General features: G+C 42.7%; 15 protein-coding genes and 2 long non-coding RNA genes across 23 annotated transcripts; 9 read left to right on the top strand and 8 right to left on the bottom strand.

Annotated features, from left to right (window-relative positions):
• Positions 1-6183: 6183 nt before the first annotated feature.
• Positions 6184-6805, top strand: LOC129594023 (kelch-like protein diablo; the record flags this gene model as incomplete). Its single annotated transcript, XM_055490567.1, has 3 exons — positions 6184-6461; positions 6583-6657; positions 6741-6805. Coding segments are annotated over exons 1-3 (318 nt in total), but the record flags the coding sequence as incomplete, so codon positions are not given.
• A 4324-nt stretch (positions 6806-11129) lies between these two features.
• LOC129593971 (uncharacterized) lies at positions 11130-18538 on the bottom strand. The gene is made up of 2 exons (XR_008691145.1): positions 17844-18538; positions 11130-13156 (listed from the first exon to the last, which is right to left on the bottom strand). It is a non-coding gene; the product is annotated as an uncharacterized LOC129593971 (long non-coding RNA).
• A 6483-nt stretch (positions 18539-25021) lies between these two features.
• LOC129593972 (uncharacterized) lies at positions 25022-25607 on the top strand. Its single transcript, XR_008691146.1, has 3 exons — positions 25022-25127; positions 25285-25368; positions 25476-25607. It is a non-coding gene; the product is annotated as an uncharacterized LOC129593972 (long non-coding RNA).
• Positions 25608-37291: 11684 nt separating this feature from the next.
• Positions 37292-39036, top strand: LOC129594022 (retinal guanylyl cyclase 1-like). Its single transcript, XM_055490566.1, has 7 exons — positions 37292-37614; positions 37736-37952; positions 38150-38300; positions 38398-38446; positions 38553-38602; positions 38791-38882; positions 38989-39036. Exons 1-7 carry the CDS (start codon positions 37292-37294, stop codon positions 39034-39036), a joined length of 930 nt encoding a protein of 309 aa, XP_055346541.1.
• Positions 39037-39975: 939 nt separating this feature from the next.
• LOC129593970 (uncharacterized) lies at positions 39976-42306 on the bottom strand. Its single transcript, XM_055490509.1, has 6 exons — positions 41755-42306; positions 41277-41453; positions 40970-41206; positions 40741-40888; positions 40544-40647; positions 39976-40480 (listed from the first exon to the last, which is right to left on the bottom strand). The coding sequence occupies exons 1-6, from the start codon at positions 42069-42071 to the stop codon at positions 40327-40329; spliced, it is 1137 nt and encodes a 378-aa protein (XP_055346484.1). The 5' UTR covers positions 42072-42306; the 3' UTR covers positions 39976-40326.
• Positions 42307-50750: 8444 nt separating this feature from the next.
• Positions 50751-74604, bottom strand: LOC129593969 (myosin-VIIa-like). 2 transcript variants are annotated; one of them, XM_055490508.1, is made up of 31 exons: positions 74188-74604; positions 69366-69599; positions 69148-69217; positions 68967-69046; positions 68548-68732; positions 67615-67993; positions 66976-67129; positions 66714-66911; positions 66324-66462; positions 66050-66260; positions 64928-65557; positions 63402-63581; positions 62352-62895; positions 61564-61742; positions 61296-61495; positions 60586-61006; positions 59875-60009; positions 59634-59681; positions 59396-59557; positions 58447-58644; positions 58273-58309; positions 57279-57523; positions 55799-56322; positions 54092-54389; positions 53865-54010; positions 53704-53797; positions 53297-53573; positions 52725-52894; positions 52558-52641; positions 52251-52370; positions 50751-51050 (listed from the first exon to the last, which is right to left on the bottom strand). In XM_055490508.1, exons 2-31 carry the CDS (start codon positions 69504-69506, stop codon positions 50946-50948), a joined length of 6354 nt encoding a protein of 2117 aa, XP_055346483.1. In that variant the 5' UTR covers positions 69507-69599; positions 74188-74604; the 3' UTR covers positions 50751-50945. The 2 variants fall into 2 exon arrangements, with proteins under 2 accessions (XP_055346483.1, XP_055346482.1); XM_055490507.1 differs by lacking the exon at positions 74188-74604 and adding an exon at positions 73311-73790.
• A 280-nt stretch (positions 74605-74884) lies between these two features.
• Positions 74885-76799, bottom strand: LOC129594037 (eukaryotic translation initiation factor 4E-like). Its single transcript, XM_055490583.1, has 3 exons — positions 75918-76799; positions 75262-75684; positions 74885-75201 (listed from the first exon to the last, which is right to left on the bottom strand). The coding sequence occupies exons 1-2, from the start codon at positions 76657-76659 to the stop codon at positions 75305-75307; spliced, it is 1122 nt and encodes a 373-aa protein (XP_055346558.1). The 5' UTR covers positions 76660-76799; the 3' UTR covers positions 74885-75201; positions 75262-75304.
• Positions 76800-77258: 459 nt separating this feature from the next.
• On the top strand, positions 77259-79798 carry LOC129594043 (uncharacterized). Its single transcript, XM_055490590.1, has 3 exons — positions 77259-78079; positions 78429-79271; positions 79368-79798. The coding sequence occupies exons 1-3, from the start codon at positions 77375-77377 to the stop codon at positions 79533-79535; spliced, it is 1716 nt and encodes a 571-aa protein (XP_055346565.1). The 5' UTR covers positions 77259-77374; the 3' UTR covers positions 79536-79798.
• Positions 79799-80650: 852 nt separating this feature from the next.
• LOC129594009 (uncharacterized) lies at positions 80651-88389 on the top strand. The gene is made up of 4 exons (XM_055490557.1): positions 80651-80741; positions 86135-86866; positions 86943-87848; positions 87911-88389. Exons 2-4 carry the CDS (start codon positions 86156-86158, stop codon positions 88070-88072), a joined length of 1779 nt encoding a protein of 592 aa, XP_055346532.1. The 5' UTR covers positions 80651-80741; positions 86135-86155; the 3' UTR covers positions 88073-88389.
• On the top strand, positions 80838-83224 carry LOC129594008 (uncharacterized). The gene is made up of 3 exons (XM_055490555.1): positions 80838-81758; positions 81828-82727; positions 82787-83224. The coding sequence occupies exons 1-3, from the start codon at positions 81033-81035 to the stop codon at positions 82946-82948; spliced, it is 1788 nt and encodes a 595-aa protein (XP_055346530.1). The 5' UTR covers positions 80838-81032; the 3' UTR covers positions 82949-83224.
• A 938-nt stretch (positions 88390-89327) lies between the features above and the next one.
• On the top strand, positions 89328-91839 carry LOC129594036 (uncharacterized). The gene is made up of 3 exons (XM_055490582.1): positions 89328-90257; positions 90331-91218; positions 91278-91839. Exons 2-3 carry the CDS (start codon positions 90379-90381, stop codon positions 91437-91439), a joined length of 1002 nt encoding a protein of 333 aa, XP_055346557.1. The 5' UTR covers positions 89328-90257; positions 90331-90378; the 3' UTR covers positions 91440-91839.
• Positions 91840-91998: 159 nt separating this feature from the next.
• On the bottom strand, positions 91999-94210 carry LOC129594049 (somatostatin receptor type 2-like). Of its 2 annotated transcripts, none has more exons than XM_055490596.1 (5): positions 94066-94210; positions 93479-93846; positions 93218-93349; positions 92883-93105; positions 91999-92804 (listed from the first exon to the last, which is right to left on the bottom strand). In XM_055490596.1, exons 2-5 carry the CDS (start codon positions 93667-93669, stop codon positions 92136-92138), a joined length of 1215 nt encoding a protein of 404 aa, XP_055346571.1. In that variant the 5' UTR covers positions 93670-93846; positions 94066-94210; the 3' UTR covers positions 91999-92135. The 2 variants fall into 2 exon arrangements, with proteins under 2 accessions (XP_055346571.1, XP_055346572.1); XM_055490597.1 differs by having other exon boundaries at positions 94077-94210.
• Positions 94211-94750: 540 nt separating this feature from the next.
• On the bottom strand, positions 94751-99012 carry LOC129594035 (uncharacterized). 3 transcript variants are annotated; one of them, XM_055490579.1, is made up of 6 exons: positions 98775-99012; positions 98149-98317; positions 97838-98086; positions 96675-96806; positions 95957-96178; positions 94751-95899 (listed from the first exon to the last, which is right to left on the bottom strand). In XM_055490579.1, exons 5-6 carry the CDS (start codon positions 96134-96136, stop codon positions 95360-95362), a joined length of 720 nt encoding a protein of 239 aa, XP_055346554.1. In that variant the 5' UTR covers positions 96137-96178; positions 96675-96806; positions 97838-98086; positions 98149-98317; positions 98775-99012; the 3' UTR covers positions 94751-95359. The 3 variants fall into 3 exon arrangements, with proteins under 3 accessions (XP_055346554.1, XP_055346553.1, XP_055346555.1); XM_055490578.1 differs by having other exon boundaries at positions 97838-98317; XM_055490580.1 differs by lacking the exons at positions 97838-98086; positions 98149-98317; positions 98775-99012 and adding an exon at positions 96873-96914.
• A 1726-nt stretch (positions 99013-100738) lies between these two features.
• On the bottom strand, positions 100739-103069 carry LOC129594048 (probable G-protein coupled receptor B0563.6). Of its 2 annotated transcripts, none has more exons than XM_055490595.1 (5): positions 102873-103069; positions 102144-102662; positions 101927-102058; positions 101609-101831; positions 100739-101542 (listed from the first exon to the last, which is right to left on the bottom strand). In XM_055490595.1, exons 2-5 carry the CDS (start codon positions 102431-102433, stop codon positions 100892-100894), a joined length of 1296 nt encoding a protein of 431 aa, XP_055346570.1. In that variant the 5' UTR covers positions 102434-102662; positions 102873-103069; the 3' UTR covers positions 100739-100891. The 2 variants fall into 2 exon arrangements, with proteins under 2 accessions (XP_055346570.1, XP_055346569.1); XM_055490594.1 differs by having other exon boundaries at positions 102144-102639.
• A 3384-nt stretch (positions 103070-106453) lies between these two features.
• LOC129593982 (dnaJ homolog subfamily C member 5-like) lies at positions 106454-110672 on the top strand. 2 transcript variants are annotated; one of them, XM_055490521.1, is made up of 8 exons: positions 106454-106895; positions 107212-107343; positions 107406-107462; positions 107595-107673; positions 108191-108264; positions 109108-109242; positions 109311-109497; positions 110215-110672. In XM_055490521.1, exons 2-8 carry the CDS (start codon positions 107230-107232, stop codon positions 110298-110300), a joined length of 732 nt encoding a protein of 243 aa, XP_055346496.1. In that variant the 5' UTR covers positions 106454-106895; positions 107212-107229; the 3' UTR covers positions 110301-110672. The 2 variants fall into 2 exon arrangements, with proteins under 2 accessions (XP_055346496.1, XP_055346497.1); XM_055490522.1 differs by having other exon boundaries at positions 109108-109222; positions 109294-109497; positions 110215-110671.
• On the bottom strand, positions 110530-119011 carry LOC129593985 (sodium-dependent serotonin transporter-like). Its single transcript, XM_055490525.1, has 19 exons — positions 118840-119011; positions 118253-118258; positions 118118-118141; positions 117854-117964; positions 116968-117005; positions 116813-116891; positions 115148-115241; positions 114320-114438; positions 113740-113850; positions 113521-113668; positions 112909-113033; positions 112819-112846; positions 112652-112736; positions 112466-112597; positions 112350-112377; positions 112197-112268; positions 112029-112129; positions 111767-111934; positions 110530-110815 (listed from the first exon to the last, which is right to left on the bottom strand). The coding sequence occupies exons 1-19, from the start codon at positions 119009-119011 to the stop codon at positions 110648-110650; spliced, it is 1809 nt and encodes a 602-aa protein (XP_055346500.1). The 3' UTR covers positions 110530-110647.
• A 10524-nt stretch (positions 119012-129535) lies between these two features.
• LOC129593980 (uncharacterized) lies at positions 129536-135226 on the top strand. The gene is made up of 5 exons (XM_055490519.1): positions 129536-129659; positions 129718-129880; positions 130097-130273; positions 132887-133059; positions 134076-135226. The coding sequence occupies exons 3-5, from the start codon at positions 130126-130128 to the stop codon at positions 134727-134729; spliced, it is 975 nt and encodes a 324-aa protein (XP_055346494.1). The 5' UTR covers positions 129536-129659; positions 129718-129880; positions 130097-130125; the 3' UTR covers positions 134730-135226.
• The last annotated feature ends 4262 nt before the right edge of the window (positions 135227-139488 follow it).

Below are 139488 nucleotides of genomic sequence, written 5' to 3'. Positions count from 1 at the left end.
ATAAACCCCTTCAACTAATGAATCCACTGTAGCACCACTGTGAACATCACAAGTTCAAGAAGTACCCGCTGACTGCTGACACACTGGCGTAGTGCAACGTACCTTATGCTCCCAGTAAGCTACTGAAACCGCTGTGGTACCACTGTAGAATAACAAGTGAAACAAGTACGCGCTGATTCCTGACACGCTGGTGTAATATAAAAGTTCCCTAAAAAACCCAGTTAGCTAATGAATCCACCGTGGAACCACCGTTGGATCACAAGTGAAACAAGTACGCGCTGATTGCTGACACACTGGCGTAGTGCAACGTACTTTATGCACCCAGTAAGATACTGGAACCGCTGTGGCACCACTGTAGGATCACAAGTGAAACAAGTACGCGCTGATTGCTGACACGCTAGCGTAATATATAAGTTCCCTATAAACCCAGTTAGCTAATGATTTCACCGTGGAACCACTGTGAAGATCACAAGTGCAACAAGTACGCGCTGATTGCTGACACACTGCAGTAGTGCAACGTTCCTTATGCACCCAGTAAGCTACTGGAACCGCTGTGGCACCACTGTAGGATCACAAATGAAACAAATACGCGCTGATTGCAGACACGCTAACGTGATACATAATTACCTTATAAGCCTCACGAACTAATGCATCCGCCGTGGTACCACTGTAGGATAACAAGTTGAACAAGTACGCGCTGATTGCTGACACGCTAGCGTAATATATAAGTTCCCTATAAACCCAGTTAGCTAATGAATTCACCGTGGAACCACTGTGAAGATCACAAGTGCAACACGTAAGCGATGATTGCTAACACGCTGGCGTGATACACAATTACCTCATATTCCTCATGAACTAATGGAACCGCTGTGGTACCACTGTAGGATCACAAGTGAAACAAATAGGCGCTGACTGCTGACACACTAGCTTAGTACGACGTACCCTATAAACCCGGTTATCTAATGAATCTACCGTAGAGCCACTGTGAAAAATACAAGTTAAACAAGTACCCGCTGATTGCTGACACACTGGCGTAGTGCAACGTACTTTATGCACCCAGTAAGCTACTGGAACCGCTGTGGTACTACTGTAGGATCACAAATGAAACAAATACGCGCTGATTGCAGACACGCTAACGTGATTCATAATTACCTTGTAAGCCTCACGAACTTATGAATCAGCCGTGGTACCACTGTAGGATAACAAGTTGAACAAGTACGCGCTGATTGCTGACACGCTAGCGTAATATATAAGTTCCCTATAAACCCAGTTAGCTAATGAATTCACCGTGGAACCACTGTGAAGATCACGAATGCAACAAGTACGCGCTGATTGCTGACACACTGGAGTAGTGCAACGTACCTTATGCACCCAGTAAGCTACTGGAACCGCTGTGGCGCCACTGTAGGATCACAAGTGAAACAAATACGCGCCAATTGCTGACACGCTAGCGTAATATATAAGTTCCCTTTAAACCCAGTTAGCTAATGATTTCACCGTGGAACCACTGTGAAGATCGCAAGTGCAACAAGTACGCGCTGATTGCTGACACACTGGAGTAGTGCAACGTACCTTATGCACCCAGTAAGCTACTGGAACCGCTGTGGCACCACTGTAGAATCACAAGTGAAACAAGTACGCGCTGATTGCTGACACGCTAGCGTAATATATGAGTTCCCCATTAACCCAGCTAGCTAATGAATTCACCGTGGAACCACTGTGAAGATCACAAGTGCTACACGTAAGCCCTGATTGCTAACACGCTGGCGTGATACACAATTACTTTATATTCCTCATGAACTAATGGAACCGCTGTGGTACCACTGTAGGATCACAAGTGAAACAAGTAGGCGCTGACTGCTGACACACTGGCTTAGTACGACGTACCTTATAAACCCGGTTATCTAACGAATCTACCGTGGAACCACTGTGAAGATCACAAGTTAAACAAGTACCCGCTGATTGCTGACACAATGGCGTAGTGCAACGTACTTTATGCACCCAGTAAGCTACTGGAATCGCTGTGGTACCACTGTAGGATCACAAATGAAACAAATACGCGCTGATTGCAGACACGCTAACGTGATACATAGTTACGTTATAAACCTCACGAACTAATGGATCCGCCGTGGTACCACTGTGGGATAACAAGTGGAACAAGTGCGCGCTGATTGCTGACACACTGGCTTATAGTATTACGACGTAACCTATAAGCCCAGTTAGCTAATGAATCCACCGTGGAACCACTGCGAAGATCACAAGTGCAACAAGGACGCGCCGATTGCTGACACACTGGAGTAGTGCAACGTACCTTATGCACCCTGTAAGCTACTGAAACCGCTGTGGCGCCACAGTAGGATCACAAGTGAAACAAGTACGCGCTGATTGCTGGCACGCTAGCGTAATATATAAGTTCCCTATAAACCCAGTTAGCTAATGATTTCACCGTGGAACCACTGTGAAGATCACAAGTGCAACATGTACGCGCTGATTGCTGACACACTGGAGTAGTGCAACGTACCTTATGCACCCAGTAAGCTACTGGAACCGCTGTGGCGCCACAGTAGGATCGCAAGTGAAACAAGTACGCGCTGACTGCTGACACGCTAGCGTAATATATAAGTTCCCTATAAACCCAGTTAGCTAATGATTTCACCGTGGAACCACTGTGAAGATCACAAGTGCAACAAGTACGCGCTGATTGCTGACACACTGGAGTAGGGCAACGTACCTTATGCACCCAGTAGGCTACTGGATCCGCTGTGGCACCACTGTAGAATCACAAGTGAAACAAGTACGCGCTGATTGCTGACACACTGGAGTATGCAACGTACCTTATGCACCCAGTAGGCTACTGGATCCGCTGTGGAACCACTGTGAAGATCACAAGTGCAACAAGTACGCGCTGATTGCTGACACAAGTTAAACAAGTACCTGCTGGATCCGCGGTGGTACCACTGTAGGATAACAAGTGGAACAAGTGCGCGCTGATTGCTGACACGGTGGCGTAATATGGCCGTACTCTACACACCCCGTTAACTAGTGAATCCACTGTGGAACCACTGTGAAAAACACAAGTTAAACAAGTACCCGCTGATTGCTGACACAAGTTAAACAAGTACCTGCTGGATCCGCGGTGGTACCACTGTAGGATAACAAGTGGAACAAGTGCGCGCTGATTGCTGACACGGTGGCGTAATATGGCCGTACTCTACACACCCCGTTAACTAGTGAATCCACTGTGGAACCACTGTGAAAAACACAAGTTAAACAAGTACCCGCTGATTGCTGACACACTGGCGTAGTGCAACGTACCTTATGCACCCAGTAAGCTACTGGAACCGCTGTGGTCCACTGTAGGATCACAAGTGAAACAATACGCGATGATTGCTGAGACACTTTCGTAGTACGACGTACCCTATAAACCCGGTTATCTAATGAATCTAACGTAGAGCCACCATGATTGCAGGCACACCGGCGTAGTGCGACGTACCCTGTACAGCTAGTGTACTAATGGAACCGCTGTGGTACCACTGTAGGATCACAAGTTAAACAAGTACCCGCTGATTGCAGACAAACCGGCGTAGTGCAACGTACTATGTACAGCCAGTGAACTAATGGAACCGCTGTGGTACCACTGTAGAATCACAAGTGAAATAAGTACGCGCTAATTGCTGACACTCTGGTGGCGTGATACACAATTACCTTATAAACCTCACGAACTAATGGATCCGCTGTGGTGCCACTGTAAGATGACAGGTGAGAAAAGTAAGCGCTGATTGCTGACACCCTGGCATCATACCTGCGTACCCTTTAAAAACGTTGAACTAATAGACCTCCGTGGAACCTCTGTAGGTAGAACCGCAATTCACAAGTGAAACAAATACGCTTTGAATGCTGAATCGCTCGCATAATACTAGCGTACCCTATGCACCAAGTGAACTAATGGAACCGCCGTCGGCCTTTGTAGCACCACAATCGAAAAAAGGTACGCTTTGCCTTGTTCAATCGCCGTCACGCTACCAATGTAACCCGTATACCACTGGAATCACATTGAGCGATCGTAGTACTTGTAATCTGAATAGCTTTTAAATGACAAGTCAGAGACTTCGAAGTTGGCTTTTTTTCCTTTCACACATCCTTGTGCACTCTTGAAGGCAGTTACGTGAGCTACAAGCAAATGGTCTCCTGACTGCTCAAACGTCGGGTGTTAATATTGAACATACTAATATTGTCGATCGCCGAAACTCCTGAAAAAAATCGTGTTTCACAAATTTAAAAACATTGTCTCCAAGTTTCCATGATTAGTTTTCATCTGTAAGTCGGATTTTTTTGTTCTGTCGTTACGTGCACGACCGCTCGTGGGCATTGCTGTAATTTTATTGGTCTATCTCCCTTACCACTTGTGTTTCTGCGATCTCTCTTTACCTGATCGCTGTTACCATGTCGCTAAACTGTTTGGATCTCCCTGAGGAGGCCAAGCTGTACGTTGATCGGATGCAGGAATTCTTTGCTCAGCTGCGCGATCTCAAGTTGGCAGGGAGTACCTGTGATGTGGAGCTCAAAGGCAGCGAGGATGCATCCCCTAGAATTTCCTGTCATCGTCTGGTTCTTGCAGCGTGCAGCAATTACTTTAGAACGTTCCTTTTTGCCCCGGGTTGGAAGGAGTCTTCCCAGAGAATTATCCAGCTGAATAACATTCGGTCCGAGACTCTGAATATGTAAGTGCAAGAGGCTGTCAAATTGAGTGGAGGCTTACTGTAAGCAAAAAGCTACTAAAGTCAGTGAAGTGATTGACTTCGTGCTGCCTAATTATCAGTCATGTGAAAGAAATGATCGAAGAGTCGTCAATTCCAGAGGTTTTTTGTTTTCAGTTCATTGCATATTCGTATCGGTGAATACTGCTTCTAACTGTTAAAAGAAATTGTACAAACATATTTAATATTGCTATTTGTTTTCGGTACCTACGGCAGTACTTCAGTCTTTGTATATAATCAGGTTGGTGGATTATGCATATACAATGGAAATTATCATCAACGAGGAGAATGTCAAGCCGGTCCTGTGCGCTGCTCACTTCTTGGACATCTCTTCAGTTGGGAAACAGTGCTGGAATTTCCTGGAAAACCACTTATCAGTACTAAATTGCTTGTTGGTTTATTTCCTGGCTGAGCTGTACGATAATCTGCATCTGCTTGGGAAAGCCAAGGCTCTGCTTCTCCTACATTTCATCTGCCCAAAACCGATGGCTTTCTGCAGCTGGAAGTGAAAGAAGTGTGTCTTCCATCAGCAGCGAAACGAGAAAAAGCAATTATATAAACGTTATTTTTTGTTTGGTTGATGTTTCAGTTACAAGAGTTATGCGCGCTCGATGGTCTACGCGTGGAGACGGAGGATCAGGTTTTTGAAGCGGTGATGGGCTGGTTTAATTACGACCAGGCGGGACGCAGCGCACACCTTTCGGATGCGTTAAAGTTTATTCGCGTTCCGTTTCTTGGACTGCAGAGCCTGGAGCATTATGTCATAGCCCTTATTAACGGTTTTAACGGAACAGCTTCCGCCAGCCTGCGACATTGCCAAGCCGGTATTATTAGCGAGGTATCAGGAAAAGGCGCGGATGCTGTTCTGTGTGATCAACCTCGCCAATCATATGGTAAAATGTGGGGCTAGTTTGTATTACTTTATGCCATAACATTATCGCCTACTCAGATGTTTCTTACTTTTTGACACTATATTATACCGGTTATATTGTACGTACAGCCGCATCGCAGCTTTATACCGGGTAGTTGCTTTCCTATGGGCAGATTATCTCACAAGTGTACAACGGAATAATGTTTCAGATTTGGTAGACATAATTGTCTTCGTTGGCGGATTTGATCGCGACCGGAAGATTCTGGACACTGCAGTTGTATTTATTCCATCACTGTCTGCATTCGGTTCTCTTCAGAAGATGACATCTCGTGTTTTCGACTGTGGTGTGGTGGCACTGAAAGATGGTTCGATTTTCGTATGCGGTGGAACGACAGCGTTTATTCCCATGCAGACTACTTCGCGAGTCATCTGTTATGATCCACTTCGTAGTGTGTGGGAGGACGCTGCGCATATGCAAGTTCCACGTACTAATTTTTGCTTGGCTGTGTTGGGTGATGACATCTACGTTGCTGGCGGTTATAATCACATAAACGGTGTTCATGCAGTGTTACGATCTCTAGAACGTTATGATTCCCAAACACAAGTGTGGAGCGGAGAAAGCGATATACCGGCCGCGTGTGGTTATGGATTTAGCATGTGTGCTGCTAAGGATCGCATTTACTTGTTTGGTGGATCTGTCAACGATAAAGCTACAAGTGTTGCTTTTTCCTATAATCCAGCAAGTCAGGCATGGGAAAAGTTGGCTGATATGCCCACTGCTCGAACCGCGAGTTTCGCATGCGTTAGTTCCGATGGACTGATTTATGTTATCGGTACGTTTGTTTAATAAGCATTTTGCTCGATTTTTTTACACTAATTTTGCATTAGCTTTGGTTGCTGTCTATGATGCGGTCATGTTTTTGAATCTGTTTACGGTGCTCTGCGATTATTTAGGTGGGATGGCCAATTCCATGCCCTTGAACTGCGTGGAAGTTTACGATGCTGATTCCGGCACCTGGATCAAGAAAAGTGGGTTGTTGATATTACAGTATCGGCGCGATTTGTTATTTCAATAGCGATATGTGAATGTGCGATTCATTTTTAAAATTCAGGTGGAATGATCGTTAAACGCTGGGATGCTGGATGTGGATATTCGGATGGGAAGATTTACGTCTTCGGTGGTTCCACTAACAGGGAATTTGAGGATTCTTTAGAATGGTATGACGCAGAAAAAAATAAATGGACCATGCACGAACGTCGCTTGCCAAAAGCCGTCCACGGATTCGGTTGCACGGTGGGGAGGATGAAAAAGGTGGCGCTGCCTGTGGCATTTTTATGCATAAATTTCTGTTTGCAGTTTTTCTGTTTTGTAGTGCATGCTTTGGCATTGCTGTCGAATTCCGTTGGATAGGACAAAAAGGTCAACCATCAAGTCGCTATGTATCCAGGAGCATCAATTATGTGTTGCTAACGTTTGTGTTAACTGTTACTTTCTGATAAAGCGAGATGATCAGTTTACTTAAGTCGTTGAGTGCGCGAACGCGAAGACTAGGGTAATTGGATTAGTTTTCGAACTCGGGCCAGCTGTTCTACAATAACAGTACATACTGTATATGTATGTTGTCCTATTACTTCAGCAGAATTTGATGCATGTACAGCTGGCACCGTGCTCGGCTTCCAGAATGCTTTGGCGCCGTAACATTTATTTTTTATTGAATATGCCCTTAAATAAACAGCGAAATTTCTACTGCCATCAGCAAATACAAGACTGAACCATGGCCGTGTGGGAACTTACTGGAAAGCATGACGTGGTCGTTTACTTGAGTTCCAAGTCAAAGTCTTACGTATCGAGGTAGCAGTGATCCCCAAAAAGTGCGATACTTAATTCAGAGCTGTTCGCAGAGGGTAGGCCTCGATGAATGGCATGCGATGGCTCGGTGATTCTATGAACTAGTGAAGAGATGCTAACATCAGGAAAATTCTTGTGTGCGATACAGTCATAAATATCGCTTTCTGGGCCTTAGGTGAATGTCCATACAAAAGCTTCCGCCGCCAATGGTCAGCCCTACATAGCGAGCGGCCAACTCCGCCCCTGCAATAAACAAATTCCAGTGCTTATAATCTTCCACATAATTTTACGTGACAATACGTATTACACCAATGGTTGGTTACAATTCTGTATTTTACTTTCACGAAATTTTTCAACGAAATGCAGCGTTTGCATTGTTACTTCCAACGGTAAAACTTCACCGTACGTATTACTAGTTTGGACTCGTGATGCCGTAGTAATAGTTTGCTAATGCGAAACGCTCGTACTATTACGATGTACATAACTTTCGAAATTGTATCCATATCACATAATTCAGTTACAAAATCTGTACTACGTGATATTTGATTAGAATACGCGCATAAAACATTTACATAATTATAGCTGCAATAGAAAATAACGGTTGGCGAATATTTGTGCACATATGTACTAACTACCAACTCATCGTCACTACCAAGTACTTACTATAATGGCTGAGATGACTAGAGTGGCCGAGCTAAAGTAAGTATGTGTTTGTACATACAACACATTTCGATGCTTGCATATTGCAAATCCGGCGCTGCGACAATATCGAGTGCGGTAATTTGTACGTAATCATGCTTGCATATTATAGTTATGCAAATCATCAGCCCAGCTACATAAAGACTGCTAACATTAAACATAGTTTAGAAGACAAATTGCTAAAACTCTATACGACATTGCTTACTGAGTTAAAACTTTATGGAGTCTGGCTATCCTTGTTAATTACAAATTTTATACACCAACTAAACAAAAACAGTTTTAACAGGCTATAACAAGAAAATTTCCTCTAATTTCTCATGATCCGGTATTGTGCCCATCACGCGCATTGCGTTTCCTCTTTGAATCTGTATGGAGATCCGCTGCCGGAAAAATTCCCTCGCCCGTGGTTGCCGGGTAGTGGCCGCGACGAGGTGTCCGATTTTATCCACTAGCTTCTTAGCTCCGCCGCCCAAAGGTCCGTATGTTTCGAAGGCAGCGGCGACAAAATTGTACCTTGGCTGAAGCCACGCATGTTTTGCGAGCTTTTTTGTTTCGGCTAGTCAAAACTTGAATAGGAGGGGCGAGGTAAAGGAAGAAACACTACCCGGGTAGTGTAGGAAAAACCACAATAGAACCGGGCCAGCGAGTCAGCGACCAACAGACAACATAATAACCCATTTAGTTTTCATCAACTTCAGAGCCTGGAGTGGCCGTGTTGTTTGTTCATTTGTTGCAACATTGATCCAATTTTAGTGGTCAGTACTGTAAATCATCGATTCTGTATTCCTGTTCGAGAGAAACCATCTGTAGCAATCAATTAAAACTTCGGTAAACTGGAAGCGAATAGCGCGAGGACGCTTAAACACCACCACTTCTTATAACCGTAGGTATGCTAAAAAGTCTTGACTAAACCATGACCTTTAGGCCACTTTTATATCTTACAGATACGTGTAACTAGCTAACCATGTTGCAATCATAAAAACACGATCCTAAACGGCTCATGTTCTTTAAAGTAATTCGGAAGACTATGTTGCAATATTCCTAGCGAAAGAAAAGACATATTCAACAATTTTACCTGTTTTATTAGAGAACGATTGACACCAATGAGCTGTTCGGCGATGAGCTCAACACTCTGGTGCCGTCGAATAAACATAAGATTCTCCATTTTGTCATCCACACTGTTATGGTATGCCAAGTTTTCCTCTCCTTTTCCGTGATGTTCTGAAGACCGGGTCGTGCACTGCATGCCACTGCCGAGAATGATAGGCACGTGGTTTTGTAACAACTGCAATAATTTTTCACTAATGCGGCTGAACAAAATGTCGGTCTGATTTTCCATGGTGCGCGAGATCCGTCCAATACTTGATTGTCACGATCTTAGTTTCTTTTAAAAGAGCAATGTTTCTAACATAGAAATTTTAAGTCAAACCAAGATTATCTTAAGAGTGAACTTTTTAGTAAATTATTTTGAAAAATTGGGTAGATTTCGAGAATGTCCTGGAAGCGGAAATTTGAATTTGCCCATTCCGAAATCGAAAATTACTGTTTTTCAGCTAAATAGGATAATTTATCTCAAGTTAGGGTTTCGGGAAGCGGGGTTGTTTCTTGTTTTTTGAATGTAAGGAACAGCAATATTCTATCACCCGTATTGGGCCAGTGAGCGGAATAACGAAAACTCCGCACGAGTATTTCTCGTGAAAACCGCATGTAGGGTTTTTGAAAGCAAATCTCTGACCAACGCTTTTAGAGGTGATCTGTTTCAATCTTTTTTCTGCAAGGGCGACATTAAAATGTTAAACTGACATTTTTTATTTCAACTTGTCATGCAGCCAAAAAAGTTTTGTAAATTTTTGGGAGCTAACAAAATTCTCTATCGAACGAGCCTAATTAGTTGACGGTGGGGCCACCGGCCCACGAGAAACAAACCAAAACGGTAGACCCACATTTTCTTCAGCCACCCGGGTAAAACCAACAGTTGCAACTGTTACATGTATTTTACTGTTTGCTATTGTCTCTCGTAATGTGAGCCGAAGTTCACCTTTAACTTAGGTGCAGGAATTAATAAACAGGTACCTGCTCTGAAGCTGCGTTACAGAAACCAAGATGACTGCGCAATAAAAGAGATAAACAGAAACCATACGATAAAGTAAAACCATGGGGCCGGCGACTTCTCGACGCAAACAAGGTATGGCCTTCTTGCGGCATCATTAATTTTTAAAATATCCAGATTTTCGTTTGACATTTTATTATTGCCACTGTTTCAACCCAGTATTTCCGGTTCACATAATCAGTTAAAAGTGATAATATTAACACAAGGACGCCTAGTGCAGTTGTCCAGAGTCGCCATTTTGGATCATCGAATTTAGCGAATCCGGCTTGTTGCATGTCAAAAAAGCTAAATTTTCTTGTGCCGTTTTTTACAGGTGAAGTAAAAGACAACTACGGTAAAAAACCAGCGCAGGGCGTTAGCACAGTTAGGAAAGTCAGGCAACCAGGAAGCCACGTCTACCTGGTTACTCCCACCCGGTGCAGTTCCAAAGGCCACCGTGTACCGAATAGCGGTCGACCGACAGAAATGTCACAAAGCCGGAAAGCAGAATACTATTGTTCAAAACCAAAGTGTACTGTACTAGCCACTTCGATAAAGAGATTCTGCGCTTCATGATGACGGGATTACGACAATTTGTAATCAAAAATTTTGAAAAGCGATTACGAATGAAAATATTTCGCGGTCGGTCGTATTATTCCTTGTGGATTTTTCTCTGCACTAAATAGGACGCCGAACGGTAAATTCGCGGTGGTATGGCTCTACTTACAATCTTACGTAGGGAAAATTAGAGAGTATACTGTTACATAATTTATGGCAAAGCAAAGTAATTAAAGGTCACGGCACGGCTAAACCGGCCGGTATGCTAACATATGATAATATGCATTAACGGTAACAGAAAGGCAATGCGAGGCAGGGAATTGTTATTAGGAAAGAAATCAGGTAGAAGTACGAAGTGTACTGTCGGAAGTGGTACTGAATGCATGCATCCGTGTATGAATGTCGTTAGAAGTAAAGAACATCAGTATATGTAGGTAAACAAGTAGAAAAGAATAATATCAGATAGCACGGGCGAGCATATCGCTCAAATGAATCAGTAAACAGAAGCAACATCATAAAAGTGAATCAGAGCTGTCGCTCAATTATCTGTATAAAAATCATTACGTGACACTTCTCTCCGTGTGAAAGGACTGTCCGCAGTCCATAATTACTATAAGAAAAGCAGAAAAGCGAGTCAACCAGCAATACGATTAAGCAGCTGTTTTTATGCTTTGAAATTTCCGAAACAAATTTATTGTACATCGAATTATAATATGGAAATAATAGTTATGCTCGATACAGTTGGAAGAAATACAGATACAACAGCGTAATAATTTGAATTTTATTTTTGGAAACCTTTTGAGGAAAACCGGTTCGAACCAAATTTTCATTTTATAAATGTTTTGGATTTTAAATTCCCTGACTCATTTTCATAACAAATGCGGTTCTGTCGATGATATCATTCGGTCGCACTTGAACTTGAACTTTGATCCGCGGTTAACCATACACCAAAACCACAACAGAACACCGTATTCAAGCAAATAAATAGACATCTCACTTTCTGAGGCAAAATTGATACCAAAAATCTAATTTATAGATATTAAGTCACTGGTTTTAAACATTGTTCGTTCGCTTTTCTAAACACACGCCTCTTTTCCCCTTTTTTAATGCAACTTCAGTGCATTCAGTCTACGATGCTAAACTCGTGTCTGACTGGTAATTTTGCGTCTTCTGCGATCGAGTCGCGCGTGTACGATCCTTTACGTAATTCTGTTCTGTTTTTTTTTTCACAGCAATTTTCAGTGCTGTTGCTGACAGGTTTTGGTCAGAGACATTACAGCCAAATTTATGCTGTTGCAGACAAGTTTTTTTTTGTTTTTTTTTCGCAGAGACTTCACAGCAGATGGTATTGCTGTTTCAGACAGGTTTTTGTACATCGATTCTAGACTGGAGTGGGTTAATCGTGAGGCCTGTGAGCAATTTTGATTCGCGTAGACACTGTGCAAACCAACTGCTGCACCAGAATATTCGTAAATTATTTGAATTTCAAAATTAAATTTTGCCTAAGAAAAGTTTGATTTCCATCTATATACAAAAATACTATGCTCTAACCATGGTTGTAATGCAGGGCAATCGATATGAGCACTCGGTCACCTCTTCAAGGCTGTAATAACTGATAAAATGCGGCGACCTAAAGCTTCAGTTAGCGAACCTGATGTAACTGGGTTCCCGGGGATAGAACCGAGTTTATCTGCAAGAACTTTTTTTAAATTTCGAATAAAATCTCACTATTGTCGAAAGAACTTTCCAAACCAGTATCTTTTGATAAATTTTCTCCTAGAAAAAAGCGATCTTTTATATTGGGAAAATTTAATACTATGATCCTGACGATTTTAAACCTGCCTATATATAATGCAAGAACCTGACAATTTAATTAAAAAGAACAAAATCGACAAAAAATTAATTACGCAAAGTAGACAAACAATCAAAATAAAATAGAATATTTTTGAAATTTTGGGATAATATTTTTTGAAATTTTAATTCATTTGCTGGCTGACTATACATGAGCGGCAAAACGAGCGACCATATTGAGCTGTTGGTTGACGGTCCTCCGTTATCAAAGGGCCCAGCGTCCATAGCAGTACGGAAACAACGTAAAGAGACGAAAAGGTCGGGGAACACGTGTGGAATCCAAACGGTATCCGTCCATCCACAGTCGTGCATAATTGGTCCAACGCGAGAAACGATTCGGTCAGATGTAGGGAGTTCACGGGTGTGTCCGCGCAGGAAATAGTGTGTTGATCCAAGCCTAATTGAGCCGGTCGGCTTACATCAGGCTTGTGGATTACAAGGTGGTGCAGGCCCAAAGGAGGCTGAACACAGAACGCATTTGCCTGGAATGACACTTACAAGCGCTAACTAAAAAAACGAATTCACGGCTCAACTCTGCTTCCGTAAATAGAATGCCGTTCTCATTTTTACGGCCTTTTGTATAATTTTCACAAACACAGATGGAGCGTTACACTTTCGGCAATTTTTGATAGCTGTTATGATTCGCAATAAAATTTTCCATGGCAATATCTATATATTCAGTCATAAATGAAAAGTTCGAAATAAAATTTTTTTTTGTTTGGAATCAATGTAAATCTCAGTCTGCGCAGTCCTAAAATTTACCAAGAGCCATTTTGAAAGGAAACGAAACTCAGTTCAGCAAGTTGCGAGAAAATAAATACATCTGGCACAATCCGCCGTTATGATCATGCAAATTTTTTTTAAATTCCCAACAAGGGTCATTTTTGAACAACTTCATTTGCTAACACTTTTGTCTCGAGCGTATAATTTTTATATCATCTTATAATAACGGGCCTATGAGGGTTCAGGTCTGCGGGCGGGCTGCAGTAATTTCGGAGGCTTTTCAAAAACATTGCGTTTCGCGGAACACCAATGCTGCAGAAAACATTTAACGAACATATACAAATACCATCCTGGAAAAGAAATAACCATTCGAAAGAGTACAAATAAAAGCAATAAAATATAGTTTTTCAAACACGCAATTATCAGGAATATCGGACAATCAAAAACGCATTACTCATTGAGTTCCGAGATTAGAATCCTTTTATTGGCTCTTTCAACCTTACATAAACCAATCTGAGTTTAAGAAAACTCTTCAGTTTCGGGCTGTCAAAATTCCAAATTAAACACATTATGCGTAGACGCTACTCGCACTTTATCACTACACAGGGGATTCACTAAGATTCTGCCAACTTTTACTGCGGTCCATGGTATAGCTTCGCCGGTCTGAGTATACTCTTTTCAACTAAACAAACATTAACTTGACTCCGAGGCTTTTGCCTTTGAATAAATGTAACAAATCATTATTTTACCGGCTGGGTCACTACGCTCTCCGGACGAGTCTATAGTTCTTCCCTAGGTGATACTAAAGTTTTAAAAAGAACGTGCACTTTCTTTTTAAACACTAAGTCAACATTTTTGTTAACCACGTATTCACCTGATGATTCGCTGCTATACGTCACCTACAGCGCAACGGTCTATAGCTTTTAATTAATGTTTATTTTAAATCAATGCAAATTCTAGTCTGCAGTTCTAGAGCTAACAATGATTTATTTTGTTGCATATCAGAAACGTTAATCCAGACTCGCACTCTGGTAGTTTTCAACTATGCGAATAAAGTATGTACATTGGGCACAACGTTCGTCCAATCTGTCACCTTGACCTACTAGTTGTGTCTATCCAGTGCCGTCGCTTTGCGGAGTCATTTATTCTCTGGCCAGTTCAACAATAAAAATTCCAAAAACACAAAAAGAAACACGTGCATTAAACCAAAATAAAATATCAAAAACATATTTCCTCAAAATAAATTTTCAAAAACATAAAAAGCACACGTGCATTGCTTCAGATAATTCATTCGCCGATGTGCTTCTTCCTGGATAGATAATTATTGCAGAATCTAGTACGTCGCTTTTATCCCTTCCCCTCTTTGACAAAAAACTTCATACAGTAAGTTTAAAAACCAGTTGTACGTTAGGTCGGATCCGTCAATGATTTGAGCCAAACATTTTAGGAAATCAAATGATAAGTGATTAAAAGTGGATAAAAGGTTACGAAGTTAAAGAGCTAAAACAAAACGGTTATTTTTTTACTACATTTTAGACGGTCATAACATTCCTACAAAACGATGCGCTAAACGCATATCCACATGCAGTATTAAGGCAGGACAGTAATATTTGGAAAACGGAAAAGTCTCATAAACATTTTTTTAGTGTTTCGTAAATAATCCAATAGAACTTGGCATATATACAAGCATATATACGAGGGTTGTTAGTTATGTTGTGTCATTCATATTTTATTTATTTCTGGATTCATACAATTATTATATTATTTTCTTATTACTATTAATAAACTCTTAAGGCATCGTTTTCATCTATTGCCAAATTTGCAAATATGCTACACAAAAGTTGTAAAATTTTTAAGCGATGGCGCCTTGGAAATTTCCTTTAATTTTGTTATTTTTTGTTATCTCATTTCTCTGCAACGAATCTTTCCGATTCGGAAAAATTTTGAATCTGTGCAGGATCAAGCTTATCGATTATTTAGGTTACAGGAATATCCGAACTAGGGATTAAGAGTAATAATTTTTTTAATATTTAAGAGACTTTTGGTTTGGGTCCGTCGTGGTGCCAATTCCACCAGTCGACCAACTCCCGCCTCCATTTTTTTGCGTTTTCTCAAAGAAAGTTGCCAAGGTATTTGCAGACGACTGTAAACGGTTGATAGTTATTTCCGACTGAAAAGGCTTCTGCGAATAATTTCATTGCTGCGAGGCGCATCAACATAAACGTTTCTTCGAATGATTTTTGGCTCTTGGTCTCCCGCTCCATTGACAAAACCCTGTTCTGTTCTGCTGCTTCCACCAAGTATGGCGCTAAGCAAATCAGGATCTGTCGTGAGTGTAGTCTTAGGTTTAATGGCTAAATGAAAGAAGTTTGGCTTTCCTAAGGAGCATTAAATGCAAAAGCACCAGTAACCACTAAGCAGCGTAAGTGGTGCCCCACGGTACTCCGCCTTGCCAAAAATCAGATCCACGCGCAATACAGAATCTGTTACTGGGGATCTGGTCTATGCTTCCCTGTCCATCCATCGGACAAATACATTTGGGGATCGGTGTCTGCCAAGCTCAACAGAATGGCATGCTGTTTTAGGTTCCTCAACAAACAGACTGTTCCGATCTCCTCTCGCCATCCCTTGTTAAAATTCCAGAATTCCAGAATTAATTGCGAATTAAATTTGGTGCGAGTGAGTCGTGCTCTGACTCACGCTGACTGCCACCGAGAGCGGCCATTGACTCGGCCATTAACCTACTATTACAGTTATGATATGCTCTACTTTTTAAAAATTATTTCATATTTTTAGTTTCATAACTAATATACGCACGACAGAACATAACTAACAACCCTCGTACAACAGCCTCATTAATATCAGGGTGGCTGTCCCGGTGCACTTGCCGAACGGGACGGTGATCTGGCTTGCGTGGCCGAATGCTCACCGCTTGCCGACTGTTGACGTGCACCACCAATGTTAGTAGTGTTACGTTTACCCTTTTCAACAGGCCTGTAATTACGGCTATTTAGGTTTAAGTAACACACGGAATAAAGGTGACCAACCTTGTGGCAGTAGTTACAAGCACGGCTTTCGCGTTTACGTTTGGGCTTGGACGGCGCATTAAGCTGATTTAAAAGAGAACTGCACTCATTCAAAAGTTTGTTAACTTTGGCAACCACTGATAACAAAGCCGGAGTTTTAATAACTGTTACAGGCCCTAGTACATCGACGACCGGGCTACATGGAACCAAGTCCTTGAGGAGTTCGTGCTTCATGACTGCAACTGAATGCCGACGTGTAAAAAGGTTTCCTGAAGATTTCATGGCCAACAAAAATGACTCAACCAAGCTTTGACCTGCTTCTCCTGACTGGACAGTGGGAGGGTGTTTGCCAGTTCTTTTGGGCTGATTCATTTCAGTAAAGCTGCAGATTTAACAACCAAGAAAAAAAACGTTGAGTAATAAGGTTCGGCAAGTCTGATTAATGAGATAGATTGGAGATTATTTTAGGAACGGCCAGGAACGTTGAACCAAGTTCGGTAAGGGATTGGTCACAAAAGGGTATTAGTCAAAAAAGAACACTATCATCAAATCAGTAATCAGTAAACAAGTCCGATAATCTCTGAAAATTTCCAACAATGAGAGAAAGTGCAATTGGGTTCGGCAGTTCCAAATTTTGGGTAGGGCATAGCCCCAGCATGCAAACGTTTACTGACTCAACGAGTCAAAATAAGATAAGATCAAGGCACAAATCGATAAACAACAAAAGTAAAGTATATTATTTTCCGAAAACAAAGGTCACCAAAAACATCAGAAACGAACTATTTATCTTGCTTACGAATTATCAAATTTCATAAGCAGAGAACTGGTAGTTCGATTGTCCAACAGAAATATCGTAACCGACACATGCTGTCAAGTATAGATTGTTGTAATATGGAGCTATCGCTTTTCCGAAGCACTGATGCGGCATCGATGTAAATTTAATCCATTCAGCGTTCATTAAAAAATTCGTAAGGTGAAATTGCTTTAAACAACAAAACAGCAGAGAAACAACGGAGAGTGGTTACGCAGAAATTTTTTTTTATTAAGAAGCAGGATCAGTAAACAGTATTCTTAGATTCGAAAACAGCTCGGTCGTGCGTATTCAGAAAATGTGCGTTAATCTGAAAGCATCATAAACATTTTTTAGTTCCACTTTTTTTGACAGCAAAGTGAGGCGGAAATTTTTCAGATCATAAAAGCGCGCAGTTTATCGAAAGCAATGCAGATTTTAAATGAAAGTAAATCTTTACGAACAGAACTAACAGTGGATGCACAAATATCATACATCGTATACGTACAGTCTTTTTCGAGAGACATTTTAATAAAACCCAAGCACTGACGTAACAATAAAGTAATGGAAATATTGCACTAAGATTTTTGTCATTAGATTTTTAAAATGGCAACTGTCAAGGATACTCACGACGTAACATGTTAAGCTGGTATTGCTAACGACAAAATCGGAAAGCGCGCGCGGAAAGCAGTTCCCGGTGCAATACGGCTTGCTGGCGCTAGGAAAATTACGCTGCTCGAATGCGGCACAGAAGTAACGGCAGTGGCAGCGGCAGCCGCTGTGAAGGGATGATGGTATCGTCGTATTAAAGCATCGTGCATCAAGAAAAGGAAACAATAATACAAATAATAACTGACAGCTGAAGTAACCGACAGGTACTTCTCAGTCGTCGGACCAGTTTGTTACATAATTTATGGCAGAGCAAAGTAATTAAAGGTCACGGCACGGCTAAACCGGCCGGTATGCTAACATATGATAATATGCATTAACGGTAACAGAAAGGCAATGCGAGGCAGGGAATTGTTATTAGGAAAGAAATCAGGTAGAAGTACGAAGTGTACTGTCGGAAGTGGTACTGAATGCATGCATCCGTGTATGAATGTCGTTAGAAGTAAAGAACAGCAGTATATGTAGGTAAACAAGTAGAAAAGAATAATATCAGATAGCACGGGCGAGCATATCGCTCAAATGAATCAGTAAACAGAAGCAACATCATAAAAGTGAATCAGAGCTGTCGCTCAATTATCTGTATAAAAATCATTACGTGACAATACTGCTCTTCTAAAGATATCCTTGCAAAACTGCATACCTATTATGATAATATATTAGAATCTCAGAGTTGTGTTTGCCTTGGTATGCTAAAATCCCTTGAGAATAACCATTCACTGATACACTGAAACTCACTCTCACTGGAGTAAAGTATAAATGCAGGACGTCCGCGCGGCCAAGATTACGTACAGTCGTACAGTACTTATAGTCACGTGAAAACCGGTGATGACTCTTGTGAGTATGAGTACAGAGTATGAGCGATCACATATTCTTGCCCTATCTAGCCAGTCTAGACTTTGGCAGGTACAAAGTAGCTTTTGGCGCCAGTGGGCAGTCAGGCCGCTCACGCTGGAGAGAGAAGATCCGGCTCGAGGAAACAATGCGGGTCATGATTGTAACAATATTCTTGTAATCGATATCATAATAATCGACTGACGTACAGAGAGACTGCAATTCGGACTTCGGAGTATTTCTGGCGCTTTAAATCATGCGACGAAGTTTTCCATCCAGGCAGCTGAATCACCGACCGCCTTCAAGATTTAAGGCTGCAAATTTTAATATTCAGTTTACGCGTTTAAGTTTATAAGCTTGAAGTGCGCAGTTAGTTTTGACTGCTGCCATTTTCCCTCCGTGCTGGGATTTGGAAAAAATTCTTATTAGATTTTGCGATTTGTTGCTTTGATACTGTCAGTGTACCGCACCTCGATTAATGCCAATAAATTACTTGTATTACCGTAGCACGCAATGCCGATCCGATCAGTTCAAGGGATCTACTGGTCTCGACCGAGATTTCGTCCTCTTGCACGCAAATCGCAGCACAGCAATCCGCATCGCAAGAATTCTTGTTTTATCTTGCGACGCGGTGGAAACAGCAATAGAGTAGTGGATACTCTGGCTGAAGATAAACTGTTGAGCGGAACAGTTTGCAACATCACCAGCGCTGAGCTGTTTATTGATTTTGGCGGAGCAACGTCGCGTGTGGATAAATGTAGCCGCCTGGTCCCGTTCAGAAGCATCTACCTCCGCCGGAATCAGAACTTATTATTCGATAAAGGTCAAGCTGACATGCTGTACGCGCGTTCAATAGGCACGTATTAATTTAGACATAGGAGTTGAGATCTGAAGTCGCTTTACTGAGTATACTGCACCATTACACTTTTGTTTACAAAATAAGAGCAAACCAATACGTAATTATAGCAAAATTAAGAGTTGAGATTGTACTTAGCTTTTCAGTACAAACATCAGCCATAAGAAAATGGTGAATGTGTTATTACCAAGTAATCACTAAACAAGGCTGTATTATTACTAAACAACCAACAAGACTGTTTTGTTTTCAGTAATAAGTAACTACTTAATTTATGTATTATAATTTATAATTAAACTTCATTGCAACTAACATATCGAAACCAACGCTAGCGCAGTCTACCGTTGAAAAATCAAAATACTGCCTAGAATACACTATTAATTTATTTCTGATACGTAGAGAAAGAAGAAGAGTTCACCGTAGAAGTGCAAATCAGTTGCGCTAGAGGTGAGCCATGGAAACGATATTCCGCTACTCTTTTGATGGGAGATTTTTCCTTGTACTCTTTCGGATTGGTCCGAATAGCACTTCCAGATGGGCCTATCACAACCGTTCTTCGGGGAAACCAGATTCTGATACCTTTCGATCGCAGCGTGGCCGCGCTTGCCAAAAATGGTGATTTCTGCAAAACAGAGGTAAGAATTGTTGCATTGTCAGAAAAATTTTAGGCATAATAAGTTTTGTAGACCATCTGTTTGAGCAAAGGTGTAACGTTACTGTACATACTTCTACAGTAAAAAGGTTCGAAATTTCATTTAAATTCAGTCGTTAACCTTTAATGATACCCGGAAACTCTACCGCCCAAAGCATTCAGTTGTCTGCAACGCAAGAACATCTCGAACAAACGTTCGGAACACAAAAACACATCAGCTTGTTATGAAAAAATAGTTTGGCAAAATTTCACACTCATTATGGTCAATAACTAATATGCTCAATGACTAATATGGTCAATAGTTTATTGACCATATTAGCTTAGCTGTTGCGCGGAGGATTATGTTTGAAAATTTACAGTATACTCATACCTCCACAGCGATATAGGTTTTACCATTTTTTAAGGAAAGTGTCGGCAAGATTATGCTGACTTTTCATAGATAACAGGCAAAAAGACCGGCGGCTCAAAACAATGCCGTAAATGGAAACAGAAGCAAAAATTTTGCCATGGCGGTTTCAAAGTAGTCAAATATAGCAGTGTTGACTATACCGAACCTTTGGAGAGCGGATTGAGCTTGTTGCCGGTTGAACTCTTGGCGAAGATCTTCGAATATTGCAATACTCCACAGCAGTGTCGACTACGAGGCGTATGCAGCGCTTGGAATGGTGTCCTGACATCGTCTCTTTTACCTAACCAACTAAGTCTAGAATATGGATATCTAAAAGACGAAGAAGTTGCCGAAGAGGAATACCTGAACGCCGCTAGCATCTGTCACCTATGGAGCAAACTGATCACCATTACGAGTTCTTCGCGATTGGCCCATTTCGGACACAAGCTGCCAACAACGAATGCTGTCATCTTCCAGCGCATCATGCAGGAAAAAGGCTACAAGAAAGCTAAAACGCTTGTTCTCCATAATCAACAATGGAATGTTCAAAGTAAAAATTTTAAAGAACGCTTAGTCTCTGAATTTATAGTCGATTTGCATGCGAAATTAACTGCATTTGCATCCGTGTGTGAAACCCTGGTGATTCGCAATCTAACGGTCAATTTGCAAAATGTGAACAAGAGTCGGCAATTGCAAGTGGTGATTGTCCGTGGGCACATCGGTGGCGATTGGTCTCTGGCACTGAACGATGTATGGGATCTAATCAATGATAGTTTTCCAATTCCGACGGACGATGATCTGAGAGCTGTTGCCGCCTGGATTCAGGCGACGTTTATTTATACAGATTACGCGGATTTCAGACGCATAAGGAAGGTCAGTTTTTTTTTAATTTTTTTCAAGAGAGTTCGAAAAATAACCAAATACTCGCTAAAATGTTGACCTACCTGCAATTTTCTTATGTCACTCAAGTGCAATACATACAGGAGTGTATTAGAAACACACACCAAAATCGCCGTTTAATAAGGTATTACGGTTTCAGGTTCTGATGAAAATACAGCCGCCGGATCTTCACACTAATCAATATAGCCATGATGTCTTCCCGGCAACGGCTTATTTCGACATCTTGATGCGACTACAGGACGTGCACAAATTGTCCAGGTTCGCCGTGCATGCCCTGTTGAACGAATTGAGATATCGCCGGTTTGTGCCAATCATTCAGCTGTCGTGGTAATGGCCTTCGCTCCGCTCGTGAAAAGACATGGATGCTGCCACGCATGTCAACCTTCGTTCGCTGGTTTTACGAATGTTTCCAGGTCTTCGCTTGTACTGTACTTCAGTTTTTAATGACTTGTAACAGCATTAGCTGCAGTGCAATGTGTTGAACTTATCTGTACTCTGAATTGAATGCAAATTCTTTTTTGGAAAAATTAGAAAAGTATGCGGAATGCTTTTTAAAGGTTATGTCTCCACGAGTTATGGTATCACTGATCGAAGAAAGATAAACGCATATGTTGATAGCCTGATACAGATTTTTGTGCCCTAATATGTACTGCTGAATTTATAACGTATAGTGTGGCGTTTATTCTTAATTGCTTCCTAAACTTCCTTAACAGTTTCACAAATAAGCACATGAAAAGAATAATTAGCGAGCTTTTACACTTTGCAGAGGTGTTCTGTGTGTTTCCATACGAGCAGCAACGGTGGCACACTCATTTCTTATTACCTACTACTTTGTCTTCGTTTCGATGGGAAGCTAGGGAAACCAAACAATGGTTGTAGGTTGGCGTTCTAAAAATTGGTATAAAATCCTCAGTATTATTGTCCTACTCACCAATAATGTAACTACTGTAGAAAAGGAAGATGTTTTATTGAATACTGACACACCCGCGCAGCGGGAAAAACCTCGAAAGATTATATAATTTAAATTCCACTTATCGCCGAACGCAGTGCCAAAGGTGAGTGCATACACTGCGAGCAGCTGCTTTATTAAGTATCAAGTACAAGAACTATACTACGCGCGGCGCCCCATATTTTCCCGATCTCAATAATCAAAACGATTTTTTTAAAAGCTGACAATGCCAGTAGATCGACCTCGGTCCAGAACTGGCTCACATGGTTTTCGTTTTAAATTCGTTCGACCAGAATTATGGCGGCACGACGCCGCAGACGATCCAACCCACTTTCAAGGTGACCTTGGGACTTCGAAAAAATTTGCCTGGATGCATTACAAAGCATAAACTGACATATTACACTAATTAAACCGAAAAATAAATAAAGTGTACTTATTTTCGTGCGGCACCAAGCACAAAATTAATAAAAATTTAGCCTCCCGGCTTTGGTTGTCGGCACTTTTGTACGCTATTTCAAGGTTCTAATTGTACTTACAAGTGCTGGAAGTTTATCGGGCAGTTTGATATTGCTAGCTTCAGACACTCACTAGAGCTGCATTTACTCATGTGTGACTATTCACTCACTCCTCATAATGTTTAACTATTCAGAACTAAATACGCAAAAAGAAAAAAAATTTCGTATTTCTTAAAAGCGTTCTAAACAAGCTGAACTCGAAATAAGTCTCGGTTATTCAACAGCCCAAATTTACACCAAACGCGTGAGTGACCGAATTGCTGCCCCTGCCCAGTAAGAAAAATCAGAGGCCAGGTTAGTGACCGAACTTGTGGATGAGTGAGTGGCCGAGTTACCACCACTGACCAGAAAGAAAACTCTCTAGTTGAGTGAGTGACCGAGCTACTACCATTGCGAGAAAAATCACTGGTCGAGTTAGTGACCGAACTACCCAGTGAGCAGAATCTCTAGATGAGTGAGTGTTGGAGTTACCACCACTGTCTAATGAGCAAAATCTCTAGAACAGTGTGTAACCAAGCTATTACCACTGTCCAGTAAGAAAAATCACTAGATCTGATTGAGTGCCCGAGCGATCACCGGTGTCCAATGAGCAGAATCTCTAGGTGAGCGAGTGACAGAGCTACCACCGCTGGCCAGTAAGAAAAATCAGTAGACGAGTGAGTTACCGAACTACCACCACTGTCCAGTGGGAAGAATCTTTAGGTGAAAGAGTGACCGAGCTTCTACCACAGTCCAGTCTATGCATGGTTCAACTTATAATTTTTGGGAAGAACACTTCAGCAATCCATCTAGATTCTAGAGTCTTTCCCCAAGACGCTGTACAATAACTGATAAGGCTGGTAATATGAGTACATTTACTAATGAACTAAACTAGTTCTGCATTCAAACGGACCGTGGATCACAAGAAACGCGGAGGCGAAGCCGAAACTGTTTCTTGTACATGTATAATGCATGCTGACCATTGATCATCAAGCTAGGAAACAGAACAGACCACTGCACCACGCCCACTATCCCCAGGTCCAATAATAATCAGATCACTGGCATAATCTTTTCCCTTTTAATCTGCGTTCAATATGGATATACTGAAGGGATTGACGAACAAGATATTGATATGCATCTAGTCCTCAAATATAACTGAGATGCATCTAGTCCTCAAACTTCCCCGCTCGATATATATCGTCCTTGCACCATGTTGTGACGTCGACGCGAAACTACGAGTACATACTGTCAGGCGATCGGTGCCACCGCCCAGGATAGCGGTTACGATTGGGGCGTTGGGGCATCACCGATTCTGCCGTGTTGATTTTCTGTTGTCGATTTAGTGTTCAGCTCCACGCGTTTTCTATTTCTGGATAAACCCAGAAATATCACAGTGTCGCTTTGTTTTTGGTCTTTGCCGCATTATTCCCTTTCGGGAGTGTGCAGATTTTGTCGGGCATTATGCCTTTATTGTCATCTTTCGATTTCCAATAAAAGATTGTTTGGTAGCAGTCGCTTTCTGTTCGCACTTCTGTGCAGCACCATCGACGTGCTTTCAATACTACACAGGTAGTTGTGATACAGCAAAACCGCCCTATAATCGAGGTTCGCTTTGCAAACCGCATCCGTGGGCATGACTACTGCACAACGCAACATCTTGCGCGGTTATCGAACCTAGCGTTGCATCAAATAGACGAGATACACCTTCAGCGAAGCTATCTGTTTTTTACCATTGCGTCGGAACTGCATATGCTATATCGATCGGGACGCGAAAGTGCAAAGTTTGCAGAAAAGCAGGGCAAGCGTAGAGCTTTCTGGTTGAATAAGTCTAGAGTTTTATTACAAGACTTCAATTTGACTAATAATAGCATACCCACTCAGGGACATTTCTATCGTCTGATGGTTTAACATACAAAATGCGTTCTACTAAGAGCTAAGCACCACAATATCAAAGGAATCTTTTTGCGTCCGGATGGAAAAACATCCCTCTGATCTCCTCTTAGTGGAACGCCTTCCGCTTATTGAACCATCAGGCATTAGAAAGTTCAAAGAGCTATTGCGTTTTTATTACAGGACTTAGGAATCTCCAAATAAGACTTTAGATTTACTGGGACAGAAAGTTCCATGTTACCTCTTAATGGAAGCCTTCTTCATGCTGAACCATTAGACATGACAAAGGTAACCGAGTGACTGCTTTTTGTGAATGGCAACACGGATGAAATGACATTCGTTTGATCGTGTGGTACCTGTCTCTTAGTACAGATAGAGCACCCTCTGTATTTTGAACCATCAGACATTATATTAAGAATGGATAAGAGTTGACTTTCGTATTCAGAAAATTCTGGATGTTCGTCCATTTACGAGGATTTTCGGCTGGAGCAACGGGAAGACATTCTTCCACATGGCCATTGGCAATTTGGTGCGTGGAATCGAACTACTACGCAAAACCGCATAGTGCTATAAAGTTCGAAGAGCTATTATTGCGGAGAACGGGAGAAGCAGTACTAAATTTTAGTATTCCCTTAGAACGGCAGCCGTGATCACCTCGGCTGCTCTGATGTTTATGGAATATTGCAAATCGATCCACAGCCCAGCAGCATTTGTCTTCCAGTGGAGATACCAGCATGCGCAAATACCAGCTGGGCAACGACTGAAGAGCGTAATATATTTAGCCATTCCATAATTTCAACTTACAGTACTCAGTAGTCAATGATGACGTATGCGGACTGTGCTAACACTCTGCGCGGGTTTCTCACCGTAGTGATCTTTTACTCCTCTTGCACAAAACTGCACAAGATGTTTCGATCGCTAGAAAATTTAATTCGTTTGGCGTACGATAAGCCGGAGCTGCTTACTTCGATGATCCGAAAATGGCGATTACGTGCAATTACATTAGGCGCGATAATATTAATTCTGTCCTTGCTAACCGAGTGTATTAACTGGAAATACCGGTTTGAAACGGTGAAAGTAACAATTGTTCAAACGAAAATCTGGATTTTTCAAAAATAATGATGCTGCAAGAAGGTCAGGCCGAGCTTTGGTGTCTCGGCACCGGCCCCGTTTTCGGCATTTCACAACAAATATTCGTTATTTGTATTGGCTGTGCGATTATTCAGAGGGACTGCTACAAAGTCCTGGCCGAACAGATTTGCGACGGGGGTGCAAGGGAAGTCAATGTGTCACGGTTATTCACCAGTGTACACCGCTTTCACGTGATTGTATACCGCGCCAGTGAAAAGTGTCAAGAGATCTTTGATTGGCCAATATTCGTAATCATTTGTTTGGATCAGCTAACTGCGTGCGGGTGTGTTGCCGGGATAGTGTCGCTCCTCAATTCCAGGGAGAACTCGCCGGGAGCTTGGCTGTATTTTATCGTATGGTTTTCTGTGTATCTCTCTTATTGCACAGTTTTCTTGGTTCCTGTTGTCGCAGCACCAGAGCACGCATATGCAACAGTCAGTTAATTTTACGTTAAGCTTAACCTTTTACGTTAAATTTTACGTTAAACTTCGGTTCACATCCTGCAAAATGGCAAACTGTAGAAACACATGTAGCGCGGCTATGTTGATTTTATATATTAGTACAAACTTGCTTGGTCTACTAGAAAAGCAAAGCCCATCAAGCTATCAAGCAGATTGGTCTATTAAGCAAAGTGTTTATCGTTCTCGACAGTGGCATAGCATCCACGACCTAATCTACAAAGTCCGTCAGAATATTACGGAAAAAGGAGTGGAAAACTCGACACAAGATGTCAGCGTGGAAGATAAAATGGAGAATCTTATGTTTATTCGACGGCATCAGAGTGCTGAGCTCGTCGCTGGAGATATTTTTGGGGTCAATCGATCTCTGCTAAAACAGGTGACATTTTTTGAATGCATGTCGCTTGTTCACAGAAAGTGCGCTGCAATATTCCGAGTTACTAACAAAAACATTGACCCCATGAAGGTCATATGTTTGTAGTTACGAACTTACAACCATGACTAGCAGATTATCTCTGGGGTCTCAAAGATGTTTAAAGGTCAAGGCTGCTAAGCGTGTCTGGTTATACAAAGCATAATACAAAGTACAAAGAGCAATTTCGAAGAATTACAGTAGTATTAGTGTAGTACTAATTTGAATGTTCCCGTAGACCGGAGCTGTGATCGTCTCGGCAGCTCTAGTGTTTTATGGAATATTGCAAATCGATCCACAGCCCAGCGCCAGTTTTTTTCTGGTGGATATTCCGACATGCGGGAATACGAGCTGGGCGACCATTAAAGATCCTAACGCGACGTTTTCGGTTACTCCATGAAATCTGATAACCGTAACCGAAGAAACTCTCTGCCGGAAGAAAAATTCGGACTAAACCTACGACGGCTCTTACTTCCAGGGATAAAAAAGCACTGATACTGCCTAATTTTGGCTGAATCGCTTTCGTAATCGCTCGACTTTTTGTAGCAATCAGGCTAATGGGTCTGCGTAATTTTATCTAACGCTGTTATTGAGGTAAATGTAATGGATGCAAACGCGTTACGCCGCACCGGAAGTCGTGAACGTCCTGTTAGTTATTTTTGCACACTTTCGAAGATATTTCTGGCCAGTGCCCTTTTTTATTTGTAAGCAAGTACATAAAAAAGCCTAGAAGAGTTTTTGGGGATAAAACATTAATTTATTTGGTATTGCTGCTTTAGTCGATTATTAGGAGAAAATGCCTGTCTGTTTTGATACCTTCAGGCTGGAATTCTGTTTCCGATCGTGAGAAAAGGTGTCTGAATTCGCTAATTATAAGCATCTGTTGATGTTACTAATCGAGTTACTCTAGCGACTGCCGAATGCTCATGATCTATCTCATATCTTGTAACAACATTTCACAGTAGTACGGTCATATATTGGAATAACTAAACTAAACCATCCAGGCGTCATACGAAGTATTAACCATCCTTTGTCCAGGAAAATTGTCGTTGATTCCATGATCGATTTGTAGCAGGCCGTAGCAGACTACTGATGTGGAGACTATTAACGTAACCGCCTACAATATTACGCATAGAGATAGTCGCATTATATTTCCCGAAGCATAGCTCTGTGTGGGTTGCTACAGTTTGACTCACCCGCGCCAGAAGGGAGCGTGTCACGAAAAAGAACTCTCCAGCGTGGATTGCCACGGTCTGGTTACGTCGAATAAAAAGCAGCGCCTCAGTGCGCTCTTGGATGTTGTCAACACTCGGTTCTTTAAATTTTCTTTAAATTCCGTGAAAAAGTTTCTTTAAATTCCGTGAAAGGTCCTTTAAATTCCGTGAAGAAGTTGCTGCTGCTTCTGATTCTGTTGCAGCTAGAACACGTCAAATGACTTCGCTGGATGATCATCCCTATGCAGTGGATCCCGTCGGAACCGTGTCTTCGGATGGACAAAAACTCCTAAGCGAACGAAGTTTTGCATTCCTTATGGCCAGTCTTTGGAACAAGATTATACTTCCGAAGGAAGCGTATATAAGCGTTAGCAGCTTCGATGCAGCCCTCGTTGCTGTTAAATGGACGGATTTAAAGTGGACTAAACGTTTTATTCATAAAGATCATTTCTGTTTACTGTGAACTATACTGTTTATTTTTGCGGTTTTTCTTTGCGTAAGACTTTCGCTACTGCGAAAGTCTTACGTCTTTCGCTACTGCGAAAGTCTTTTCTGTTATGACTAGTCTACGACCTCGTGCAGGTTATACCTGATCGTCGCAGACGTCGCAGACGTCGCAGCCCATTAAACAAACAAACAACAACAACTCGACGGTAGGTCATCACCAAGTGACACTGCACTGGCTGTTTGTAGGAATTTATAAAGCGCCGCTTGAATCTCATCCCACTGCAAACACAAAAATGAACAGGTGTAGTAAATAATTTAAACCACGTTGCTGCTACGGTGAGTGGTACTGTACTTGTTCGCCGGCTTTGAAATGGGGAATCAAGAACACCGTGCAGTACGACACGTGGAAGCAGAACCACATCCCAAAATTCAGCCAAGCACTGATACTGATCATATCGGCTGGAGAGCTCATTAACAGCGATATCACGCCCACTACGCATCCACACGCCGTCATAACATCTAGCCCATACATGGCCAGAATCCCCATCCGTAAACAATATTAACATGTTCGCTGACGGCACAGGACACCGTGTGGAGTCTGTTAATCTGTCGTAAAAAAGTGGTAAACTCATTCTTTTTAAATTTCATCGCTACATCTGCAGTTTGTTCGATGAGGTTTCTGTAAATGTCCTTCTGGATGATGAACACCATAATACACGTTATAAGAATCTGTTGGGAGACGATGAAGATGGGCGTTAAACCGAGTGAATAGAAGATAATCTGTCCCGCCACCGGCATTTCCACCGGTGTAAACATCCATGTACTTGTGTGCGCCGTCTGCATGTTCTCGCGCGTATTGTACCAAAACTGCCAGTTTATGTAAGTAGTCCGTGGTAACGGTCATTACGACCGACACCGAGCCCCAGATCACACCGCACCGCCGCCACTTGCGACACTTCTGCGCCAAGAGATTCCGGTCACAGTTGGATAGATGGATAAAGTAATTTAGCGCTTCCTGCAGACGGTTGAATGCCGGACTCTCGAACATACATATCACAAAAGGAATCAAGGCACGCAGGACGCTAGTCGAATCCGGTAAGCGGGCGACGATCTCCACGAGGGAAGTGTCACGGACGGGTACGATTCTGGCATCGAAACCCATGCGACAAATTCCGGCGAGATCGAGAATCAGGATGAACGTGGCGTATACCGCTACGGTTAAGCAAATCATCCAACGACGACAAGATCTGGGTTTTCCACTTAATGACGGCAAGCCGAAGAAATTTAACAAGAGGTTCTGAAAGATGCACACATACGACAGAACATCGATGGGACCATTGCCTTCCGGCGCTGGCTTGTCCATCTTTAATATAATTACACAAATTTCTATATACGTAGAGGTTACTACAGAATTCAGATAAGTTGTTTATATAAAATCGTCAGTATACGGTACATGAGAATTCGGAATCAGTTATCAACGAGTACGTCCATATTCACTTTACTGCAAGCGACCGTGCAGTAGACGCGCTTGTTGTGTATCGGTAAAAATTAGCTATTAGCGGCACAAAAGCGCCCGTGGGATCTCTGCGTCCTGCTGCTTCCGCAGTTCTGCAAGTTCTGCACATTGTACCATTGCTTGTGTTGTACTCGTACCAGCGCAGCTTTAGTGAGTTGTTTATAGAGCGATAAGCTACGATACCGCGATACGTACCTCATAGAATATGACTTCCAGTGCCCATTATCAATAAAAATTACGCTAACCCCTTCTGGCGCTTGTTGTATAGTATATCTTTCTAGTTATTTTCCCATGACGCATAAAAGTTCGTACTAGCCGATTTGCTTGACGTTCTTTTGAGATTTCTCATCTGCTTTTTTTGTTTCACCGGGTTAAGCCCCCCGGGACAAGTAGATAGAACCGCACAATTAAGGCTAGCGTTGACCGTTTTCATTTCTTCCGCATTCTGCCAAATCATCCGTCCTCTACAGGCTTTTCAGTACTAATTCCTGTGCTGCTACAATCTATAGGACTGCAATAGACTCTTTGAACACCCTTCATAGACACCTCCGCCTGGTTCGTTATCGTATTTTTAATGGTCCATTTTACCGTACATTAACACTAGCAGTATAAGAAGACCCAGGAGTCAAAACAATAGCGTACGAGTAGTGACGTAATTTCACCGGAACGGGATGTAGTAAAATAGCGCATCGTACCGACATACTCGGCAGCTTGCGAGGATATCGAGATCGTACATACGCTCAGCTCAGTCATGAAGTTTCCGTTGAACGCGTGATACTTCGAGTTCAACGGAAACTTCATGACATGAATACATGAACTAGGTGGCATTGTTCAACGGAAATGACATGAATACATGAACTAGGTGGCATTGTACTGTATTTAACTTGACCAAGATGAGAGCTGGTGTTTACAGTGCAGTAATACTGTTCTTCCGGGGAATATTGCCTGTACGTCAAGTGTAAATCAATAATTCTATAAGGTATACAAGCATGGAGAATGGAGAAATTCACAAAACCATGGACAGACAAAATCAGTCTTCTTTTACTCTTATTAGCGCAACTTAACAGGCAGGGGATAAAAGGTGGCAGTGGCACCTGCCACCGGCAGTGGCAAGTGCCACTACGCGTTCTGGCAAGCGATAAAACGTGGAAACCGGTAACTGCCTAGATATGGCTATGCATCGTAAAACTAAGAAACCTAAGAGAATCGCTACCACTATATTTCCAACTCCACTGATGGCTGCAGTTTGTGTGCGGCGAAATGTCACACTCCAAGTTGTCCGGGTGCGATTCCGTCATAATTACGCCAGTCATCGAAATTGTTTGATACTCGTGCGCGTTTGCCTTTAAGAGCGCTCGGAAAATCACTATGAACAATTACTAAGAGCGCTCGGAATATCAGTCCCTGCAGATTGTTCATCCATTATATCTCCGTATACGATGAAAATGCAATAGAAAACAAGACAGAAAAATGTATATGTTGTCAGCCACGCCGGCTACCGTACCATCTAGCACGACAAGGTGCTAGCGAACGTTATTGGTTCTGAGCATGAGCTGCTTGTTGTCTGACAGAAACTCCCAAAGTTCTTTTTCCCCGGCAGTACTTATTGTCTTGCTTTACCTAGCATGGGGCGGAGATTAAACTTGAACGTGTCCATTCATTTTGGCCACCATTCATTTCGGCCACCCACTGATTTGGCGCGTTCGATTTTTTTTTTTAGTTTTTCTTTGGTTTTCTTAGTTTTCTTAGGTTTCTTAGGTTTTCTTAGGTTTCTTAGGTTATTGGTTATTCTTACGTTTTGTAGGTTATTCTTAGGCTATTCTTAGGTTTATTAGGTTTTCTTACCCTCGGTTTTTTGGTGTGTTACCTAGAATCGCGGTACCTAGAATCAGTGGTGGCCAAAATGAATGGTGGCCAAAATGATAGGGTGCCAACTTGGATGCCCAATGCAGTGCGCCGGCCGCCGCCGAGATCAGTGCGGCCGCCGTTGTTTTAAATCGGTTGCCGCCGCCGTCACATGCGTCCCGTGCCATTCCTAAGTAAACAATAAGCGCTTGATTTTCTGTACACACAGCGTTCGCCGCAACAGTGATTGAGCCTTTGATCATTTGATTTTAAATATCCTTAATCCCAGTTCTGGATATTTACACAATTGTTCAAAACATACATATAAAAGCTTTTTTGAGTGGTTGCATGTATCAGCAATTTCATATGCTTGAGCCAATCCGCATTCGAGGCAACTTCATTGGCACTGGAGCAAAAAAGCACTTAACGAAGCACACCACGAGTTCGTTGGGTTCTCGTATAGTTTGATAAACATATTTGGTGCAAGCCGTGTTTATCTGGAACTGGAAGTGATAGAGTTAATTATTCATTTATGGATTAGGTTCTCCCTAATTATACGATTCATGTTGATCGCCCTTGTTTACTGTGTAAAAATTTGTGGGACACTTGGGATTTAAACCTTCCTGCGCTTACGGCATTTGGATGCGTACAGTATGCAGTACGCACGCCTCTCACAATGTCACGCGTAAGTAGCAAGAGGTTAATCGTATAGATTAACCTCTTGCTACTTACGCGTTCTCTTGCTACTTACGCGTTATTACTTCGTTCTGCATTTTTTTAAGTAATTTTTTAAAAAATTATCGTTGGATGGCAGAGCCATCACGTTTAAAAATTCCGGCAATCTGCCACGTTTTATCGCTTGCCAGAACGCGTAGTGGCAACAGCCACTGCCAGTGGCAGTTGCCAGTGGCAGGTGCCACTGCCACCTTTTATCCCCTGCCGTACACTGGCATGCAGTAGACCAGTGCTTTTCGCATTGAGTACTGGCGAGCAGTATGCTGTTGAATACATGAGCGGTTAATAATAATTATTAATTAGCAATATTCAAAATAGAAGCTTTTATAAAAACAGTGATACATCAGCAACTTCCGCGCCGAATTTCTACAACGGTCTCACTGGTTATACGCCGGATACGGCAATTTTCGATACAACGGATACGAATCGCAGTGGGGTAGTAAAATTCTGTTAATGACAGAAGACGTTGATCTGATCTGCGTATTATGCTTGTCAAGGAGGTGTTGATATGGAGCGTCACCGTGATAACCTTTATCGGACTTGGAGAGGCGTTTCATCAGCTAAATATTATACTGGTCGCTATTGGGCGAACACCGGCTTACGTATACGGATACACGACCACGATCCCGATGTACATCGTAGCGTTTGACCGTCTACGACAACGTTATCCGCATGTCTTTTCAAATATTTCTACGCATACGATGTATCTGCCGGGAAGCTTCACGTGTGCTGCTGCTGACGCCATGATTCCGCTTGCCGGAAAAGTAGGCCAGATCCTCACCGAACTGAAAGGAGTGACTGTAATATTAACTCCGGGTAACTACCATCTAATCGTAACATCCTTAAATAAATACTGTACATTAAAGAAAAATTTCAAATAGAAAATACAAAACTTCTGACTCTTTTTAAAACCACGCTGCTCAAAGCGGACAATACTTTTCAGCTTGCAGTAAGGAAATGATGTTCCTTGGTGACTTTGTTAGAGGTAGGGAGAGAACTGTTTCAGACCATGGAAATACCATGGAAATCGGCAGTGATAGAGTTCGGTTTCTGAAAGGTTATCTGGTTTTACAGAGTGGAACATTTTAACCATGTCGAGGTACGACAAAAATTAAATAAATTAACAAGGAAACCATGGGGCATGCATTTTAACTCTGTACGCCAACTTGCAGCACGGCTGGAGATCAAGCCTTAGCTAATAAAGCTCGGTATCCGACGGTTGTGACGTGTGGGCCTCCAGACCTTTCGTCCATTTCGTTAGCCGCTCAAATGTTTTTACAACGCTACAAATGGCAGACGGTGGGGTTCTTTTGTGATGATTTAAATCAGTACCCAGGCTTGGGATCCTTCTTTTACCTGTCCTGCCGCAGCGTTAAAAGGCTGTTGGAAACCAGGCTAGGCCAGTTCAGTATTTATATGTATTCTTTCGACACACCGGCTTTCAGTGACTTCACAAGCATTCTAATCGATGTGCAAAGTCGGGCAAGAGGTATTGAAATCAATATGGAACAGCGACAGAATGACGTGGATTTGCACGGAGTTATGTTTACATAGTTCGTATGTTGCAGTGGTCGTCATTTTCAGTATTCCAAAAATTGTGAGACAGATCATGGTGAGATTTGATCTTTAATCCCTTGAAATGTGCTTATGCACATACAAATTATCACTCATCATTACTGAATGTCAACAATGACTATGTCATATCTTGGATATCTATAATTTTAAACATATAATGGTGACATCAGCATAAACTCGGTTGTTCGTACGGCGCATGGATAGGATAGCATTTCTTTACCGGACGCTATTTCCGTACAACTGCCACGAAAGGTTACTGCAAGTTTGTGTTTTAGATAACAGCTTATCGTCTGAATATGACAAATGGCGATTACGTAAGTACGACGCTGTAAATACTGCGCCAGGCACCTGGACTTTTAATTACATTATGTAGGTTTTCTTGTCTTCTCGCATGCGACCTGTACCAGGCGAAGGGAAACAGACATGGAAATTTAACGACAGTAACGACCCCGTACGATAACCCCTCCATAACGACAATAATATGGTTACAGACGAGTAAATTACAGCTTTTTGTGAATGCATATAGATCGCCTTCGAAGCCTTCCGCAGCTTGATTTACTGGGAACACCCACGTGCACAGTGGAATCAAATTATGGACGTTTTGGATGATGCTGCTACTTATGCAAGGAACGAATATAATCTGACTTTCACTATGGATGATAAGGTCAGTTTAGGCAATTGACCCGGTGCATTATAGTGAGCTGACGCCCAATAACACACACTGCATTCTATGGGTGCCTAATTTCAACAACCTTGACCAGCTTCATTCTGCTGCAACTGCAGTTCAAACATAAACTCGTTGTTTGCAGTACTGACTAAATCAATTTGGATTAGTAAATGGTGCACATGTACATTCACAATTTGTTAACCAGTTTTCAATTTTCAGCTGAATGACTTTTCTTTGTCGGCTTACGAAATGATGTCAGCGATGGCGATGGTAAAGCCTAAAGAACAAAAGACACTACTTGTTTCGATAACAATTCGCCACTTAGCGGGCGAGAACTCGCCAAACAATTTTTTAACCGCAGCTTCAGTTTTCCTTGGCGTAACGTAACCATTGGCTCCAATGGAATGCGTTTGAGAGATGTTTGCTTCTACCGAATCAGTCAAACCAGTGGAGAAATGGAGGTAAAAACCATGCTAATTCCATTAAAAAGTTTGGAAACTGTCAAAAATACGATAATTTTTTTATTTCTACGTATGTTCTCGAACAGGAAGCATGGCACTTCTACGCAGCGACAAAAAGCTTGGCCAAAGTTTCTCCATTGGCCGACATATGGCGCAGTTCATTCGGACCGCCACTTAACGAACCCTTGTGCGGATACCTTGATAATCGTTGCAATAAATCCGGTAGGATTATTGCTTTGCAAAACCGCATTGCACAAATTCTTTGTTCTGCGAACCCTTGTGCGGATACCTTGATAATCGTTGCAATAAATCCGGTAGGATTATTGCTTTGCAAAACCGCATTGCAGAACCATACTGTGTATTATACAAGAAATATATATTTAAGGCCTGTGTACTAAAGTTATGTTACCTAATTGGAGTTGTAATCGCCGTGGGAGTAAACCCTCTTTATTGTCTATAACGTTACATCAACTTACATGTATGATGTATCTGTTGTCGTAAAATAGATTCAACATGGATTACAGCTGCCGGAGTCGTTACTGGAGTGGTGTTGCTGGTTGTCATGTTTGTCGTAGCTCTTTACAGGTATTTGTTGCAAAAGCATGAGCCAACAACGTACACAGAACATCACACTCCGTGTATAATGCAAACCATAATATGTCCTGGTCCAGGACATTCAGATGGAACGATTGTATTTCAGATCGCATTTGCGTAAGAAGGAATCAGATAACCCTTGGTGGTATTTGCATGGTCACCAAGTACTCAGCCAATATACGCCGGACGATGCGCAGTATAGCACCCAGTCCTTGCCATGGCTATCGAAGTTGTCGCTATACCAAAACAAAATTGTATGGGCCGAATGTTTTCCCTGCCGGCTTTCACCCAGACAGATCTACAACGTTAAATTGGCTCGACAGACGCTAGATTCGGTTTGTGCATGTTTTTACTGTCACATACCCAGAACTATTACGAACGTTAAGCATATATATGATTAAACAAAAACAGAAGAGGTTAGTCTTGGCGAATAATGGCAATTCGGCATAATACTCGTATAAACGTTTATTTAAGAACAAATTTACAAGAGATTGAACCTACCGTTACGTACTGATGCTCTTGACCCATGATCCATAGATGCGGAACCTGCAACATCCCAATACTGCCCGATTTTATGGAGTAAGCCCTGATGGAGCCAGCGTCTCGCTTCTGTATGAATATGGATCCAGAGGCAACCTGCGCATGCTGCTCGACGATGGAAGTTTTCCAATGGATATCGACCTGCAAATGGCACTGATTCGAGAAATGGCTTCGGTAATGACTGAACTATTTTCTGAGTCATACTGGAAAGGACTTTTATCTGCATCAAGCAGAGCATTTCATTCGGATAATTCATGCACTTATTACTTATAGTATAGTTGATTGATTTACCGGTAGTCTTTCATTGGCTTAATCGATTGCCGGTCTTGCGGGAGTCGCCACTCACTACATGTTCGATTACTTCCATTATTTCTAACAGGGACTCAAATATATCCACTCCAGCCCATTGTGCTTCCACGGTGCTCTTTCTAGCCTGACGGTTATGGCTGATAATCGCTTCGGAATCAAGCTGGCCGATTACGGGATGACGAGCGTGATCTCCGGCTTAACTGGTGCCCATTTAGGAGACACAAATGACTGTCTGCAATTATGGATGGCACCGGAAATGTCGCCGATGAAAAGCACCCTGGATGCAGAGAATCAGACATTTATAGTTTCGGTGTGATAATGGCTGAAGTATTTACCAGAAGAATGCCGTTAGATGTCTCGCTCAATGATCAACTAAGTACACTAGGTGATGTTTGAGTACTCAAGGAGAAACATGACTGATGTATTTTTTAACAGTATAAAATAATTTATATGATTCGTAACCTACACATAAATGTTGGCAAATAAACACCGGTCACTTTACAGTTGCATTACTTATCCGACCAAGTGTTTTTGTAGCCTGCTTGAACATGTTGAAAAAGTCTCCGGATATGCAGCGCATTGCTGTGACTGCCCAAGAAATTCCGCCTTACGGTGAAAAACTGCTCCGAGATTGTTTTCTGGATAGTTCCGATCGTCGCCCTTCGATACATGATCTAATTGAAGTACTAAATGGAAAAAACACCAGAAAGATGTCAGGTTTAGGACGAACTGTGGCCAGCGTTGTGGATTGTATTATTTCTCGCTTGGAACGTTACTCATTAGAGCTGGAGAAACGAATTGCCGAACGCACGGCGGAGTTGGTCAGGGAAGAGAACAATGTTAACGAACTGCTGCGGGATATGTTACCCGAGTAAGCAAAGTGGTGTATTCCGCATTATGTAGTATTAACAAAGAGCTACCGCTCAGTCACTCCAGTGCCTGGAAATCAAAGAGTGTATTTTAGTTGCAATATAAAATAATATTTGTTGAAGTATTGTCCGCAAACTGCGCAACAAGCTTCCAATAGAAGCCGAAAATTTTGATGACGCTGGCAACCTGTTTACACATTTTCCGGAATTTGCCCATGTGTGCTCCCAGTCCCAGCCGCTTTTTATCATTCGCTTACTGCATCGCATTTACACTTTGCTGGATGGACTCGTGGAACAACACGATGTGTATAAAGTGGAAACTATAGCTGATTCCTATATGGTACGAAGCTGGAACTACTGTATGAACTATGATCGGTAACAAATGTCCATTATAGTCCTGCTGCATCATGCATGATATTCTTTGTTTTCCGCAGTGTTTTTATTTGCGTGTGTTGATTGCTCCATATGACGTACTTTGACAAAAGCAATAAGTTCTCAGATGTCATAACAGCAGGAGCTGATTCTGTGGCGTAACAGGTTGTCAGTGGCGTACCCGTGCGCAACGGTGCGTTCCGCCATGCTGGAGAAATTGGTAACTTAGCTCTACGGATGCTGGCTGCGGTACAGCCGATGTCCTCGATGGTAATGACCGGTGTCGACTTTCAGCTCAGACTGGGAATGCACTCTGGTAAAAATCACTTGTGCAGTTCTGCACTTTCTTGTGTGCCGGTAACAGTTGGTAGCCGGTATTCACGATTCACACCGCAGTCTTTCTCACTCTGCAGGTCCCTGTGCAGCTGGGGTTGTTGGAAATCGAATGCCACGGTATTGTTTGTAAGTACTGCTTGCAGTTTCCAACTTTCCATACTACAGTAGTTGCTTGGTGGGCAGTGCTGCGTGCCCACAAGCCCCACATGTTCTACGGTGTGTTAATATGCAGGTTTGGAGACACCATCAATACGGCCAGTCGAATGGAGAGCCATGGAGAGGGTACGTACTGCTGTGGCAGTGTTGACCTAGTAATGAACAAGGTTGGGCTTGAAAATTGACACAGGTGGTGTTTATTAACGCTGAGGTGGCCCTGATTTCTGTGCTGATGTATTTTTCTAAACGCCTCGAATTCAGTAACCTTGAAGAAGTTTATGATAACTTGAAATTTTTCGAGCACGATGCTGCAGGAGGAAAAATACACATCAGTCAAAGCAGCCATCAAATTCTTCACCAAATTGCTGGTTATAAAACGGAAGCCAGAGGATACATTGAAATAAAGGTACACTGCCCTGGGTCCAAAGCAATTCTATAACGTGCCACTGCACCTCTATTTGAAGTTCGAGTTCACCATTAATATTCGGCTTAATTGCTTTGGAACTTTGCAGAGCAAAGGCAAGGTCGAAACGTTTTGGCTGCTATCCAGTGATTTGTGATGACCGGCTGCCGACCGATCACCGAACATTGTACTGTATTATTTTTCCGTGTTACACATGTATGTCTGTGATAACTGGTTTGCCTTCCTTGACCCATACGCCGATTTTGCGCCATATGCAAGAAAATCATTTACAGTAAACATAATTTATGACAAGGGTTTTCGTCAAAATTATGGACGTCGAACTAAATAAATAAAATCATTAGCAATAGAAGTTAAACTGCTGTATAAATGCTTTTATACGCTGAGACCATTCAGTAATTATGCAGAATCGTTGCTTTTCATGAGAATCCAGTTATACACGACTACGTCTATAGTCCATAGACCATAGTCATTGCAAGGTGCCACAGACAAATTTGTTGCGTATCGCCAAAAATTGGCTGACAGCTGCACATGAGTGCCCACTGGGATCGCTGTCGGCTATGTCCTGCTGCTCCGTTCAAAGAGCGACCGTTTGAATTTCCTCCACGTTCAAAAACAAGCCAGCACCTCCTCTGCTGGCTTTTTGTACTACTTCCTGTACCACTAAAACCTATGGGGCAATTATATTTTGTACATTTTTCATAGGCTCTTCCTTCTGGCTCGCTGTATACTCATTTAAGGTAGTTTAAATGACTCCTTTCTGTACATGAGCTGCACAGGAGCGCCCCTCGAGACTTATGTGATGGGCTGACAACTGTAGCGCGTGTCGTACAAAGTACCGTTGCACGGAGTACCGTTGTAAAAGGTCACAAATTAGTTCGTTCGCTTTTGGCCGACTTGAATGGGCGTGCTGTTTTTTCACTTGTTCTACCATCAGTAAACTATAACTGCATCACTGATTTTGCAATCGGCCCGTAGAGAAAACTGCGTTTGCAGCCTTATGGCAGAAAAACCGTGCGCGGTCACAAGTCTTCATGTGTTACGTTCATTCGTTGTACCTTTCTCGAAATGTTAGTAGTTTTAAGCGATGACTGTTGGACTGTATATTATAACGTGGGACCTTATGGGCGTCCACGTATCCGCAAAGGAACAACCCGGAAGCATTGACATTATTGGCTATGTTACCGCCACGAAAAAAAAACCAACAAAAACTGGATTCTTCAGCCAATGCAACCGTGCTGCAGATCCGCCGAAATAGCATGACAATGCTAGGATGTATTCCTCAGAAAATGCGAAGCGCAAAAGCAACAGCAAGTCAGGTGGACGGAGAGGTCCATCCTGACAACGCAATCATTTTTTTTATTAAGCGGCACTTTGAAAGGTTATAATATAACTCAAAGCTCGCACGCCGCTTTTAAAAGGAACACGATTAAATTAAACTGCAACCGATGTTGTCGCTAACTTGATCCCATGTGCGCAAAATATTATTGGCTTCGAAGTTGGCCGACCCGGCACACCATTCCGTAGCCCGCACGGTCGCTATATCCTGGTTGCTGTAGTCCACGACGAATCCATAAACGGTGCTAAAACATCGACTGCGATTTTAAGTTTCTAACCAAAACAAACTTTGTTGATAGTACACGTACTGTTCGTAATCCTGTTGAACGGTATTCCGCACATATTCCAGGAACTGATTGAGGAAGCTGATATTTCGCTCTTTATTCCAGTGCTTGCAGCGCCTGTTTTCACACTGTAGTACGAAATACAAAAACGACCTTTATTTTTAAAAATTCATGACCTTTATTTGAGGAGGAGTATTTGGCGACGGTGGTGAAAAACTTACAGAAACACTTGCACTATCAGGAATCCGCGCGACCACGGTCATCGCGCAGCCGAATAGTATATTATCTTTCTTCCTTCCCACTAACGCCCGCGGCGAACCGTTGAGGAAGCATTTGCTCCATGTGCCTCTGACGGCATTTTGATATTTCCTGCAGAATTGACTTGCCATCAGGGGTGCTTGAAGTAAAAAAGCGAAACCATGAAGCGTACTCGCCGAGTATCTGTCTTACCGGGAGCACCGTTGTCTTTGCGATTGCGCTGGCCTGTCTTCATTAACAACAAGCTGTACGTAGTTCTCTGGCGAACTAGTCACTTGCGGATCAATACAGTCGATTTTATGGTGATAGAGCAAGCGTGTTCTTCCTATTGTGCGACCAATAACGGAATAGAAATAATCAAATGTGGTGAAGTCATCTGATTGACCATCGTTAGAAGTCCCGGCTACTAACTGCTCATATCGGCGCATGCTGTAGCACAGTAATATAATTATGTAGATAGCTGCTAACAACTACGGCATAAAATTTTTTGATTACGTACCGGTATGCTTTTTGATGGTTGACTGGAAGTGCGTTACCCAGAGCATCAAATTTCTTACATGTCAAATAAATTGTGCCTTGACGTTTGCAGGCCAGAAATGTTTCACTGAACGAACCGTAAGTGTGTGGAATGTCCAGCGCTTGTTTTAATGCCCGCGAGGAGCAGACAATGTCTGGTCTACGCATCAACACACGTATTTAAGCCACTTACACTCTGTACAATTGTTGTTAATTGGAAAATCATTTCAGGAAAAAAATTTCATCAAACAAATCCATCAGACTAAAGTCTGATTTACGCTATGCAAGATAATTCATCGTTGGTAATCAGTAATCACTACATTAATTTTAATCTGAACAATCTTCCTTGAAAGTCATTTGAAGTCTGAAGTCTTAAAAGTTCCGGTTAAGTTGTCGAGAACTGGAAAGTGGGTTTTCATACTTCCAGTTGGCTCACCGCTTTGACTCTACAATTTGCTTACTTGAACGTGTGAAAGACTTCCGGGTTCTTCTTTATCCAAGTTTGCATATGGGCCAGAGGTCGCCAGTTACTTACTGGATTTTCTGCAGCTCTGCTTTCGTATAGATGGTATCGATCGTCCAAATCAGTATTTCGGATGCTATCCCAATGCTGCGAAAGAAGTCTTACCGATCGCTTTTCTTTATCGTCAATGAAGTCCTTGCAAGCCGGGTCTTCGTGCTGATTGGTCAAACCGAACCAGCCCAATTCGGTGACGGGGGATGTTCGGCAAGGAACGAAGTCTTTGGTGAAACGAACGACTGATAGCTGCTGCGCCATGTTTAAATACTTCTGGAAAACTTTAAGAAAGATTTATGCACGATAAAGGAAACCGTAAGATAATGAGTTTTAAAAACAACGCCAAGTCTTGCAGCTGCAACTTCTGCAGCTGTCGCAACTTTAAGATAAACTAATTTTATATGAATGATTGGTAGACTAATGCCTATATACGAATTTGGTATCTAAAGGTCTCTGCAGGTAGCATAACAAAACTTGCATCTGGAAAATGTCCAGACTACGCCTACCTGTAGAAACACCATACTAGCAAGCAGATTATCAGATACCACAATTGTCATGGTATGTCATTTGTGGAAAGGCGCAAGCTAGAACTGTAATGTGGTCTGATTAGATAAGCGTTCTCGGTGAGACGGTGGCCAAGCATTTTCATGCCGAAAGGTGGTAGGTACCACATGAATTTCAGCTTGCCTGATAACCTTAAACGTCCATTGACAACAGCTGATTTGCAGTCATCGTGAAATCATCGGATATCATGCACATACCAAGCCCCGCGCATATGCAAAAATTAAGCAATAAACAAATTGTCTGCGGCCCCACCAACCGAGAAGCCGACAGAGGTGAGAGCTTCGCGATACAAGTAAGTACTTATTCATTTTTGGATGAGTACGAAGAAAAAAGGAACACCGAAAAAAAGGGAAACTCATCATCTCCGATCATTCAAAAAAAAGGAAAACTGCTTCACGATTGAGAATGCCAGCACTTAATGTAATGTAATGTAATGAAGTTTATTGTCCTTGCAACGAAGCGACTGCCCTCTAAGCTTCAGACAGCGGAGAACAAACCAGAATGTTAAAATAACATCAAAATGCGATACCACGAAAACATGAAAGCCAGCGGAAACAAGTATAAACCAGAAAAAACATCAACACATGCAAAAACAAACATCAGCACATGAAAAGTACTTAAAACTGCATGTTGTCGGTACGGTTGCGATAAGTTGCGTTTATTGTGGAAAAAGGGCGGGCAGGCGATCGCGCTGGGGTCGATGCATAAAACCAAACCCACACATATTAGTAAAATTACCATTTTCAAAAAAATTTCCAAAACAAAACTGTGGGAAAAAGGAAAGCACCGACACTTACGCACGTAATCGCCTTTTTGGTAACTTCTGCAACTAACTCGCAACCGAAATTACTATGGTAGGCATAACACATGTATAACAAGACAAAACAATAAAGAGAACATTAAAATAACAACGGTAATTACACTGCACTTTTTTTGAAAGCTTTAACCGATGGTAGATCCTTCAAGCTCACTCTCTTCAGAGCTTCAGTGAACGCGTTCAAAGTAACGTAGGCAACGGGTTGGAAAGGAAGATCGTTCCAGACGGACACAAGGCGGTTCAGATACGAGTCATGGGAGGTGGTCACCGTTCTACCACAAATTGTTGTCGGAGCCGGCTTGATTGGACATGGATGCTTCATCAGACGTTCTGATATCCTGGTGTTACCTGCAACAGACTCAAGCACCGCAGCAGAAAACTTTAGCGGCAATACAATCAGGTCACCCATTGGAACCACCCGAAAAACCAATTTGTACATGAACATTAGCGTTTTTTTTAAGCGTCGTGTGGCTAGGTCATCCCATTCGAGCTCTTTCAAACGCTCTGCGTAATTCAACACGTTACTGCCGAGGCGCAAGGTTTTAGTGAACCTTCTCTGACAACGTTCAACGATTTTTGCCGATTTCTTTAGCAATGGATGCGTGGTGGAACAGCAATAATCAATAACTGAAAGGACTAAAGAATCGAAAAGTCGTATTCGAGCACCGTAGTCACTGTATCGAAAAACATGATTAATATAGCTAACTTTCCGGTTGCATTTCTTTGACACATTTTCGCTGTTAAAGTCGAAATTCATTTTCGCTGTTAACTTGCAACCGCGGTGACTGCTATTGCTTTTCGAGCGAGTAACTATTGCTTTTCGACATAATCTGAGTAAATACTAAATATGTTTGTTAAGAGCGGCTGGATCTCGATCCACAGCTCAGCGGCAGTTTTCTTCTACGTGCAATACCAGTTGGACGACCATTAAAGATCTTAACACGTCGTTTTCGGTTACTCCTTGGTATCTAATACGCGCAACCGAAGATACCATACCCTCTGCCGGATGAAAAATTCGGACAAAATCCACAACGCCTGTCATTTCCAGGGATAAAGAACCACTGATAATGCCTAATTTTGGCTGAATCGCTTTCGTGATCACTCGACTTTCTGTGGCGATCAGGCTTATGGGTCTGCGTAATTCTATCTAACGCTGTCATTCAAGTAAATGCAATGGGCTCAAAAGAGTTGCGCCGGACGGGAATTCGTAAATGTCCTGTTAACCATTTTTTGCACACTTTCGAAGATATGTATTTCTGGCCTGTACCCTTTTCTTTTATTTGTAAGCAGGTAAATCAATAAGCCTAGAAACGTTTTTCTGAATATACCATTTAAACATTTATTTGACATTGCGACTTGTCGAATATTAAGAGAAAATGCCGGCCTATTTTGATACCTTCAGGCTGAAATTTTGTTTCCGACAGTGAGAAAAGATTTCTGCATTCGCTAATTGAGGACTTATTGTAGTTACTAATCGAGTACCCTAGCGATTTCCGAGTGCTACTGATTTAACTCATCTTTCGTTACAACATTTCATAGTGGTACGGTTATTGAAGTAGGCAAACTAAACCATCCAACTATCGTATGAAGTATTAACCATCCTTTGGCCTACAAAATATTCGTTGGTTCCATGGTCGATTTGTAGCAGACCGTAGCAGACCAGAGATGCGGAGACTATTAACGTAACCGCCTACAAGATTATACATAATAATCATTCTAGTTAGTCGAAGTATATTTTCGAACTAAGCTTTCTTTGTGCGGTTTGCTACAGTTTAGACTCACCCGCGCCAGAAGCGAGCGTGTCACAAAAAAGAACCCTCCAGCGTGGATTACCACGGTTCGGTTACGTCGAATAAAAAGCAATGCCTCAATTCGCTCTTGGATATTGGTGATACTCGGCGATAGGTCAATCTCAAGTGACATTGTATTGGCTGTTTCTAGGAATTTATAAAGTGCAACTTGAATTTCATCCCACTGCGAACATAAAAAAGAACAGCTTGCAGTAAGTAATTATCTACACCACTTTTGCTGTGTACTGTGAATGGTACTGTACCTGTTCCCCGGCTTTGAAAATGGGAATTAAGAACACCGTGCAGTACGACACGTAGAAGCAGAACCACATCCCGAAATTCAACCACGCGCTAACGTTAATCATGTCGATCGGGGAGCTCATTATCAGCGATATCACTCCCGCCACGCATCCACACGCCGTCATCACATCGAGACCGTACATGACCAGAACGCCCCATCCGTATACACTATTAACATATTCGCTGACAGTGTATGCCGCCGCATGGAATTGGTGAATTTGCCGTAAGAAACTGAGGCACTGTCTCCTGTTAAACCCCGTAGCTGCGCTCCGAATGCGTTCAATAAAAGTTTTGTAGGCTTCTTTCTGAATGATAGATATCATGATACAAGTTATCAGAATCTGTTGGGAGACAATGAAGATGGCGTTAAGCCGAGTGAATAGAAGGCAATCAATCCAGCAACCGGCATTTCCACCGGCGTAAACATCCATGTACTGGTAAGCCCTGACAGCATGCTGTCGCGCATATTGTACCAAAACTGCCAGTTAATGTAGTCCGTGGTAACGGCCATCACAACCGACGCTGCGCCCCAGATGAAACCGTACCGCCGCCACTTCCGACACGTCTGCGCCAAGAGATTCTGGTCACTGTTGGATAAATAAGTAAGGTGATTTAGCGCTTCCTGTAAACGGCTGAATGCCGGACTCTGGGTCATACATATGACAAAAGGAATCAAGGCACGAAGGACGCTAGCCGAATCCGGCAAGCGAGCGACGATCTCCACGAGGGAGGTGTCACGGCCGGTCAAGATTCTGGCATCGAAACCCATGCGACAAATTCCGGCAAGATCAAGAATCAGGATGAACGTGGAGTATAACGCTACGATTAAGCAAATCAGCCAACGATGACAAGATCTGGGTTTTCCACTGAATGATGGCAAGCCGAAGAAATTTAGCCAGTGATTCTGAAAACCGCACACATACGACAGAACATCGACCGGAACGGTTGGCTTGTCCATCTTAAATAACATACTTTCATGAAAGATTTCTACGTGAAGTTTACACAAAATCGTCAAAATAACACTATAAGGCAATCAGTCAATCCAGTTATCCATGAGTGAGCCCATAGTCACAGCAAACAACGGTCCTCAGACGTAAGAGTTGTGGAGCGCTATAATTAGCTAACAGCAACCCCATGAGTGCCCCTGGGATCTCTGTGTCCTGCTGCTCCCGCAATTCTGCAAGTCTTGTATATTGTACCCCTGCTTCATTTGCAACTTTGGTGAGCAGCTGAAGAAGCGATAAGCTACGGTACGTGGAATATCACCTCCAGAGCGCCCACTGGAAACAACGATTACGCAGTCGCAATTCTAATGCACCTACAGAAATTTGCATCTAGCTAGTCTTCTCGTGACACATAAAGCATCCCACAACCAATTTAAAATTATTTTCGTTCTTGGTTTCACGGTTCTACCGTAAGCCGTCGGGAGTGTTAATTTACTGCAATGGCGCAAGGCCAGTAGATACAACCACACAAGAGCGTTAACCGTTTGCATTTCTTTCGCATTTTATATTCCACGCTTTCCCTTTTGAGCTGCAACGGCTGCCTTTTCTGTTGCAGCTCATTCCGTTGACCGGCCTGACGCACACTGCCATACACATTATTAATATGTCTCGTACATTAGGCCCGCCGCCCGAGAAGTATAGGGAAAATGCATCACTGCCATGAACCAATATCGATCGTTCAAACGATTGTCGACCGTCTTTCCAGAGGCCATGGACTGTGTATGTGTCTGTATAATGTAAGGAATCAAATAACGTCAAATATTTGACACTTACCGTAGTATTTCTATGCATTGTGGTTTTCCTGATTTTTATTACTTGTATTTCTTATTTCCTAAACTATTACTCATTCCAATTGCTTTTTATTAATAACCAACACACATTTCGGGTAAGAAAAGGGAACACTCGATGCAATTTATAACAGCAAAACTTCATTCAAACTATCCACTCCATCCATCGTCCCAAGGATAGATGCAGCATTTCCGCGCTGAATCTCCAGCGATAGTCGTTGGCGCAGGAATTCATGTGAACGCCGCTCTCCTGTGTGCTGCTGCAGTCTTTTGCCCAATTCCTTTACAACAGCCATAGCCGCCGGACCCCAAGGGCCCATCGTCTCAAATGCGATCGGGGAAAAGATGTAACGCCCTTCCAGATACGAGTACAAATGGGACTTTCTCACTTCCGCTTGTGCTGCGGCAGCACCTGCCGTAACCGACGTGGACGGGATATGGGAGAGGGCCATTGTGTCAACACACGTCACATCCCAGGCAAGGCACATTCCTCTCTTCCAGGCGAATGTCGTGCATCCGTCAGGTCGTCGATTTGAAGTAGAGGACGTACCGCGCGGTTCCAGCTTAGCGGGGACGCCGGCAGAAACACAAGCCCGACATACAATACTATTTAAACCTCCGTGACGCGCATGCCTACCGGCCGAGTAGCTGCACGATAAGCCGTGATGTCCCAGCTTGTCTACCTGCTTCTGACATTTGGTGCAATTATGTGGCTCGCAGATGTCCGCCCCAAGACGCAGACCGATTGAGATTTTTATCGTCTCATCATCGAGGAGATTGCCGATGTGTGCTGAAGGAAGTGCATTCAGCCAAATACCGGCTTCGGGACGGGACTGTGCAAGAAAGCGGGCTGTGTTAATGCAGTCGCCTCGGAACAAGTCCAATAAAACAGAAGTAGACACATTACAGAGCGGTAAGTCCCAGGTCTTTTGAAGCTTTCGGAAGCCAACTTCTGGTAATTCCGTTTGACGGGCTTTGGTTTTCCACAACTCGAGCGCAACAGAAGCGGTAACTACCGGAAGGTGAGGAAGCAATGACGATAACAAATCGGAAGCGGAGTATTACTTGTACCTTTACGAGTTTTGAATATGACTAATCATGTTCTGCGTATATGCAGTGCCGACCTATCCGATGGACAGGAAAGTGGACGACGGATTCCTTGGCATTGTATGGTGAAATGTGTGGTTACGCGTAATACCTGGAAGTGTGTTAAGGTCGCCCTGTGTCTCGCAACATTTACGCTCCTAACTACTCTGGTGCGATTTTTTGTACTTGGTGCGACTGCCGGTTTCAGCGAAGACTTTATCTTCAATGATATAGTATGTCGCTAGCATACGATATTGTACATACGTAGTATTACGTAAGTTCTACAACTAAAAATAAAATTAATTTTGTGAAACAGCATAAAAATTTACGTGCAGCGCTCTGGCTTCTCCCTTATTTTTATGATATACGTACTCATATCAATTCAGAAAAACTGTTAAAGTGCCCTATATTGTGCTTGAGGAACAGTAAAATCGAAGAGCTAACCAACTGCGAATAGCTTAGCAAAATAATTTTAGTGCTCGTATAGCGGATTGCAATAATAAACGTTTTAATTTTGCAAAGCACTCTTTCATGTTTATTGCGTAAGGGTTGTATGTAATTGCGCATTTAAATTAACAGTCTCTAATTAAAGTTCAATTAAACTGTCGTTTGCAGCCGGAACCTTCCCGGAAGAAAGTGTGGATAGTCTTACAAATCCCAGCAATCATCATTCAGAGGCACTATTTCTTGCACCCCGTCGGCGCAATGATCGAAATAATACGCATCTTTGTACACTTGCGAAACTTTCGCCAAAATTACGCTGGAATGCCCAGTATGTCAACGTATACAACAGCCACAGCGTATTGGTGGAAGACGTGTCAAAGTATGTATGACGAAGTTCGCTCGGGAAAGTATGTGCCGATTGTCAACATGGGTTACGTCGCTTCTTTTGTTTTCGTCGGATTTATATCGCAGCTGCTGGACGGTCAACGTTCTATGGACGCGCATAAACGAATCTTCATACCGATGGTGATCATGGAAATGATGAATTTCGCCGTTGCCTGGTTCTACCAAAAGGAAGTGAATAACCTGGGGTCGGCTATCCTCGAAGAGTGGTACCATCAGAAGACCAAAGTTTTCGTAGCGTGTACGGATGACAATATGAAAGACATGGCGCAGCTGCTCTGGTCAACCTTAAATTCGCTTCCGACCACCCAAAGATAGACATGGCAAAACTGCCAAAGCATTTGTAGGTTTTCGGCATGTGTAGGCAACATTTCCCTTATACCTTGTAGACATTCAGGGTGACTGGACATGTACATAGTAACAGAAGATACTCATAGACAATTCCCATTCATTGAAAGGTTTACGAGCTCGCTGATGGTGGATGTGTAATATTTTTTGTGGGCGTTCAAAGAAATGGGCGTTGCGGAAATTATGAGGGTAGTGAAAATGTGTGTGCTCATTTCAGTTATATACGTACCAAAGCCATGATTTGTAAAAAACTGAAGAATACTTGCAATGAATATTCCCGAATATCTATATTTCCAATCTGAAATTGTGTTGGATTTCGCGCTGCATCGTTCTCGGTTTCGGTTCGTATCTGACAATAAGGGCGTTCAGCTGATCACACAACCAGATGATCAAGGGATTTGGCCCGGTACATGGCAGTGACGGCCCCAGCTTCGTGTACATCCATGGGAACTTTCGCTGTCGCGCACTCTCAAACACTTTTATTGCACTGATTTATGACATCTCGTAGCCAAAGGATTTGTATATATAGGCGTAAAACCCGTTTGCGCGCGCAACATCCGGTTGGAAAAGTTTTGGGTGAATCAAAATTCCAAAAAGTTTAAACGCATTCAGGTTTACCAAAAGTCTCATTATAAACCGATCTTCCTACAATTCTGCACGTAAATGCGCAATAGTATAAAGATCGTTTTTTACACCTAAACAGATTTGCACAATTTTTTTCGAATTTCAAAATGAATTTTTAAATTTTGAAATGCATTTTAAAATTTGAAAAAAAAGTGCAGCTGTGTTTCGGTGTAAAATCGATCTTTATACTAATAACTAAGGTGCATCTACGTGTCAAAAGTTGAACAAGATCGGTTTATAATCAGACCTTTGCTACACCTGAATGCGTTTGAACTTTTAGAAATTTTGATTCAACCATAACTTTCCAGCCTGATGTTGCGCGCGCAAACGGGTTTCACGCCTATATATACAAATCCTTTGACTACAAGAGGTCTTAAAGCAATACAAAGTGTTTGGGAGCGCGCGACAGCGAAAGTTCTCGCTGATGTACACGATTTTGGCGCTACGTACCGGGCCAAATCCTTTAAGAGGACTACTAGCAGTAGAAAGCGAGTAATTTACCGTACCGTTTTTATCTCGCTAACATTGGTATAAAAGCTACGTGCACTGCGTAATAAGTATAAGGTAATTTACCGTAAGTAATTGTGGCGTAATCTTGATGACAATAATCTTGTGGTAATTTCTAATGTAGCAAACTGATTGGCTAATAACTGCAGCATTGTTGGAAATGGCAACCTTACAGTACGGCAAAGGTCACTATAGTTCTCAAGGATTCACCAAATCACACAAAAGGTCACTCACGCATTGTACTCCGCTTCGGTTTATGAGTTGGGTTTATCGTTATTTGAATAGACTTGCACATTTAATAACGACTTGTACAGAGTGTTAAATGATCAAAACTTCACAATCAAAACGCGATAATTTAACGAAGCACAGTTTTTAACCGACAAAACGTAATTCAAAACGGCATACAAGGAAGAACACTAGGAAAAATCACAACAGAACCGGGCCATACGACGAACACATGTTTAGTTCTCGTCAACTTTCAGCCGACTGGAATGACCGCGTTGTTTGTTCATCTGCTGCAGCATCAATCCGATATAGCTGGTCAGCAGATCGTCGATTTTATATCCCTGTTGAAAAGCAGCGTGTTTACTGATTAGTACTCCAACCCAAATATAATGTATTTAAGTTAATACATATAATGTATTTAAGTATAGTATATATATAGTACAAAGGACATTCCAAAAATAATTTTCCCTGTTTTACCTCTCCGTCAGTTGACACAATACAGAAATGATATATTTTTTCTTGGATAAACCATTATGTAACCTATCCGAGGAAACGACAATTAAAAGTTTCGGTGAAGAATAGGGAAAACGAAAAACCGAAATCCTTGAGGTACGTTTGCAGTTTTTTCAGGTCCTTTTTTGGAAATCATTCTTTTTATTGTCAGTTTCGTCCTTGAAATTATTTCGACGATTACTTTTAAGTATCAACTGCAAATAGTGTTAGTGTTATCACGAAGTTAGCAGAACGCTTTGAAAAGCTCCGAGTTTGAGGTAAACATTTATTTTTTGTAGGACACCAAAGTTCTCGGTTTTTAGCCTTCTCGCTTCTGTGAATACATCGTTCTATGTATTAAAAGAAAACGCATTTTATGGCCACTCGTGCGCACCTAAGATAACAAAGAAGTTTACTTCTCACCGGCACAAATAAATTTTTTAATGAATTTTGTCACTTTTTTACCGTAAGGATGCTAAGAAGCTTTCTGTTTTTGGTACCTACTCCCAGACACTTTCAATTTTCCCTCACAAGCGGATGGACCACATCATTTTATTTTAAAATCTCTTTTGTTAGAAGAAAGAATTTCTAACGTTACCACATTTTTTGTTTCTCAAAAACTTGGCGAGGCGATTGAGAAAAATTGCAAAATTAGTCCGCGGAAATCACGTGAAAAAGTGCGTAAGACCCTTCATGGTTTTCTCCGCAGTTTTTTTCTGTTTTAGTGGAGTTTAGGTGAGTTATGTTTTGTTTCGGTTCCTTAGTGAAGGACTTTTCTAACGATATGGCTAATAAAAGCTGAATGCGTTTTTGAAGGGAGATACAAAGTAGGGAAAATTATTTTTGGAATGTCCTTCGTATAAATGTATATATAAATGCATAAGTATACATAATAGTATATATAGATATATAATGTATTACTGCATATAGTGTATTAAGTTAATTTTAAAATCAGTTGATCATTATAAAGTTCACTGCCGCAGAAAATTTGGATTGCTACTAACAAAACTTAGCCATCAACAAATTCAACCAGTCTGAATAACGCGTACCAATGCGGTTTCGCAGAGCAGTTTGGTGCCGCGCACCAAATTGCCGATGGTCATGTGGAAGAAGGTGTTCCCGCTGCTCCAGTTGGAAATCCTCGTAAAGGGATGAACATCCAGAATTTTCTAATTTCAGACGAGAGCACATTTTAGTCGTCCCCAGCTATCGCTGATCATTCTATTTTCGTGATATCTTATTACGTTTTACAGTACTGCGTATTCTATAATGTAGTCTTTTTATTGCCAGAGTAGTGCACTGCTGATCATTTTTATTAATATCAACATTTATCATTCTATGCAAATATTTTGCTACCTTTGATGCCGGATCGATCAGATTGACGCCGTTCTTGTTGATGGCCAAGAGCAGACGCTCCGGATAATTCGAATCGGTTGTTTGCTGCAACCATTTTCACAACAAGTGATGAGTGTGACTGTGTTAACGAACCACTCTGTTTTCCGTAATTCTAAATTTCCGCATACCCGAACTTCGAAGAAGGCCGAACCGAATGTCGGCCACTTGGCGATGTATTTCAAGAAGGCCACTTTAGCGTCATCCTCACTATAGCCGGTATCGCCGTTAAACGACGCCGTAATCGAGCGTTTCCAGTCGGATGAGTTCTGTGCTCCGATTAAATCCAGCGGAATCAAATCTGCAACAACCAAATGATTCGCTTATTAACGTGTCCGATGAGCTGCTTACACGTTTCGCCGACTTTCACTTCACTTTCACGGTGAAAGTGACAGTTTTCTTACATTTGACACAGCGAAAAAATTCTAAGTTTCAACCATAATTCGATACAGCGCAACGACTAACATACCGATACACCGACAATTCAGCATCACATTTCGGCGCGATAAACTCGGCAGTTTAAAATCTCAATGGTCTTTTACCGACGAACAGTTTAACAGGACAAATCACAAAAAAAGTTGCCAAAATTGTTAATCACAGATTCGCAAATTAATTCTGTCCCTAATCAAAAAATAATAATATCCGACATTCAGTAAGCTGGTAATTAGAGTAGTACAAAATACAGAAAATTTCATGGTGTTACCTTTGAGTCGGTTGGGGATGGATTGCAGTTCATTCTTGCTCTCGCCATATTTAGCGCGGTAGATCAACGCGGCCAGCTTCATCGCGTCCTCCTTCTTGACATCGTGGAAGCCGCGGAGGTATTTGGGCAGTTCTTGGTGGTAGTGGAAGATGAGGTCGGCCTGCCGGTCACGCCCTGGCACCGTGTTGGTCCAGAGCTTCTTCATGAAGAAGACCTGGTAGGTGAACTGTGGGATGATCGTGCCGCTGCTGGGCTTGGCCTTCTTGATCCAATCCGTCTGCAATAAAGCGCACTTCATGCAAAAACCGTTATCACAGTGCAAAAATAACAGCGCAACTGTTTTCTCGACTGTGACATAGTCGCACCAGATTTCTTAGCGTGAAGAAATTACTCTGTAAAAGTCTTACCAAATGCCGAACAAAATCGAAGAAAAAGTCCGTTTCCGGCACACTGATGACCTTATCGGCAATTTTAACAAACAGACTGAATCCCTCGGAAGATCTGTAATAATACACAGCAAAATAATTAGAACACGATACTAATACAAAGGGAATTTCATTAACTTTACCGTAAATTTAATCTATGGGAAATATTATGGCAGAAATCTTTGGCTTTCGTGCTCGAGTCCACTTCGAACGCTTCATCCGTATCATCCGGGAAGTACACTTTGTGGAAGATCTGTGTGGTCTTGTGCTGGATGGCTTCCACTTCAACCTGCATAAATCGTCCGACATCATGCATTTTGCTTTCGTAGAATAATTATTGGGAAATATAATTTACCAGAAAACTGCTTACCTGATGTGGCGGATATTTGCGGGTGCCGGCTTTCTTGGTCTTCTGCAGCCGGTTAATGCAGTCCAGTGCGATTTGGTGGCGCTGTCGGGATCGGAGAATCGCCATACACTCCTTTAACAAGTTCTCACTGGGAGCGAACAAGCCGGTCACCAGCCACAACAACTCCCAGCCACGCTCCTCGCCCACACGACTGCGATTGTCGGTTAACTGCTTCAGAATCTGGCAGTAAATTTCGTCTTTTAGTAGGTCTTCCTTCAGTGCTTTCTCGAAGATCTGATCGGTTAGTTCATTCGACACTCTGCAAAATTCAACACAATTTTAACCCTATTACTTTCCTTCGTTTCTAAAAATTAAAAAACTTAAATATCACACATAAGTATGTATTTAGAACAGATACGTAAATTTGACAGTGAGTGCATCAAAAACCGGGAAAAAAATACTTTCCGAATTGATACTTCACTTTTAATAAAATTAGGTATACAAACTTAAACAGGTATTTCCTAAATTAAATACTTAAATTAAAATGGATACTGTATGTGAAATTAAATACGTACAGGTAGATAAATAAAAAACATGTTTCATAAAAATTATAATAACTAGACGCATAATCTTATACCAATGTAGAAAGCAATAAAATGTTTTAAAAAAGTCATGTGTAACTGCCAAAATACGAGGGTCACTCAGAAAGTAATGATAATCAGTATCAGTTAGTAATCATAAAATTATGCACTAATTTTTTAAAAACTGTAGCATTCATAACTAGATCATAGGGCAATGGCCGTGGCCATACCGCCTAAGGTTGGCGGTTTACAAGGCTCTGAACATGGCTGGGTAGCGCTGATTTTTCACTGATCACTGAAAACGTTGCCTTAATTACTGGCCAGTTTTCATGATATTATTTTGAAAAATTGATTTGCAGAGAGAAGTGTAGAATTTTTTCATGCTGCATTGCCTGTTCTGTTGCCTTAGTAAGGACCATTCTTTGCTGATGTTGCCAGCTGGTTCCAGCGAACTCGCACCGAGAACTGCGTTTTGACAACGGTGCTCAAATTTTGGAATATGTTTTCAGTTTTCACTTTCGAAAAGTCCTCATAGTCGAAACCCTGATCGTGAAGGATTCTTTTCCGACCCCGAAGCAATAGCAGAGGGTCTAAGCATTATGGAAGGAAAGGTGTCAAGGGTGTGCTGCAGCTTCTTACTGATAAAGCAGAAGAAGATGGTTTTTGACACGGTATCATCCGTGTGGTGCAATATCGCGAAAATCCACAGATAAGCACTCCGTTCCTGCTTTATTTTTTTTTCTCGGCCTGGAGTAAAAGTATCGTTCCACATTATTTTTCTTAGGTTACCTTAGTCCTTTATCTGTTCCAAATATTTCCTGGCTTGAAAAAATTGTTGCGTGGTAAAAAGTTTGAAAATGATGAAGAACTGGAAGAAAATATCAATACAGCGATCTCTAATTTACCACCTAATTTCTTTTCGAAAATGTTTGATGAGTGGCAGACTAGATGTTTGCGTTGCATAGAGATGAAGGGGCAGTATTTTGAGAAAATACGAGGAAAGCGCTGATGCAATAAAAAATCGTGCGATAGTTATCATTACTTTCTGAGTGACCCTCGTATCTATAACTTTCACCGTGAACCAAGTGCATACTCTACAGTAAAGTTGTGAAAAAAATGTAAAAATTCACCCAGACTGTTTTCTCACCTGGATTTCTTACTGGGCAGGTCGCCCATATACTTCATAATGGCCTGGAACGCCGAGCAGGCCTCCTGGCTGAGCTCATCCTTCACCTGGATCTTCTTGAGCAGCGGCAGCTTAATGGGCTCCCTGGTGTGCTTCCACAGTTCCTCCTTGTCCTTCTTGCGCACCGTCGTTAGCGGCGACGGGATGCCCATGACCGGGCCCTTCTTGGCCGGCTGACGGAAGTGCTCGGCGGCGTAGTGCTCCAGGGTGTGGAACTTGGCGGTGGGTTCCTGCACCGTGATCTTGTTCAGGTCCATGATGGTCATGGGGTCCATGGTGAAGAGGGTCAGCAGTTCGGGTTGCGGCTTACTGAGGGTGGGCAACAAGTACACGCATTCCGACCCGAAGTCGCCCACTTTGTTGGTGCGCTCGCAGCGCCCGTAACACCAGCCGCCGTTCAGCAAGCTCTCGCCGGTGGTGTTGTTCTCCAGGATGATCAGGTCGCCCTTCTCGAAGCTGAGGAAGGAGGAGTTCTCTGTTGGAGCCTAACAAGATATACACATGATGGTACAGTAAAACAGCCGAAACCATATATGGTGTTCTTGTTCATACATGCATACCAAATACATACATACTGAAAATACGCACATACCAAGTATGTAGGTATCTGATTTAGTTGCTTTTATAATATATGTATTTGAACAAAATTATATACAGTACATGTTTTTAACACGTAAACTTGTAGTGAAACGCACATTCTACAAGAAACAACAAAAATATTATATAATATTAAAAAACTTCATCCTTAAAGATATCTTTTGCATCCATTTCTGTAAGTGCACCACGATCGTCTTAACCGACCATGATTACTGCAATTTATAGCGTTTGACGTTCAAAATCAACAATTTCCACAAAGAATTCTGCTTCAAAGTGAAGAAAAAAATAATTGAGAACAATTTACATATTAACGGTTTCAATTTAATTTACGAAAGACGTCGATGAAATGCTTTTCAACTGAGGGTCTGCCCAATGTGGATAACTCATGTGAATCGACCATTTGCCACTGCTCTACGATTGTCTAATGTCTATCGTAACATTTACCACGAATACGATATACCTAACCGTGACTGTGTACTAACGGTTCCGAATTTAAAAGCCGTTTCAAATAACTAACCATGTTAAAAAAATACAAAAAATGTCCCAGGTTCACAAAAACAAATGAAAACGTATGTCCATGTTTACAAAAAAATAAAAACAAAATACTTCTCATGTTTACAATTACCAATCAGCAAAAACAACGAACAAGTATACTCAGCCTGCGTGTCAACCGTTAAATGCACGATTAAGCCGTGTAATCCGGTTAACTACCGTCGGTAATCCTCAAAACCGGCAACATTAACAAGACGCTTAACAAGCAAACGCATTTCCGCACCCAGCCCTCGATAATCCTTAGTACACGCTACACAATCTAAGCACCGCCGATCTGCAATTCTCTCCTTACCTTGAAATCCTGGATGGCCACACAGTATTTACTCTTCCGCTTCAGGCCGTCCAGGAAGAAGGCGATCAGCTCCTGAATGTCCTCGGCGTTGCTGGATCTGAAACTGAAATTCCCGCGGATGGTCTGCAGATTGAAGAAGATGGACTGCGTGCGGATCCCGTTGGCCTGCTGCTCCGGCTTGACGCAGGCGATCCCCGTGATCTCCGGGTACGTCAACTCCAGCAGCACCTGCTCATCATCGTCCACTGCAACACATCAACCCGCATCAGACAACATAACGACAACGTCGTCCATCGTCAACCACGCGCATCTGACACGTCCTCCATCATAACGTCATTCAGCCAGCATCATATCAATAATTATGATCATGCCGGTGTATAACGGAGAAAACGGACAGTTTGTCTTTTTCTCTATACTGTGTTTATGTAAATAATCAAGACGCTCGTGCTGTTGGTGCTGAGCACGAGAGACAACCATGTCAAGTGCGGCAGCAGCAACAGGGAATTAACTAGGGAAGCACGTTGATTTTTCCCAAGCAGTGTTTTACCTGAACTGTTTTTTAACAGTTTGGCGAAGAGTATGATCAACCTAAGTTGGCAATTTCAAACCGAGAAGTTAGTTTTCTGTACCAGCAGTTGAGGCGGTCAGAATGCGTATAAACGGTCACTCTTGGCCCACAGCAACAGCTAACGGTCAAATTTTGTTTGACTTTAGAGTGACAAAAATAGAAATAACAATTCTGCAGTCAAGCGTCAAAGTTTGACCTGACAAAAAAATTTTGAACGAATTTTTTTTTTATTTTTACAATCTTATGTGTCACAAAAAGACCTTTGTTGTACTATAACGGTTAAAGGTATTGAGTACTTGACCTTTCGACTCGAGAGAAGAGACTATTGTTTTTTTAATATTAAAACAATTTTAACTACCACGAATTGTGCCAGCGTTCGCAAACATTGTTACAGGGAATTCATTGCACACCCAGTCGGTCACTCACCTACGTACACGCCGGTCCAATTGACGGCCATGATTACCTGCGCATGATAAACAAACAACCGATGAATATTCCCCTGACAAGCCGCATTCACACGCATCACGCCAGCGGACGCGGCAAACCAATTTGCTCGACTGTTCGCCGCGTACGCAAACCGCAAGCACGGACGCATCTTACATCGTTCTTGGGGAGCGGCGGGCCTTCCAGCCGGTAGGCCTCGTAGAAGCGGCTGAAGAGCAGCGGCCAGGTGTACTTGCTGTAGCCCACGATGTCCTCTTTCACTTTCAGCGAGGCGGACTTCTCGCGGACGTAGTAGCTGCGCTGGTACGCCGCCATGATCAGGTTGGCCCAGCGCTCCACGGCCCGATCACCGCTCTGTTGGAAAGGTCAAGAGAAGGTTAATATGACTCCACCAACGATTAAGGACAATTACTGCATATTAAATTCATATTGCTGCTTTTGAATTTATTATTAATAATACAAGCACTCATAACATCAGTAACATGAAATAATCTAGGGTAGATCAATAAAAATGGCAACCACACAGACAGTCCATTCGTATTTGCGAAAACAGATGCATAAGAAAAAAGCGACGGAACAAAATTCATGTAGAAATCCCATTTTGTCAAACGTTTAATTTCGACATAAAATAATACAATTTAGCAAACACAAGAAAAACAAAAGGCTTTCCGAATAGAATAGAAATCATAATTCTTTAGAAACTAAACGTTGTCAGAAAACTGTAAAAAAATTTAAATTACAACGGTGACAAATTTAATGGTTTCAAAGTAATTCCAGCCACATGTTAACAACACAACCGTTTTATAAGAAAAACCTAAAAACTAAATTCTTAAACCCGCACGTGAGAATTATAAGGAATCAAAATGTTGAAAAGATTGTTTCACAAACGAATATGAATTGCAAACATCGGCATCTAAAAAATTTATTGCAATATCTAAAAAAAACAATTTGATGAAAACAAAAACTGAAGATAAAGCAATCTTTAAATTTTTGCAACGTATAACTAAAATTTGAACAAGAATCGCTTAATTAAAAAATGTAATCAGAATTCCTCAAAATATATACAATATATTAAGTGGGATCTATGTGTTGGTAGTGTTATTACCGTAATATACGAATCGGGAATATACTGCTGCACCAGACTCAACAGTCGATCATAATTCACATCGGTGGTGAAGTCCACATAGTACTGTTGAGCCGCGACCATCGCCAGATCCTCCTCTTTATCGCAGCGGTATTCGCCAAACTTCACTCCTCTCACCACTTGCTGCAAAACATCAACACATACACATTATCCCCCCATTATCTGCGGATTATCCATGACAATGGCATTATGTCAATACCTGATAAATAAGGTTTGTTGCTACAGCATCGTCGGTGGGATTATGCCACTGTAATCAGCAGAAGAAAAAAACAGCGTGAGAAGCCGGCGTATAACTACTAGTACTGTTTAAATGCGCTGCGATGCGGCTCATTGCGTGTATCGAAAGTGCTGACGGTACGGTTCGTTGGAACCAGGTGAGTACTGTTGCCGTATTGTACATACAATTGTTAACTGTATTATTATGTGTGTATTTTCCATACCGGCGTGAAGATCTCTTTGCGGAAGAACAATCGCCATGGCGCGTTGCGTTCTTGAGCGCCCTGTTCTTTGGCATACTGCTCGCACTGCGAGATGGCGTCCATCACGTGGTCGCCACTCGAACCCAACGAGGACACCTGTTGACAATGCGAAGTTTAAGGAAAATTATTAAATATCCGTAGCTAATTTTACCACATTATGTAGTTAAAACGGCACAGACCTAACGGTTGACTTGCGTAGCGGCTGCATGCGGTAATTAAAATGACATTAAATATTAAAAACTGAATTACTGAAGTAAAATTTTATCAACTAATTATAAAATACCATTTATTTAGGAAATTGCAATCAACTGTAATAAAAAGTGTAATTTAATTAAAATTTCCCGCTTATGTCGATGTGGCATGTGCACATTTACATTTTCCAGTTTAAATTTAAAATATCTGGAAGCAACGTTTTACACAAGTTAGCAAACTTCCACTTTAATTTTTCTACATTGAGATCTCAATTAAAATTTGATTTGTAAATCTGAAGGTCACAGAAATTTTTTATTTTACTCACAAAATTTTTGGGCAAATTGTAAATCCGTCAAAAATTTTTTCGAACATAATGCAATACCGGAAGAATTTTTATGTATTTATGATTTCACGCCACCCAAAATTTGAGTGTGTTATCGTTTGCGTATTCGCTAGGAAATTTGCTGATTAATCACTGACCTTGTCAAAAAGCGCGATATACAGCGAGAAGCCAAAGGTATCCTTCAACTGAATTTTATTGGCCAGCTGCTCACACAGCTCTTTAGCTGTAGTGGCCGAATCAGCCAGCAACATCTTAGTGGTTCCGTCCATAAACGTAATCGGCAACATGATGGGCTTCTTGGATTTACTGGCCTGCAGCTCCAACCAACTGGGCGGTTGGCTGCGGGCTCCGTTGCCGAAGGTCCGTTTTAACCGCTCCTCGCAGTACGGGGCGTAGCCGGCCGGACCTTCCCGGATGAAACACTGCAGATATTTCAGGAAGCGCTCCGACGGAGCGAAACAGCCGACACAGAGTGACAACAAAATCCAGCCACGGGCGTGGCTGTTCTTGCTCGGATTGCCGGTTAATTGCTTAACGATTTGGCAGTAAATCTCATCACTAAAATAAAGGTCACGCCTTCCGTACATAAAAAAAATTACCGGAAAAATATTCGCGAAAATATATAGCAATAAAATCGCAAAAAAATTCAACGATAAAATAGTACAAACTCAATACCTCTGTTTTTTGCTCAAGAACAAATTAAAACAGAATAAAATTAATAAAAAATAATAGAATATATATATGTAGTTAGATTAATAATAAACAAGAAAAAAACAGCGAGGTAGCAAAACCTGTTTAGAGCATGAAAACAAAAAGATAAAATAGTAATTGGTTTCCGAATTAATACCGTAATTCAGGACGAAGAATTCCGTGGCCGATAATAAAATGCAGCTTCTCCAAATGCGACGTGGGCCGGCTTTCCAGCAGTTCGTAATACTCTTCCGGTACATCATCATCATCAGCGGAGTTGAGTTTGGTCAATTTATTCAGTTTGGTTTTCTTCCGAATCGTCATGCTGATGATTTTCTTCCGTATTGATTTGCTTCCCTACCAGGTTATTTAATTATGAACTTCAAACATCCATAACAATTACGTACGGTGTATATATGCTGTACCTTGGATTTGTCTTCGTCGACAATCATGTGCGAATCACGACCATCCCCATTCTGGAAATCCATGCCGCCGTTCTTCTGGAAGGCCCGACCCAATGTCGAGTAGATGCCGGTCATCACCGAGACGTTCTTATGCGGTTCACCGTTCAGCGTCGGCTGGTATTTTGGCTCAGGTAAATCACCTGTCAAAAAGTTTATTCAATGTCATACGCATATTAATTTTAATTCTGCAAAATGCACTCTGCACTAATATTTTTAAGGCAGGCAGACTGATCCACACAGTGGCAAAGTCAACCGACTCTACACTTCGGTTTCTGGTAGTTACATAATTTTTTGATTCTGTAACGTTAGTGAACTTAATTAAATCATTAAATGAGAAACTCTTCCGAGCTGTTTAAATCAGGGGGTATGAATATTAGGTATGTAAACCATCCATTTTAAACACGTCCACTCTGGGTTTACATAGCCCACTGCACCATGCATCCACAATTTTTTTATGAATTTTCATCTTACTATTTTTATTTTCCCGTCTTATTAATTTTTACACATTTACCTCATTTTATAAACAGCTTTCATTTTAAAATTCCTAAACATTTTGTGCTGCATTAGGTTATCTAGTTTATCTTCTGCCTCCATGACACGCATTGTAGTGAATTGTATGCAAAAATATGACCTTTCTATGTGAAAAAAAATTTTGAAAACATTGAAAGATGGCTAACTATCGCGAAAATTCCGTACATGAAAATCAGATGAATACTTTTTCTATTCCTGAAAATTACATTACATCGTACCCATAAAACGCAATATGGCAATCCACACCGCGAGCGCCGCGCGCCGATCCACCTCCGTGGCCAGCTGCAGCAACGAATTCTTCAACAACCGTCGCGTAAACGAATGCGACGCGTTCCCCTGAAAGTACGCCGCGGCGAACTTCTGGAACTTATGCCGACTGATCTCCTCGTCATCGGACGGCGTCGTGGCCATCACCGGCGGCACCGGGGTCCCGGCGTCCTCGTCAGCAGCCGGCAGGATGCTCCCGCCGTTGCGGTCCTCGTGTTCGTGGATGTCGAACATCTGGTCGATGACGGTGCTGGGATCGGTTAAACCGCTCTGGTCTTCCGCGCTGGACTCGGGCGAGGGCCGCTGGTCCATGTCGACGGTCAGGAGGGGCGGCAGTAGGCCGGGGTTGCGGCGCATCCGCTCGTAGCGCTCGCGGGCCAGGCGGCCGCGGCAGCGCGCTTGGAGGAGGACGATGCAGGTGCGGAGCTGCCGGAAGCGGGCGTTGAGTTGGCGGGCTTTGAGCAGGGCTTGCAGACGGGCGATACCGGTTTTAATCTGCACATGCAACAGTGAACGCCATACAAACAAATCAGGCCCACATAGTCTGTAGTTGTAACAGTGGGACATTCAGTGATTACACAACTTAACATTGATCAAACACAACATCACGAATTACATCATTTCAGAGTTTAAACTAAAATTTTTCAAAATGCTTCCAACTAATAGTTGTAATGAATATTTTTTTAGAATTATTTTACCGATAGATACTTACCATTCATATGTAGGTACAGTAAATTGCCTGATCTGCTAAATTTATATTTAATAACTTTAATTACATGTATATTTAGTATTTACATCTTTTAAGCGGGCGAAGGGTGTAGCATTTCGATTGTTTCATTAAAATCAGTTTGTAATGAAATGTGATTTTTTATGTAAATTATTCAACCTTTATGACCTCTTCGCCTAAACTAAAGTACCAGAAAACTAACTAAAATTTGAAAAGTAAATTTATTTAATGAAAAAAAAAATTGTATTGCTATACAGATACAGCCTGTACTCACGTTGCGGTACTTCCTACGCTGCTGGTGACCGCGCCATGTCTTCTGGATGACCAGCGCGGCGTCCTTCATCTGACGGTACTTCTTCCGGCACAAGTATCCGCGCACGCATTTCTGGATGAGGATGATCTTCTTGGCCAAGACCTGTTCGCGAGCGTGCTCCAGGAGAATATCATGGGCGTCCTATATGAACCCCAACCGTTATTCCGGTTCTATCAGTATAAGCAACTGATTTTCCTACGCTTACATCACCGTTTCCGATTTACTGTAGGAATCTAGAAAACGTCGACTGCAGTAACGCCGCGTTAATCTGCACGGTATGCATTACTCCATTACATGCGCACCGGATAATAGCGCATTAAGTGTTGATGCTAACAACATTAGCGGCCATTGTGCATGTACCATGTCTTCCAGTTCTTCTTTGTTGTGTAAATATGCTGGCTAAGCCGATCAGCAGACTGGTCGGTACTGAATAAAATAATAATCAAAGGTATGTACCGTATACGTAATCTTCATTATGCACGATACGGGCAAGCTGGATTTAGTAAACGCTTCTGTGGGACGAAGTACGAACAACAAAATGCCAAGCGGCTTCTGACACACAACTCAATTCCCATATACCGGAAACAAGCTACCCAGTGGACATTTAAAACCTAGGGAAGAATTATTTTATTTTTATAGACAAGAGCTACTTTATGCAAAATACAAAAGTAATTGGTTGTCCAGCGAGAATTTATTGATATTTTAAATAAAATATCGTAGTCTGTATTCCCTTTACATGGGCACTTACAACTTTAAATAAGCGTGAATAGTGACGAAACAGTATCTTACGAAACGCTACGCGAGCCATACACTGCACTACACATAGGTCTTGTCCCGAATTCGAAGCGAATCTCGTTGCGATACAGCAACTCCACCTCGCGAGGTGGCTTCGCGTACCGTATCTGTAGGCGTGGCCACTGCATACAGCCACCTCGTGCGGTTGAGCAACCGTACCAAAGCTGGTTTCGCTACGAATTAATTCGAGACGAGGCCTTACATTAAGATGTCTGCAGACTGCAGTCATGACCACAGATGTGCGGTTGCGCTGTTTGACTCTCCAATTTCTCTTTTGAATATTTATTTAATGATTTCAACACTCGAGTCCACCTATATGAGATCCCACATTGGAATAAATGACCAATTAAACAGAATTGCTAATATATAAAGCTGAACGGTATGGCGCAACCGAAACATATGTGGCAGTGAGTCAGTGACTACAGAGTAGAGCATGTAGATATCTTGATGTAGTGCAGTGGAGCATCAACCACAGTGCCCAAAGGTGCAACCGTGCGAGCAAATACTACAGAGTGCTTAAATAATTAACTGCTCTAGTTTAATACAATTGCTAAAACATTTTTGCCATTATTATGTACTAGTCATTTTTTTTATTATGTACAAGTTCTTGCAATCACTTTTGCATGGATTCTGTTAGAAACTGTGGAGTGTCCTAAAAGATGCTCCAATGTAAACGCAAACACTCGACGTACCTTGAGAAAGACTTTAGTCTTGCCCAGCTGATAATCCACATTCCCCAGCACCGCCTTGCAAATCCGCAGCGTCGCCTCACGGCAATCCCCGGCTTTATGCGCCGGCGGGATCCCGCGCGCCAGCACCCGATAGCGGTCGACAAAATCGTAAAACACATGGCGGATGGGGTACCCCGCCCGCCGGATGCGAATCGTTTCCATCATCCCGGAATAGCGCAGCTGTTTACAGCACAACGGCCGGTCGAAGAGCAGTGGTTTCTTCTTCTCATTCGGTTTGATACAGCGGATGAAGAACGGCCGGCACGTGCTCAGCTGTTTCATCAACGAGTCCAGGGATTTTTTGAATTGGATCGCCAGGGTGGGGGATTTTTTCCGCGTCTCCGCCGACATGTTGATCTCGTCCTTGAAGAGACTGCGGAGGAATTTGTTGCGGGAGGTCTGGATGAGCTGGATGAGATCGCCGGAGAAGGTGTCGCGGTTCTTTTCTAAAAAGTTCTTGGCGTCGTAGAATACCACGCCGGCAAAGTGGGCGATACCGAATTTCGTGTTGGCGTCGGAACGGGGCTTGACGTAGTGCCGGTTGGTGCCGTGCTGGGCGTGCATCTTGTTCAGCATCGTACTGTCGCTGCCCTGTTAATACCAAGAAATTACCAATAAATTTTGAAATAAAAAAATATAACTTAGGTTATTTAACAAAAATATAATTTTATATAATATAAGAATCCATCATATCGACCGAAATAATTCTTTGTATCTTAATTATTAATTCATTCACCATTAATTTATTCGAGTTTTAATTGATTATTTGGTCTCTACAGTTATATTTCAATTTAGTATTTGATTTAGCTCACCGCTAAACAATCATAAAACAACTGAATAAATATATATCAGCAATACATAAATTACATAGTTCTTGAAAACCGATGAAATTAGTGATGCAAAATCTATTCGAATCGGGGAGTAACCCAATAAAATCTGTAGCCAGAATAATTGTTAATGTACATACGCTACATCATTCATAAGATATGACATAGTCTAAAGAACACGGTTTATTGTCTGTTATATTGCGCAATAATTTCTAGTTATTTTATGTGGTATTTTGGTTTGTGTTTCTTTTCTTACCTTGGGAAAGCGGCTTTCCTCGTCGATGAGGGCAATAATACTCAGCGGTTTGGCCGCGATCATATCCAGACAGTCCTGATTGTCGACGAACTCAATGTGGCGCCACTGGATGGACTCCTGGTTGTACTCCTCCTGCTCCAGCTTAAAGATATGCCGCACGAAGAACTGCTGGAGGTTTTCGTTGGCGAAATTAATGCACAGTTGCTCAAAACTGTAATCAGATAGATAACCTGTACCAGTGCCGAAAACGTCCGCCGCGAGCTGTGTGAATTACCTATTGTGATCGAAATTCTCAAAGCCGAAGATGTCCAGCACGCCGATACTGTTCCGCTGATGCCGGGTGGACTTTTTCGGTTTGTAGATGGTCTGGTTGATCTTCTCCACGATCCAGACGAACATCCGGCCATAAATGCCTGAAAACCGGGAAAAATTGCTAACCCCTGCGCAGAGAGCTTCCATACATCCACGCATTTATTAAATTGCATATAGCAACGCAATAAAATACAAACAGCATTTTTTATTTATCAGAAGTCGTAAATTATATGCTATTTGATTTTAATTTTAAAACAATTTCTACCCAAGTATGTACATACTGTATTTTTCGAAAATTCATCAATTAATGGAATCTTAATAATGGAATTCTCATGATATCTAGACCACTGACCTTTAACGAAGGCATCGCGGACGTCGATGCTCTGCGCGGCGCCCATGGTGGAGATGACGATCTCGCCCTGCGCGATGATACTGCGCGTCGTCAGCGCGTCGTTCAGCTCCTTATTGTTGACCTCCAGGAGGCGCGCCGCTCGATTGATCCAGCCCATGTCGCGGATCTCCACCGCGTCCAGATTGTCGATCACCGTGGCTGCAAAACACAATCCTTAGTTACCGACATCCTCTGCACCCCCATCATCTTCACAGCGTCTCACCTTTGTACTTGATATTGCCGAGATGCAGCAGCGCACTGACGATCTTCAGCACCTCCCAGATATCCTCCGGGTTGAACATCAGCACCATCATCGCCGACCGGATGTCGGCAAATTCCGCCGCGTCATCCCGTCCATCGCAGGTTAGACTCCGCCCCTGATTCAAGCAAAAAAGTCACATTTAGCACGTTCTGTACAAATATTATTTATCTGATTTCGTATATTTTCTCATATGATAATAATATTATAAGGTACAGTATCTTGTACGATATTCTTTCTACACATTTATTGTACTGTATATAAGCATTTATGTTTACTTTATTTTCTTTGTATTCATGCAAACAGTTCTTTTGTAAATTTAATCGACTAGCAAAGGTGTAATACACTAATTAAAATTCTTGAATAGTTCCTTTTATATTTGTATCGACTGAACAAATACAGTATTCTTGCGTTTGTGCATTTTAAGGATAATTAATTTTATTTCCGGTTGCGACTTTCTGGTATGTACTTCATGCTAGAAGTATTTACAAAATTATGCCGAGTACCGGCTTGGCGCTAAATCATGGGCTATACATCCGAAATTTTGATGTCAAAAATTAAATTTTATATAGTCGCAAAAATTCATCTTTCGGAAATACGTACTCTCGTTAGTATATCGTAATGCGCCGCATCCTGCAGCTCCAGTTTCTTCTTCTCGTCCATGGTCAGGCCGGCCAGCATGCAGTAGAAGATGTGATAGTTGCGTTCCCCCTCGCTTTGGCTGACGATCCGCGACTTCTCCAGCAGATACTGATCGATCTTGGCGCCCTCAATGTAGCCGTCCTTGTTGAAGTGGATGTCGATGTACTTGCCGAAACGGCTGCTGTTGTCGTTGCGGATGGTCTTGGCGTTCCCGAAGGCCTCCAGGATGGGGTTGGCCTCCAGGATCTGCGACTCGATCATGGAGTGCTGACCGGAAATGGCCGCCAGGAACTGCAGGATCAGCTTCGTGCTCTCCGTTTTCCCCGCCCCGCTTTCGCCACTGCGCGCAATATTATACGAATTATTCAACGAATAAATATACCTAAATTGTACGATAAATACACTACAACCAAAAGCGTAAGAAGCCAGTTGTTTTCCGGAAACAATTAATCACTATCGGGTCAAATACCCAATTACGCTTATACAAATCGTAAATTTTGTTTATGGTCATTTTCGTCACTACTAAAATTTAATTGCCAATTTATTAACAATGCATCTACACATTAACAATGCAATTTATTAACAATGCATCTACGTGTAATTGCATCTATATATCAAACGTAAGTTTAGGTTTAAATAGTTTTCTCCTCCGCTGAAAATTGATTACAATTGTCGCGGCTAAAAAATAATATTTGTGTGGAAAATTAGTTTATATATTATTGTAAAACTGTTTTACTCAACAAGTCAATAACACAAAATATTTTTAAAAAATATAAAACAGTGTAAATTTTTATCAGGGTGATTTTTAACGGAAAATGCACGTCGGCGACCCGGCATCGCCAACACGAGCTTGATTATGTTGGAAATTGTCATAAAAAATTGTGCAAAAATGACCTGATGATGATGCATTGATCCTGCTTGTAGCGCAGCATATCCGTGTAGGAATTGTCGCCGATGGCGAAGATGTGCGGCGGCAATTCACCGATGCGCCGGCCGCGGTAGGCCTGGATCTGTTCGGCCGTGTAGATGGGCAGGATCTGGTACGGGTTCACCGCCACCAGAATCGACCCGGTGTACGTCTACAACATCCCACAAAATCAGGCCACACGCTCCACAAATATGCATTCGTTTAACCATTGCAAATATTAAATTATTCATCATTACATGGTCTCAACTATCACCACACTAACTATGAATTTTGCACCGGTTATCACGCATATTATTAAGAATATTTCGGTGGAATGTGCTTTTACGCCGATTTCGTGAGAAACGATGGAAAAATTAGTGAAGCGTGGCTTGTCATTGCAACATACATAGATTAAATTGCGGTTGTAGCGGATGAGCAAATTGCGCAGGATACCGGCTTCATGAAGGTCACCCAGTGAGATCATGTCTGCAAAAACACACAGCGATGATCAACGTATTATTTTAGTGCTGTTCGTTGCGCTTCTCCGCTTTTGTATCGGTTGTAAGAATATATCCGAAATACTGCACCTTCAACGCCTTCTTTGGACGAGGTATGCATGTGCTTCGTCACACGCTTCTCGGGATCGATCCGCGCTTCCTGCAAAAAGTTATCAATTAATTAAAACTAATTACGAAATTACAGTAATAATTTATTATTAATTACGGAATACTGAAAAAAGGAATACTAGTAAATAAATATATATATTAAAATCGACGGAAGTGTATTAGGATAGTCGATTAATGACCTTTCTGTCGTCATCGCGGACGATGATCCCGTTGGAGTCGGCGGAGACGACCAGCGCCCCGATGGCCACGTCGAATTCGCCACGCCGTTCCGCCGGCGCCGGCTCGATCCAGATGTAGTCGCCCGGGGAGACGAAGGGCATTTTCCCGTTTTAACGTATTATGTCCACTTATCACAGGCTGCAGCAGTGGTCAATCAAAGAGGACCGTCCACACTTCACCATCCGCAGCTATACCTGACGACATCCAACGAAAAAAATAATAACGCAACGTCCACACATATATATCTGCATCGAGCTTTTTATATAGTTTACAGTTTATTTTTCCAGGCAATAATTTCTTGAATTTAATTTTTCAGAAATTAATTTCTTAACATCAACTTATTTTTCCAGGTATTAATTTCCTAATTTTAAATTTAATTGTTTAGAAATTAATCTCTTGATTTTTTAGTTTTCACTGGATCGCATTTGGATAACATCCATTACATATAGACACTTTTTATCGTCCAATGACCATTTTCGTTAATTTATCTTAGTCTTTCGTCTTTATCTTATCACCATGTAACACGGAACAAACTGCCCACGTAACATATAAATATCGTTCAAACTTCAGACGCGTATGGCACGCATAACGAACACAAAAGCAGCCTGCATGTGGTTGTTTCGTGAATTGCTGTTTCCGGTCGAGATAGCCCATTATGCCGCGTAAATGATCATAATGACCAGCAGCGAATTAGCCGCTGTTCACGCCGGTATATATGGAAAATTCGCACGTTCCGTTCAAGTGGACAATGCCATAAATATTCACCAGCCACCGGAAGCCGGTCTCAATTAAAGTGCGATTAAATTGCTCCGCTGGATCACAACGCCGGCAGAACACTGCGAATACGCTACGACAGAACGTGCAATTGTTGCGCTGGTCCAGCACGAACCGGCCATGTTACACGCTCGTAAATGTTAGCCTAATTACAGCGCAAAAAGCTACAGAAAATCTGCTAGAAATTTCACATTAGTTTTTGTATTAATTTCGTATTAATTTAGAAATTATCATTTTACTGTTACACAATACTTTTACTGTATAATATTATTTCAACTGATTACTAGATAGCAAATCGTTAGCGATAGCTGCAATAGTCACAAAAATCCAAAATCTTCGCAGAACAATTAAAAAAACAAATTCATAGAATTAATTAGAAATAATCGAATAAATATCGGCTTCATTCTGATTATTACATATATTTTTTTGATTGTCTTAGAACTGATTTGGGCCAGATATTTTTTAAAATCAAAGCGCGACTGATGCACGGAATAAGTCTGAGATTTATATAAGAAAAATAATTATTGAAGGTTTCTATAAAAATTTTGTCAAACGAATTAGACCGGCAGTTGCAAAAAACGCTTGTCAAGACCACCGGTTACCGGTGGTGCATTAGCCAGCGGTTAAACATGAATGAAGCACACTTGCCACAAATACACAATTATCGTGACACAAAAGATTGCGCATGATGGATGAGTGTGAATAACAGCAGCGGCGATGATAGTGAATCGGTATGCGTTACACAATTTTAACAACCCGTTCCGCTGTAATCATGCAAGAACACATGCTGTGCCACACTACGGTGAGATTTCAATTCATCAACCTGTACAAAATCATTACATTTTTTCATATCAAACGAGAAAATATTAATCAGAAATTTTATCACCAATTTTGATTTAATTTCTCTATTTTACTGATCCATTTTTTGGAGCAGCTCTAAATTTTCCAGTATAACAAACGCAGCTAATACGCGTATTTATTCAGTTAATCCAAATTCGGCGAGAAATTGTGGGATATTTTATAAATAAATCAGTCTGAAAAGGAAATGCTTGGCGTCGCGCATCACATTGTGGAAAGTGAAAATAGCCGGCATAAACAGTTTATGCGGTCAGTGTTGTCTGTCAAAATAACTGAAGGACATATGTCACTTGAACGACACCACTTGAGTTTTAATTTCCTATTCATGCTGCACAGTACACTGCACCGACTGCATTATTCAAGGGCCGCCAGTTTTTTATATGCCAGCAATTTTCCATAACTCTGATTTTCGGCCTTTCCAAAATAAAAATTATTTATTTTATTATCACCTGCAATACATCAATTTATTCTATAAAAAACAGTCGAAAATTTCCTCAATTAAGCACTTCCGGTACATGATTTATATTCGCCTGGAAAAAAATAATTTTATAATCAAATTTCCTATAATTACTACTTCCGGTACATGGTTTTATACAAATAGGTTTGTAAAAACACCAATTTTATCCTCGTTATTTTACTTGAGTGAAAATTTTATTTGCAAATGTTTTATTACAAAAAAATTAAGAATAAATTCAAAAACGTAAGTAGGAAGAGTTACCGTATTTAATTAAGAGAAACAAATAAATTAAGCACTTTATCATGACAGAATACAACACTGGACTATAAATGCATTGAGGGGAGAACGCGAGTGCAAATATAAAAACGATTTTGGCGGTGATAATTTTGTCGGTCGGTTAGGTCGGAAAGCAGCCGCTAAGTGGGGCATTTTGTGCTGTTCTCACGTCGCAGTACATTATGATATAGACTGTGCTAGTAGCTGTGTATGAATTGTCACAGCTTGTCAGTCAAGGTCAGAAACAACAAGGTCTTAATTACTGCTGGACAGTGCAAATATACATAACTTCACATTGGGCCTGCACATGCCAATAAACAGCCCAACAGCACTCTCTACGCTACCTTAATCACGCACACACAATTATGCCCAGCCGACCGTTCAATCAGACCACGCAAACACCAACCCAACAAGCCGTCTTCCACACTGCGGAATTAATGGGATTTTTAAATTTCAGATTAATTCACTCACTGTATAAAATTCAAAATATACACCGGCAGATTAACAAAGGAATTCTTATAAGACTTACAAGATTTTTATTAACACTTCCTATTTCTATAAGGAAATTTCTATAAGGATCTTTATTTCTATAAGACTTTTAATATTTTTATAAGGTATCAGTTTTTATTTCGATGTACAGTTCCCAGGTCAATACATTTCCAAAAAAAATCAGCACCGATTACATTAGCTTCTAAAAATTCTCTGCATACTAAAACGATACTAAAACGATCGTAAATTTCTGCATATTCAATCGAAAAAATCACGGTAAAATTTCCTCTCCCCAGTTTTCTCCACATAAAATTATTCCTAATTTTAATTTCTCTTAAATTCTCATTCTGCATCGTTTTCCACTGCCTGCGCTTCTTAGTCCCCTGCAGAGAATTCAGTAGTATACAGTATTGTCTCAAAAATACAAAACAGAATTAAAAAAATCTATCGTTTAATATCGGTCTTTTAACTGAAATAGAAACTGCTTAAAACACTTTCAACATACGATTTTTGGAGCCATTGCAGCAGGGTCTACTAATCTGGTCAATGACGATCCGTACCAGCCCCTGATCTCTGCGCTCTTGCCGTCATGATGCACTTCCGGCTACCATGGCACAATCGAAAAGCAGACAGGTTGGTCACAACTCGTTTTTATAATGGAAACAACAGAAATCCTGATGCCGGAAATCGGCACTTTATGCTGATTAAACGAAAACGTTTACATTACATATCTAGTCCATAGCTGGGCAGTTAGCCTGACTGAACAGCCACCCCTCGATTAATTTGAGCACCGTCTGCCACATCGACTGAACCCAATGAAATCAGAAATAAATCGCCATAAATCGGAATTTAAAAAAAAACGTAGTTCGCGCTATAAAAGCAATAATTAATATTAAAAATATATTCATCAATAAATCTACAAGGTTTACAATTAAATTCAACAAATGCCAATTTCCGCTACGTAAATTAATCAAGTTCATTGCTACATAATTAAACTTATGTATTTATTTAGGATCAAAATGTAAACCAATTAATATGTTGATTCGCTCACCGACTGAATCACATTATGCTGAATTCCCCGCGTTAAACGAACCAATAAACACCCGGTTCGCAATGGCACAATAAATTAGCAGCGATTAACCGTGTTAAACTCTGACAGTCGGACAATTGATTATGGCACCAATATGCTTCACGGTATTATAGCTTCCCTCGTCTGCCAGCCGCAAAACCGAATTCTACTCGTTCAATCACAAGCCGCAATAAATCTCCATCGTCCCTTCTTTTTTCACCAGGCAGAACGTTCGTGATATTCGGTTAATAACAATAATTATGTACACAGCCACCGTCGCAGTGGAAATATGTGTATTATCAAACAAACCGTTAGTCCGACTAACAATACACTGCGCATACACACGCACCGGTAGCCAAGGTATGGTAGTTTATTGACAAACCGCTCTCTTTTCTCTCTATCCGCGCTGCAGTTAACCGAGCTCTATTTTACCTGAGCAAACGCAGCGCGCACCGAATCAGACTACGACCTTGAGATAAGGCGACATTTATTTCCAAACCGGCTTCCAATTAAGCCACTACTGACTGTACACCGTACAGGTGCATTTCGGCCACTGGTACAGCGACGTATCGCTGGTAGCGTCAGCACCGTATAACTCGGTTTCTGATTCTTTGTTATATGCGCGCGGACGCTATCGGTATCCGCCCACGAACTATTAAAAATGTGTTTACTGATAAACTGATTGTACTGCGACTGTTACGATATGTACACGCTATCTGACGATTAAACGGCAATTTTGTCAAACGCTAGCGCCACTCACATTCCTGATGCAAAACAGACTACAGATTCAAAGAAATTTTTAACTGCTTTGTAAGACCAACAAAATTAATGGCACTAGCAGATGTACGAGGATGCTTACCTGTTTGTGTCAGCTACAGAAGGATGAATGTCGGTTCTGCTTTCTGCGTACAACAGGATACGCTGCGCAGAATCGCCGTTCTCCATCATCCACATAAGGAGCGCGTCCGACTGGATGACCTAAAAAAACAGGAAGAAGTACCACTTTTAATAAGAGCCAGCAAAGAGTGCTACCAGATGACGCTAACAAAATGAAGGGTCCCCTAGCACTGCTGCTGCACACATCGTTTCCTTCCGTATAACGATGCGAAAAACCACCCCTAATCCTATCTCGATATCCGTTATGCCAGAACTGCACAGGAGGCCGTGTGCTCCTAAATCCCTGCCGCGTCGTATCCGCTTAAAATTTTCCGATTTTTTGGGCTTAACTTCCAACCCTTCATCCAGCGGCTGCATCCTATAAAAACTCAGGAATAACGAGTAAACAGCTGCCACAACAATACGCGTTGACGCTGTGTACAAAACCTGCATTCGTCGCCGGCTGGTGGTCGCGTTGAGCGTACTGCCAAAATAAAACGCACTGAGCACCTTTAAGGTTCGGATATCGTTGTACGGGCAGGTACTTCTAGATTAAAGAGACTTCCGTGGTTTTAGATAGCATCTTATACGCTTATTGCACTTGCATCGATGACAGTTTAGAAGACACTTTATGTAGCTACCAGTACAAATACTCCGTAGAAGTCACTCTCGCTCCCAGACCAACGCAATGCAAAAGTTTATTCAATTCAACAACACAACTAAAGAGTAAAACAATCCGACCAAGGTGCCGACCAAGAAACTGAAGCAACAAAAAGCAGTACAAAATGTCAAACGTAAGATTGAGACGGTAATAATGCAATAAATGCAAAAACTCAAGCCCGGTTCAATCGTAACTGAGAAAACAAACCAAAGGAACGGAACTTAGCTGCGTATAAAGAAAGAACTTCCATCATAGCACAGGGCGTCATTCCATTCGGGCTTTATTCATCCTGGCACTGAGCATCTTCCGCGGAAATGAGTCAACCAAAGTGTTTCCCTACGAAATCCGCAAATATTACCGACTCGCAAGCCGTTTCAAAAACAAGACAACACTCACCTATCACGAAATAACCCACTGCAACGGAGAGTCCAGGCATTCTTCAAGCCGCCACGATCTTCTTGGGCGGCAGTCCACGATAAATATCCCGACGATCAAAGAGCGGTTTGTTCTTGCCGGCCGTGTTCGAACAGTACTGGAAACAGATGCCATCCGACTCCGTCAAGCCCATAATTTCCACGAGCTTCGCGCCTACACCCTTCACGGTCTCCGCATCGTTGACGCCCAACCACACTTGCAAGCGGTATTCGCCGTTGCCGTTCCCGTTGCGATTGCAGCAGTAGGCGCCGTTTACGTTGTCGTTGTACGGACCAAACTGCTCCCCGATCATGGCCATCAGAAGCTCCTTCCATTTCTCATCCACATCACGGGCTTTCATGAAACACTGGGCTGACTGGGGAAAAACAAAATTCCACATCCCACCTAAGAAAGTACCGTAACAGGAACTGCCTTAATCAGCCAAATACACACAATCTCGGAAACTTTCCTTCCGCAGCATGCACGGATGTGATTAAATTATCCAGACTGAATTAAAATTTAAAACAAACAACGCGTACGACTGAACTACTGCTCTCAAGAAGGTACAGTCGATAAATATAAATGCTGACACCACAAGAGCGTTGAAAACCGTGACAGGGATGCCACGTTGTCCTTACCGCGTGCATTCCTGACATCCTCCCATTCCGGCTTAATCACTGGCGTCTGCAGATGTGGTCCTTTGCCTCCACGGAAGAACATATAATCCTGCCAGTGCGCGGTCTCACTGGGTTGTGGAATGCGCTTCAACGCGTAGAAGAAAGCCTCCACAGTGTCGACGACGCCGACTTCGCGGATCCTTTCACTATAGCTCAGCCCCTTGGTTGTCGAGTTCATTTGGTAAAACTTCCAAGCATTCTCCAGTCCATGCCACTCCATGCCAGCGGTTGGCGACGTGTTCCCATTCACCAGCTGCTCTGCGGGACCGTTCTGTGGTTGTGCCTGATTGTCCTGCAACTTCGTAGGCTGAGATTGTTCACTCCTGACTGGTGCTGGCTGCACTTGCGCAACTTCGCGTTCCGGGACGAATGATTTGGGAGCGAATGGATTGGCGGCCAGGAATTTAGGAGCGAAAGGATTAGTGGCCTGGAATGCGGGAGCGAATGGATTGACGGGAGGAGACGGTGACGGTGTAGAGCCTGATTCGCTCGTCGTCTCCGATGGTTCTGTGGAAACCGTGAAGGTGGGTTCACATTTCTCATGGATTGTGTCGAGGCCGTTTGATAGTGATGAGGCGTTGCTGGGTTTGTCTGCTGGTGGAGAATCAGGCATTTTGGCTTCTTTCTGTGGGTTGCTGGCGTTGTTAGCCATGCCATTCTTGGTCCTTCGACGCTTGTTCTTGCTACGCTTATTCGATACCATTTTACAACGTTTTGTGGACTTTATGGAAGTGTGTAAAGCAACGCTAGTTAAAATAACACTCAAGGCAGGAAAAACCAGCAGGCTCTCACAAGATTATGAGCATTCCAAAGTAAAACAGAAAGCTGAAATGCCAAACGCTGTAACGTCTAACAGAGTTACAGAAGAGAAGACAGCAAACTCAGGGTGCGTCTCCAATTCGAAGCGAATCTAGCTTTGGTACCGTTGCTCAACCGCACGAGGTGGCTGTATGCAGTGGCCACGCCTACAGATACGGTACGCGAAGCCACCTCGCGAGGTGGAGTTGCTGTATCGCAACAAGGTTCGCTTCGAATTCGGGACGAGGCCTCAGTCTACACTTCCTAGTTCGAACTGTCAACTACCTACAGCCAATACAAGCGCGTTCACTGTCATGTGTGCCTGCAGTGTGCGTGATTACGTAGCGCGTGGAGCTCATAACCAAGGGGTGCACGCCCCAAGTTTAGAGCGTCTCCAAGAAGTACCGCCCAAGTTGCAGTTCATGCGCCTTGATGTCCCCCTGAGAACTGTCAGTGACTGTTGACGTTGTCAACTTGTCACAATCAACTTGCCCCGTCTTTCTTTATGTTGAACCTCACCTTACCTGTTTTAAATGTTTTCAGTCGTTTGATTTATTCTCAACTCCTACTCGAGTAGATAGTCTTAGTAGTTGTCTGATTTATAGCTCTAAACAAGCACCATGACCATTTCCATCGGGGATACCCCCACGAACAGCGTGGAGGTTTTGGGTGAAAACGGACTGTTTCGCTGTGGGAGCGTGGTGGATGTGGACGACACTGGATTATTCGTCGACTTCCACTGTGCCAGTCGTCAACGCGAACTCGTCCCTTTTGACAATGTTTTCCCGATCTCCTCCTTTACTCTGAATGGAAAAGAGCTGGCCCAAATCTACCCCGCCCCGCAGTTAACCAGCCATGTGGACGTCCTTATGCGCGAGAGTCCCACCGGACCACTGACATGGTTCCCCGCTGAATTAGCCAATCTGGGGCGCGGCGTGCAGCACGGGTCATACGATGTGGCAATAGTTCACTGGTGGAACACCGTAGCTTGCACGGATGTTGTTCCAGCGCAGCGAATTCGTCGGAGCGCGTTGACTTCTGATGCGTCGAATGCTGAAGCGGCTGTGTTGCGGAATGTGGTCCCCGTGGGCAAATGGACCTTTGCGAAGGGCAGTGTGCAGTTACCGCTGCGTTATGCCTCGTTAACGATGCCGGCTCTCGAGCAACTGGTGAACGAGCTGAACAGTCGTAAATCTCTGTTTGACAGCTACAGTCAGCGACCAGTGATGATCGTTCACGGGGAAAAGGAACAGCTGTTTTACATCGAGCAGCGGTTCTCGAAGTATCAACCGGATGTACAGACAACATGTTTTGACAAATTTTGGGTAAAATTAATTTGCAGCACACCATTACAGATATTTAGGGAATCTGCAGTCTAACTGGTCCAAAAAGTTAGGAAACTAGCTGACACGTTTGTCTGCTTTTCTCGTTCAGCATTTTAATTTGGCGGTTATAAAAGATTACACCACTACTGCCGCCAGTCTGCCGGTGTTGAGTACAAATTCACCTTACCGTTTCTTCATTCGCGCGAAGACTGAGATTTTGCGTGTTTTTTCAGCGCTTTAATTTGTTGACTATTAAGTAGTGCCGTACTGCGGAATTTTGTTTACTCGATTGACTACTTTTTTGATTTCGATAAAATGAATGTTCTGACGTTGTCGGACTGTTTTCCAGACAACTCTGGATCATGTTGTCCACGAATCTAAGGGACCTCCCCGTCTGGTGCGGATCCTTGCTGATCCCGACACAACTGATAACAGTGGTATTAGTGCGTTGTCGGAAAACGTACTAATGGAGATCTTTTCCTGCCTGAGCACTTTGAAGCAGACTTCTTTACGTAATGTGTGTGCATCGTGGAACTACATCATGGATTTGCCAGGAATATACGCCAATGTTATCGTAAAAATTCATGGATACGATAAGCTATACGAATCTGACCGCAGCGACTACTTGCTGACGGCGCCAATCTTCAAATGCCTGCGCGCGACCACAAAGCGTCTTGTCGCGGACTGTCGGCGACCAATGCAACAGGGAGGCGAATTCCTGAAAGTGTTGGACATGATACTCTGCGCCGCACAACATGAACGGATTCGGCTGGACACCATTTTTCTGATCGGTATTCAAGGACGGCTTGTAGGCAGCAGTTTTTACTGTAATGTTCACAACACGAAACAGTTCCTGGCACCGCGAGAAAGGTCACTGCAAGCGGCACACGTCAGCCTGCGTGATTTCACCGTGGCGTGTCGTGATCTTCCGTGCGATGCCGTCCAGTTGATCGGCTGTAGCTTCCATCTGGGCTTTTCCGTCTCATATCGTAATGGTCATCCTTTGTTTATGGATGTCCACAGGGCGCGGCTGCAGCGACGAGGGGATTTCGATTTGGACTGTGCGCTGTGGGGTGCGTTGGAGGCGGTTTTGCCGGCACCCAGTAACGACCAGTTGCAGGGATTATCCCAGTGGCTGACATCCGCTGCTGCGGGCCAAATCGACCGGTACCTTCTAACGCCCTGCTGCTCGGTAAGACTACAACGTTGTTGTCTCAGTTCTGTATACGTGGTAACCGTAAGTAAGTACTCAATGGAACAGCTGTTTACTCATTGTGTATCGTTACAGGTTTTATGCTCGACGCAGACCGTCGATCCGCGAGCGGGAGCACACTGGCGTGGAAAAAGATGGTGCCGCGACGGTTTGGCTGAACTGCGGTGGGAGAACTTGTCCCGAATGGCACTGCTCTCCTTGATCAAGGTTGTGGAACTTGCCATGGCCTTGCGCCCTGTATGAGGGGAACTGAAACACGCTAGCATTAAGCAGAAGAATAAACCCATTTGAGATTACTTTATGTTGCACTTTTGTGGTCTTGCGTTGCATGAGCGTTGTCATAATTTGTGCAAAGTCGTTGTTGTTCCGCTTATAAAGCAATTGCTTTTACGGGGAATATATGGTTTACGAAGCTCGGTTTCGCGTGGAGAATGCTGCTTCAGTTTGTTTCGACCTGTTGTACTTTGTTTTGGTTTTCGTTGTTTGTATCCCCTTCACGTTGTACGTATACGAGTAAAAACAACGGCAGAACGAAAATCGGCAGCTGGCCGCTCTCGCTTTGCTCGTAAAACAAGTTTCGCAAAAATGCTAACGCGAATACCGACTACCTTCACCTACAGTACGGTACACGAAGGAGGAGTTATATTTGTGATTGCGCACTTTACTTTAAGGCTTTCCTATGTAAGGAAACTGTTTTACATAATTGTGGATGCAGACGAAGAGCAAAAGCGAAGGTACTTAATCGCGCCACTTTCTGTATGATCCGAGCTGTGACCATATGTTCACGGAAGAATACTGAATATCCCTGCATGTAGTAAAAGCTCAATGAGCTCTTTTATCTAACGATAAAAGCTCTTTTATCTAACGATCCTGCTTATGTCTCACGTTGTGACAGCTTTGCGCTACAGGTAATTTCACCGCCAACCTTTATACCTAGAAGCTATTCGTTTGTCTTTTCGTTGTGCACCATGTGCTCTCCCTTGCTTTTTCCGGGTCAACCAACCCAGCTGCACTGCTTGCAGAATTTGTGAAGGTTATACCCAGTGGCCCGGGTAAAGCAGCGGTAATATTTTGGGCAGGCTTGCATTGCAGTGTGTTACGACTGGATTGATTGAACGATGTTAACACGAGCACTATGATTCTATGATTCGAGCCGCCAGCTGCGGCATCGTGATACTAAAAAAGTAAATCGGTAACTAAGGAGCACTATATGCTATGCTGCCATAGTTACCCAGTTCGGCGAATTGCTGCACTCAGAGAAATCTGCATTGACGAGGTCAAGAACGCCGTGCTAAATAACGCACCGTGTAAATTATGCGCACGTTGTAGCTAGGCACGAACCTGGGATATTTGATTCATTTGCTATTTTGCGGAAGCTACATTACTCGATCCTACAATTCCTTCAAATTTGCGATTTCTATCACTCAAAAGTCAGAACCACATTACACGGTAAAGTAAGTTTTTTTACTGTAAAAAATTTGAGTATAAAAGCGCCAGCGTACGAGTATATTATAGTTTACGTTGGTCGCAACTTGTAGTTTTCCGTCGATGTTGCATTTTTTGTGCTTTTTATTTTAACTAATTGAATTGAAAAATTCGAAGTTGGATTAAGCATTATTTGGTGTCTTCGCTAAACAACTACCATGCAGTAGTAACTGAGTAGTTGGTAAATATTTACCGTTTGCGTGCATTTATGATGGTCAAATTCACGACATAATCATAAACAAGTTAAGTACCACAATGCCGGTAACCAACCTGCCAAGGCGATTCAAACCCGCTCCGAAAATGCCAGTGCACAGTGTCGATGTTCTGGGCGAAGACGGTCTGTTCCGCTATGGACGCGTGGTGGATGTGGCTGACAATGGACTGTTCGTCGATTTCTGTTGTGCAGGTCGTCGCCGTGAGCTTGTCCCTTTTGACAAGGTTTTCCTGACCACTTATCGCCCTTTAAATGGCAACGAACTGGCCAAAATATATGCAGCGCCAGAGACAGTCCTCTCTGTAGATGTCCGCTGGCGCCACAGCCTCGCCGATCCCTGGATTTGGTTTCCGGCTGAATTGGTCAATCTTACACGCGGTGTGCAGCACGTGACGTACGATGCTGCAGTGGTTCGTTGGTGGAACACCGTCGCATGCACGGATATTGTCCCGGTTGAGCGAATTCGCCGGAGCGTCATATCTTCTGATTCGTCGACGGGTGGATTTTCGAATGCAACGAAACGAGTTCCCGTGAGCCCACGGACCTTTGTCAAGGGCAGCGCGCCATTACCGCCGCGTTATATCTCTCTTGCGCCAGCAGCGGCCGAAAACCTGGTCAAAGAACTGAATTGTCTGAAACATCTTTGGGCCGACCAATTCCGGTCCGTGCTTGTCGTCGAAGTGAAAGATGGACAGCTGTTCTATTTAGAGCAGCGGTCTTCCGAAAAGGAGCGGGCTGCGGAGGGACCGTGTTTTGACGATTGTTGGGTATATGCCTAGGACTGTCACTTGTAGCAGGTAATTGTTGCCTAATATGTTGTCGGTTTTGCTTTGTAGACACATTTTGGAACGGATTGCACCTTCGATGCGGACGACAAAGATATGGAGGAAAGCGTGACGGATGGACCGGGCACTTGGACAACGGATGAGGGGGATATTGGTGCTTTGACGACAAACGTGTTGCTGGAGATCTTCTCACATCTGACTGCTATAGTACAAAATTCACTACGCAGGGTCTGTACAGCATGGGACTATATCATGGATTTGATCACTTGCATTTCTATGCGACCACACAAATTTGACCAAGCGCACAGCTCTGTTCACCACGACTACTTTCTGACGGCGCCAATCTTTAAGTGTCTGCGCGCGTCAACCAAGTTCATCGTCGTGGACTGCCGCAAATGGGAGATGGGCGGAGACGTTTTCCTCAAGGTGTTCGAGATGATACACTACGTTGCGCAGCACCATGGAAGCATTTTTCTGAATACAATCGTTCTGGTGGGTCTCAAAGGCAGCATGCTTGGCGTCAGTACGGCCTGCGACACCCATCACACTGGTCAACGGCAGGAGGTTGAGCCATCATCGTTCCATGCGGGGAAGGAAAATGCACAGGCAGCTGGCCATGTCTGTCTCCATGATTTCACGGTGGCCTGTCGGGATCTTCCATGCAACGCCCTCCTCTTCCTCGATTGTGAATTCCGTCTGCAATTATCAAGGGTCTATACGGCGATGTGGTTTTCCATAGACCGCAGTTTCTCTGTGCCGTCTATCGAAAGTAAAATCTCCAGGGCGCGAATGCAGCGGCGAAGAGACTACGATTTGGGATGCTGCATTTGGGATGCGCTGGAGGCTGGTTTGCCAGTGGCCACTGAGGATCAATTGCAGCGTCTGTCTCAGCGATGTGCAGCGATCCACGCCGGGCAGGTACCCGAACATTATATCCAATGGTTCTACTCGGTGAGCGCTTTTTCATTCATTAGCGCAAAACGTTACTGTATCTTTATTTGTCGTTGCAGGTTCTGTGTGCAACGCAATCAGGTGACCCACGACCAGGATCACGCTGGTATGAGAAGAAGTGGTGCGCTGACGGTCTGGCTGATCTACGGTTGGGAAACTTATCGCGCATTGCGTTGCTTTCCTTGGTGAAGCTGGCGGGCTGTTTCTCGCCCGTGGTATGAGTGAAATATTCAATTTCATCGAACGGAAAATGATGTATTTGGACTGGAGATACCTGCAATCGTCACAAATGCAACCCCGACTAAATCACCAAGTACAAAGAGTTGCAAATCCGAATAGCTTCGCTCTAATAATGTCTTACTGTTAAATTTATGCGGTACGCTTTCTGTCTGCATCCTGTTAATTTTTTTTGTAACACTGGATTTATTTGTGGGTTTCTTCGAGCATTCTTCGTCGAGGTTTGATTTTCAGTTAGAAGTTTAAGCAGAAGTAACATTGTAAACTCGTCAGCCGATGCTGCGGCTTCCGCTGTACACAGAAGATGAACCAATACTTATATCATTTAGTACAACATATATAATATACACGGCTACATACTACTATCCAACTGCGCTGCTGGAAGAATCTTGGAGATTACGCGGCAGGGTGTAAAAGGTGGCAGTGGCACCTGCCACTGGCAGTTGCCACCGGCAATGGCATGTGCCATTTTGCGACTGGCAAGCGGTAAAACCTGGCAATTTTTCAAAGTGCAGAAATAACTAAAAATTTGCCTGTTATAAAAAAAAATTTATAAAACAATATTAATTTCTATATAATTGATCTTTCTATACTCAGCGGCCAGCTTACTATCTGTATCGCGCCTACCAACGCAATGAGCGCTACAATGCCGCAAAATAAATTTGCGGGTAGCACACACATGTCTTAAAATTTTTGTTCTTAAATTTTTTATGTTTTCTTATGTTTTGTGAGGTGTTTTTGTTTTTTTTTATGTTTTATTAGGTTTTATGTTTTCTTATTTTTGATTTTCCCTTCTCTGTAACACGGTCGGTCGGTCTTCTGTACTTTTTAACTTCAAACGGTCTGCTTCTTGGTTTCTTAATTTTTATTTGGTTTTCTCAGACGGAAAAGCAAACTGTAGTTCGACAAAACAGTTTTTCGAACACATCGGGCAACAAAATTGTGGAAACGCGAATTGACGATCAGTATTCTGTCGGTCTGTGGGTTGGGTTATTCATTGATATGTCGTTGTACTAAAAGTCGGGAGGCGAAACAGAAACAAACGGCCCGCGCTGAAGCTCTGACTCTGACCGCTCAAACTCTGACTCTGACTGTCCAAAGTCTGATTGATTGATTGATTTAATTTCGAGTAGCCAAGCCCGTAAACGGGCACTCTCACATATCCTTATCCGTTGAGAACATCAAATATGCTAAGGCTAGTCAAGTCACCACAACTCGTTAAACACCAGTAATACGCACGCTAGAGAAGCAACACGTCACAGAACTGCTGTAGGCTAATACGGGCACAAAGCTACGTCATGCACAAGGCATGATTCTGACAACTCAACCTCTGGCCTTCAAAGTTTGGCTCTGACCGCAACACTCAAACCACTAAAAACTTTCTTAGGTTTACACTGTGTTTCGTATGTTCTTAAATTTCTTAGGTTGTTAGGTTAACCTTAAGTTGTTAGGTCAGTCTTAGGTTTCTAAGGTTTACAACAAATTTCTTAGGTTCTTCGGTTGTATTGTAATTCTTTGGTTATAACAACGTGACTAAGGTCACTTACGTTATTTAAGTTTTCTCAGGATTTCAAAAAATATCCTGACAATCAGAAAAATTACCCAACAATAACGTAAGTAACCTAAGAAACCTGAAATCCCAAAGAAACCTAAGAATAGCTTAAGAAACTTAAGAATAACCTAAAAAACCTAGGAATCCTAAGGATTCTTAGGTTTTTCTTAGGTGATCGTACTTAAGAATAACCTAAGAAAACTGAAAGACCTAAGAATAACGCAAGAAACCTAAGAAATTTTAAAATTTTAAGAAACTTTTGCTACATAAATATTTAGCGCTTATTGCTTTGGTAGGCGGGTATAGAGCATTGGCTGGCCGCAAAGTAGAAAAAGATGATTTAACAGAAATGTGATAAACTGTTTCTTTCACATACATATATCTTTGGTGTAATGGCGTTTCATGAAATAAAAAACAACGCATAGAAAATAAAAAACAACGCATCGATTCCGTTTTATCTTTCACTTTTCTTGGTGGCAGGCAAATTTTTAGTTATTTCTGCACTTTGAAACATTGCCATGTTTTACGCTTGCCAGTCGCGAAATGCCACATGCCACTGCCGGTGGCAACTGCCAGTGGCAGGTGCCACTGCCACCTTTTACTCCCTGCCAGATTACGCTGTTGGTCGGTGGTATAACACTGGTGTAACTTTACGGTACATATTGTCAGCTAGTTGCGCTACATCGGGGTTCTTCCATCGTAATTGTGGCTAGGTGATGACATATTCGTGCGAGGTAGCGCCGAGCAGTTTCGGTTCGGCGGTTAAATCAAGTTAATAATAATTAGCGCGGTCACATCCGGCGTCGTAGTATTCAAAGTTCGAACCGGTAACTATGGAATACTCGCCTTTGTTACCGGGTGGCAAAATTCGAAATGGCAGCATCACGCCTGATCACGGTGTATCTCTGCATTCCCATGAATGGAATCTTCGGCAAACACAGATTACGGTACAGCGTGTACTGATTTCGCGTCATTTTTTGCTTGTTTCATTTAAAAACGTTTTTGCAAACAGCGTGTTGCCGTAACGTAAACCTACATACTGTACATGACATTGCATACACGCTGGGCGACGCTGTTCACATTTCTTGCACACCATGGCCATGGCTTTTGAATTCGTTTGGTACGCTGAGGACTGCTGATACAGTAGCTGCATAACTCGATCATACGAGTCGGAGTATCCCGATTCCTATAATTCTGGAGCTCAAACCACATTTCTAGGCCGAGTAAGTGTCCGTGCTGCCAAACTTTGATGATAAAAACGATGAAATCTGAATCAACAATCTTAATTGCTGTTCACTGTTGCTTTATGAACCCTAACCCGCTAATCGCGTTATGGAAATAAAGAGAATGAACCCGCTAACCGCTACCGATCGTTGTTGTAAATTGTAATTAAGATCAAATTTAGACAGCATTGTTGTTTGCAGCGTTGAGGTTTCCTGGAATGATGCTTTTGAATAAAAAAAATTAATCCAGTTAATAATTCGATTTGTCATCATCAGAACAAAGCAGTTCTGTGTTTGTGCCATGATGCAGTACACAGTATTTTTAACCGTATAAAGGTACACGCACTAATGATGTTCACAATGTTCACTTAGGTATTTCAGGTCACTTATTTCAGGTGCCTTTAATCTACATCGACATGTGGCCCAAACAATCCGTTCCAGAGCTGCCAATAAACAGCGTTGATGTTTTGGGAGAAGACGGTGTGTTGCGCTATGGGCACGTGGTGGATGTGGCTGACAATGGGCTTGTAATTGACTTCCACTGTGCAGATCGTCGCCGTGAACTTGTTCATTTTAACAACGTTTTTCTTGCTACCTCTCGCCCTCTGTCCGGAAAAGACCTGGCCAAAATCTATGCAGCTGCACCGCCGGGCCCGCGGATGGATGTCCGCTGGCGCCAGAGTCCCGCCGATCCATGGGTTTGGTTTCCGGCTGAACTGGTCAATCTAACACGCGGTGTGCAACACGTGACGTACGATGTGGCAGTGGTGCGTTGGTGGAACACCGTAGAATGCACGGATGTTGTTCCTGTGCAGTGGCTTCGACGGCGCGTACCGTCTTCCGATTCATCCCAGGACGACGTGACTATGACGGGCATTAGGGTTCCCGTGAACAAGTGGACGTTTAAAAAGGGCCGCGTGCAGCTACCGCAGCGGTTTGCCTCGTTAACACCCGCCGCTGCCGAACAACTGGTGAAGGAACTCAATTGTCGGTCTCGCAAATATTTTTGGAACAAAGATTACCAACCACAGCTTGTCGTCGATGTGCAAGACGGACACCTGGTCTACCTGGAGCAACGCCCATCGGAACACACGGTGGACGTGGATGTCTGTTTTGACGAATGCTGGGTATATTACTGGAATGAGGCACGGGTTCTTCCGTTTGCCGGTTATGCTTCAATATGTGTCTCATTTTTCTTTCCAGGCAAGTTTCAACCGAATGGACATGGGTTGGCGTCCAAAATTACCGCAGCACGGACGTATGGAGTGGAGCGCTATGGATGGGCCGGGAACAACGGATGAGAGTGATATCACTATCTTGACGACAAACGTGTTGCTGGAGATCTTCTCCCATCGCAGTACAATGATACAAACTTCGCTACGTAAAGTCTGCAGCGCGTGGAACTATATTCTGGACCTTACCACTTGCGTTGTCGTGCGACTACATGAAGATGATAAACTGTGGTTACAGTGGAATGATGAGCGAAGCGACCATCTCTTGCTGACACCAATCTTCAAGTGTCTGCGCGCATCGACGAAGTACATCATGGTGGATTGTCGCCGATGGCGGCTGGAAGGAGATGACTTTCTGAAAGTGTTCGAAATGATAAACCACGTTGCGAAACACCGGGACAAAATTCACCTGAACGCAGTCTTTCTACTGGGGCTTCGCGGGACCCTCCTTGGCGCCAGTACTGACTGCAGCAAGAAGTACTCCGGTAAACAGCACCCGGCTTTTAGACTATGGAAAGCAGGGTGTCGTGTAGCCGGACTGGTCAGTCTCCGTGATTTCATGGGGGCGTGTCGAGATCTTCCATGCAACGCTCTCCTGTTCCGTACCTGTAAATTCCGCCTGGAACTGTTAGCCGACGTCATTGTGCCGACGGGGCTTGCTACCGGCCGTGGCCCTACTCTGCCGTATCTTAACATTAAAATCTCCAGGGCCCGCTTTCAGCGGAGCAGCGACTACGATTTGGGTTGCGCGGTGTGGGATGCGTTGGACGGTGGTTTGCCGGCGGCCCGGGACAAAGAGTTGCAGCATCTGTCGCGGTGGTTGGCAGCCGTCCATGCCGGTCAGATCGACAAGGCCTACATCAGATACTGCTGCTCGGTGAGTTTTTGTCAATTTTCATCACTATTTCGAAGGTTTTTGAACAGTTTTTATTGCTTCAGGTTCTGTGCGGAACGCAGTCAATGGATTCGCGTCCGCGATCACACTGGTGGGGGAAGAAGTGGTGCGCTGACGGCCTGGCTGTTTTGCGGTGGGAAAAGTTGTCTCGCATTGCACTGATTTCTTTAATTAAGATGGTGCAGTTCTACTCGCCAAGAGTGTGAATTAGCAGCGTTTAAGCGAAATGCAGAAAGATACATTTAACCGTACTGAATTAACGGAAGTTATAATTTTCTCGAGCGTTATCAGAAGCAGTTCACTGTTCTGCGACAACGTTTCTCTGTGCTGCTCGTTTTGCTAGAAGTTAAGTACAGGTAAAAATCCACCGAATCGTTGCTTGATGTTTGACTTGAAGTTGCACTCAATTCAGACGGGGCATGATCGCTGCTGTAAACTACGTTGGTATTGTACGAATAGCGTTCATCGTTTGCTTTGTACATAATTATGTATGTTTGTAAAGATGGATTTGTTGTATGCTGTATGCTGGATCGTTTTTCTGTTATATTGCTCGGTCGTTTCCTAGGCAATTTTGCGTCGGTTAGCTTAGTTATATTTTTTTTGCATTTGTTAAACATATGTTATGTATTTTCGTGTCATATCTCCGCGCTCTTGGGTTAAAAGCAGTACGAACGATTCCTGGTTGTCGGTCGGTGTTCTCGAAGCAGGTTTTGCAATAAAAACTAGGAAAAATTCAGTTACGCATAAGCAATATAATTACGTAAATAAACCAGCCGGTTAAACTTCTTTTATCGAGACTTCGACAGATGAATTGCGTTGTGACTGCAAAACCGCAATGCTCTTAAACTGTAAAAGTACAAACCGAGATTCTTCCAAGGTTGACATCGAATTACACCTGGAGCCAAAATTCTCGATAACGCCCTAAGACGCAACTCTATCACGTTGGTACAGGCCATTGTTTACCTTTACATACGTATAAACCTCTTGACCTTTGCTCATGTAGCAGCGACTACTTTGTTATATGAAATTCGTAGGTATCCATTTCATACATTTTACAGGAATAACATTGTATCACCTATCTGTATATGGCGAGGACGTTTACGAGTGTGAATATTTCTCTGCTCGTGCCTCGCCGGTTCTTTGCCAAATCTTTTTACATTTACGACTTATTTCGCGATTAAGAGGGTTGCTGCCGGCCCGAAATGACCGTATGTCGAAATGTTCATATGCCGAAATGACGGTACGCCAGTAAGGCAAGTAATACCGGTAATTTGAATTTTGGGCACGGCATGCGTTTCCGTAATAACTGGAGTCTTTACCGGTATTACTTACTTACTGCAACTATGGAATACTTATCGCCATGGCTACCGAGCTGGAGTTCGAAATTCAAAACAGCTGAGAATGGATGATGGATCGTTTTTGCGTGCTCGCTTGCTTTTCCGCATGTACAGTCTGGATGCACGCTGATTCTCAGTTTTTGGTGCTGCTGAGTGATGATCAGATTTTCTGATTTTGGCTATGGAGTGTGAAGCGGTTCGGTTGTTAATTTTGCTCTGTAAATTACCGTATTTAGCTACCGACAAATCGTTGCGAAATTAAGAACTGAATGTGGAGTTGCAAAATTTTCACAACCTTTTGTTCCCTTGTTAGTTGTCATACCTACAACAGTCTGACAATTGTGTCACCATGGAGCGGTACCTCTCCGTTTCAGAAATGCCAATGAACAGTGTTGATGTTTTGGGCGTCGACGGTTTGTACCGCTACGGAAGCGTGGTCGATGTGGCTGACAATGGACTTTTATCGACTTGTACTGCGAAGGCCGTCGCCGCGAACTTGTCCCTTTCGATAGCGTGTTCCGGTCCGCTTCTCCGCCTTTGACGGGAAAAGATCTGGCGCAGATTTTTGCAGCAGCGGAGATAACGACCCGGGTGGATGTTCGCATGCGCCACAGTCCCGCCGATCCCTGGATTTGGTATCCGGCTGAAGTGTTTAACCTGGCACACGGTGTGCAGCACGTGGCGTACGATGTCGCCGTGGTTCGCTGGTGCAATAAAGAAGCTTGCACGGATATTGTTCCTGTTGAGCGAATTCGCCGGAGCGTCTGGTCCTCGGATTTGTCGCAGGTTGGAGCTGCTGGAGCGAAGAACAGGGTTCCCGTGAGCAAATGGACTTTTGTAAAGGGCAGCGCGCCGTTGCACGCGTTTGGCTTCTATTTCGCCAGCAGCCGCCCAAAAACTAGTGCGGAAACTAAATGAACTCAGATACCTTTGGGATAACGATTCCCGGCCCATCCTAGTCATCGAAGCGAAAGATGGGCAACTGTTCTATTTAGAGAAGCGGTCTTCCGAATATGAGCTAGATGCGGATGCGCCATGTTTTGACGAATGCTGGGTAAGTGTCTGGGACTGCAGGACACTTTATACCGTCAGTTGTGCCCTAATATGTTGCCGGTTTTGCTTTCCAGACAGATTATGAAGGAACTGATTACACATTCAGCGCAGAAGACCATGATATGAAGGAGAGCGTTACGGATGAAACCGGCAATAAAACAATGGATGACGGTGACATTAGCGCTTTGACAACAAACGTGTTGCTGGAGATCTTCTCGCATCTGAGTACAGTGACGCAGATTTTACTACGCAAAGTCTGCGCAGCATGGAACTATATTATTACGGAGCTGACCACTTGCATTATCATAGGAGGGCAAGATGATGATACGGATGAACTGTATAGCGACTACATTTTGACGGCACCAGTCTTCAAGTGTCTGCGCGTGTCGACAAGATATATCGTCGTCGACTGTCGCGAGTTGCTGCTGGAGGGAGATGATTTCTTGAAGGTGTTCCAGATGATCCACTATATTGCGCAACAGCGGGAAAAGATACACTTGAGCACCATCTTTCTATTGGGTCTTAAAGGGTCCCTCCTGGGCGTCAGAACCGACTGCGGTAACCAGTACACCGGTGAACAGCATCCGGCTTATAAAGCGTGGAAAAAAGGGGCACGGGAAGCTGGACATGTCAGCCTCCGTGATTTCACGGCGACATGCCGGGAGCTCCCGTGTCACTCTCTCCAACTCATCGGTTGTAAATTCAACCTGAAACTGACCGCTGTCTATCTGTCAACGCGGCTTGCTCTAGCCCGCGGCGGCTCTCTACCGCATCTTAAAATCACGATCTCCAGGGAACGATTGCAGCGGAGCAGCGACTACGATCTGGGCTGCGCCATGTGGGATGCGCTGGAGAGTGGTTTGCCGGTAGCCAGTGACAAGGAACAACAGCATTTGTCGCGATGGTTGGCAGCTGTGTTTGCCGGACAGGTAGCCGAGCACCATATTGAGCCCTGTTGCACGGTGAGACATCTTTTCTCAGTAATTTAAATTCTGATTAACAACAGCTCTTATCGCTGCAGGTTTTGTGTGGAACGCAGTCCGTGGATTCGCGTCCGCGATCACATTGGTGTGAGAAGAAATGGTGCGTTGACGGTCTGGCTGGTCTGCGGTTGGACAAGTTGTCTCGCATTGCCTTGCTGTCGTTGATGAAGGTGGCCAAATACTTTTCGCCCGATGTATGAGCTTTTAGCTACAGCGAGGTAAAGAAATGTAAGCATTTGAACATGTTGTTTTATAAGAAAAAGGCTATGAGAAGGATCAATGACCATACCACCAGCATAAAAAACTTTATTCTTACATAATAAGTGTTGCCTTTTTTGCGTGCCTAAAGACAGGCCTTTAAGCTTGGCGTTCCTTCATTTCATCGATTCTATTGCTACTAGCTGAAAATGTTTTAGCTTTCTTTACAATTGTGCACTACTTAAACAGTATTTACTTGACTGTTTCTACGTATTATGTGCTACCTAGTTTGCGTTTTCCAGTTTTTGCTGCATTTTTTGTTGGGTGAGTGGATCCATTGTATTTATTAAGAAGTAGTTTTACTTTTCAGCTGCAGAATACATTTGTTACAGTCAAGCGTTACAGGCGCGGCTTATACAGTAATTTGGCACTGCCGATGAACGGGCTAATATACTTGCAAGAAAGGCGTTGCAGTTTCGGCAAGGTTATAATAATTTTATTATCATCATTACAATCGTACACGGGTACGTACTCGTACAGCAATTGAAAAACTGGGCACAGTAACGATAATAATCTTGAAAAACATATTTCGCTAGAAATGTGCGAGTTCACACTTCACAGTATAGTCACCGACATCACAATTCACAAATCCAGAATCCTCAAAGCTTTCGTATCCTGGAACGGTGCAGACTGTGCTGTCATGGATACCTCGGTGTCTGGTCTTTTGATGCTATAATTTTCTTGCTGATTTCTTTATTTTTTCTCGGTGTAGGACTATCAATAGCGAATGTCGTCATGACAGTGGACATGCTTCGTTTGTCCGCTATCGGCTTCTGCGAGTGCCAGGTTTCGCCATACTCGCTGCTGCTGCGGCTGCTCTGCGAGGTGGTCGCGGAGAGTCCATCGTGTTCTTCCTGCCCATGACAGCAGGCTAAACGACACCTGGTAAACTTTTTTTTAAGGTCATCCCAGTGCTTTCTTGCCCATGGCGTGCAACAAATCGGACCGAACACCCGCGCAAAGTCTTTCCTGTACTTGTTGCTCACGATGAGGTACAGGTAGAAATCCAGCGAATAGTTACACTGGTGTAAGATGCTGCATATACGATCGGCTACCAAACGCGATGTTGGATCAAAGTCGTAAACGCCGTAGAAGTCGGCCTCCATCAAACAATTCAGTATCACCGTTGGAAACGACGAGAATAGATACAATCCAACATCGGCCAGCACGATCATGTTACTGTTATGATAACGGTTACAACCGGCTCGCATACGACCGATTTCCGAGCGTTCCTGTCGCCTAATGGCTATTATCAACAGGGTATCCAATAGTAGCAGAATGGAAAAATTGGCGAAGACGACAATCAACTGCAATATAAGATACCGCTAAAACGCCAGGTGCGCAAAAACAGAGAGCAAACATTATAGTGACTTTGCGGTCCTCACCCCAGATATGTTTTCCACTTCGTTCCAGCGTATTATCCACTCGGGAAAACCCGTAGAGAAGTTGCGCAGATACTCCATGGTAAAGCGTTCGGCGGCGAAAGCGCCGGATATGATAGCCAGCGCGACTATTATGATGCGCGCTGTTATAGGTCGCAGAAGCCATTTGACTCGCAGTGGTATAATGACGGCGAGGAAACGCTCGACTGAAAAGGCCACCAGGACCCTACGACATCAGCAGCTTAACACGCGATTTACTTTACAAAGTTTTTCGTTCTGACATTATGTTGATCTTAGCTTAACAGCCCAAGCGTTTTTTAAACGAGAACCGATCTTACCAATCACAGAAAATCATGCTCCAGTGCTTCGCGAAAACCATGTACGGATAGATGGTTTTACTGGCGGATTCGTCGTATGGATGCTTTAACACTTGGCTGGCCAGTGCATTGTACTTGAGAACTGCCTGCCATCTGCAAAATAAAGCAAGTAAAAAAATCCAAGAAACAGTAGAAGTTCAATCAGTCAGCAATCCTAGCAAATTATACGTGCGCTGTTAATTCCCGTAACCGAATTGCCGGCATCAAGTGTGCGGTACTTACGAAAAAACAATATCGGCAATGGCCATGGCGGTCATGTAGCAGTTGGTGGTGTTCTTCTTGGTTTTCGGATGGATCAGCAGGAATAAATTGAGCCCATTGCCCACCGTGCACATCGTCAACAGAAGTGGATAGGAGATGATGTAGAACAGGACCACATGGCGCAGCGCCCCGTGGAAACGCTCGGGGCGCATGATCGAACCATATGGCTACGTCGGGCGATGTCTCGTTGCCGGTGGTATCCAGTACGGCCGTTAATCTGCTGGTCAGGTTGACCATTGTGGCGTTAGCCTCAATGGCATGATCGAAAGCATCGTCCATGATACTGCTTATGGAAGCCTACAATATCTTCACTTCCATGTGGCAGATTACTGAAACCGGAAAAGAACCAATGTTGTCTATGTGACATATAGATCTGTACAGACTGTACACAGTTTGCAAGAACGTTCATTCTAAAAATGTATTCATAGAATTAATACAATAATTATTTCAGAAAAAGAAAGGAACTGTTAAAAAGTTCAAAACTCTTTTCACCTATACATTTTGCATATGCTAATGTACAACGTCTCGATATTGCACGCCAACATTACCTCGTACTCACTCAGGCTCTCCGGAATTTTGTGATCAAAAGAATATTATTGTCAAAATTATATGACTGCAACAGAAGCTGGCAACAGAATCAAACATGAATAACTATACCAATGTTTTGTCTGATGATAAATTAATATTACAGCAAAGTCGTACATAGAAGCTCTCTGACATCTGCATACTGCACTATGTAATGCAGCCATTCATACAGTAAGTCTGCTTCATTCTTCAGCGTTTTGTCAGTAAAAAAACCCAAATAAACAAATGAGAAAGTTAGAGAGCCTCAGGCTCACAATGTGACACATACCGGCTCTGAATTCTCGAAATATTTTGCTTTGTCAGGCATTTTCCGTTCTTCCATCGCGGTCGGTAAATATGAATGAAAATGAAGTGTACGTATGTGTTTGCAGTTAATACACGACGCTTGCCGGTCATCTCGTGCAGGTATCTGTTTTGTGAATGGTTGCAGTAATAAGTGTTCTTTCGTTTTTTCCACGCTCTTGTCGAACACACCCTGTTATGAAATATTTTTCTTTTGCCGTGACGTTCTGGTCAAGGTCGCATGGAGTGTTGCAGGATCACGTGGCATCTTTTAGCCAATTAATGACACTACACCTAACGTGTCTTGGATAAAAATCGCAGAGTTTCTTGATCTGTTCTCATCACAGCAAATCACGAGTAGGAATATTTTATTTTGTACAAATGGGCGCATACAACAATAAACAACTTTTGGAAATACACCACCAGATCGTCAAGAAAATGCTAAAATTAGTGCAAGAACCCATTAATTTTTCAGCGGTCCGCTTCATCTGCGGATCAGTGCGTATTTCCAGCCCAATACTGTCAGATGCACAGAAAGTTTAAAATACATAAAGATCCAGTCTTGCGTTCTGCGACTGGGGCACTGCATATCTCGACTGCAACAACAAAAAATAAATGCCAAAGAACTTCGCTACAATTTAAATTTGTAGTGACATAATTGCCGATTTTAGAACAAAAATACGTTCTATGCTACTTCTAATACGTAGCTTCGATATCTACAAGTCCGAGTTTTGGGTATCGTTTGACTTTCCCGATCCTATCGCATGTAGCACCACCGACCCGTTTGACTGGGTCGAATCGGCCGTCGTCGTGCGTTTCGCTACAGTTTTCAGGACTGTAACGCTCGGTACACTTTCCATGCGAATATCATTCCCATCGCTACTGGACTCTTCGTCCAACGAATAGGAAGACACCGTGCCTATAGAATCGCGCTTCAATTCCAGATTAGCGCGAGCCGACTGGATGTCATGCAATCTACTGGATTTTCGACGATGATTGTGGTTGGCTGCTTCGGTAGCGATCACCGCAATCGTATTGGGCAGCACTTTGGTCTTGGCCATCCGTTTGTGCCAACGTGATGCGACCCGCTTCACGCTGTTCCACCGTCCCTTTGCCCCATACCGTGCACCGCATCGGTCCGAAGACCATGACAAAATCTTCGCGGTACTTTTTGGAAATTAAGAGGTACAAGTAGAAGGGCAGTGCGTAATTGCACTGGTGGAAGACGTCACAGATGGGGTCGGCGACCAGATGCGCATGGGGATCCAGATGGTACATGCCGTGGATACTGGCCTCGATCAGGCAGTTAAGGACGATCGTTGGAAATGCCGCGAAGAGGAACAACGCCGCATCCGCCATTAATATGATGTTGCTGTTTTGGTGGACGTTGCAGCGCACCTTTTGGGCTTGCCGGATTTGACCCATGGCGGAGCGTTCCTGGAGTTTTATCGCCGTGACCAGGATGATGTCGATGATTAGGATGCCGAAAAAGAAGAGTCCAAAGGCCACAAGCAGCTGTAAAAATGCTATATGATAAAATGCCACAGTTGATAAAAAGTAGAAAAACCATACCCCGGCAAAATTCTCCACTTCGTTCCAGTGGAGTAGCCATTGCGGCCAGCCAATTTTCAAGGTTCGCACATATTCCACGGCAAAACGTTCCGCCGCAAACACCCCGGCGACTACGAAGAGCACGACAATGATGATGCGCGCTGTCAAGGGGCGGAGCAGCCATTTCACCCGAAACGGCATGAGTACGGCAAGCAGGCGTTCCAGGAAAACACAAACAGGACCCTGCAGAAATAAGCTAGCTGTGATCCCGTACTCAGATGAATCGTCAAAATATAAGACTGAAAATTGCGTTAAACACTTCAGCATTAGTAGCTATATCGTAAAGCAGAGTTATCAAGTTTGTGCATATGTACGAGTTTTGAATAGTACAAACTACAACTACATGGCCGGAAGTCGAATCTAGCGCTTCCCGGTATAGCAGTTGCTTAGCCCACGCGGAATTATATAATATGTAAATTTATTCACGATAATACTGTAACTTTAAATTTTTGTCCATTTTTTATTCGCTATACAAAGTGGCTAAGCAACCGGATATCAGCAACGCTTTTCAAACCATAAGTATACGCTAAATAAATTACTTACTATTCGTTTGCAGAAAGGGAGGAAACAATACGTGTTTTCAAGTGCGCGAAAGTACAAGCCTGAGCAAATATTGTAAAGGTATACGATAATCGGATAATGGTCCTGCATGCCCTTAAAATCTCACTTGAAAACTTACCAATCCGTGAAGATCATGCTCCAGTGCTTGGCAAAAACCATATACGGGTATATCTGCCGACCCGTACTCCGGTCGAACGGATGTCCCATAGCATGGCACACAAGCGCCACATATTTTAGCAAATCAGCCCATCTGGAACAATTTTAAAAATATTAAAACAGAAAATAATTTCAACAAATATAAGCCGGGGCTCCCCACCGTAATAAACACCATCACCATTAAGTTTTGCGACAATGGTCGTTGACGTCTGTGCTTGCACTGCTTCCTTGCATCCTGAAACACGACGTTATACACGTTTATTACCATTACAGACACAAAAACATTAAAAATACATGCCGGATATTCTTCGGTACGCCTGTGAGTAATAAACCGTATTAGAAATAAACATCGTACATATACAGCTGTACACCATGCCGTATGTCTGTCAAGTATGTCAATGCGCCACCAGCGCTTCCAGTCTTCTTTACCTGACCGCTTTTTAATGGTTAGGTCATGAAGCAAAAATTTCACAATTCAAACCTAAATACATACTGTAATAATTATTTTCGATAACAGTTTTGAAATAAACATCAATTTTAAAAATATGAATAGAATGGCTACGTAGAGATTAGTCACACTGCCACTGCATCCAACGATGCATGTACGCGCACAAAACCCAGGGCTATAAAACGACGTCATAAATTAAACTATCAAGAAAAATTTTTAAAGAAACAAACAAAAAATAAGTCATCGAGATCTCACTACGGCCACTTGCAGCTGAGTAGCGCGTGCGATCAAAAACTACTTCACTGTAAAACGGTTAATAAATCACAGCAAGAATAAGCAGGTGGCTATAATTAATATCTGTAGAGCCGGCTCATAAATTTAATAGAGCAGCCACACATTTGTTGGCTCATTATTCAGAAACCGAAAAAGATTTACCCTATCCGGGTATTTTGCTTTCAAGACGCAAGGAAGCAGTGCATAAGTACGACAAAGGGACACGAGCACCTCGTGCGCATCTGATCGATGGCAAAACTGCTTTTGTTCTATACTTTCTATCCCAAAGCAATGCGCATCTATCAGTAAGCTAGCCGTCAACTCGCGCTTTTGACAGGGAAATAATGTCGAGTCATTGCTCGCCGACAGCGTGAAGCGTGAATAGAGTGAGATAAGAGACTTACAAGAAGACAAGATCCCCGATGGCCATGGCCGTCATGTAGCAGTTGGTGGTGTTCTTCCTGACCTTGGGATGCGTGAGCAGAATGAGATTGAGCGTCGAGCCAACCGTGCATAGCAGCAGAAGAAAAGGATAACAGATGGAATAAAACACAACGGAGCCATTAACGGTCGGATTGGTTAATCCCGGCACGTACTCCCACCACAACGGGCCCTTATCATGTGATTGGTTGTATTTGTTGACGCTCATGTGACTATCGAAGAGAGACTGCGTGAAATTGAACCCCACATCACTGTAGTTGGCCATGTCGTATACTGTATATAGATAAAAAAAATTGATGCCAAAGTTTTTTTGACAGGCGTCAAGCGGTAAATCTGATCGGCCGGGGGGTACCAATCACAAGTTGTTTATCGAGTTTTTCCTTGTTGATTGCAACCTGGCTGTGTGGTCCACAACAAAAAGTGGGTATTCAGAAATAATGAACCTGTAACAACATTTCCATTAAAAATACGTTTTATGAGCACTGAATACAGTATTACAGGACAAAAATCAGTGCTGTAAAATCATACGAAAAATATGTATCACTTTCGATCGCTTCGGTAGCCCTATAAACACGCTGTTACACGTATATACGGCATATCATAAAAATATTGCTGTTGTAGTAATTTAAATGCTTACATTTATTTAGCTTATGAATATATCAATTTGTTGCGCAAAGCTTTTGCGTTTTAACTAAACATAGTATCTTCTTCGACTCGCACCGTCTTCTTTTCTCACACAACAGACTTTTCATCTTTTTCCGCCACTCGTGGGGTGGTCACAACTTATAAGAGCCTTTGATGCGGCGGAAAGAAGCCAAAAAAATCGGTAATAAGAGAAAAAGAGATGGCGCGGTCGAAGAATTTAATTTTGCATAATTATACACGCGTATCATTACTCACTTTTTCACTTCCACACCTCAAGCACAAATGGCTTTGACGGACAGTGTGTATTCCATTACAGGAATGAATCCACAATCATAATCAATCGTATTCCATAAACCGGTAAAAATTCGTAGTCCAGAATTTTTTAGAAAACGTTTCCAGATTTTAATGGAAAATATTTCCGAATTCATAATCACATCATTATTTATCATGTAACATGATAATCTATATCACCTCAAGAAGGCACTTTGAAACAGTGGCGTGCGTGAATGGCAACGTAATAAGAGTCAATTTGGCTTCGCTATGGCTTTGTACTAAGAAACTGGTCAAGTTAGCTGCAGGGGAAATCGGACTGCTTCAGTATGACTTTTGTGCGCATTTCACGCATGTATACTTCCGTTACACAGGCGATTTCGAGGGGTTTTCACCGAATTTTTACATCAACCTATTGTACCGCCGGTCGTACGCGTGTCTAGGTGCAGTACTAACTGCCTCACTTAACCCACTAGTTTTTTGCAGAGGAAATTAGTCCCTGCGGCGACTGCGGAAGTTTAGGTGTCAAAATCGAAATAATTTATGATTGTGCTGATGCCGTTTAGTGGTGTTTCCCAACTCCCACACGGCAATGTTAAGCAATTTAAATTAAAATACAAGAAAAAAATGCTAAACCGGAAATGTTTGACTACGTTGGTCAGATACGTGTTTGTGCGCATGTACGTATTTAAAGTGCCGCAAATGTGCAAAATTTACAGTGCAGTTTTTGTCAACTGGATTGACGAGATTTTTAAATAACCATAAATCAACGTCGGTCTTGGGTTGAAATACAAATAAAGTACTGTTATAATTGGTACACTTAAAAAAGAATAAATTAACAACGCACAATGCGCGGAACATTCTCATGGCAAATATGGAAATCGCCTGCCATGGACATGACGGTGTCTCGCCGAACAAAATGACATTTTTTCTGCCTCACTGCTGCTCATTGGCAGTACCATCGCCCAGAATTAGCCATTGTTTATGAAATCCAAGTTTACAGAGTAGTTTACAGTTGTTAATCACCGTATTCTGTGAATACGGTGGTTAACAAATGTACGCGCCGCCGTTAATTGCAAAGCTAGTAACAGAAGCATAGAAAAACCGGTTTTTGTATCGTGGTTTTAGGGCAGGTAATACACTGTAATTATACAGATATTTGTGCGGCGAACAAAGCCATCGCGCGCATTACAGACTTGTACTTGCAGTACTTCCTGTACAGCTTAAGTCATATTGGGCGGTCTTTTACGATAACTCACGAGTCACGAGTGTGAGTTGAGTGTGCAAAAATGACCGGCATTGATTTATGGTAAGACTACTTACCCAACCTTAAAACGTCATTCTGTGCATTTTTAATCACTGTATACTGTATAGTGCGGCATTCTTCGCCGCCTGTAGGCATCCTGGTTTGCATGCTCGTGCGTAATTTACCGGTGTGTAAGACTAGTGCGACGAGGAAATGGCGATGGTCCGCGTAATTTGTGGTCACTGTCAATGACGTCGGTATAGTGGTGGCAGTATAGCATTATTAACCCATAATGGGAGATACAGCCGCTTTAATTGCTTTCGTTCTCAGCGTTAACACGTCTTGAGATTAAAAGAGGGAACTGATCTTTCGCGTGCTAATTGGAACTTAGAGAATTTAGATGCTTTGTGAGCAGGCGCAGTCATTTGTGAACGTACTGAACAAAGTCATATCCAACATCCATCAAACCAGAGCGATAAAAGAAGATATTGTGAAAATTCACTTCGTACAGCGAAGATTCACCTCGAAGATTCTGAACAACGTAATTTATTCAGGTAATTTAAGAATTATACATCCAGCACTATAGTGCCATAAGACGTATCATAAGACGAGAATCTCACATCTTCACTGTGCCACTTCACTTATGCATAATTAAATTATGTATTACGATTTATGTCGACAACATAAATCATGACCCACAAGCGTATCATCAATCCTGAGCATTCATTAATTTCTTAACTTAACCGATCACCGAATCGTTTCTGATGAGTTATGAGAGGTACGAAACATACAGCGCTAGCAGAATCAAACAGCAACTCCCCGAGCTGGCGAAAAAAAGCCCCAATCTCAGGTTTGTCTAAACTTTGAACTGCACATCTGCTGCATGCGCCACCGGGGTCATCGGGATCTCGCTGCATTGAACCTGGTCAATCAGGGAGACGTCGGTCGATGGGCTTCTCACCAACGCTTTACCGGCTCTTAGCTTTTGCTTGACAAAGTCTTCGGAAACGCTGCTCTGCTGGCTTATCGCTGGATGAGAATACCGAGCACCCCCAACTTTTCCCGACATCCGATATTTCCAACTAGCCGCCGATTCCGTGGCAACACTCCAGTGTTTTCTCGCCCATCCCAGGCAAGCGACGTGGCTACACATCTGCTGGAAGGATTCCCGGTATTGTTTGCTCACGATAAGGTATAAATAAAATCCGATGGAGTGGCCGCATTGGTGCAGCACCACACAAATCCGATCGGCAATCAGCCGCGATTGCGGCGTCAGACTGTACATCTTGACGTTGGTCGCCTCGATCAAGCAGTTGAGGACGAACGTAGGGAAGGTGAAGATGAGGTACAATGCGACATCGGTTAGTACGATCATGTTGCTGTTGTGCTGCCGGTTGGATTGCTGGGTGCGAATGTGGCCGACGGCGGAGCGGTGACGGCGCAGTGCAATGATGATCATGGTGTCGATGATGAAGAGGCTCGAGAAGTTCCCCACGACGACGGTCAACTGGAACACAAGTTCAGCATGAAGTAGCTAAATTGATACAACGGTAAGGGATAAGAGCAACCTTACCCCGGCGATATTCTCGATCTCGTTCCACCGTTTAATCCACGGTGGGAAGTCATTGTATGTATAGCGGATATATTCCAGAACGAAGCGCTCCATGGCAAAGATGACGGCTAGGAAAAACAGCGCCACGATTATGATGCGGGCCGTCCGTGGTCGGAGAAGCCATTTGACGCGGAGCGGTATAAGGACCGCTAGAAGACGCTCCAGGGAAAACGCAATCAGCACCCTGGAAAAATAATCACGAGCTGTATATTTCGGATTTGAACAGTATTTTAAAAAAAATTTAAAATTATGGAGAATTAAAAATAACAAGCTGCTGACCAATCACAATAGATCATGCTCCAGTGCTTCGCGAAGATAACATACGGATGCACGGCTCGACTGACCGCCACGTTGTACGGTCGCTGCAAAACTTGACTGGTCAGTGCATTGTATTTTGGCAGATTGGACCACCTGTTAAAGAAACTCCGTAAACAAATTGTACCACAACTGCAAAGAATAATTATGAATGTACTCTGCGCAAGTAAGATAACCTTACGAAAAAACAATGTCCGCTATGGCCATGGCCATCATGTAGCAGTTGGTGGTGCATTTTTTCTTGTAGCCGATCAGGACAATCAAATTCAAAATATTGCCAATCGTGCACACCGTCAGCAGAATGGGATAACAGACGACGTATAATAGAACAGCGCTGTCTTTGGCGTGTTGATTGGACCCCGGCGCGTATTCCCACCAGGTGACGGCATGGTCGCCATTGGCCGCTGAGGCGTTGTAGGCACCCGGTAACGATGCACCCGTTATGGTGGTCGACGTGGAATTATCATACATAATCGCTAACAACAGCTTAATTTCTGGTTTCCAGACTGCGGCGCTTTGTCTTTTCACAGAAATGAAAATTTAATTAAGGATGTCTCGTTAGCGTTGGAACAATGGAGTGCGTAAGTTGTTGAGCAAGTTCGAGCGGTCGTTTGGTGAGTGGAACCTTCTGGCTACGCCCTCGTTAGCGTTTATGAAAATCGAATTCTTCCACCTAGCTGCCTAGCAGCATAACAATCGTCTGCGACAAGTGAACATTTGTAATGTGTGTGTTGTTTTAACTGGTTTACGTTGGCGGCTAAAAAAACGCAATTTACTGCCACCACGCCTTATTGAAAATTCTGCTAAAAAACACTTAGAATACAGCTACAAGTACACACATCCTTCCAAATAGTTAAGAAAACTATAAGAACAATATCCATTATATTGCTGGAGAACTGTGGTAACTAACCTCAAACGATGACCTAGGGCAGAGCTGGTTGCTGGATAATGTAGGTCGTTGCAGAACTTCCGAACTACAGCTTAATATTGTAAAGATACGTCAGCCGGAATGCATAAACGTTATTTACTGACACAATCATACAGATAAAACCGTAAATGGTTTGCAATTGTCAGGATGACAGCGTATTCACCGAAAACCATAGTGAATTTTAATAATGCAGTCAGGTAGCAAGACAGCTTAATGAATCTCGGTAAGACATGTTAGGTTAGGTTTGTTCTATAAACCAGTTTATCTCTTGAAAACTGATAAAATGGCCTTCAGCCAGCAAAACACAAGAGTACTCAGTACCACATCCTCGGCGTTATTTTCTCGTACAAGTTGTTTCCTACTCTTCTCACTGCTGCGCACTTTAATCATTATACGAGTATATGAATTGTTTTCTCTTTCTTGCAGCCGCCAATTATTTAAATCTGCTTCAAGCCATAGGAGCCTTCCAGCGGTCAAGACTTAAATTAGCCTTACACTGAATGCTTATTAAGTAGAGCATTTGAGCGATGAGCTTTAGTAAAGTGAATACTAGTGATGTGCTACTACAGCTTCCTGCTACCTTACTTACTATTTACTAATATTCCAAAACTTTTACTTACTATTACTTACTATCAAACCCAAAATTTTTGAAATACTTACTATTACTTACTATTCCCATTTTTCCCAACCAATTACTTATACTAAACAAACTTGTTTAATTTTTAACTCAATGTTTGGGACGCTTATGCATTTCATGAAAATACACTGTATTTATGCGAATCTGTGTTTGTACTGTATTTACGTTAATATTTATGCGATCTGTAAAGGCAAAATCTAGCACAACAACTGTGCTGCAAACTGCACAATCGGCTTGCCAGGCTGCTGCTGCACTGCAGTGTTTAAAGTTTCTATTATTATACGTAACGTAACCGCAGGTTCGGGTTGGCGGTACATTGCGTTTACGTGAACAGCGATACCACCGTCTGTTAAGGCACCAACTTCAGTATGCAACGCCGTTATTTATGAACCTGCCCAGTACAGCAACGAGTTTTTCATCTGGTTATTCGCTAAAATTCGATTAGTAAATGAATTAGTAAATAACTTTTATTTAGCGAAAGCCGAATCTTACTATTTACTTACTATTTACTATTGTAGCTGAATATTTACTTACTTTTACTAATTTTGCCATAAAACTTTACTGTTTACTACACATTTAATTTTAGGGAAGCTTTTACTAATTAAATAGCATTTATTTAGTTTAATTTAGTAGCACATCACTAGTGAATACTCCCTTTAATTCATACCTACGTTAAATGTAAACGTACAGCAAAAACGCAATAGTCACTTTGTACATTCTGCATTAATAATGGCATACGAGCTCGTCCTCGTATCGTTGATGAAAAAAAATAACTGACGCATTTCTGGCTACTAAAAAGCGCTTCTTCCGTTTGTCATAGGCTTACATAAACATCTTGCAGTTACTTATACTACAGACACCAGAGACATGGTATTCTTTGCGTTGTTTCACATTAGAAAACTTGATAATGTTTTTATCAGTTCTGTATTTTCTGTTGCGATACTTCGGTATTTCGACGGTTTTCGTCGAATCGAGGTGTGCGCGTTCTCTTCTCCCAGCTGTTCCGCGATGTACAAACCTAATCAAACATAACAGCAATTACAAGTAGCACTTGTACGTGATAGTTCTACACAGTCGGCATTCCGCAGAATGAAGCGGGAAATTTTCAACACGAAATCGAATACATGCTAATTATTGTTTTCATACAAACTCGTTATACACGAAAGACTAGGCGGACCGTGCTGCTTAACATCCATGTATGATGTATCCTTGTCAAAATTCGAAACAATCTGCAGCATCCAGTTGCCGAAGATCCATCCTATGATCAATCGTATCCCTTCACTGGAGATTGTCGTCCGTCGGGTAACTGCTGCACGTTTTTAATCCACACACCGCGGATGTTCCGGAAACATTGCGCGCGGCCGTTACTGCCATACTGGGCATCAGCATGTGCAAACTTGGCGGTAGGGGACACGTGCGGAATATCCGGAGTACTAACGGAATTCTTCAGTGAACGTGGCCGTTTGCGCGATGCTGGCAACCTTACCGTCCAGCAAAAATGAATTCGAAATTAGTGCTAAATTGCTAACACACAACAGAAGTACACCAATTTTTTTGAATATGTACCACATTTTTTTATTATATAAATTGTACCATACCAAGTACTTATACCACGCTAATTGACTTCATAACGAAGTGAACGAACTGATAAGCTATTTCGAGTGTGATACCATACTGTAACAAAATCAAATTTTAACCTGTATGCTATACTTAAGACTTAAGTATGCATCGTTTTTCCACCAACTCCGAACTAAATTCACATTTTACACTGTCCAGTGTCCGACCATTTCACTGCAACACAACATCAACGTGCGTCTGCTCAAGTTAATAAATTAAATGATTGTAAATTTTAAATATATATATTTACTTCCGTTATGGTTCGGTAAAATTAACAGAAGTCAGAACTGCAACTAAAACTTCTTCGTCATGCTGACCACACTCACCACAGTGCGAAGTGAGGCGACTTCCGGAAACTTGATGGAATGCTGTAAACGAATCCGTTCGGCATTCAAATTGCGCCATTGTCGAAATCAACCAAAAAAAGTCGTAGCCGTTGATGTCCTGCACATAACCCAGTTCCCGCTGGCCGTTTTCGCGCTGCACCAGCAGCATGCGTCCGTAGTCAATGGAAACACGGTGTTGGTGCCGAGCGAAATGGAGCTGATCGCGCGCGAGCTCACGGAAACAGCGCAATATCCCGCACACAGCAATGCGAGGAAAGATTAGAGTGCGATAAACGTGTAATTATTCGTTTAAACCGAGTACTTCATCCAGGTTTCGATGGAATATGTGACATATTATTATTATATGTCACTTATGTCACTATGATCAAATAAGCAGTGGTGTGGACCGTTCCGTGCTCCCAGTGATGCAGCCTAGACGCACCATGCAGAATAACAAGCTAAGCGCGGCAGGAGCATCTCAAAGTATATTCAGCAATCTGTTAGTAACTAGTAACTACTATGAAAGCGTGGGAGAAAGAAAAACGAAAGATGAGATCTAAGGCTCAAAACTGAGAAAAGAAAGAAAGTACAACAGTCGTGCAACGTCTGCCACTGCAAGTGCTGGCCATAGTGGCGTCACCGCACGAGACTGCCAGAAAAGGGGCGGAAGTCACAGAGACGTTTGGGAAATTTCGTTACAGAACGACCGGAGTGCTCCCAAACTGAAGCAAAAATTCTTGTAATTACTGTAAATTAAAAATAAATACTTACAAAAACATTCTTATAGAGTATAAAAATACTGGAAGTATGGGAACAGGTGCGACCGGAAGACCCCTGCACACCGTGCTAGGCGCGTTAATGATGCCAAGCGTTCAGCAGCCTGCTGCAAATAAATTTCCGTAGCGGCCATACGGAGGCGGGTGTCGGCCAGCTTCCGGCTGTGCATTGGCTTTCGCCTTTTCCTCTCTTCTCTGTGTGCCAACTGTACACTGTAGTCACGTAGTGACTGTACAGAGATCATCGATCTGATCCCGTTTTTCATCCCCAGTTTCTACTTTCTCTCGCCTATTTTGAACTCTCCCCGCGTGCACAGCGTTTTTCTGCGGATAATTCTCATTTGTGTGATATCCTGCAGTTGGTCGTATCACGTTTGCACGGTTGCGTAATTGCCTGCAGGCTGGGAACCTGTGCAAAGTGGCTGCAGCAGCCTGGCACAAGTTGTGATAAGGATCATAAGGTGCTTCTGCAGTTTTCAGTGGGATTTCGTCTGACTGCCGCAGTTCTTCAATTTTTCTGTTATCTTATCTTTTTGCCTACTGCGCCAGTTGTTTTGGTTTTGAACTGTACAATATTTTGCATTTATTGGAGTATTAGAAAAGGCTGGAGACGTCGCAGTTAGATCTTGACTGGGTTCCCTGTTGACAGGTGAAAAATTGTAGAACTTCTTCGGAAACTCAGATAATTTTGCTTTTTTCGATTCTTAATTATTGAAATACTTTAATAATTTATTCTTTGATTTTTTTCCATTGATGACATCCGTTTCTGGTGCTGTGGTTGTGTCAGGGCATGCACGGAAGGTTGACGAAGTGCGAAATATTCTTTAAAATGTCAGCAGTTAGTTGCAGTATTTAGTGTTTTCCACTGCGAATGACTGCGAGTGTTTTCACTGCATCCCACGAGTGATTAGTTTCGGTACTGGTTTCGCAGCGTTGATAATAATGATAATCTGTGCTGTCCTTAGTCCGGAGCGCCGTGAAGGATGGACGCGGAGATCGGGGGACGGAAATTATCGGCGACGGGGCAGTCGCTGTACCAGCAGCTGGGTCTGGAGAAGGGTGCAGGAGCGGACGATATCAAGCGCGCCTATCGACGCGTGGGTGCATCATGAACGCTGTACACGGTGGTTTTGATACGTGATTTCGGAATTCCTTGCAGCTGGCCTTGAAGTACCATCCGGATAAGAATCCCAACGATCCCATCGCCGCCGATCGGGTACGTTGCGTAGTGCTCTGGGATAGTACGATATCAGTCATTAGTGAGCATGAATTGACCAAATGTATGGAACGGTGCGAAATGCGAATGGCCCGGTGCTGTTGGACTGATCACGGGATTGGTGTTGGGCAGATTCGCGATGTTAATTACGCCAATTCCGTGCTGAGCGATCCGACCAAACGGGAAATCTATGATGCGTATGGATCGGTTGGTAAGTGGCTCATTTTTTTCCCTTATTTTTTATGCGTTGTAATTTAAACTGGTACAGACAGTGAATTGACAAATGGCACAACATAAATTTTGCAAATTTTTATATAGATCATTACGGGTATTTGTAGCTTTTCTTTACTTTGCTTACTGATTTTTGCTTGACACGATTTAGCGTTGTTTGCTTGTTTACATTTTTTTGAAATATTTCTGATAAATTGTTTACAACTGCTTTTCTCAAGGATAAATGTGGAAGTATCAGAAAAGTGACATATTTAATTCTAATTGGTTTGATTTTTGAGTTGCAGTCTGTGCTGGTTGTGCAAGTGCATGTGCAATTTTGAGCTGTAATTTTTATGGAATTATTTGCACTATTGTAGCCATCATTTGAACAGTAAGCGTTAAAATTTTTGTTATTCGATTTCGTGTTGAAAATTTCCCGCTTCATTCTGCGGAATGCCGACTGTGTAGAACTATCACGTACAAGTGCTACTTGTAATTGCTGTTATGTTTGTCATTAGGTTTGTACATCGCGGAACAGCTGGGAGAAGAGAACGCGCACACCTATTTCCTCCTGCAGAACAAGTGGTGCAAAGTATGGTCTAGAACACGCTTTGGCTTCTTTCATTTCCTTCCGTTGCGCTTGCACAGATTAATTTGGACATTTTTCTTTTTCGTTGAAGGATTTTATTCGTATATATTTCTTGTTTGTATTGTCAGAAGGCCACAGGGGATTCGAATGTTAATATTTTAACGCACTGCATGTCTAATTTATATTAAACATGATTTAGTAATAGTATGGAAGGAAGTTCAGCTTTTGCGTCATTTGCAAAATAATTAGTATTGAAGTTGGCTTCTCTTCCAGTTATTCTATCAAATTTTCACTTTGTTACCAGCAAATTTTTAAAATTATTGGTTGCTAGCTGCCATTTAAACTGATTTTGTGCAGTGTGATGATTAAATAGTACTGCACAGAAACGAAAAATTCCCTAATTGTAGGTGTTTTTCGTACTTACTATTTGAACGCTGAATATGTCAGGACTTTACACTGTATGGGTAGATAAATACTAATTTTCTGATTAGAGTATGTATTTGGCGCTTTTAATAATGCAGTTCGAAAATTTGGCGACTTTTTACTCATTTGTAAATCACGCTTTTTTTATACTCTACTAAAGGTTTACTAAATACGGAACATCAAGCTCACGCTTTTTTTCAAAAGAAATGCTGTAATGACAATAATGCTTCGAATCAACTGGTAATCGTACAGAATGTACTTGAACATGAACGTTGGTTGTTGATTATCGATAAATATTTTTGTTTAATGTTATACGGATAAGTGAATCTGTAATTATTATACCGATGCTGTACGGAATTCGTGTTGTATGTGCTGTTCCATTTATTTTCGGTTGCATGATCAGTGCCGTGTACGATTTCGTAGGCGTTATTCATATTTTGTGGAGTGATTACCGGGTGCTATTTCGGATGCTGCTGCTGCTGTTGCTGTTGTAATTTTTGTTTCGGCAAATATAAGCCCCGCCACAAAATGGACGAAGGTGAATACGGCTTCCTACGTGTGAGCATCACGTTTGACTCTCTTTTCTCACTGTGCTGTCCTTGCAATCAGACTATCCCGTGCCGCAGGAGGAATTCGCCGGCGACGCGACGTCCCCCACGGGGGGCGACGGCTACTCGCCCATGACGGAGCAGCCGTGGACCAGCTCCACCGGCGGCGGCAGCCAGTTCCCGCCCAGTGATCAGCAGTGGCGGACGGAGGGGTATGCGGGACAGGGCGGACGCGATCAGGTGCGGGGCGCGGCCATTCCGCTGGGTACGTGCAGGGAAAAATGCAGCTGCTCGTAGATAGTATACCGTAATAACAAAATTTGTAAATACACGATAGGAAACGAACTGCTGGGAAAGCATTGTCGGTTGTTTGTATTTTTTAAAGAAAAATATGTATCAAGAAAAATTATTTTTCAAAATATATTTTCACAAAAAGATACAAATATCGTTTACTCTGTGAATAGTAAAAAATAACGTTTTTTTTTCATGTTTATCAGTTATCGAATTGAGGCAGAATATTTTATAGTGCTGCACATTAGTAGAAATGATGAATAACGCCTGGACCTCTCGCCACTGTACTACAAAATATGTGGTTTTATGCAACGAAATTGCCATGCTTTCTGGCCTTTAATGTAGGCTCGGTAGTCGACAGTGGTAAAAAGCTCTCTATTGTTAGAAATATATTATTCTCTCTATTAGCAGGAATAGTACTCTGTAGGAGTACTTTTTAAATATTCCTCAAATGCAGATGATGTATTTCATACCTTGTTGAATTGCCTTGATATGCAGTCGCAAATTTTCTGATTTTTGGACAGGCCGTCGCCGAAGCCATGACTTTCGGGGTTTTCAGTAATTCTGACTCATTTTTTTGTATTAAATTTTGAATCGTTGTGATTAGTGTCTACCGGCCTCGATTTTTTTTTGTAATGTAGATGGGTCTTTCCCAGATAAATCGTTATTGAAGAGCTTTGTGTATTAATAGGACCAGGGGACGCCAACGAGCGCACGGGACTAACCAGCGGATCCAGCGCCGGCCGCGTCCGCTACACGGACATCCAGGAGACTTGAGAGTCCGACACTCCCTTCCCTAACCAAATCGGCAACTTCTCATTCCAAAAATCTTCGATATGTGCAGCCTCGTACGGTGTTGGTGTAATTGTCTGCGTTTTGGTGTAATCTGATCTGTCCAGTCCGGTGACTGCTTTGATTGATTAATCTCGGGGTGTATGGTTTTAATTAATTTAATCTGTTTTTGGTGCTTGACGACGGAGAGGGTTGTGCGCGTCTGTGTTGGGTCTCTTGACTAGTCAGTTTTATTAAGGATTTGTTTATACTGTGTAGTCTAATTAAAAGTGCCGCGCAGAGCAATCACATTCGTCGAACGAATACAAATGCGGATGAGAACACAGGGGTGGCTAGTCGAAGGTGGAGCTGGTGGTGGTGGTGGTGGGCGGGGACATGGTGAAGGTGGGGAAGGTGATGACCGGGGGGTGCTCCGTGTCGAGGTGTTTGCCGTTGTTCAGGGCCACCGTCTCGCTGGGCTCCGCGGTGAACTCTTCCGGTCGGATCAGCTTGTGAAATTTCTGCAATTTATTTACGCTTAAATAATACGGATTTCTGTATTACAAATCAAATAAAATTTAACAGCTGGCAACAGAAGTACTTAGTCATCCGGTTCAAAAGTGCAAACGCGGGCACGTTACTTCACAGTAAAAATTTCAATAATTACGTGCGAGTTTCTATAATTTGATTAGAAAATAAGTTTTACATGGATTTTAGTGCTGAAAAGTGTACAAGCACAAGATTACTTTAGTACTTCTATACGAATGTTCTCCCTTTGCACAGAAATTACTTTCTTGCACCAAATTTAATTACTGTTTATTAATTTTCGCCAGTTTTTTCTGCCTTACAATTCTGCTGTCATTAATTCTTTATTATTTATACAAAACGTTTGTGTTGCTCCTTTCACGCCCCAGCCGCATCCTGTGATCGACGATAATAATATTCACTTTGCACTTTTTAAATAAGATTAAGAATGGAGCTTTTTTGAATATCACTGATTATGCTCGCTAATATACGAGCGCTCGCTCGCTGATTATCGCTCGTAGTATCGTAATTTAATGGAATTATTCGATGCAGTTTGGTGTGCTAATACTGTGTAATGAAATCATAAAATAAATAAAAAGATTTATTAGACAATAGCTATATAGCTATTGTCTAATAAATCTTTTGAAGTACAAACCCGCGTTTGTACTTCATACCATTTTGATATATCAAAATGGTATGAAGTACAAACGCGGGTATACATACTACTTTACCGTTAAAATCTTTAACATCGAAAAAGTAACCAAAATCTCTGTCCTTATTTAATTTGAAATTTAAATCCGACGTTTCCTTAGAGTGCTGTTTCGTAATGACAGCATTCGCAGACTTATCAGCCACTGTACTACAAATTATTATTTTACTTTACGTAGAAAGAACCTATCATTCTGCTTTTGTCCTCTAAAATAAATATTAAATGTAAGGTAACTTACACTGAGAAGTGTCCCTTTTCTCGTGAGCAACGCGATGATAATGTAGCCGGGAATGCAGAGGATGGACGAGAAGGTCAGCACCCATCCCAACGCCACCGACCACTCGGGGAACACATAGCTGCCCAGGGTCAACGGCGTGTAGTTGGTCAGGGTCAAAATGAAGATTGCCTGCAGTTAAACAATATTACCCCATCGATTCTGTCATTGTATTTATCAAATTAGCCGTCACTGATTAGAGTTTGTAATATCATTGAATTTATACCAATATGAAAACAGGACTAATACATGTCCAACATATAATCCAAAATAATCCCGGTTTGTGGCCCAACATTAGGTTAACATCATGTGATATCCGCGATATACCTGCACGAAAGCATAAAAAATTCCAGTTAGGTAAAAACATAACGAAGCGGAAAATTTTTAAATTTACCATAAAACCAGCAAAACGCCGCTGCTTCCACAAATACAATGAACAGAATTGCGATTGTCGGTCCGAAAAAGTCTGAAAAAACAACAAAAATAGATGCTATATTATAATGTTCATCTGTTCGGTATTTTGTTGCGTCTTGTACGGTGTACTTACCTAATAGCGTAATGACGTACTGTCCACCCTAAACATGCAAAAAATGTTGTTATTTTTAGCGAATTTTTTATGGACAGTTTTCAATAATTTTCCAATTAGTAGGCAGACTTTCGTACATAAGTAGTGGTTGGTAATGAGCCCAAGAAACAATACAAACAGATTCCTAAGCAGAAAAGTTTTCGATGTTTGCCAAAAGGTACGGGGAATTCATCGGATATTGCCGTTAAAATGGCTTCCAGTCCACCAAACTGGAAAGTGTAAACACTGTATTTCCGAGCAAAAAGCGAATTGATGACCTTTACCGTGCTATCCAATCCCAGCGAGGCCAGCATGATAAAAAAGATAACACTCCAGAACTGAGCACCCGGCATCGTTGCGATGGCGGTCCTGTTAGAAAACGCATCATATGACCTTGAAGGCATATAATTATACTCCTTTAAATAGCTGCACTGTCGGTATACAGACTTACGGATACGCAACGAAAACCAATCCCGGACCTAATTTGACAGACCAGTCAGTGATACATACAGAAACGTGTCAAGCATGTTGTGTACTGTACCATCGGACACGACGTCCTTAACCTCTTTGCCGGTTACGTGCGACAAATAACCTAGAACACTGAACACCACCAGTCCACTGAGGAAGCTGGCGAAGAAATTGATGAAGCTCGTCAAGAGGGCATCCCTACAAACACCCCAACAGACAGTGTGACAAGGTAAATTAGGTTGGTGAGCCCAGTACACGATCCTTATGGATGCGGTAAAGGTCATGACATTGAGTGTCACGTCTGTGCCTTTTGTAGAATTAAGAAGATTCCATCGGTATCGATCGAATATACAGAACGAGTACTCCGAGGTGTATCGCATTCCGGACGCGTACATCATACTGATTCGCGTACTGGACACCAGAGAGAGGGTGTCTTCATCTGGCTTCCACATTCGAAAGTTTGCTAATTTTTCATTAATCCCATGTGCAGATTTGTATAAGAGCAATATACAGAGTATATCGCGTGTGTATTCAAAAATTTTTTGAGAAGTTGTCATGTGGAAGTGGAACAAACAATGCGGAGAATACCGTGACTGGTGTCCGGTATGTGAATCAATATACAGGACACGTCCGAAATGCGAAAAACATCGAAGTACCGATCGAGTAAAGGGTATGCGAGCATTACCGGTAGAAGTTGTTGTGGAAGGGATTGTACGAGGCCAGCGCCATCAGCACGCCGAAGCCGGGACCTAGGGAGAAGAAAACTTGGGCCGCCGCGTCCGACCACACCTCACCGGCCAGTAAACGACTCCATTCGGGTTCCAGGAAATATTCTGTAAGACAACGGCATCCGTATTAGCTGTTGTGCTTTTTGTGTTAGAGAGAGAGAAAGTACGGATCGTACTGAGGCCGTCGTGGGATCCATCCAGGGTCAGTCCGCGGATCAGCAGGATGAATAACACAACAAAAGGCGATAGGGCCGTCACCCATACGGCCTTCCCCGAACTCTTTGGTCCTGGAAAAGCAGAGAAAGATGTCTATTCAAGGAGATTTTGGTAAGTATAAAAATTAACTGATCAAAATCTGAAACCCGCCGTTATTAGCAATTTGCTACTGGCACAGTCAAGTTTGGATTGGTCTAAGGCGTATATTTGACTGCCACTGCACTATGAAATCTATAATTTATATGGATGAAGGCTGCATGCATTCTGCCTTTATGGATGATTCGATACTCGATACTGTCGGCAAATAAGTTGATGTTGTAAATGGTCCGATTCGTCGGATCATGTGCATCCGTTACCAAAACATTTAAAGAAGTTTCTCTTCATTGGTCACGTGACCAATGAATAATAACAGCATAAAGATTTTCAAACGAACAAAGAGCTAAACCATCAAATTAGCTGCTCTCGCTGATCACCGACAATATTGGAGGTGCCACTGTCTGCGAACGGATTTCACAGGTCGATAAAGAAATTTGCAGTTACCTTTCCAGAGTGCAAAATACACCATTATGAACACCACCACCAGTCCACAGACGAACTGCCATCGTGGCGGACCCAGGTCGTGGATGCCATCGGATTTGTGAATTTCCAGCACTTGCCGACTGCAAAATCAAACAAATTACAGATAGGCTGAGATAGCTAAAGGAAAAGCCTACGGAAATCGGGAAATCATGTTATATGTTGCACCGTTTAAAAAATTTATTCTGGGCGAAATAGTGCTTAAACGGCAACGGCTAACACGTTTTGAAAACGTGTCTATGATGCCGGTAAACTTTTTTATTCGATGGTTGGACGAAATTTTCCATATGCGTAGTTATGTAAAATCGCAGGAGCTGGCAAAACTGTTTATGTTACGGTAGCGCGAGTCCGTCTTGACACGTTGATTGATGGGCATGTTATTACGACACCGAGCGACAATGCCGATCAGCGCACCAGTCTTTCACTCTCTCCCTCTGCTCTCATACACACAAAATGGCTGACATTCCAACGCTCGGTCTGGCAGCGCAGCCAATCATGCGTGACAGGCTGCGTCTGATAAGAGCCTACACACACGCGCTATACACACCAAATACGCTTTTTTACGCAGCTCCCATAACCAACGCGTTTAAACTTGAAAGAAACAATTTTCGCTGCCCGCAGAAAAGTCGTTCATATTTAATGAGAAACACGAGGAAGACATTAAACGTAAGACGATGATCATTTGCACGCCCATATGTCATGTATGGATTGTCGCTGCACTGGGATGAGCGGAAATCGCGAGTCAAGTGGAAATGAGCGATTAGAGTAGTGCGCCGGGTCAGGAAGACTTACAAGTAATATTCCTCCGCGGGTGAGATGCGCGACGAATCATTGGCACTGCTGGCGTTCTGACTGCAGTTGGCAGTGTTCCATGTGTGATTGCAATCTGTAAAATGTCACACGTTCAGCGGCATAACATCCATAATTCGGTTGTCATACTGGCGTGGCGTAGGGCGAACATCACAATTTCATACGTTTCACATTTTTAGCTTCAAATCAAATCATGTCAAATTCTAACCGGCCTTCAGTGATTTGAAACGGTTTGAAGCGCAAAGTTTAAAAACTGCAGGTCGATCAAATTAAATGCCGAATCAACAGAAACAAAATACAATAAAAATAGCTTTTGACAAGAGCGATGCTTTTACAACAGTAACTATTAACACTTCGCCATTTTTCGCATTCCGGACATTTTGACAATATGGATTCGCGTACCGGGCGGAGGACACCAGGTACACAGTATTCTTCGCGAATTGTTCCGCATTACAAAAGCTTTTCGAAACTGATTAAGTAATAGTAAGCGTCTACACAAGCTCATATACGAATTTATATTAAGAAATCATTAAGTTTTCTAACGTGAAACAACGCAGAGAATACTGTCTTCTAGTGTCCAGTATGCGAATCTATTGTAAAAATGTCCGAAATGCAAAAATCTTAGAAGTATTTTTTAATGATTTCGTTTTCCTGTCAGAGAATAAAATCATTTAAAAATCGTTTTTCTAAATTTCGGATCTAATTTCACATCATTTCAAAAGGGACCAAAAGCTTGCGGGCGTAGCCGGAATTTCTAATGAAGATTAAGCAGACCCGACTAAACCGGCGCATTCGAAGCCGATTAGACGCCCTTTATCACAAAGAAACTACCGGGGCGCACACACTTCGCGGAATGGGTTAAGTGTGGCGGCGCAGTCAGGTGGGAAAAGTCCGGTGAAAGTTACAGTACAGACCGGTGTTTAGCTGCGATGGGAGAGCGTAACCTGGAACGCGCGCAGGGCTCACCCGGGAATAATTTCCTGGATAAGATACCTGCGGCCCGACGGTTAAACGGGCCGTGCAGCGGATTCCCAGGAGGAATCAGCCGAGGAGGGCTTCAAAAGATTACAAACGCTTCCGCCGCTGTATGACACCGGCCTGTTCGGAGCGTGGCCAAACTAACTAATTGTCAAACATACACGCGCGAGACTCCCGATGTTGTGGAAGGTTATTAGGTTTCCAAAACGATAATGTGCCTCGATGGTAAGTAAATTGCGACAGGTTTATATGTCGTACGGGATATGCAAGCCTCCGCTTGATTAATTTCGAATATACTCTATCTTATGTACAATGTACATCAGCGGAAAAAAAGTGAAATATTGATTGATCTTTGTTCTTGGTAGGGATGTCCATACAGTTTTTAAAACAATATAAAATACATACAACTTGTTACAAGTATATACATATACTCGTATTATAGCAATCTCATACACACCGAAAACGGCGGATTAACAATGAGAGTGATAGTGAACAGTTAAGAAGCAGCGAACGATCCAAAAATAGTTATTGTGCAATACGGTATGCGGTAGTTACGATCGAGTAGCGTGTTCCTGTATACTGTACACGTCGCCATATCGCCACCATTCATGTTTAATCGATTGATTAGCTACTACAAGTATGTTTATATGTGGGTAATTTTTCACTTACGTGCCCATGGTAATTCCGCTTGAAAAGAGGCCACAATATAATATATTGCCGTGGAAATAATTGTATTATAATAAAAACTCTGCAATCACAGGATAATAAGTACGCCGACATCGTGATTACATGATGGTCGAAACACGAAGCGCAAGGGATTGTACCATATACGATGCGATCACACAAATCCCAAATCCCACACCTGTGTACATAAAAAAACGTTTACAATAGTATCATTTTATAATAAAAATTAAGTACTTTGTCCGCACACTATCGCAACGAAAGTCTGTGCCACAGTAATTAAAAACTTTTTAAAAAAACGCTATGACTCCAGAAACCAGAAAGTATGTACCAGCTCTATTTAGTAATTTTCTTTAGTCGAAATCTGTAAACGATCGGGTTCCATCCAGATTTATTTTCATGTATTTAATTGTATACTTTAACTAATTAACACCAAACTAATTCAGTTTGCATACCGAACATCTGTTAGCATTTATAAATAGTAATACAATTAAATAAAATAAACAGTATAAGGATTTATGTACTAATCTTACATTTAGTAATCTAATGAACTACGGAAAATAGCTAGTTATTATTTTGATGATGAAACATTTACGGACCAAGCAAGGCATCAGCCACATAAGTATCGTGCGTTTTCGAGAATGATAAAGAAATCGGCCTTTATACACATATGTTAGAAACTTAGAAGCTGCTGTAAACAGATTTGTTAGATACAAGTATGGTTAATCGCATTTTGCTGACAGTTACATAATTATTGCATAATAAATGACAGAGTGTACAGTGTACACTGCTGCTGCTTCAACTTTCTTCCAAAAATGTGCAACTGAGAAAATGTTTTGAATCTTGTAATAGCCCATCAATGTATTTAACTGAAGCTCGTATTTATGTTGCAATGTAAATTATATCACGAAAATTAAAAGTAAGTGCTAACTGCGCCTAAAGAGATAATAACCACCCAAGTTGGTTGTAAATTGTAATTGTAACAATTAAAGTGTTTTTTTTTCTTGAGCATTTTTTGGCCATTGGTACCTTTGAATAGCGGACATATGTACCGCCAAATGCTGATACATCCCGACCGGTAATATTGTCCCAGCGCCAATTCCAAATAAAACAATGGCATCCCGCCCAGGATCAGCATCACTGCGGCACAGAGACAGAGGATACATACACGCTGAACAGCTTTTATTTATCGCAGCTCAATGCGATCAATGGGTTTTTAATCCAGTAAAAGGACAGGAAACCGGAAGTGGAAAAAGTCATTGGTTTATATATATACGTGGTCGGGCAACTTACCGGTGTAGGGAATGAGAAAGGCGCCTGCAGTGGACGTTCGTGCCAGCGGAGAGAGGCACAAAACAACAGGAAGTTAGCGTAACGGTCAGCATGCTTTAATTTGATGATGGAAAAAGCTCCAGCATTTATACGTACCTCCTCCTGCAATTCCAACAAAGTTTGTATCCATACAGTACAGAATTACGTACTTTTCGGGTGGAAAGGAAAACAATTTACTTTTTACAAGCACAATAACAGTCAACAGGAACCTGTGACCATGCAAAGTGTTCGTTTAACAATTAAAGACTTTTACAATCTTACATTTAAATAGATTCATAATATTAAGGAAACTTTTGTATTTTAATATTCTTATTAATTTTAGTATGTAGTTTGGAGTGCCGAGTACGCATCGTAATGCGCATTTTACCGTATGATATGGACAAGTTAATTAACCAATAATTATACAATGAACACCAGGAATAAAACAGTAAATGGATGCAATATTTTGTGAAGATATTTTTTGTACGTATAAATTTTAAAGAAAACACTATGGCAATACAGATACTTATCTGTACAGCATACTGAAATAAAATAACAGCTGTATGTAATTGTTATATTAAGCAGTCATGGAACTGAATTGCGGTAAGTTTATATATTAATTACTATGAACAGTTGGACAAAATAATCTTGCCAAAATTAACGGCCACCTTTTTTAACGCGAACAAGTAGTAAAACAAACTAACCATTCTTGTAGCAGACATAGGGAAACCTCCAGACATTCCCCAGATCTACACAGAATCCAATAATGGACAGGAGGAATTCAATCTTCCGATCCCATGTATCGCGGTTAGCCGCATGGGCCGGCAGATGGGCACCGGAAACTGTGGATGCCGAGACCAACGTTAACGCCGACATTCTCGTGCACACTGACTAACATCACAACCGGCGACGCGTACCCTTACTAATCACAACCATCAACGCGCCAACACAAAACACGAAACCCTTGTATTGTAATCGACGCTAATTACGGCATATTATAATCCCTTACCGGCGACCGCATCCGTCATACTGAAAGCCGCTGGTGGCGCACACAATAGAAAAGGTCACTAATAGCCGGCGCATGCGCTGCACGGCCTCCTAAGCGGGATTAGCGGGGTGTCAAGTGAGCCGCGGCGGGGGATGCGCTGATTATCCATAATATTCCCGGTGTAAAGATAAAAGACATCATCCCACGATCAAGGGTCATACGGTTAGCAAGAGCGGATAACAATTCAGGAAGGTGTCAAGTGCGGCAGTGTGTATATATGCGCAACACGCGGGATAAATGTTGAAGCTGTGTGGGAGATATGTTTTCAGTCGCTTTCGCGATCAATTCCCCGGTGTGAACGCGGGTATTGTACGCCGGTGTGTATGTACATAGACCGCTTAAATGTTATGGATACACAGTATGGATGAAAAGGAATACAGTCGCGGTGCACAGTACACAACTGATCGCAATGAAAGCGTCTGGGCTGTGTGTTGTAATACGGATGTTTGACTCAATATAGAAGAATAAACCGGGTAAATAGCGCCGCAGCGTACAATGCGGTAATGTCAGAACCCGGGTATGATTTATAGGAAATTAGTTATGTCCACCGATGCTCATTAAAAGTCTCCCTATGACAGTCAAGCTGGCATTTTTATGCGCCAGCACGTTTTGTGGTACTTTTGGCCGGTGTGCCAGTGTAGAAACGGTTTGTACGTACAGCGAAATGTACATGTGCCGGGTCGTAATTATGACGATAAATCAGCACACCTGCCTAGGCCGCTAACGACCGTAAGCCACGAATCTTTCCAGCACCGGTCTGCGGTGGTGTGGGTATTATGCAGTCACAACAGGGACCGGGCCGTCGTAAACAGCGCCGTTTTACGGTGTTGGCGCGCGCGCCTAATTATGAGTGCGCGGCTGCGGACTGCGGAAAATGGACACGTGTGGTGCGCTGTGTGATCGGCGGATGTCGGCGGGCGGTCGTGTACGCACGCTGTATACGCCAGCTGACAATTAGGCGCGATGCAATTAAGATTTATGTTTTACTTTGTGTGCTCCAGTGTACTGGATCGGTTCTTTAATCGAACCACAGAACAAAATTAACTTATGGCACTAAGGGTACTCAAACATCCTGTATGAACGGCTCTATAAGTTATAGATGCGATTTCTCTTTAACTCTCACTAGCCAATCATACTTCTCTAAATCGGTTAATGATAAATTAGGTTTGAATGGGTGTTTACGCATCCCACGTCACAAGAGGACAGAAAGTTTAAAACCATTGGAAACAAATTTCAGTAGTCTGCAAAAGATATCTGCACATTAGATGCAAGATCCGTTTCAGTTTGCACCAGCGATTTCTAACTCAGCGGGCTCTATACCGAAAAGTAACGATTTTGGTACTTTAAGTTAAAGGACTTTAAGTTAAAGAGAGGAAAATTATAGAGCCTTCCGTCCAATGGTCGTGCAGAGGCGGAGCCAAAAGTTAAAGGATCTGGCCCCTTTAAGTTATAGAGCCATTCTAAAAGGATGTTTGAGTACCCTTACTGAATGATAAAGAAACTGGCACTTAAAGGAAAAAAGATGCTTTCTTGTAGCAGCGAAAGTTGATTCACGCCGTAATTACTGATCGCATGTTATCCATATCATTCGCTAACTTTATAATTTTCTGCTTTACTTTTTTTATTTATGGAGTGTAATTTACGTTTTTGTGTTTTGTAGTACAATTTAATTTTGATATTAATTAGTAGATACAAGTCAACAGATGCAATTGTTTCTTTTGCGCTTCGGTGGACAGTTGATGCTTCGTTACGCTTTTTAGTACCGCAGTTGTGTTTGGTACCTAAGTATAAGAACTGCCGACGCTGCAAAAGGACGGCATAAACTGTAGGAACAGAGCCAGTTTTGCATGGGCTTATAATTTGCACCAACTAGAAAGGCAAGCTTAGTCTGTTACTAGCTTTACGAATAAAAAACGTTTCCTTTAAAAAAAAATAACCAATCATTACATACTGTTATCAACGGAAAAAGTTGATCATGACAGGTGCTAAATGCATGAATGGAAATAAGTCACTATATTAGCGATGCCGGGATGCCAAAAATAAAATGCCGCGTTTTCAAACCGGTTTTCGGACAAACTGTTCGTTACAAGCAGTTACCTTCTGGCTCCATAAGGCGCAATGCTTGGGAACTTCTTGATACTCATTCTGTACTCCAAATTCGCCCTATTTTCATTGTAACCGGGTGTTTGTGACTGTTATTATCATTACCGTAATACTGGTATTGCTCTAGTTCCGGCCAAACTGACACTGGCAACCAAAGCACGGGCAACTGATATGGTAACAAAGTTACTGGGCGTTACATAGTATTATTCAATTGCACTTCACAGTATCTTAAGTAAATTATTTCTTTTCTTTCATAATTGCAAGTGAATTCTTTCGTCGGCAGAAATCATCCACGAATGTACCGAAAAAATAACGGTCGTTTGATACAAAATTCAGAACCCAACACCATGAGATTCTAACGAAAATACAGTCAGTACGAGTACCTTACCAGCCTTTAGAAAGTTGTTTTGATATACGTTAAAAATCTAATACATTTTGTGGTTAAATTTTGAGGACTAAGTCCTCTATAGTGCCCATCCAGGGAACTGATCCCACAACATACGATTTAAAGTCGCAGATACTTAAGTATTTTAATTACTACTTTGAACATGGAATAAGAATATTGACCGGCAATATTAATAATTTGAAAGGAATACGAGCTGTTTAACTGCTGGGTGAAAAGTAGTACCTACGACGGACTCCTATGCATACTACGTATATCACGCTTATTTGAACTCTTTAACCTTTCAGTTCGACTCTTTAACCTTTCAGTCATAAAAATATTATGACCGCAAATTTATAAAATATCATATGTGCAAATCATAGGTATTTAAAAGTTGTGGTATGCGTAGGCAGAAGGTGGTTTTGCACAGGTATTACGGGTCACGCGTGGTAAACAGTTACATAATTATAGGTGGTAAACGGGACCCGAAGGTGATAAAAAGTACATTGTAGGCGGAGATAACTTCTACAAAACATTTATGGCATTTTCTGCAGATAAATCGAATTATGATATACGAGGCGCTTATCGTTTTCATGCCCGTTCCTCCACGTACGCACAAAGAAGTGCTACGATGAGTAAGATCTACAAACACGTTTTCAAAGGTATCTGTTAATTACCAAACATGCAGAAGTACTAACATTAGCGGTGATATATAAATATACGTAATGGCATCGCTGTCGTTACCTTGAACATCGTTTTTGATTGGTTTTCTCAGTTACTGGTCAACTTTTTTTGAACACTGATTTACCGGCCACCTTCGCCCATCCTCTCCCTAATGGCGTGTTTTACGTGGAACTCCCGAACGCGTTTCTATGATTGTGAATGATCAGTTTCTCAAGCTTTGGTAAAACATTATTAGCTTACTGCGCTTCTTCTTATGACAAAAAAGCGAATAACCTTTTTCTGCGAAGCGAAGATTTGAGTATCCACAATAATCGATCGCAGTACAGTACTATGAATAGCTATTAGCTGAGCACGAACGAGAGTTCTGACTGAAAATTTCGGACTCTGGTAATACTTTATACTTTATAGATACAAGAGCGGCATAAATTTAATCGAAATCCGGAAAAATTTTGGACCATTCGATACCGAATAAACAGTAACAGAAACAATGAAAGAGTCACCCGAACAGAAGTGGCTCAATCTGTACCAAACTTGGCGTCTGTTGTCACTGTCTCGTTGCGGACCAAACTTCGCGACTGCTAAAAAAGAAGTTGCGAAGTGGCCGACAAATAGTACGATGCGACGACAGCGACAGGGTATATAGGCACGACAGTGCCGCTACAGCCGCGACCGTGCTTGTGCTATGCCCCAACATAATCAGAAACACGGCGCGACGACAGCGACACGGCATATTAGCGCGACAGTGCCGCTACAACCGCGACCGTGTTGTTGCTGTGCTTATCCGCACACAGAAATACGCCGCGAGGAAAGCGACACCGCTCTCTTGGCCACGTGACCAAACGAAATTTCTTTGGGAATTTGTCCTCGATTAGAGTGATAATTACGCTACCGCAGCGGCGGGTGGCGGTGTTGATTTAAAACTCGACAACCGAGTTCACATTTTTAAGTGTGTGAGGTATTAGTATTTAGAATAGTATTCTAGTGGCTGTACCTAATTCAGAAATGTTTTATCAGCATTTGATATTGCGACGAGTGTTGCCGTTGTAATATGTCAAGTCTGAGTTTTCGCTGTGCGTTTTTTTAGTCTCGACTGAATGCAACTTTCGGTTTCCTTGTGCGTCATTGTGCTTTACGAAATAGCTTATCAAAAAGTACTACTAATAAATTTACTGTTGCTCTTAGTGGTACTGGTGGTGGCACTTGATAATGGAACTGGTGCTGTTAGTGGGAGCAAGAATTAGTGTTGGATGGTCCGGACTAGCCCGGACCGGGAGAGAGGGCGGAGCCGTCCCTCATTACGGCCCGGCTCGCGGCACGGCCGGCTACACAGAGCATGTCAAACAGGAATTTGGCGGATGTTCGACTAGGAAAGTTTAATGCTGTGAAAATCAAGAAAAGCTCGTCGAAAAATACTAAATTTCAGTAAATCCAAATGAAAATTTTCGTTTTTGTACGTCTTTTCCATAGTTAATCCAGCGAATGCGCAAAGTTCAAACGCGGACTTACTTACAACGTTTTTTGCCCGTGACATACAGACATCAAACGCAAAACTGCGCCCGTTTACACGTCTTGCATGTATGTATGTAAGGGCTAAACTCGACCGCATGTGCACAAATGTCATGACATACAGACTGACATTATGCGTGCAGACAGTATGCTTCTAAATTGTATCACCACATTTGAATTTCTAAAAATATAACCTGTTGAAAAGTATCAAAACAATCAAAACAATATTATTGAAAAGTATCAAGTATCAAAACAATATGCGCTTGAGTATCGCTGCGCAATATTCTTTTCAGTTAAAAACGAATAAAAAGACTGGTTTTCTTAGGTTTTTAGGTTTTTAGGTTTCCTAAGTTTTTTAGGTTCCTAGATTTCTTAGGTTTTTTAGGTTTCTTGGGTCTCTTATGTTGTTTGCTTGGTTTTGTTTCTTATTTTTCCCTGTACTGACTCTTGGAGTTAGCTTAGTAAATTATTTATCGGATAGTCGAAATGTCGCTTCGTCGAGATATCCTTGCGGCGAAAAGTCTCGCGGCGTAAAGTCCTATGGACAAAATGTCCTGCGACGAAACGTCGCGAGGCGAAATGGCCTTGCGGCGAAATGTCTGCGACCGAAAGTCCTGCGACTAGTTGTCCGCGGCGAAATGTCGCGGTGCCTTGCAGCCTACACTGCACGTAATTGTCAGTTGCCACCTACCGTAAGAAACGCACCCGGGCATTTGGGAGTGCGACATTTCGCCGCAATTAAATTCGACGCACGACTTTTCGCCGCGAAGATATTTCGCCGCGGGACATTCTGACGCTGGGACACTTCGGCTAGGGACAATTAGCATTGAGACATTTTGACTTTGCGATATTTTGACGCAAGACGTCTGGTCGCGGACACTTCGCCGCAGAAGCATTCCTCACGCTTAATTTTCGCAGGTTTTCCGGGTTTCTTAGGAGGTTTTCTTAAGCCTTTTGGGCTTTTTAAGCTGTTCTAAGGCTGTTCTTAGGTTAGCCTTAGGTTATTCTTAGGTTTCTTAGGTCATTCTTAGGTTATTTTCAGGTTTCTTAGGTTATTCTTAAGTTTGTAAGGGTTTTCCTATGGTTCTTAGCCTTCGTATTTTAAATGTTTTCCTGCTAAAATGGACTTTTCGTCAAAACAGCTCTGCGGCGGAATGGCTCGGCGTCAAAACGGCCGAACGGTAAAATGTCTCGCGGCGTAATGTCCTGCCGGTTAAATGGCCGGCGACGAAGCGTCGCAAGGCGAGATGACCTTGCGACGAAATGTCTGCGAACAAAAGTCCTGCGACGAGTTGTCGGCGGCGAAATGTCGCGGTGCCCGTAAGAAAACCCATGGCGAGCTACGTCTCAGTCGTGCGATGGCTAGACGGTATGCCAAAGAAAACGTACGTTTGTTTTCTTGGTATTAAAAAATAATTGCACCAACCATATTCTTCCCAGCTATCTCGCGCCATCATTTTTTCTTTTTCACTTACCCTACCTACTGATAGCTTCCCCAAGTAGACTGTCGTAGCTTGAAAACTGTTATTTCCACTTTGACAATGTGGTGTTCATGGCTGGGTGGGTCGAAGCGGCGGAGGAGTCCCATACGATCACTGCCACGCAAGCAGATACTTGGCCAGGCGGCTCCTGCGCCATGTTGTGTTCTGCGACGCGGTGGCAGCAGCGTTACGACGGTCGATGTTATGACCGATGGCGAACTGTTAAGTGGAACAGTTTGTTTTAGTCCTAATTCGGCATTCAAAAATGGGCTTCGCATTGATTTTGGTCGTTGTCAAGTTCGGTCCCGACGCGAGATCCCGTTCGGCAGCATCTATTTACGGCAGGATTGGAACTTTTTGTGCGCGGAAGGCAAAACCAATCATCTATATGCGCATTCAATGGGTAACTGCAGTGATTCAAGGCTAGATAAAGCTAGTAAACATGCCTTTTTGTGATCTGCTTTGTTCGGGTGTTCTGCGCTTTTTGAATCAGCTCATTGTATCAATAAAAAGTGCAGTGTGTAGTACTGTGTATACTGTGTAGTAGCAAGAGCGATTACCCAGACGGAATCACCACTTTCCCCTGGACGAGAGGGCTGTGTTTGGCCTGGGATGTAACCTGTGTGGACACCGTCGCGCGCTCTTATCTGGATCACACCAGCTTAAGGGCCGGAGCGGCAGCCGACCAGGCAGAAGCTGAAAAAGTGCAAAAATACAGCTTCCTGTCAGGACGATATGAGTTCGCTGCTGTTGGATTCGAAACTTTTGGTAGTTTTGGTTCATCAGCCAAGAAACTGGTTAAAGAAGTCGGAAAGAGGGTTGAATTACAAACAGGCGAGATTCGCAGCCATGAGTTTTTAAAGCAGAACATTTCTTTAGCTATTCAAAGAGGAAATGCCGCTTCTGTTATTGGTACCGTGGAAAATGTTGTTTTGTTTAAGTGTAACTGAATCTTGATATTGTTATCGCTCTATTGGAAATTAAAAATTTATTAACTTTTGAATCACTTTATTCCCTATGCAGACCACAATGAACAGTTCGCGGTGGAAGCGGAAATGAGCTTAGGGAGAGAAGTGACGCTCAAACGATATCCTGCGACTTTGCTGATGGGCGATTTTGCGATGTGCTCTTTCGGACTGGTGCGAGTGGCACTTCCAGATGGGATCATCATCACCATTGTTCGTGGGAAGCACATTCATGCACCTTTTGATCGAAACTTGGCTGTACTGGCTACGGAAGGCGATTTCCACATGACAACGGTACTGTATTGTCTGTAACTCGCTGGATGTTTCTTAGGGTTGTTTGTAAAATCTCGTTTATTATCGTAGCAAAACAAAAACCAGAACAGTTGTTCAGCAAGATGCCGAAAACGGAAGCTGAGACAAAAAATAATTGATGAGCATATCGGCGCTAGCAAACGCCGCAAATCGGATGATGTGGAACCGTTGGAGAGCGGTTTGGGTTCGCTGACCATATCAGTTTTGACGGAGATGTTCGAATATCTGAATACTGCGCAGCAGTGCCGAATCCGCAATGTTTGCAACAAGTGGAATGATATCCTGGCGTTACCTATCTTAAGCAATCGAACCAGTCTGGAGTATGGATATCTGTCAGCAGAGGAAGCAGCCGAAGAGGAGTACCTGAACGCCGCTAGCATCTGCCACCGCTGGAGTAAATTGATCACCATCACGAACTCTCCGCATGTGGTGCATTTCAAACACAAACAACCAACCGTCAATGCCATTGTTTTTCAGCGCATTTTACAAGAGAAAGGTTATCAGCCTGCTCGAATGGTCATTCTCCATAATCAGCAATGGAATGTCTTCAGTGGAAAATTTAAGGAAAGCCCAATCTCGGAATTTATTTTTGGCGTGCATGCGGAATTAACTGCTTTTGCATCCATTTGTGAAGTCCTGGTAATTCGCAACTTAACTATTAATTTGGTAAGCTTGAATAAGAGCCAGCAGTCTCAAGTGGTGATCGCCCAAGGGTTCGTCGGAAGGGATCGGTCTTTGTCGTTGAATGATTTTTGGGGGCTGATTGATGACAGTTTTCCGGCCCCAACGGACGACGATCTTGAGACTGTCGCGACTTGGATACAGGGGACGATTCAACGCGAAGACTACTCGCGGTACAAGCGCATAATACAGGTCAGTTATTTTTTTTAGCTATTATTAAAGTAAGGTATACACCTTTAAAGTAAAGTTAAGTATATATTAAAGTAAAGTATACATCTTTGAGAGAATACGCATTTGGTCCCAACGACTGCGTTGCAAAACCTGAAGTAAAACCAATTACTTATCAAGACAACAGGAAAATGAGTTGCCGATTCCAATAGCTGTGTTTCGTATCATTTCAGTCGAATGCACACCGATAAAGTTACTCGTACATCTAAAAATTCCGCCATTCGTAAACCGATGAAATGTACTCACAGTATAATTGTCTCTGAAAGCGTCATAATATTAAATATAACAAGACATTGTTTCAGGTTTTGATGAAGATACAGATGCCGGATCCGCGTGATAACAACCATTACAATCACGTTTTGTTTCCGGCGCTGGCCGAGACGCACTTCGACTTCCTCTCCCGCCTGGATGTGAAGAAACTGACGCGGTTCACTGTGTATGCTTTACTGAGTGAACTGCGTTTTCGACGGTTTACGCTGATGAGCGAGCTGTCCTGGTAAAGGCGTGCGTCGAGCTGTGGCAAAGAGGAACAGAAAGAAGGAAACAAAGAAGCAAAGGGGGCTGCTGCAACGAGTCACCTAAGAACGGTTTTTTGATTTTGTAGTTTCTTGAGCGTACAGTGAGTTTATATGGGGTTACCGTTTTGATGGATTTCCTAATTGAGTTGAGTGATGAGTTGACGGTGTTAGGTCAAAACAGTATGCATTTACTCTGAATTTCAGATTTATTGTATGCGGATATAGGTTACTGATGGCGAATTTGTTCGACACCGCTCATGTTTACTTTCACTATTATGATCATGATTCTATGATTCCTATGGCAACACGGAAAATAAACAAAACAGAAGTGAAATTAGCAATTTAAATATGGTAAATGTATTCGTCAAAAACATTAAAATACGAGTAATATCTACACTGTTCCAATGGCAGAACATGCACACACATATTACGGCCCAGAAACGGAAGATTACACATGCCGAATGCCGATGGTTTCCGGGACCGGCATAAGGAAACAGTGGAGAACACGTGCGACCCTATCTACCGGAGCACGCTGTATCAGTGCCCCGGAACGTATTACTGCCGCTGCCCAGCGGGGCAGGTCATGATGCAGTTTGAGTGTGTACGCAAACTGAACTGTGCGGATAATCCGTGCCAGAATGGCGCCAGTTGTTTTAATGTGTCTGGAGAACATCGGAACTACCACTGCCAATGCAGTCTGGGTTTTCAAGAAAGAACCATTTAATTTATCGCGTCTCGATGTTAAAAAGACACTATCGTGTTCAGTATCAGCTTGACACATTTTATTGTGCAGCAAATTGAGCATTTCTGCTGTACGTTATTTAAGATTCCATCAGGCAGTAGATTGCGAAAAGGTAATCCTTGAATGTACGACAAACTTCTGCGGCTCCCATGGTCTATGTGTATTGTGTCGCCACTCAATCCGGCCCGAAATGCCAGTGCTTGTCGCCATACCATGGAGAGAAATGCGAGTACATATCCCGGCATCCAAATCTACTGACGTCAGCCAGCGCGCAAAATGATTCTCTGGACGACACCATTCACTCATATCAGTCATATGAAACCCTGGAGCTTATCTCTGTCTCCGCTGCGATTTTCTTGGGAATGCTTTTACATATGTGGATGTTGTATATTATGCGCCTATATTGCCGTGAGGCGCTACCAAATAAGACCAGCCAAAGCAACTCGTCAGCTTCGAGAAACAAATACTGTATCTCGGCTGTTATAATGCTGATTTACGTATCGAAAAGATGTGCTTAAAGAGAATGCTTTGTAGTTGTATGATCTCTAAGAAAGAGCCAATATGTAGAAGGTGGTCAAAGATACATGTTACTGTCAGTCCTTTGACGACACTCAGATAACTGTCTATAAAGAAATTCGACCTTCGTGGAAACTCAGGAAAGAGCACAAACTAAGCGAAAGGTTGCAACGCATGCAGTGGAAAATCGATAGATCGTTAGAGAACGAAGCCAAAGACCTCCGGGCGCTGAACGCTCACTGGACCGCTCCACAATTACGAAGGGGGACGCGGAACAGCTTGGAAGAAGTCAAGCAGCTGATCGCATCCGTGTAAACTTGGATGCCATCTGCGAAACTGTGCCGTTCCTGATTATGTCGTGTGATATGTTTAGTTTCTGTATTGGGAATCTATTAGGATGTATTTTACTTTTACAGCAGCAGGGCCCTCTTGCCTCTTGGTACCAGTTTTTCTTCTCACTCTGTTACCAGCATATGCCCGAATTATTTTATTGATTGTCTTGCAGCCGCGTAACGAGCGGTCGATGGTGGGACATCTGCGGAGCCTTTTGGAGTGGAGCGAGCGATGGGCGCCCAATTGGTAAGCTTACCACGCCACTGGTCCTTTCTTCGTTGTGCCTGCAAATGGCACAAGCTGCACGCGCGGTTGTTTACGTAACGCTTACAGCCTGCTATGTGCTGATGAATTAGTGAAAACAACTTGAATTTCTAGATTAAATGATTAATATATTATTTTATGCCTTTATTTCTGCAATCTGGTCTCTCTGCTGTAATCATTAAAATCATTATCATCCAGGTAGCGTTATTCTGCTGGCCGCCGCTAGGATGTCTGCGTGCGCAGGGAAAAGAGGCACTGGCAGCCTCTGGTTGTCACCAGCATGCAACTGCTGGTCGTTGCAAACGTTGCTGCTGCTTCTACTGCAGCTGCACTTTTCGGCCGGATGTCCCCATCGAAAGACATCGCCAATCAATCGTGAGTACAATGTAATTATGCACAAGAAAAATAGATTTTCTCCTTGAGTTCAGCGAGGCGTGGGATGATTATTCTGTTTCGGAGCACGTTTCCCTAAACAGGCACTCAGACTGGATTTGGTTAGGCTAAAATGCAGCTGTAAGCATTTTTGCAGTTGTCACTTGTCACCGCGCTGTGCGTCGTGTTAATTTACAGATACTTGTCCAATTCCGGTGTACTGTATTAGAAAAATTTCTAATTTTTAAAATTATGTCAAGGGCGGGGTGTGGAAAATAATAATGTTCGAAAAGTTTTATGATTAATTATTATTATTTCGAAAAGTTTTTCATGGAATTTCGGGTTTATTTCACAGGAAAACGTGCGTCGCTTGGCGTGACGAGGGAAGCGGAGCTCTTTCTCTCTAAATTCTGCACTCGGAAAAAAAGGACATTAATTTCCAGGAATTTAGATTTAGGAAAAGTCTTTCTTTACATGTCCCACTGGACGATTTGCCTTGATAGATTATTTTTTCAAAATATCTACGTTGGGTAACTTCTATCTAACAAAATCAAATTTTCAAAAAAATATAAATTCTTTTAAACTGCCCAAAAATTTTCCAGTTGCCTGATAATAATATGTCTCCATTAATAAAAAATCTGGCTACTGTAGTCATAATGATGATAATAATTATTATAATTAGTTATTCAAAATACGATTCGTGCGGTCGTATCCAGAAATTGTCTCAGCCAGACTCTGTGGACATCTGTTGTATCTGACTGATTTTCTGCTGTACCAACCTGCCGCAGAGTACAGACTGCATACATACTGATAAGGTTGAATACCTGAATTATTTGTTAAATTTTTAAAATTAAATTAAATTCGGAAATGAAGAAATTATTAAATTAAATTCGAAAAAATCGCCGTGAAATTGTTTGAAAATGCTCGTGACGTCGGTGCAGTTTTCGGAAAAAGGTTGCGTCGTGTTCCACCGGTGTATCTGTATAAAAAAAAGAGAATCCAGCGTACTGTCGGTAAAATTAGCGGTGCACCGGTGCCAAAACAAAAATGAATAGGAAATAATAATTCGCATGAAAGCGTATATTTCTTTAAAACATCTTCGTTTGTTCAGCTTTATTGTACTATTTTTTGTTGGAACGCGCATCAAGAGGGAAGAGGGAAGATACCATCGTCGGGATTAAAAATTATACTCGGTATAATGTTCATGCAAATCAGTTTCTTTTACGTACGTAGGGAAGAAGCTTTAGGCATTTGTATGTCGTATAGTGCAGTGACTGCCGTCAGTCGGTGCGCTGCGGTGACATGTTTTAATACGGTAACACCGCTCAAGTCGGAGCGATTTTACTGGACAAGTTTACCGCACCGCGCCATTGACCTTCGTCTGATTTTCACTGCCGAAAAAAACAGGTAGGACGCATCGCTCCAGACGCATCGCTTGTAACGCACACGGGTGATGATTTCGTTCAAGTTGGTCTGTGCTTTTGTGGAATTAATCCCATTCCTCTCTAAGGCAATTTTTTAAATCACTTAGGCTTGGAATTAAAATACAACACAGGAAAATTGTAGGAAATCAGCGACAGGAAATCAGCGACAGAATGGCAGCCACCCGGCGTGGCAGCGTAATGCGGTTTGTGTCGTGCAAACTTTTCTAAATTCCCTTTTATTCCTTTTCCATTTTCGTTGTAAAACGTAGACGTGGCTTTTTTGCAATTCTTCCGTTGAAAAAATGAAGAATAAAGCACAAGAAGCGGTTTAATGTTTCAAGAGCGCTGCTTGGCCTTGGCAGGAAACTCCATCCGCCCCAACGGCGCACTGAAATAGGAAATTAAATTAAACGGGACGCAGCAGTGGCAGCACACTGAGCGCAGGGCTTGTGTGGACAACTTTAGCTGGTTAACAAACAGCAGCCTCTCTGGCTGGCGGTTACATGCACAACAAACTGCTTTGTTTCCCGTTTTGCATAGCTTCGTACTCTTGGGACGCGGAAGTATAATATGGCCGCCGTGAGGACTTTGCCTGAAATTCCATCGGTTTGGTCGAGGCATTTTTGAAATGATGGAGTGAAACTGATTTGAAATGAAATTTGCAATCAGAGAAAAGAATTTGGAGTGAATGAATGTGTGGTGTATGAGTGCACGTACGTACACTCATCCACCACAGAATGGAAAAAAAGAAAGGTCATGTCAAAACACTCCCGCGCTATGAGTTTTGGTTACGCGCGAGAGTATCTCGCGCTTTGAGTATTGACTACGCGCGAGAGGTTTTTCCGGCACAATAATCAAGTTACGAACAAAAAGTTTAAGCGACAAAAAAACCGCGCGAGAATATCTTGCGCAATATTTTCGACGGCTTTACCCCCGTCGGTCAAAAATCGACAAGGAAGGGGCGACCGCCCCTGTAGCCAAAATACCTTAGCAACATTTTCAAAAATTATTTTCTAAAAATTTTAATAATCAATATTCTGCAGTTGTCCTCGGTTTGCTTCGAGTTTACTTGGTGTGTATTGCTGTACGTATGTGGAGTACGAACAAATGTCACTTCAGCCTCCAAACAGCAGAAAGGAACATGCAGCTGCCACTTGTTGCATTGATTCCGTAATTTTTCTGTCTACTGTAGTGAATAAGGTTTTGAACGAAGCCAAAGAAAGCAACGGCAGCGGCACCATGCATCTGCGCGGCTATGGATCTCCGAAATTTCTTGTAGCGGAATGGCCACCGCAGACGGAGATCATTCGAGTCCCCGAAGGCGGCAAACTCTTCATTCCTTGTAGCAACCCGAACAACTTGCAGGTACGGCATTAAGACTCCATTATCATCACTATATAATAATCGCGTAAGCCTTAACGAAATTCCCACTAAGTCGGGTACGTGGGTCGTACGTCAACCCGATCCACTGAATCAGATTTCCACGTCTACGTATCAATCGATAGCCCTTGGTGTGGAGCTTTGCCATCTCAAGTCAGTTTTTAAAGAAAAAGTTACGTCTGAAAGAAAACTCCAAAAAACCTTAGCACATAGTCTATGAAAAAAGGTAAGAACCCACCACTGCTGAACCGACCACCCCGCCACTGTCTCAACAGCAGACACGCGTTTTTCACAATTCCGCTGCAGCGGAATTGGAACGTTATATTCCATAACAGATAAAATTTGGTCGCCCAAAGTATGTCCATTTTGTGACGAAATTCAGTTTGGGAAGAGAAATGAAACTGGACAAAAATGGACGAGACGCTTCTAAATTTTTACTACTGTGGGACGGTATGAAAGTCTGTTTTCTAGGAGGTGCCCTCTGCAGTGGTTTATTTAGTTTGCCCGTAGTTATATTGTGGCGCGCGTTCCCGTGCGGGTGCGTTTACCTCTCTTCATGAACCGCCTGCGATTTGTGAAAGCCGATTTTTCGAAATTTTCGTTTGCAATAAAAATTGTTGTCCAAGAATGGCAGGTGGAGGAAATTGGCATTTTGAAGTTTGCTTCGAAAAACAGCATGCTGTTTGATCCGCGTGGTTTTTGAATTATTTTAAAATTTTTGATTAATGCAAGTCCACCAACAACCTACAAAATAATCATGTTGGGCTTTCTTAGGTTTATTAGGTTTCTTAGGTTTTACCTATCAAACGGCGGCAAAATAGCTGACAAGTTGAAAACCTGCGGTGAGGCAAAATAGCCAACAAACTAACTGGCCGAAGATACTGCGGCAAAATAGCAAAAGACTATTTTGCCGCAAAAGCTGCGGCAAAATGGTCAATTCGCAGTTGAATTCATCTTGTCCTTTTGAATCAATTTTGACTGAGTGTCGGCATTGCCCACAGGTGTCCCACATTGCGAATCCACCGGCATTCGCATACAACGGAGTGCAGTACACTATTAAAGGGGCCGCATTGACCTGGGAACCGCTTAATGAAACCTATCGTTGCTGCAACTGCACAAACAACGAAATTGTTAGGTCGCTGACGGTGTCCGGGTACCAGGTGGCAACGGGTGCGTTCACCATCGAGCTGGACCACTTCTCGTACGTCTACACCGGTCTGTACGACTGCCTGCACTCTAACGGAAGCCAGCTGGTGGTGACCAAGCGTTACTGGGTCAGCGCGACCCTCATCCGCCACAAAGTCTTCGATCCGCCCATGAAGAACGTCACCGTCCGCTATGGCGACCCGGCGGAGATGGTTTGCGCGGTCCGCTTCAGTTTTCTCCCCGGCTCCTTTGAGAACCGCTTTCTGTGGCGCAAAGGAGTCTATTTGCTTTGGGCCGGATCCATCGCAAAGGTAGCGGTCACCGCCAGGTCGCCCTATAGATTTAACGGCTATTTCACTTTTGGCGAAAATGGAAAGTGTCTATGCAACTCCACCCTGAAGCTTAACAGTGCCACATGGGAAGGCGCCGGTCTGTACGAATGCTGGTTCCGTATCAACGATCGGCTCGACGAGTGGGTCGTGCAAGAAGCCTACCTGCATGTCATTTAAATACAGAGCACTTCCGAATGGGTGGGAATTTTTTCGGATGATTTGATGGATGTACGTTGGTTAATCATTTTTCGCTACATTCCACTGACTTTTTCTTGTATGAGACTCCGTCGGTACGCAAACCGTTGGTCCGGCAAATACCCGGTGGTTCCAATTCCTTTTCAGTACTGGATGAAGAAAAGGCGCGTTTTAGAGCAAGTGTGTCTGGACTTCCGGTCCCGGCTTTTTGTAGCTCAGACCATGGTATTCTCGCGCATCGGTTCATTCACCACAAATGCAACGGTGAGGAATTGTGATCGGTACGCCGAGACGCAGGCCGGCAGAAATTCTGAGAGTAGTTTCTTTAAGGAAGTTCCCATGGGATGCTGCTGGAAGCGCTTCCAGCCATGTACCGTTGTTATTAGTGCTCACACATCGGAGACTGGCTTCACTTAAAATGTCAGACTGTCAAAAATTTTCTGATGATTCGAGTTTTCACAACTCTCAGCCGTTATGGCGTCAGAACTTAATGTGGAAAAAAGATATGAATCGTACGCGGAGGTTTTAAGAGCGGTGGAGCAATCGAGCCAGCGAACACATCAGGTCTTTACAAATTGCCGCCATAATTTGTGCAATGCCAAACGGTCAAAGACGCATCCGCTTCATGTTCCCCGGGAACGTGTCATGAAGCGGGCGTCTTTGACCGTTTGGCATTGCCGCCACGGCGGTTCCCCTACACTTACAGCTCAGTGCTCACTGAAGCGGGTCAACAAAAATGCTGGCGCTTACCGTCCACACCGGCGGAATTCGGTTCCCATAAAGAAAAACATTACGACAACTCGAAAAATTAACTGCGAAAAAGAAAGTGGTCCGCTTAAAACTTGTGGATGGCATGATGGAGGTCATTCACCTGCCGGCTTCAGAAGACCATAACCATGTGGTCCGGGAGAAGATCCCCCAACATTTCCAGAAAGAAGGCGAAACGGAAAAGAACACCGACGTGGAGCACCACGGTGGAAATACGCCGGCAGTTGCATCTGCCTAGCGGATACAGATCAGTTGCGCTGTGAATATTGCTCACATACTTACGAGTAGCTAAACCCGTACCCTAGTATGTGGGCAGCAACTTTCGGCTCTGTTTCTTAACTTCACCATCTCAGGAAATTATAAATTTGACATATCGGGGCGTGTGTTCGAAAAATGAATGGAAAGAAGCGTACAATCTCCAGTTTTTGCCGAAACTAATGATCGAAAATATTCGCGAGATATTCTCGCGCGGTTTTTCGTCGCATAAACATTTGGTTTGTAACTTTATCTCTATTGTGCCGAGAAAAACTCGCGCGTAGTGAATACTCATAGCGCGAGAAACTCTCGCGCGTAGCCAAAACTCATAGTGCGGGATTGTTCTAGCGCGTACCCATTGCCAAACTTTAAATTGAGTATATAATAAAAAACTGTATTCCGGAAACCTCGAAAGTAATGCAGAAATTAAATTCGAAAACCGGAAATTAATTCGGAAAGTAAAGTCTATTCCTAAATTTAAAAACAGCCAAGAAACTTCACGGTTCTTCTGCAAATTAATTTAGTAACTGTATCAAACTTTTTCAGTAATTCCGAGTTTTGGAAATTACTCTGCGCATTAATTTAAAGGAATGAAAAATTTTCCTAACTACGTTCGAATCTCGAAATTTACTTTCAAATACCTTTCGCATTTTCGTAATTGTATTAGGAAATAATATATTAATTAGTGTTTGTAACGTGGGGCCTTATGGGCGCCCACGTACCTTCGACGGCGAAACAGCGGAGAACCCGGATTGAGGCTTTAATGCCGAAATCTAAGGTGCGCACCGTGGCGCAGCAAACACCGACTAATGAGATCGGATCCTACAGCCAGCGCAGCTGTGCTGTAGGTCCGTCAAACACCACAGAAATGTGTGGGATGGAAATCCCCAGAAACAGCGAAACACAACGGCGAATGGCCAATCGTGAAGGCGGAGCTATCGGCCTTCACATGTTAAAATTCTATCTTGATTAATTTACGATTAGCTTTTCAATGTGGAGTTTTGTTTCCACACTCTTTTCCAGATTAACCAGAAGGTTCGAAAATGGCATGCAAAATTTTGTCTACCGATTACAAAGTAGCGCTAACAGTTGCAAACTGAGTGAGAGGAGTAAAACAATTTTGCAAAGAGACCACCTTTAACTTATAAAAATGACAAAAAAAGTTATTTTTACGTTGAGTACTTACGACTGGCTGTTCGTGACCTTTGTAATGATGCGTGGGTACTGTGGATACTGCACTGGTGCTTGGGATGTCCGACGAATCCCGAGCACCAGTGCAGCATCCACAGTCATTCGACAACGCAATACACAATGCAGGGAATGAGCGCAGATCTGGACATGTGAACTTTCTTAATGGGAAAAGATCGAGATGGTGTAGTAATAATAATAATATTCTTATACTTGTGTTTACTATCCTGTAAGTCTACAGCACAGAAATCGAAATCCGCGGGCTGGAAATTAACAAAATGGCAGAATGTTGCGGAACACAACCGAAATTAATGGCTAAATCGAACTGATTTTGCGCACAACTGCAGATCTGTATTTACGAGTCTACGCCGATTGCCGACATATCGGCCATTCCATGACAACTGGGATACAATGTGAAAGACGGAACACGATTACGGAGAGATCACGCACCCTGCTCGATTTTCTACGTAACGTGTGTGATGCCCACCGCCCGGCAGGGGATAGCTGCTTGTACCGCCAACATGTACATGTTCGCCTGGATAGCTTTGTACATCGGCTAAACTAAAACGTTAGGTTTCTTACGTTTTTTTAGGTTTCTTAGATTTTCTAAGATTCTCATGTTTCTTAAGTTTTCTTAGGTTTGCTAGGGTTTCTGAGGTTTTCTCTGATTTATTATTTTTAAGTTTCTTGAGCGGCCGGAATAAACTTCCGTCGACACTAGAGAACGCCACGAAATTTGGTGCGGATGTAAGTCCCGTAAACTGGTTACGGAACTATATGAATACTAATTATCTGTGCCAGGAATTTTGCTCCTCTCCCTCCCGGCCAGTGATCTCAGCTTCTAATCACCCGATTTTGCTGATTTAAAGTGCAGCAGAATCTGCAGGCTACGGGGTTTGTTCTTGGGCTGTTTACCTTTCGCCAGCCTTATTTTGTTACGCCCAGTGGTCACTCTAACGCTTGTTACCATGGATTCCATAGGGCTACCATGTGCTGCTTTGTTACCATGGGCATAGTATACGGTAGTCAACTACTGCGATTCGGTTACTGTTCAGTTCACAAAACACTATCCTAAAGTTACAAGCTGCATTCAGAAATTCGATCGACCTCTGTCTATAATAATATCGAGTACAGATACGAGTACATCAAACCCGAGTCTACATTAATGTTCTCGTACATCTGCAAAATATGTAAGCGCAGAAACCTAGCAAGTCAGCAATCTTCATCGAGCAAGTCGATGAAGATTGCCGACATATCGGCCATTCCATGACAACTGGGATACAATGTGAAAGACGGAACACGTTTACGGAGAGGTCACGCACCATGCTCGATTTTCTACGTAACGTGTGTGATGCCCACCGCCCGGCAGGGATAGCTGCGTGTACCGCCAACATGTTCGCCTGGATAGCTTTGTACATTGGCTAAACTAAAACGTAGCCGGAAATTGCCATCATGACGTACAATACACACTAGAAAAATGCACGTTGGCGTGCCTTAGCAGACCGGAGCGAAGCGGTTTCACAGCTTGGTAAAGAAGCTTTGTTGTGACATTTTTTGTAAAAAAATGTTTTTTGTTTTTTGTACGGTTCACCGGCTCGGCTCGCAAAATTACCGGCTCGGTGTGAAATAGCTGCACATGTGCGGAAGTCAGGCAGTACTCGTACTTATGGCAAACTGAATGTTTTATAGTGTGCCTGTACTGTGAGTACGTTCGGTCACTTTGATATTACCGGAAAAAAATTCTTACAGTAAAACGCGTGTATCTGTACTGCGCGAACGTGACACCATGATAAAAAACTGCAAATTCAACGTTGACAATCCAAAAGAAGGAAAATAGACAAAAGAGGGGACAGGGTGTTCGCGCAGCGCATTCCCCCCGGTCGTTAACTGTTCCGCCGTACATGCCCTTTTCTGTGACCTGTGAGCTGGCGTTTCCATGGGGCTCCGATTCGGCGCAGCACTCCATCTTGCCCTACCAGGATCCAACCTGGCCTGGCCACCGGATCACTATCTGCAGCCGACGGCCTGTATCGAAACTGACCGCCAGACGCTGATGATCCACACCACCACCTCCGAGAGAACCGGCGCCGACGATCGCCAGCGCTGCGCTTCGAGACTGATGCTGCACGTGCCCTGGCCAAACCACACTGGTGCCCGGCTGGAGTGCTGGGCGCGCTATGGTACCAGCCAACAGGAGTGGTTTGTTCTCACCCACTGCGGTCTGGTTCCACGGGAACCGGTCCTTTCCCGGATGCCCGCTGGTGGCACAGAAATCCAAGTTTGGTTTCCGGATCTTTCTCTGTCCCATTCGGGACTCTGAATGACCCATCTAAAGGTTTCATCGATCGGATTCAATGTGTGAATTCTGTTTGTCTAATGCGTACATTTTTTCCAAGGCAGGATAAAAAAATTATATTCTGCAACAATGACTGTAATAATTATTTAAGTGGTCAGCTGACGGTAGATGTGAAGCAAACGACGGTGCCCGCTTCTGTTATAATTTAAGTTTTCAACCCGGCATAAAGCAAAA

The sequence above is a fragment of the Paramacrobiotus metropolitanus genome, unplaced genomic scaffold (assembly GCF_019649055.1).
Source record: "Paramacrobiotus metropolitanus isolate TYO unplaced genomic scaffold, Prichtersi_v1.0 Parri_scaffold0000065, whole genome shotgun sequence".
Lineage (NCBI taxonomy): Eukaryota > Metazoa > Tardigrada > Eutardigrada > Parachela > Macrobiotidae > Paramacrobiotus > Paramacrobiotus metropolitanus.
This window is presented reverse-complemented; position numbering and strand designations above follow the sequence as displayed.

What these genes read in the sequence shown, in the direction of transcription:
- LOC129594022 (XM_055490566.1), top strand. Translation starts at nt 37,292, where the DNA reads ATGTTGAAAAAGTCTCCGGATATGCAGCGCATTGCTGTGACTGCCCAA. An exon ending in CTATAGCTGATTCCTATATG is followed by an intron (nt 37,953 to 38,149) that starts GTACGAAGCTGG and finishes GTGGCGTAACAG; the next exon opens with GTTGTCAGTGGCGTACCCGT. An exon ending in CGAATGCCACGGTATTGTTT is followed by an intron (nt 38,447 to 38,552) that starts GTAAGTACTGCT and finishes GTTAATATGCAG; the next exon opens with GTTTGGAGACACCATCAATA.
- LOC129593970 (XM_055490509.1), bottom strand. Translation starts at nt 42,071, where the DNA reads ATGGCGCAGCAGCTATCAGTCGTTCGTTTCACCAAAGACTTCGTTCCT. An exon ending in CAAAGACAACGGTGCTCCCG is followed by an intron (nt 40,889 to 40,969) that starts GTAAGACAGATA and finishes TCAATTCTGCAG; the next exon opens with GAAATATCAAAATGCCGTCA. An exon ending in GTTCAACAGGATTACGAACA is followed by an intron (nt 40,481 to 40,543) that starts GTACGTGTACTA and finishes TCGATGTTTTAG; the next exon opens with CACCGTTTATGGATTCGTCG.
- LOC129593969 (XM_055490508.1), bottom strand. Translation starts at nt 69,506, where the DNA reads ATGCCCTTCGTCTCCCCGGGCGACTACATCTGGATCGAGCCGGCGCCG. An exon ending in ATTCTTCGTCCTGAATTACG is followed by an intron (nt 61,007 to 61,295) that starts GTATTAATTCGG and finishes CCTTTATTTTAG; the next exon opens with TGATGAGATTTACTGCCAAA. An exon ending in CGCCGCTCCCCAAGAACGAT is followed by an intron (nt 58,310 to 58,446) that starts GTAAGATGCGTC and finishes TATCATGCGCAG; the next exon opens with GTAATCATGGCCGTCAATTG.
- LOC129594037 (XM_055490583.1), bottom strand. Translation starts at nt 76,659, where the DNA reads ATGGTATCGAATAAGCGTAGCAAGAACAAGCGTCGAAGGACCAAGAAT. An exon ending in GGATGTCAGGAATGCACGCG is followed by an intron (nt 75,685 to 75,917) that starts GTAAGGACAACG and finishes GTACTTTCTTAG; the next exon opens with GTGGGATGTGGAATTTTGTT.
- LOC129594043 (XM_055490590.1), top strand. Translation starts at nt 77,375, where the DNA reads ATGACCATTTCCATCGGGGATACCCCCACGAACAGCGTGGAGGTTTTG. An exon ending in CATGTTTTGACAAATTTTGG is followed by an intron (nt 78,080 to 78,428) that starts GTAAAATTAATT and finishes ACTGTTTTCCAG; the next exon opens with ACAACTCTGGATCATGTTGT. An exon ending in TTCTAACGCCCTGCTGCTCG is followed by an intron (nt 79,272 to 79,367) that starts GTAAGACTACAA and finishes GTATCGTTACAG; the next exon opens with GTTTTATGCTCGACGCAGAC.
- LOC129594008 (XM_055490555.1), top strand. Translation starts at nt 81,033, where the DNA reads ATGCCGGTAACCAACCTGCCAAGGCGATTCAAACCCGCTCCGAAAATG. An exon ending in CGTGTTTTGACGATTGTTGG is followed by an intron (nt 81,759 to 81,827) that starts GTATATGCCTAG and finishes TTTGCTTTGTAG; the next exon opens with ACACATTTTGGAACGGATTG. An exon ending in ATATCCAATGGTTCTACTCG is followed by an intron (nt 82,728 to 82,786) that starts GTGAGCGCTTTT and finishes TTGTCGTTGCAG; the next exon opens with GTTCTGTGTGCAACGCAATC.
- LOC129594009 (XM_055490557.1), top strand. Translation starts at nt 86,156, where the DNA reads ATGTGGCCCAAACAATCCGTTCCAGAGCTGCCAATAAACAGCGTTGAT. An exon ending in TCTGTTTTGACGAATGCTGG is followed by an intron (nt 86,867 to 86,942) that starts GTATATTACTGG and finishes TTTTCTTTCCAG; the next exon opens with GCAAGTTTCAACCGAATGGA. An exon ending in ACATCAGATACTGCTGCTCG is followed by an intron (nt 87,849 to 87,910) that starts GTGAGTTTTTGT and finishes TTATTGCTTCAG; the next exon opens with GTTCTGTGCGGAACGCAGTC.
- LOC129594036 (XM_055490582.1), top strand. Translation starts at nt 90,379, where the DNA reads ATGAAGGAGAGCGTTACGGATGAAACCGGCAATAAAACAATGGATGAC. An exon ending in ATATTGAGCCCTGTTGCACG is followed by an intron (nt 91,219 to 91,277) that starts GTGAGACATCTT and finishes TTATCGCTGCAG; the next exon opens with GTTTTGTGTGGAACGCAGTC.
- LOC129594049 (XM_055490596.1), bottom strand. Translation starts at nt 93,669, where the DNA reads ATGCGCCCCGAGCGTTTCCACGGGGCGCTGCGCCATGTGGTCCTGTTC. An exon ending in ATTGCCGATATTGTTTTTTC is followed by an intron (nt 93,350 to 93,478) that starts GTAAGTACCGCA and finishes TTTATTTTGCAG; the next exon opens with ATGGCAGGCAGTTCTCAAGT. An exon ending in AGCATGATTTTCTGTGATTG is followed by an intron (nt 93,106 to 93,217) that starts GTAAGATCGGTT and finishes CTGATGTCGTAG; the next exon opens with GGTCCTGGTGGCCTTTTCAG.
- LOC129594035 (XM_055490578.1), bottom strand. Translation starts at nt 96,136, where the DNA reads ATGCCGTTTCGGGTGAAATGGCTGCTCCGCCCCTTGACAGCGCGCATC. An exon ending in AAGTGGAGAATTTTGCCGGG is followed by an intron (nt 95,900 to 95,956) that starts GTATGGTTTTTC and finishes GCATTTTTACAG; the next exon opens with CTGCTTGTGGCCTTTGGACT.
- LOC129594048 (XM_055490595.1), bottom strand. Translation starts at nt 102,433, where the DNA reads ATGTATGATAATTCCACGTCGACCACCATAACGGGTGCATCGTTACCG. An exon ending in ATAGCGGACATTGTTTTTTC is followed by an intron (nt 102,059 to 102,143) that starts GTAAGGTTATCT and finishes TTTCTTTAACAG; the next exon opens with GTGGTCCAATCTGCCAAAAT. An exon ending in AGATCGAGAATATCGCCGGG is followed by an intron (nt 101,543 to 101,608) that starts GTAAGGTTGCTC and finishes CTTGTGTTCCAG; the next exon opens with TTGACCGTCGTCGTGGGGAA.
- LOC129593982 (XM_055490521.1), top strand. Translation starts at nt 107,230, where the DNA reads ATGGACGCGGAGATCGGGGGACGGAAATTATCGGCGACGGGGCAGTCG. An exon ending in ATCCCATCGCCGCCGATCGG is followed by an intron (nt 107,463 to 107,594) that starts GTACGTTGCGTA and finishes GGTGTTGGGCAG; the next exon opens with ATTCGCGATGTTAATTACGC. An exon ending in TGATGCGTATGGATCGGTTG is followed by an intron (nt 107,674 to 108,190) that starts GTAAGTGGCTCA and finishes GTTTGTCATTAG; the next exon opens with GTTTGTACATCGCGGAACAG.
- LOC129593985 (XM_055490525.1), bottom strand. Translation starts at nt 119,011, where the DNA reads ATGTCGGCGTTAACGTTGGTCTCGGCATCCACAGTTTCCGGTGCCCAT. An exon ending in GTATTTTGCACTCTGGAAAG is followed by an intron (nt 113,851 to 114,319) that starts GTAACTGCAAAT and finishes CTGCTTTTCCAG; the next exon opens with GACCAAAGAGTTCGGGGAAG. An exon ending in CGCTGGGATTGGATAGCACG is followed by an intron (nt 112,598 to 112,651) that starts GTAAAGGTCATC and finishes TACACTTTCCAG; the next exon opens with TTTGGTGGACTGGAAGCCAT.
- LOC129593980 (XM_055490519.1), top strand. Translation starts at nt 130,126, where the DNA reads ATGTCTGCGTGCGCAGGGAAAAGAGGCACTGGCAGCCTCTGGTTGTCA. An exon ending in AAAGACATCGCCAATCAATC is followed by an intron (nt 130,274 to 132,886) that starts GTGAGTACAATG and finishes TGTCTACTGTAG; the next exon opens with TGAATAAGGTTTTGAACGAA. An exon ending in GCAACCCGAACAACTTGCAG is followed by an intron (nt 133,060 to 134,075) that starts GTACGGCATTAA and finishes CATTGCCCACAG; the next exon opens with GTGTCCCACATTGCGAATCC.